Source organism: Sciurus carolinensis, chromosome 1 (genome assembly GCF_902686445.1).
Source record: "Sciurus carolinensis chromosome 1, mSciCar1.2, whole genome shotgun sequence".
Lineage (NCBI taxonomy): Eukaryota > Metazoa > Chordata > Mammalia > Rodentia > Sciuridae > Sciurus > Sciurus carolinensis.
The window spans coordinates 200,624,857-200,762,445 of record NC_062213.1 but is presented as its reverse complement, the minus strand read 5'-3'; the positions used below and the strand labels follow the sequence as shown (position 1 = coordinate 200,762,445).

Here is a 137,589-nt window from a genome sequence, read left to right as displayed (position 1 = left end):
GACATTCTAGATCATTTTGGCCAGCCTCCTCCAAAGGACTGGAGAGGAAATAGATTCACAGATCAGCTTTGTGGGCTCATCAGTCGCAACTGCTGGGCTCGGCCTTTGCAGCACAGAGGCAGCCACAGATGTCCCATAATGAATGAGTGTGACGGTGTTTTATTTAGGGACACTGAAATTCGACTTCCATGTAATCTTATGTTCTTTTTTATGCCCCCATTATTAGAAAACAGAAAATCATTTTTTTTTTTTCACTCCTAAGTGGTACAAAACCAGTGAGAAGAGTTGGACCAGGGACCGTAGTTTGCAGAACCACGGATCAGATGGACGGAAAGGACACACTTTCTAATTAATTTATTCATTTGCAGCATTGGGGATGGAAACCGGGGCTCGCTCATGCTAGGCAAGCTCTCTACCACTGAGGGCACCCCTGCCCCCATTTTTAAGGCTTCCATGTCTCTGCCCTGCCCCTGGTGGTGCGGGGACCTGTCTGGTGGCCTGCGCTGTCCCTTGTGCCTGGTGTTCAGGGCACTTGATGGCAGTTGTCAAGTTCTAGGCCTTTGTCTTGTGAGGGTGAAAGCGCAGGGTGGGAGCTCCCACTTGGTTGGACTTTTGAGGCAGCGGGTCATGTCCCAGGGCTGGTTGACCTCTCTGTGGCCCCTCAGCTGGTACATTGTAAGGACAAATCATGGTTGTGAATGTGGGCAGCTGCTGGGTGGCTCCAGGACCAGCCTGGCTGACCCTGGGTCCTCTCTTCCCCACAGAGACCTGTGCCGGCAGGACCGTGCCTGCACCTACTACTTCAGTGTGGACGCAGACGTGGCCTTGACGGAGCCCGACAGCTTGAGGCTGCTGATCGAGCAGAACAAGTGAGGCTGGGGTTGGCACCCTGGCCGTGCCCTGGACCACACTCAGGAGAAGCCCGGGCAGGGTGGAAGCCCCATGGCTTTCCTCTGGGCCTTGCCTGTGACCTGGGCTGTGGGACCCCGGCCTGGCAACTCTATGGGCTGGTAGAGAATGGCTGTCCTGTGGCGGGGAGGGACCCGATGAGCCAAATGACCTTCCAGGCAGAGCCCCCGCCCCATTAGGTACCCCGTGAGCAGGTGGCCCCCTCCCCATCTCTGTCTGGTCTGCCCCCTCTACCACTGAGGTGCCTGTTTCCTCAGGAACGTCATTGCCCCTCTCATGACCCGCCATGGGAGGCTGTGGTCCAACTTCTGGGGGGCACTGAGTGCAGACGGCTACTACGCCCGCTCTGAGGACTACGTGGACATCGTGCAGGGGCGACGTGTGTGAGTGCCCCTTCCTCCCTCCACCTCCTGGGCTTGCAGGACCTCCCTTCCTGGCATTCCTGTCCTGGTTGCCTCAAATTTCTGTTGACCCTCAAGCAAGGAAAACTGCAGCCAGACACAGAGAAGGACTTCCTGGCAATTGTTCTGGGCCCATGTGCCATAGTACGATGCCCTCCCACCTGTGACTTCCCTTTCCTCCCGGCCCCAGCCCCAGCGCCTAGCCTGTGACCCCTTCCACCAGCCTGTGACGCCCTCTGTCCTCCCGTCTCCCTCAGCGGTGTCTGGAATGTGCCCTACATCTCCAACATCTACCTGATCAAGGGCAGCGCCCTGCGGGCTGAGCTCCAGCACACGGACCTGTTCCACCACAGCAAGCTGGACCCAGACATGGCCTTCTGCGCCAACATCCGGCAGCAGGTCTGTGAGGCTGGGCGGCCACAGGGGTCTGTGGACAGGGAGAGCTGGCCTCCAGCTCTGACCTGCTCCGTGGGCTCCCTTGCACTGTAGGATGGGAAGTACCTGAGAGTCCAGCAGGGTCCCTCAGAGGCCACCGGGGCCTGGTGTAGGTGCATGGGGCACTGGACCTGAGGGTGGTCCTTAAGGGTCTGCAGAGACCATTTTGGTGAACTCAGTTTTCACACTGTTTATGTTATTTATATTTTTGACGAAGGCTAAAGGAAACTTAACTTTCTGCCTAAATGTAGTCCAGGTAAGGTGTGCAGGAGATCCCACACTTGGTTTCTGCTTCCCAGCCCCCCCTCCATATTTCTTTGTGATTTTTCTGGGGAGATGATGGAGATGGACCCAGGTCTCATGCATGTTAGGCCAATACTCTACCAGGAGCTACATTCCCAGCCCCTGTGATTTTTTGGTTTTTCTCCTGATTACTGGTGTTTGAACCCAGTGGCACTTTACCACTGAACTATATCTCCAGTCTTATTTATCTATCTGTCATCTATCTTTTTATTTTTGGATACTGGGGTTTGAACGCAGGGGCATTCAACCACTGAGCCACATCCCCAGCCCTATTTTTATATTTTATTTAAAGCCAGGGTCTCACTGATTTGCTTCGTGCCTCACTGTTGCTGAGACTGGTTTTGAACTCTCGATCCTCCTGTCTCAGCCTCTGGAGCCACGGGGATCACAGGTGTGCGCCACCACGCCAGGCCTCTTCAGTCCTTCAAAAAAACTATTATTTTATATTTTGAAACAAGGTCTTGCTCAGTTGCTGAGTGTCTCCCTGAATTGTTTAGACTGACCTCGAACTTGGATCCTCCTGCCTCAGCCCCCCTGAGGTGCTGGGGTTACAGTGTGGCCACCACACCTGGCTCACTGACTTTTGTTTGTTGGTTGGTTTAATAGGACAATACGGGGAGGTTTTCTCCTGTGAGCAAAAGTTTAGGATCAGAACACAGTGCTTGGTAGAGCGCTGGCCTCACATGCATGAAGGCCTGGGTCCCAGTGCCAAAATAAAAGAACATAGTCCTTTTCTTTTACGTTCCTGCTTTCATCCCGTTTCGTCCCACAGGAGGCCCTCCTTGATTGCCCCCGATGGCGGGCCTGGGCCAGGTGCTGGGGACCGGGGGGCAACCTGCACTTACCATGCCTAGTCGTGTGACCTGGCATCTGGTGGCATGCAGGGGAAGGGGTGGGCCAGGGCATCTCCAATCAGGCCTGCTGTCCCCAGGAGGTGTTCATGTTCCTGACCAACCGACACACCTTCGGCCACCTGCTTTCCCTGGACAGCTACCAGACCGCCCACCTCCACAATGACCTCTGGGAGGTGTTCAGCAACCCTGAGGTGAGTCCTGGACTGGGTGGCAGGGCTGGGAACAGAAGGGACTCCCATGACCCTGTGGCCTGTAGGCTACCTGCCTCCCGCTGCCCTGGGGGCTAGTAAGGGCAGGATCCGGGTAGGGAGGGCCCCTCAGAGACGGCACCATCTAGTGGAGGAGGGACCAGGCTTCAGAGGCCTGTGTTTGAGGCCCAGATTTGTCACGTGTGACTTGGTTGAGCCTCTCATCTCTTGGGGCCTCGATCGGGTTGGCTTGTCTTAGCTGTAGAGTGGGTATGCTGTCTCAGCCTGTCTTGCCCCCGAGGGGGTCATAATGATCCAAGCAGACAGCTGTGACAATCTTCCTACATGTTGGGAGCTTGTAGCTGACACAGGCATTTTGCACATACGTACATACGTAGACGGACACGTACATACATGCACGAACACCGTCTCCTGTGGGCACACGTGGGCAGCGCATGCACACGCCCAGCGGGCACAGGCCACCTGCCCTGAGCGTGCACGTACCCACTCACCTATGGAGGAGCCTGTGGGAAGCGCCCTTCGTGGAGCATCCTGTGGACTGAGCCCCCGGGCTCCGTCCAGACCCGAGTACCCAGCGTGTTTCCCACCCTGCAGGACTGGAAGGAGAAGTACATCCACGAGAACTACACCAAGGCCCTGGCAGGGAAGCTGGTGGAGACGGTGAGCTGCCAGAGTCACAACCCCGGCCTGCTGCTGGCAAGAGGAATGGGTGGGGGGATGGCCCCCTCTGCTGGCATTTCCGGGTGATCCTGCGGGGGCCTCAGGGCCCTTAGGCCTCTTCCCTGGCTGAGGCATGAAGAGGGAAGCATCTCTGAATGGGGTCTCTGCTGTGGCCCCTGTGCTGGGAGTGAGGAGTGGCTGCATCTGTCCTTTCTTCCCTGTCCCCTCCCCCAGGGCCCTCGGCCTCCGCTCCCTGGGTGTGGACATGCCTTTTGTGATGCTAGGGCTGGTCACTCTGCTGGGCAGGCCCATCGCTGAGCTCTGCTTCCGCCTTTCTGTGCAGTGTCGAGAGCTGCTGCTCCTCAGGGTCACTCAGGGGTCCCAGAGGACTCTCGGTGTAGTGGACACGGAGCTCACTAGGGCCCTGCAGCAGGCTCTGCATCACAGGGGAGAGGCAGGGGTAGCCCTGTGGACCCCTGAGACCGGGTCCTTGCTCTCCCCAGCCCTGCCCCGATGTCTACTGGTTCCCCATCTTCACTGAGGCAGCCTGTGACGAGCTGGTGGAGGAGATGGAGCACTTTGGCCAGTGGTCGATGGGCGATAACAAGGTAGGGCTCCAGACGTCTGGGCCGGCCTGCAGGGAGCGCCCCTCCACCTGCACTGCTTTCTGGGCTCTTCTCTTGGCTAGATAGCCAGCGACTCTGGAATCTTCACATGGGGGTGCTGGCTGGGGTGCCTGCAAGGCAGTTGGAAATAAAGGGATTGGGAGACTGGAGGTGGAGGGTTGGTCCCCAAGCAGCTACTACCGCTGTGTGACTTTGAGCTGCCTTAACTGTACGTTGCTAGGTTTTTAGTTCCTGGCTTACTGTTAGAATGGCTTGGCTTTCTGCCCGACTTGTGCATGGCAGAGGGAAGGAATGGGCAGTGAAGGCATCAGATGTGGTGATCAGGGCCAGGTTCATCAGACATCTGCAGGTGGCCAGGTGGACACCAGAAGCTAGGTTCTCTAAAGCAGGAATCCCATGAAGCACTGCTTTTAAAGACAAAACGGGCCCTGAGCCAGTGTGCCTCAAAGGTTGGACTACCTTTGACCCAGCAGCTGGACTGTCCCATGGTTCTGGTTACCTGCCTCATCCATGTGCTTTGGTGACTGGGCAGGTCTCTGGGAACTCCAGCTCAAGCATTCTGGGGTTCCTTGTGCTCCAGTGACAGAGCCAGTCCTTGGACCCAGTGCCTGAGCTAACTAGCCCATGGAGCTAGTTTTCTATGCTGTGTGACTAATGACCATAAGCTTAGTGACTTTAAAAAGCACCCATTTATTAACTCCTGATTTCTGTGGGCCAGGGATCTGGCTTAGCTGGGTCCTCAGCTCAGAGTCTTTCAAAGCTGCACTTGAGGGTCAGAGGGGGTTGGTGTCTCTTCTGAGGCTCAGGGTCCTATTCAAGTCCACGTGGTTGTTGGCAGGTTCATGTCCCTGCAACTGGAAGACATAAGGCATCTGGCTTTTTTGAGACCAGTGGGAGACACAGTCTCTCTCCAAGACCCTCCCTATAGGGTCTGGTCCACCCAGACTCCCTTTTGATTTATCCCAAGTCAACTGATTTGGGGCCTTAATTACATCAGCAAACCCCTCCATTTTTGCCACATAATGTAATGAAGCTCCATCCTGTGCTCAGGCCAGGGGGAAGGGATCAGCGTCTACATGCTAGGGCATGGGGCGTCTGGGGGACCGTCTTAGAATTCTGTTGGCCACAATCTCCTGGGTCACTTTCAGGATAACCGCATCCAGGGCGGCTATGAAAATGTGCCAACCATCGACATCCACATGAACCAGATCAACTTTGAGCGGGAGTGGCACAAGTTCCTGGTGGAGTATATCGCCCCCATGACGGAAAAGCTCTACCCCGGCTACTACACCAGGGTGAGCCCCCAAATGCAGCCAAACACAGGCCGGGTGGAGTGCCTGGGAGGGGCGGGGCCAGATGGGGTGGGTGGGGTGTCTGGGCGGGGCCAGACATAGGCGGGGTAGAGTGTCTGGGAGGGGCGGGGCCAGATGGGGTGGGTGGGGTGTCTGCGTGGGGCCAGACATGGGCGGGGTAGAGTGCCTGGGAGGGGCGGGGCCAGACAGGGGCGGGGTGAAGCCAGATGAGGACAGGGTGGAATGTCTGGGAGGGGTGGAGCCAGATGGGTTGGAGTACCTGGGAGGGGTGGGGCCACATGGGGTGGGTAGGGTTTCTGGGCGGGGCCAGACATGGGTGGGGTAGAGGCCTGGGAGGGGCGGGGCCAGACAGGGGAGGGGTGAGGCCAGATAGGGGAAGGTTGGAGTACCTGGGAGGGGTGGGGCCAGATGGGGTGGGTGGGGTGTCTGGGCGGGGCCAGACATGGGCAAGTGGAATGCCTGGGAAGGGCGGGACCCCAGGACAAGTTGGGGAGAAGGCAGCCCCAGCTACCTGAAGAGGCTTGGGTGTTTGGTCATCTGAAGGAGTGGGGTCTCCCCACCACAGGGATGTGGGGGTGGAGCCTCAGAAGGCGACCAGGTCCCAGGAGGACAGTGCGCTCGCCTCAGACCCTACCCCTTTGGAATTCTTCCTCTGTCCTTGAACTCTGGCTCCTACACCAGCCCACCGCCAAAGCCCCCAACCAACCCGCCAGACTGGCCTGCTGGTGCGCCCACTTCCCCAGGTTTCTCTCTAGCGCCAGCACTCCTGTCTGTTCACCGCATCTCTGGCTCTCTCTCTGTCACTCACTCAGTTGCTTCCTCCTCCCTGAAAAGCCTCGTGAGGATCAGGTTCATTCCTGTCCCTTCCCTCCTTTTTCCTTCTTGTTTTCCTTTCCTCCCCCCACCTTGCTCCCTCCCTCTTTCCCTATGTTTTTCCTGAGGCTCTTTGTGCCAGGTGCTTCCAGGCACAGGAGGATGTGGCTTTGGGCCGACATTCCAGCAGATGGGTGGGGCCCTGCTGTGTACCCATGTCCTCCGGCCCTTGGTGGCTTCTCTTGACTGACACCTGCTCTCTTGTCCCTCTGCTCTGGCACAGGCCCAGTTCGACCTGGCTTTTGTCGTCCGCTACAAGCCGGATGAGCAGCCCTCGCTGATGCCACACCATGACGCCTCCACCTTCACCGTCAACATTGCCCTGAACCGGGTGGGGGAGGACTACGAGGTGAGCAGGGCCAGGCCAGAGGCAGGGAGAGGGCTGGCTGGTGAGCCGCAAGCAGGGTGACCCCTGTCAAAGAGCCAGAGGGAAGCAGTGCCTGGAAGAGGTGGGTTGGAGGCACAATTTGGCAGGAGGGAGGAGACTTTAGAGGTGACAGCCTGAACGCCAGGAGGCCTGGCGCTAGACTGCTCTGTTCCTGCCCCGTCAGCTCTGTGGTGTTGGGCTCGTTTCTTGGCCTCTCTGTTTCCTCGTGTCTGAGTGTGGTCCCATGATAAGCACTCAAGGAAGGGCCTCACCAATGATAGGGGCCCGGGTTCTGCCGTGGAAGGAAGAGGGCTGCCTCAGGAGCGGGGGGATGGCGTCAGTCGAGGTGTGGGGTGCAGGAAGAGCTGGGGCAGGTGGGGGGCGACCTCTGCATGTGGTCAGTTAGGGAGCTGGCCAGCCGCACCTCCGTTCTCTCCTTAAGCTACTGTTTTTGAGGGCTTCGTTTTTGGGGGGTATTTTTGGCCCAGGGGTGGGCAGTATAAAAACAGTTTGAATTTTTTGAGACCTTAAACTATACTAGGCATTCCCTAAGCTGGGGGTTCTCGGCCAGGAGCAGTTTGTGCCCCCCAGGAGCCGTTGGCAGTGCCTGGAGACTTTTTGGGTAGTCACAACTGCCAGGGTGCTCCAGCATTCACTGGGTAGAGGCCAGGGGTGCCCAGGACAGCCCCGGACGAGTTGGAAACTCGGTCCTGGGCTCTTCTCCTGCCACATCATTTACTTCTCGCAAGCCATGGCAGCCTCATTCCTGCTTTAGAGGGGACTCTGAGGTTCCCATTAATTAAAGTTCGTAAAGGGGGGAGGTGACATTTGCGGCCTGACTCTGAGGCCAAAGCCCGCAATCTCCTAGTCTGAGCCCTGTGCCTTCCCTAGGCAGCTAGTGTCTGTCACTCCACAGGGCACCCCAGGCTGGCTGTGCTGAGGGCCACTGAGCTGTGGCGGACAGACAAGAGAAGGGATGGGGTAGCGGGGCGGGGAGGGGGCCCAGCTTCTGTCCCCGGTACTGACGCTTCTCTCTCCCAGGGAGGGGGCTGTCGCTTCCTGCGCTACAACTGCTCCATCCGAGCCCCAAGGAAGGGCTGGACCCTCATGCACCCCGGGCGGCTCACGCACTACCACGAGGGGCTCCCCACCACGAAGGGCACCCGCTACATCGCCGTCTCCTTCGTGGATCCCTAGCCGGCCAAACCTGGCGCTCTCAGAGGATCCTCTGCTGACAACCACTCCCCAGCAGCCCCTGGGGCCTCGGGTCCTGGAACCTGCTTCAGCCTCCAGGCTCTTGACTTCCTCTTGCTCCTGGAACTGCTGGTCACCAGTCCGAGAGATCAAGAGATCTTGACGGCAAGCCAGAGACAAAGCAGCCCTTGGGGCGGGGCTTTCTGTGGCGCTACAGTCCCAGCCCCGGGAGACACTGATCACTTTCCTGTTTTGTGACTCATCCTCCCAGAAAAACCCAGCCCCTCGTCCTCCAGTTCTTCCACAGGGCAGGACTTGAGCAGAACAGGGCCACCCGTGCTGCTCACAGACTCCGACCGGCCGGAGAAGACGCACCCCAGGGCTCCTCAGGTGGAGCTGCTGCTTCACGGGTTCTACTGAAAGCTTTGGGGTGACCCAGAGACCGGAACAGATGCAGGCTTCTCCCTTCAGCCTGGGACCTGGGAAACCCCTTCCTCCTGGCTCCTGTCTTGAGAGCCAAGCTTTGTCCCCTGGAGAGAGCAACTCAGAAAATCTCTCAGGGAACAGAAGAGACATCTGTGCCACAGCCGGATCCTCTACTTGACCTTGCTCGGGGGAGGGAAGGGATGTGTCCACACTGCACTGGGCCCCCGTGTCCCACTGCCTCTGGAGAGAGGGACCATCAGAAACAGGACAGTTCTATTAAACGGTTGTTCAGACCGCTGGATGGGAGGCCCTTGGTGTGGGCGAGTGTGCAGGTGTTGAGGGGAGCCAGGGGTGGGGTTCGAAGCCCTGGTTCATTCCCAAACCCGGGGCCCCGTGACTTCCTTGGCATTTATAAACTCCAGGATCCCTTTTCGGTGAGCCGGGCGCTGGCTCTCTGGGGCCCCTTCTTCATCTGTCAGGACCTGCGTCAGATGTCACCTTCTCTCTGGAACCTCTGCTGACTACCCTTCCTACAAGCGTGAACTCGGGAGAAGCGGAGATCTGGTGCCCCACCCGGGCATCTTCTGATTATACTTGAGGGAACACATGAGCGCCAGGAGCTGCATCTGTTCACGCCTTGCTGTGGCTGGGTGTCAGGTGCTCAGCACGCAGCCTGCTGGGGTAGGGGCTGTTTCCTCTTTGTAGATGGGGAAACTGACTCAGAGAAGCCAGGTAATTGGCCCAAGGTCACACAGTAAGTCAGTGGTAGGGACAGGGAGGGATTTCAATTATTTTGCCAGTTGAAACACTTGTCCCCAAGGTACTGGTGGGCAACAGGGGCAGAAAGAACCAAATACAGTTTGGTAATAAATGTCACAGTGGCTCTGAGAATAAATGGGGCAGGAGCCAGAGAGACCAGTCAGCTAGTATACCCCAATGCTCTCAACTAAGGGTCATTTTGCCTCGTAGGGGACATCTGGCCAAGGCCAAAGCCTTTTCTGGTTGTCACAGTTGCAGAGGGGGTGTCTCTGGCATCTAGCAGATAGAGCCTAGGGTGCTTCTAAGCATTCTACAGGCACAGGGCAGCCCCAACACCACCACCAAAAACACAGACTCATCCATCCCAAAATGTCACTATCAGGAGGCTGAGGAAACCCAATGGCTCTTAGACTGGACCTTAAACAGGGAGCAGGGCTCTATCAGACAGAGACCCTCACAGCCTGGAGAATGCAGGTTGGTTGGTGGGCAGGTCAGATTACAAAGGCCTGTTCCCCAGGTGTCTTTGTCTGTTTTCTGTTATTATAACAGGATACCAGAGATTAGGTGATTATAAAGAATAGAGGTTTCATGAGCTCACATTTCAGGAATCTGGGAAGCCTAAGATCATGGCACCTGCATGTGGTGAGGCCCTTCTTGTGGCATCATAACCCAGTTGGGGAGGTCATCATAGGGTGAAGGCCAGGAACTGTAGGCCACTAATGCCATCATAGCGGCCCACCCTTATGACTTCACTTACTCCTGATTATCAAGGGCCCCACCTCCAAATACCATTAACATGACTTTCAGGATTAAGTTTGCAACCCATGAACATTTGGGGGCACATTCAAACCAAAGCACCAGGCTATGGAGAGTTTGGGCTTTACCTGGGAGGCAGCTGGAGTCATTTGAGGGTTGTGTGTATGCCTTTTAACAATTTTTAAGTTTTTTTAGTTTTTAAAATTGGTACATGATAAATCCAAACAGCATAATTTTGGGGGAAGGGGGTACTGAGAATTGAATCTAGGGGCACTCTACCACCAAAGTATATCCTCAGCCCTTTTGTTTTTATTTATTTATTTTTTGAGACATGGTCTTGTTAATTTGCTGAGGCTACCCGGAACTTGTGATCCTCCTGCCTCAGCCTCCCGAGTTGCTGGGATTACAGGTGTGCATGACCATTCCTGGCTCCTTTTTTATTTATTGAGACACGGTCTCAGTTGCTGAGGCTAGCCTGGAATTTGGAATTCTGGAATTAAGGTGTGTGCCACCACACCTGCCAAGGAGCACCAATCTTATTCTCTCCCACCCCAGCCCCCTGTGCATACACAATTGTGTGTGTGTGTATTAAGGTTGGGTTTTTTGTTTGTTTGTTTTTGTTTTTCGTGGTGCTGGGGATTGAACCCAGGGCCTTGTGCTTACGAGGCGGGCACTTCACCAACTGAGCTATCTCTCCAGTCCCAAGGTTGGGATTTTTGTTTGTTCATTTGTTTGTTTTTTTTGGGGGGGGGTGCCAGCAATTAAAGCCATGGCCTTGCACACATTAGCTACATGCTCTGCCATGAACTAGATCCTCAGACCAGGGTTCGTTTGGAACCAGGGATTGAACCCAGGGACGCTTAACCACTGAACCACATCCCCAGTCCTTTTTATTTTTATTTAGAGACAGGGCTTCGCTCGGTTGCTGAGGCTGGCTTTGAACTCACGATCTTCCTGCCTCATTCTCCCAAGCTGCTGAGATTACAGGTGTGTGCCATGGCACCTGGCCAGGGTTGATTTTAACTATAATTTTACCTTTTTCTGATTATAAATACAATTCTTGTCCATTCTAAAAACATCAGCCAGAATAGAAGGGGAATAGAAGGGAAGGCAGGAGAGCGGGGCCTTCTGCCGCGTGCACCAGCTGCCCCGCATGCTTCCCGGTGACACCGTCAGCGGCACTAGGGCCTTGTCAGAGCTCCAGAGTTCGGGGTTGTTTCAGAGAACCCCCAGGGGCTGAGCAGAGTGGACTCAGAGGTTCCTGCCGCTGTCCAGAAAGAGACTAGGGTCTGGGCCAACACTTGCAGAGAGGTTTAGAGAAAAGGAGGAAATGACAGGAGAGATCCTCAGGCCTCCACCTGACTTGGACAAAATTCTGCCAAAGGGAGAGGAAATAGAGGTTCCTGTCCTTCAAGAATCCCTCAGGGAGGCCAGAGGCCATGCAGGAGGAAACAGTGACGGAGGAAGCAGCTGGTAATGGAGGATCCTCCCAAGCCATATCCAAGAGGGAGATCTGGCCACACCCCAAGTCGGGGCTGGGTGTGGCCCCACAGAGTCAGAGCACCAGGCAAGAGGCTGCCTCCAGGGCAGTGAGGGGCGGCCAGCTTCCTCTGATCCACCTCCCAGGAGGCTGACTAGCAGGTTAGTCACCAGAGCACTGATTTACCTCTTGAGGCTATTTGTGAAGCGATTGTACCCTGGCTAGGGCACTGGGGTTTAGCAGAAATACAAGGGGGGCCCCAAAGGGAAGACACTCATCTAATTCTAAATTTTCTAGTAGCCACACTTTAACTTTTTTTTTTTTTTTTTTTTTTTCAGTATTGGAGATCAAACCCAGGGCTTTGCACATACTAGACAAACACTCTACCACTTAGGTACATCCCCAGCCTTTCTAGAAGTCATATATATATATATATATTTTTTTTTTTCTACTGGGGATTGAACCCAGGGCCACTCAACAACTGGGCCACATCCCCAGCCCTTTATATATTTTATTTAGAAACGGAGTCTAGTTAGGTTGCTTAGGGCCTTACTAAGTTGCTGAGGCTGCCTCCGAACTCGTGATCCTCCTGCCTCAGCTTCCTGAGCCCCTGGGATTACAGGTGTGCACCAGGCCGCCACATATTATTTTGCCATGCTAGGGACAGAACCCAGGGCCTCACACTTGTTAAGCAAGTGGTCTGCCACTGTGCCCCACCCTGAACTCCTAGCCACGTTTTTTTTGGTAGTCATAGATGGACAGCATGCCTTTATTGTATTTGTTTATCTATATGTGGTGTTAAGGATCAAACCCAGTGCCTAACGTGCTAGACAAGCACTCTGCCACTGAGCTACAGCCCCAGTCCCTATTTTTCTTCTCTTTTCCTTTTTTGTACTAGGGATTGAACCCAGGGTTACATTCTGTTCTTTTTTTTTTTTTTTTAGTTTGAGACAGGGTCTCACTAAGTTGAGGTTCTTGCCAGATTACTGAAGCTGGCCTTTAACATATATGGTCCTTCTGTCTCAGACTCCTGAGTTGCTGGGATTATAGGTGTGCCCCACTAAACTCAGTCCTAGCCCCATTTTTAACAGTAAAAGAAACAGGTGCATTTAACCCAATTTACACAAAATATCATTTCTACATGTCATCATCAGTACAAAAATATCGAGATAATTTACATTCTTTTTCATACTGTCTCTTGGAGGCACGTCTCATTTTTCACCTGCTGCATTCCAGGTGTTCAATCGCCACGGTGTCTGGGGTTGATATTACATAACCTAGGCTTGGAGCCCCACTGCTGAGGCTGTTTCCTGCTGTATCCTAGTGCCTGGCACACAATGAGGGGCCCAGTGACTGACATTGAGCTTGGGTAATCACCCTCTGAGGCTCCTGGGTCTGTCGTGAGGATTAAATAAAAGGATGCCTTCTGGGTATTCAGTTCGGTGATTGGCACTCACTCAGTTCCAGTCTGGTTCGTCGATGTTGCTGTTCTGACTTCCCCAAAGGCAACTGAAGGGCGGCAGGCCCCAGTGTGCGTCTGTCTCCCTGGATGAGTCACTTCACCCTAACGGACTGCTCCTCTGGAGGGCCCTTCTGTAGAATTACAAAATGCAAGTCAGATTTCCAGAGCTGGCAGAAGCCTTGGGGTCAGGCTCTGGGGCAAAGAACGAAAGAGCGGGAACATCTAATCCGCGCCCTTGTTGTTTTGGCTCTTGACAGCTCGAGGCCCCGCCCCACCACGCCCCTCCCTCCCGGTCCTGGTAGAGGCCCAGCGGAACTACAACTCCCGTGATGCCTCGGGAGTCCCGCGGCTGTGCGTCATCGGCCGGGGACTCCAGGGCGGTGGAACAGCGCGCCGAGACGCCTCTCGACGCGCAGAGCTGTGGGTCCCCTGAGCCATAAAGAGTAGTACGACCCAGCTGGAGGAGCTCGGACTCCACCGGTTCATCCAGGCCGAGCGGCAAGCCCGCGGCGGCTGGTGACGCGCGCATCCCCCTCCGCCTCTCCCCGGGTGGCGCTTGCTGGTGACGTCGTGGGTGTGATGGCCGCCGCGAGGCCGGGAAGGTGAAGGTGAGAGGGCGAGCGCGCCGGGGTGGTGGGACCCGCCGGCCCCGGCCCGGAGAGTCCAGAGCACCCCGGCCTGGGTCGGCGGGACGCTGGGGCCCCCCGGGGTCAGGATCCGGCCAGAGGGCGTCCCCACGCTGAGGCCTTGCCGCCGGCGCTCCACGGCCCTGCGAGGAGCCGGTGGGGCGCAGGACCCGGGGCTGGGGCGTGCGGTCCCCTGGCGCTCCCGTCGCCCCACCTTCCCAGGCCCTGGCCGCACGCCACCCCGTCCTTTCCCGTTTTCATCTGGTCCTCTTTTGCTCAGCGCCTGAGAGATGCCCCGGTTCAGTGCCGGGGCAGCCCGTCCTGCCCTCCCCCACTGGGTCGCTTTTTGAGCTTCCCACGGCCGCCTCGCACAGCAGCCGGGACCCACTGACCCGCAATCAGTTCCTCTTCTCTTCCGCACCACCCTGCCCCGCGTCTCTAGTTGGCAGTTTGTCCTCAAGCCCAGTCTTTCCCTGGTTCTGCTCCCTCCCCTCCCCCCTCTGGAGGTGCCTTACCGGACCCCGCAGGGGACCTCCCTGGTGCACGAGGTTGAACACATGTTTGTGCACACTAGGGTTGGCCCTACACCCGTGTTGTGTTTTCCCCGGGCCATTAGCTCATGTGACAGCCCAACTCCTCATACCTCAACGAGTAAGCTGCCCTCAGTGATGAGTTTGTTTGGCTTTAAAACCTGATTAGGCATGCTTTGCACACCAGTTGTTTTCTTTTTTCTTTTCTTTATTTTTTTTTCTCACCTGTTGACATCTACCTTTTCCTTTCCAATAAGTCGGGACAGGTGGAGTCAACACAATCAATAGCCAACCTCGACTTGAGACAGCACAGAGGAGAACCCAAATTCTTTTCGTTTTTTTGACTCCAGCCATGTCCATGATGCCCACCCTGTGAAAGTCTCTTACCATCCAAAAAGTAAGTGGTGCCTGTGACTTCTGGTGCCCTGGATCTGGGTTGAGTAGAAAGGGGGCATGCTGTGCCAGCCCTGGCCCTCCAGTGGCAAGTTTCTTGGATGGGATCCTGTTTGTGTAGATCTGGTACTTTCCAACCTGTATTGAACAAAAAATATTGTATCTCCTTTTTACTTCATGGAGGATTTCACTAGTTGCTGAGAGGGCCTGTTTAAAGGTTGACAGTTCAGAAAGTAGCTGGGATCTCCTGGGCTCCCTGAAGGATAGTCTCTCTCCCTTGTTGGTTCTTCTCTACTGTGCTGACTCTTCTCCTCCTGATCTCTGCCCAGCAGAGGTTGGCTCCTTATCACAGCTCTTCTAAGAGTCTGCTCTGCCCCCTTTACCCTGTATACTCTTTTGTTTCAATTTCTCAGCTTCTCCTCTGTTCCAGTTGTGCCAGCAGACGATCCGTGGATCCATTTTATTTTCCCTGCTAGGAGTTGCTGTACATAAAACTGGGTAAGGAGGTGGTGTGGATTCAGGGACTGTGCTTGGGATCCAAACACACCTTGCCATGAATTTTGCTACTGCCTCGCTTATACCCCAAACACCTAATACTCCTCAACTAATAGCCTAGGTAGAGCAAAGCTTCTGATTACCTTGAAATGCTAATAGCAGTTCCCATTCAGAATTTGGTTTGTTTCCAGTCTTAGGTTAATATCTCTTGTTCCCCTGGCACTTTTCTGGGGTGGAATTGGACTACCAGGATAAATCAACCTTTCCCTAAAGGGTGATCCTCAGAATTTTGAAGGCTGTTAGCACAGAAGAGTTTCTTTATCGCAAAAATTTGTGCAGTGTTGACCAAATATACTTAAATTGCTTTCAAACTAGCCTTCCTTCCCACGGTCTTTACTGTGTTCGTGTTTGCCAGTGGAGAGGGGCGGTGGCGAATGGTGTTTTACAAATCGATTCTAGCATGGCATCTGTTTACATGGAGCATTGGATACAACTAGAGTTCTGTGGGTAGTACCTTGGGAAACACTGCTGTAAGCTGTCTGAAACATAATCTCAAGATCACTTTGAAACTGTCACAAAAACTTGGAGTGTGTAACTGACACTGGAATCAAACTCTCTGGCTCAGCTTAGGGATAGGTCCCATATGCCTGCAGCGAGCCCTGTGGTGGAGTAAGGACTATCAGGACTTTCCAGAGGAGGAACCGGAACCCAGCTGCTATCACTGCTCTGGGAGGATAGAGAGCCAGCACACAAAGTCCTGAGGCAGTGGGGTCTCTGTCTTGGCTTTTGTGCCTGTAGTTTGCAACTTTGGTCCTCTTGTGTATATATGTATGTCTAGCTTGCTTTTTGGAAGGATTAAATTTCAGAATCTGAAAGCCTTGTTCAACTATATTGACTCATGGAACTCCAAAGAGTTAGCTAAAAACTGCTTTTGTAGGAAAAAAGTGGATTGGTATATCCAGGAATGGCAGGTTTAAGGTGATATCCCCCAGGGGTGTTCACTTACTCACCCTTTATCTGGAAGTGGTGCAGGAGAAAGGTAGAAGTGGAAAGAGGTCACTGCTCTGTGAAAGACTGGCTCTCTAGAAGCTCTGGGCCTAGCTAGGGACACAGGGTGTGATTAAAAAGCAAAAGTCAGGTAAGGGTGTGCGTTCTCTGTGGAGGCGGTAAGACTTGAGTTGGGGCTAGTAGGACATAAGAGTATGCTGCATGGGTGAAAAAAGAGGATTCCAAACAGAAAACAGGACTAAGTGCAGAATCTGGGCTTGGGAATTAGGAGGGCTTGAGAAACGAGATGGCTTGGAGGAGTGGCAGGTTTCAGGAGGGTTTGGGGCATGCTGCTGCAGGTGAGTGAGGGCCGCCTCTAGGCCAGCTGAACTCCAGCAGACCTTTAACCTTGAACCACTAAGCTTTGACTCCTGTGCGTTCCCTTGAATCTTGCACTTACTGAGCACTAATGCTTTTGGTTTCATAGCCTCTGGGCTTGCAGACCATGACCAGGACTTAAAAGCACCTGCTTCTAAAAGCCCAGCTGTGATCAGGGAACTGACTTCCTGCAAGCCAGTCACTTCTGAGGCTGGTGGAGCTGACCTCCCCCAGCTGACTGTTTGATTGATATCTGTGGTGGTGGTGGTGGTGGGGTGGAGGGTTGTCTTCCCTGATGGCTGGGTGTTCGTGAGGAGAGCCTTGTATCTTGCTGGTAGAGTTTATTATTATTTTTGCTTTAAACCAAAGTGAGTCCCTTTGAGCTCTCTCATTGTGTGCTACCACGAGCTCACATCACTGTCCTTCGTCTTCTTAGGGTTGATGTGGTTGGTGTCTTGTATACATGACGAATCCAGGGTTGTGGACTGGGGTTGTTGCTCAGTGGTTGAGCACATGCCTAGTGTGTGAGGCACTGGGTTCAATCCTCAGCACCACATTAAATAAATAAGTAAATGAGTAAATAAATAAATAAAGGTATTGTGTCCATCTACAACTTTAAAAAAAATACTTAAAAACAAAATCCAAGATGAAATAAATTGCTTTTATGGCCCAGAGAGGGTACCAACAAGATTTGCATCCAACTGTTACCTGATTTCAGAGTCTATCACCTGCATCCCTACATCATGCCCTGTCCCAGACCCTGTTCTCTTTTCTCCCTGGCTGGCTTTGCTCCCCTTTGCCTCCCCACACCCCCTGATTTCAGTATACTCTCCTTTTCCGTTTGAAGGACCTGGAAAGTCACTTTGTTTCCTGTTCCCTTTCTCACGGCTCCACTGTCTTTCTTAATAAAGAAAAAACCAGGCCAGGTGCAGAGGCACATGCTTGTGATCCCAGCAGCTCGGGAGACTGAAGCAGGAGGATCACAAGTTCAAAGCCGGCCTCAGCATCTTAGCGAGGCCCTGTCTCAAAATAAAACATAAAAAGGACTGGGAATGTGGCTCAGTGGTTGAACACCTCTGGGTCAATCCCTTCCAAAAAAAGGAAGAAGAAAACTGTTGTACCATGGCGCCATGGAGGAGAAAGCGGGAAACGGTGGCCGGGTAACTTCCTTCCCCTTCCTCCTAAAGAATCTGTGACACTGCACAGGAATCATAGATTTGAGCAACACATGTGGGTTCCTGTCTTCCTGTTGTCTCTGTGTCTTGCCTACCTTTGGAATGGTTAGTTCTTTTTTGGGAGTGGGGGATACTAGGAGTTTAACTGAGCCACATCCCCAGTCCTTTTATTTTTTATTTTGAGACAGAGTCTCACTAAGTTGCCTAGGGCCTCACTGAGTTGCTGCGGCTAGCCTTGAACTTGCAATCCTGTTTCAGCTTCCAAAGCTGCTAGAATTACAGACTGGAATGGTCAGTTCTTCAGAGCCAGTTTTGGCATGCATCTTTGGGTGCTTTTTCTGGATGTTCCTTCTGCTGCTCTGCACCTGGTTCGGCACCCTTTGGCACTACTTGGAAATTTCTTGTGTGTGCCACCACTGAGCAGCTTTCTCATTTCCCAGCTAGAAACTCAAGTCCGGCTGGGCTGCCGTGAGGGAGGCCGGGAAGGGAGTGCTGGTGCCAGGCACACTGCCTCTCGTCCCTCTGACCCCAGGGGGCGGGCTCTGCTGGGGAAGTGCCTCTGTCTGTGTGAGGACCCTCAGACTGGCAGGCTGCACTTTGGGGGGCAGGGTTCCCAGCCATACGTGGGAGCTACCTTCTCTGAGATCTGCCTCTTGACCTTAGCTCAAGACCTCTAGGTCTTCGGGGTCAAGTCTCATAGCCCCTAATATGTCATTGCTGTGTAGGGAGAAAAAGCATCTACGAAGATGCATGTGACTGAGTGAGAGCAAAAACAGGCTGGTACCTCCCCAGCTGTGCTTGTCACAGAAGGGTCGTTCTGTGTTTTCTTCTTTAGTTTCCAAATGTTCTACAGACATCTTTTACACTAAAGGAGACCAACAGATGTTTTTTAAAATAAGTTTTAGAAGTAGGTCTCTCTTACTTTAGGATCACTCTTTCTTCTTTCCATCCCTCCAGCAAACACAAATCCGGTTAGGGATTAGGGCCATTGGGCTCCCGGACAGCAGAGTGGCGGAGGGTGGGGGTGGGGGGGTTGGGGAGTGGATGTCACTGACCTTGAGCACCACTTTGCTGTCACCTTTTCTTAGGCGTTCAGTGGATAGGAGATCAGTCAAATTTGTGGACTTGGGGGAGGGCTTCTGTGTATTGCTCGGGTCCGTCCCATCGCTCTCTGAGCTGCTTGTCCGCGGCTCAGCAGGCCAGGAATTGCCAGTGGTGGGCTGGACTCAGAACCATGGCTCCAGATGTCTGAGTGCCCGTGTAGCAGGACAGAGACTGGCCTGTGTCATGAGAGCTCCTTTCCTACTCTCCACGTGCTGCTTCTCGTCTTGCTGTCTCTTGAGCACATGCTGGTTGCCCCGTATTCTTGGCGAAACTCAGAAGTGGTCCTGGCTCTCCTCTCACCCCATGCCATGCCCACAGCAGAACGTCCCAGTGGCTGTTCTGGGCTCACCCACATTGTCCTGTCTTGCAGCGCAATGTCCCTGCTTTTCTCTCGATGCAACTCCATCGTGACAGTCAAGAAGGATAAGAGACATATGGCTGAGGTGAATGCGTCCCCACTCAAGCACTTTGTCACTGCCAAGAAGAAGATCAATGGCATCTTTGAGCAGCTCGGGGCCTACATCCAGGAGAGCGCCACCTTCCTTGAAGGTAATACATACGGTCACCTGCTCATCAGGCTCCCTTTGGTCCATTGAGTCTTAGAAGGATTTGGGAGTGGGGAGGTGCAGTCCTGCTTTTGAGGAGTTCACGCCCGGGAAGGTCTCACACACAGCCATGCTGTACTCTTGGAATCCTGGGGAACTGGGCTCCAGGAAGACATGGGAACTGTCATGTAAGAATTGGTTTAAGAATTCTGCATGTTTTGTTTCATTTACCTTCTCTAAAATGCAGGTCAGCTGAGGGTTGAGAGTTGTCCCATACCTTGGGAGTGACTGAGCCGGCTTGTGTCCAGATCGTGTGTTCTGCCTGGCCAGTTCTGGCTGCTGTAATGCCAAGCACTGCTGGGTGTGGTTATCCCAGACAGTGTGCACTCTCATATTTTTAGTCTGGTGACAGGACTATGGATAGGGAGCTCCTATTACCTGTGCCTTTTCTACTAGTTACTAATTTGAGCCCTGCCTCTAGGTCCTGCTCTGTGAGCAGAGAAGGCGTGGTTCCTGGAGCCCCATTCGGTCTGACGCCAGCTCTGGCCACTAGCATTTCAGGCTCCGTCTCTAGAAGGGCACCAGGGTCGCAGGTCCAGGGATGGTCTGAAAACCTAGTAGCTGAGTCTCAGCTGCCCTTGGCTTCCTCATTTGAGAATGACAAACTCAGGTGAGACCGGGCACTTTCAGAAACCAAGGAGTCTGTGGAGATCCACGGGGCTCAACCCAGGCTCAGGCCGGCCACCTCCTCTCCAGCCTGCCTTCAGCCAGGTCATGTGGCTTCTCGTCATCTTACATGCCAAGCTGCCATGTGAGGCTCCCACTAGAAAAAGGGACTGTGTCCAGTTCCATTAGCTTGTCTGTGCCCTGTCCTTTGAGATTGATGCAAAGAATGTGTTCCCTAAATATTTGATGAATTAAAAACTTTAGGTATAGAGGGGGTTTTTTTGAACCTGAGGATTGAATCCAGGGGCGCTTAACCGCTGAGGCTGGCTTTGAACTTTTGATCCTCCTGCCTCAGCCTCCATAGTCCCTGGGCTCATAGGTATGCGCCACTGCGCCTGGCTTAAAGGTGTATGGTTCGAGGGTGAAATGACTCCGGCTCACCGCCTTTTCCTTAGCAGCAGTTCTGGTGTGCCTGGCCCTGCGCCAAGCATGGGCATGCGGAGGTAGGGCTGTCGAAGCTGCTGCCCTTCCAGAGCCCAGACTGACCTCTGTGAGGCCCCGAGTCACTCACTCAGTCCATTCTGGGGCACACATGTGCTTCAGGGAGCTGTTGATGTGATGAGCACTTCGATTTTCCTTTTTGTGACACTAGGCTATTGGTCGCACGGAAGGGAAGGAGCTGGAGCTATCGGGTCAGCTTGCTCCAGCAGTTGGGGGAGGGGCGGGGGGGACAAAAGGGCGTTAGCAAGAGCTCGTGCCTACTGGCTGTTGCTCTTCAGCGCAGCCACGTGCTCGACAACCGACTTCTTCCGAGGGGCACTGTGAAGGCCGTCCTTATGTGTCCATCTGAGGGAAGAATCTTGATGGGTCTGGGCTGGTGGTCACTGGTGAATGGGGTGGGGCTTGTTGACTTGGTCACTTCCTTTCATGGCACTAGTTGCAGTGCAAACTCACTGCATCCTCTGACATGCCACTTGTCATGCTGTGGATGCTTTGAGAGGGGTCGGGAGCCTGTCAGTGTGGTGGTGTGTGGGAGTGTGCTAAGGGGCCAAACGCCATCTCCTCTCCAGCCGTCTGAGGTGCCTCCCTCATGCACGTGCTGGATAGGACAGGGCAGAGGCTTGCTCAGTTGTTGCCTTCTGGGATAATCTGCTAGCCACGTGCCTGCCAAGGGTGCTGGGAGAAGCAGTCCAGCGATCCGGATACCCCTGGCTCAGCCAGCATGTGCGTAGCTGCTGGGCACAGTCGGATAGGTCAGCCTTCCTGGTAGACGAGCAGACAGGTGAGCCAGCCAGCTGCACTGCAGAGAGGTTGGTGTGAAGGGGAGAGAAGCCAGGGTGCTGCGGGTGCAGACGGGGCCCACTCAGGCTGGAGAGTGTGCCCAGGTAAGCTTTGCAGGGGCTGTGCCCTTTAAGCTGCACCCGAGGCCCAGCGGGAACAAGCCAGGATGCCCCAAGGCATCCGCTCGTCAGAGTGCAGAAGGGGTTTTGGGCTGTGCCAGCAAAGCCCAGAGGGGTGAGGAGGCTGGTGTTTGGGGAGATGGCGAGGTGGGGTGAGAGGCAGGAGGGTGGCAAGAGACCAGGCTGGGGAGGCCAGCAGGACCCTCAGGAGGGACCTTGTGTAGTGACACAGAGTGGTGAAGAGCTCAGACACCAGGGCCAGGTTCAAATGCCCACTCTGCATGTAAGGAAGGAGGATCGAATGAGGCCACGTTTGTCCAGTGCCTGAAACAGTGCCTGGCGCAAGGGAAGAAATTTGGGAGCCAAGGAGCAGCTGGCGCTCACGTGCTCACGGGCGCCCTCTCGGCTTCACGGTTTAATCTACTTGTCTTCACAGTAGTCCGCCGAAGCAGGATCTGCTGTTACCTCCATTTTACTGTGAAGATGTGGAGACCCAGGAAGTCTCATTTGCCTGGGGCCACAGAGCTAGAAAGCAGGGGGGACTGGCACGGGAACTGGGGCAGCCTTGCTCCTGTCTGTGTTCAGCTGCCACCCCCAGAGCCACAGTAGGGTGCCATGGAGGCAGACTCCGTCCAGGTCCTGGCGAGCACAGCTGCTCTCTGGCCTGTCCAGCCTATGGTCACGGAGCTCCTCTAACCATTGGTGACCCATTCTCATCCTGCTCCAGACACCTACAGGAACGCAGAGCTGGACCCGGTTACAACAGAAGAGCAGGTTCTGGACGTCAAAGGCTATCTATCCAAAGTGAGGGGCATCAGTGAGGTGCTGGCCCGGCGGCACATGAAAGTGGCTTTTTTTGGCAGGTGAGTCTTGGGAGCCTTCACAGCTTCCTGGATGGGAAGAGGCGGTGAGAGGGAGGGAGGGAGGGCGGGAGGATGGCCCTCTGAGCAATCTCACAGCCAGAGTGCGCAGAGGCAGGGAGCGGAGGGCAGGCCTGGGTTCCTTACCCTCTCTCTCTCTTTTCCCCCAATATTGGGGATGGAACCCAGGCCTCATACATGCTAGGTGAGCCCTCTGTCACTGGGCCACATTCCTAGCCCTCTACACTCTTCTTATTTTTATTTATTTATTTTTGGTACAGGGGCACTTAACCACTAAGCCACATCCCCGGCTCTTTTTATATTTTATTTAGAGACAGGGCATTGCTAAGTTGCTGAGGCTGGCTTTGAACTCACGATCCTCCTACCTCAGCCTCCCGAGCTGCTGAGAATAAGTGTGTGCCACCATACCTGACTGTATTTTTTGTTTTGAGACAGAGTCTTGCTGAATTGCTGAGGCTAACCTTGAACTTGTGATCCTCTTGCTTCAGCCTCCTGAGTTGCTGGGATCATAGGCGTGTGCTACTAAACCCAGCTCTCCTTATTTTTATTTGTAAAATATATATAACATAAAATGCAGCTTTTTGTGCGGGGCAGCTGTGTTCTTCATGTTCTGGAGAAGCTCTATTCTGTTTTCCATAGTGCCTGTGCCTTGGCACGTTTCTGTCAGCAGGCAGAGCACAGGACTCAGTTTCTCTAACGCTTGCCAACAGCCCCCGCCCACAGAGGTGTTCTACCACTGAGTTACATCATAGACTCTATTAAGTTTTTATTTGGAGACATGATTTCACTAAGTTGCTCAGATTGGCCTTGAACCTTGTGCTCCTCCTACCTCAGCCTCTAAAGTAGCTGGAATGAGCGTGCACTCACGTACACACAAACCCTTCTACCTTACCCTGCCCGCCCAACTATTTTCTGATTTCCGATTACTGTGTGTGAAGACTAACCCGTGGTGGGTTTTGCTTTGTTTGAGGTGGGGCTCGCTGTGTTGTTCAGGGTAGTCTTGAACTCCTGGGCTCTAGCCATCCTCCTGCCTCAGGCTGGGACTGCAGGCATACCATTATGCTCGCGTCCCATTGTGGGTCTGGCTGGGGATTGAACCCAGGGCCTCGTCATGCTGGGCAAGCACTCCTCCCAGCCCCTTCTCGTCACACCCTCCGTCGTGGGTGTGACTTGCATTTCTCTGGTGAGGGGCAGTTTGAGCATCTTCATGTGCTTACTGGCCATTTGTGTATTTTGTTTGGAGAAATTCTATTCCAGTTCTTAGCCTTTTTGTTGCTGTTGAGCTTTGAAGAAAACTCTGTTGATAAAATATTTCCTCCCATCCGTGGCTTAGCCTTCACTGTTGATTGTATGCTTTGATGCACAGAAGCTTTTTATTTCAATGTAGTCTGATTTGTCTGTTTATATATTTATCTGTACTTTTGATGTTATAGCCTAACAATAATTGCCAAATTCAGTGTCATGAAGCTTTTCTCCTTCTAAAGTTTTATTTTTAGCCTTGTTACTACACTGTGAGGTCTAGTAGACACTTTAAAAAACAAAGTCCAGCACAGTGGAAAGCTCCCTAGGCAGACTGGATGCCGGGCACATGAGGTAGCTGAGGTCATAGGACCCCCGCTCCCTGGCCTGTCAGTTCTCCCTCCCCTGGAAGGAGTGGCCCGCCCCTTGCCAGTAGCGGTGCCTGTCTTGGTGCCTGTCTCGCTGCATGCAGGAAGGCGCATGTGGCTCGGGAGGGGGGTTGTGGCTGGGAAGCCTCTGCTGCGAACAAGTGAGAAAAGAGCAGCCACGCAGGCCTGCGAGGAAAACGAGTGTGCGGGGGCAAGGGGGGTCTTGGCTGAGCTCATTTAGACCAAGGAGGACGAAGGAGGACGCTTCTGGGGCAGAGGCCGTGGTATCAGCTGGCGGCTCCATCAGGACTGCTGAGCTGCCTCCTGAGAGCAGCTGGATTATTATCCAAGGGGCAGGTTTGCTCGCCAGGTGGCGGCACATTGCAGAAGCCCCTTGCACATCTGAAGTGATGAACCGGGGGACATGTCACAGGCTCTGGCCAAGGGGCCCCTGCCCATTTTAGCAAACACTGGGTGTGCCTCTCTGCCTCTCTTGGCACTGTCTGGGCACTGGGGGCATTGCAGAGAACATGTCTTCAGACCTCCAGCCCAGCGACTGCGTGTGAAAGGCAAACCTGTGGCTTCTCTTGACTTCATCTACAACCTTCATTTCCTCCTAGGACGAGTAATGGGAAGAGCACCGTGATCAACGCCATGCTCTGGGACAAAGTTCTGCCCTCTGGGATTGGTCATACCACTAACTGCTTCCTGAGGGTGGAGGGCACAGATGGCCACGAGGCCTTCCTGCTCACGGAGGGCTCAGAGGAGAAGAGGAGTGTCAAGGTGGGTGCTGGTGGCTTTCAGCTGGGGCGTGCCGTTGAGGCAAGGCTGGCTCAACTAGCCCGTCCATGTGCCAGGCTGACCCCACCTCCCAGCAGAGAGCCGTGCCTCCCTGTGGTGAAGATGAAAAGCCCTGTTTCCTACGAGCTCTTCTGAGCACAGGGAGCATGCATTCGGGAGGGCGGGAAGGTGGAGAGAGAGCGCCAAGCAGCAGCCGCTTTGCGTGCCTGGCCCTCGCTAGGGCTAGGCCTCTGCACTGGGAAGGAGGGGAGTCGGGCCGCTCCTCCCTGGGGCGCTCCAGGGCGTGCTTCCTGCATGGCTCTGGGATTCCCACACCAACTCGGGGTTGTCATGCTTTGATTTTTCTGAGCGGCAGCTGCATTCTAGCTTGGGGCCAGGCGCCCGCTGTGATTCATAAAGAATTAATCTGCACGGCGTATTCAGCTAGGCTGACATCCAGGAAAGAGGCTAGAGAGAGAGAAAGAAGCAATTCTTATTGACAGCTCCCAGCTCTCAACTTTGTATGTGAAATGAAAGAAAAGGAGCAGCCAGCTGGGCAGCCATCCCAAGCTGCTGTGCCATGCTCGCCGGCACAGGTCGGGCTGGGTGGCCTGATCTTTCACTCCTCTTCCACCATCAGACTGTGAACCAGCTGGCCCACGCCCTCCATCAGGACGAGCAGCTGCATGCTGGCAGCCTGGTGAGTGTGATGTGGCCCAACTCCAAGTGCCCACTTCTGAAGGACGACCTCGTGCTCATGGACAGGTAAGTGAAAGGAGCCTGGAGGCATCTGCTTTCCATTTTTGGATGATCCAGGCCCAAATCCCCAGCAGTCTTTGCTCTGCCCAAGCACTGCTGCCTTACAGGTGGCTCAGCCAGTCCTCCTGCCTCTGGCTTTCCTCCAGAGTTGGACTCTCAGTACCCATTGGTATTGGCATCCTGAAGATGTCCCCGGTGGGCTGTTCAGCAGATGGGTGGCATGCTCAGAAGTGGGGAAAGCCCTCAGTCCAGCCCAGGGCTGGGGTGTATGGTGTGGGAGGGCGTGCGTGGCAGAGTCGGGGTGCTTCATTCCTCGAAGCTTTTGCCCCTGCTGTAAACAGGTTCCAAAACTCTACCAGGAAATAGTGTCGCTGCATTTACCTGGGAGATATAAAACTTCACTTTAATTATACATCCCAAGTAAAATCATAAGTCATTACATTTTTATAAGTGTGATAGATGCATGTGCTAAAAAAACCTGTCCAGGCACTCTGGAAGGACCTGAGGTGGGAAGTAAACATCTCCCAGGAAGGGCCAGGCCTGCTTCCTTCCCTCTGTGGCGGCTTTCTCCTCCCTGGAGGCTGCCTTCCAGTCCCAGGTCTGTTCACAGCAGGAAGACCAGGGCCTGTGCTCTGTGGCTGACCATGTTGGTTTACTCCGTCTCCTTTAGCCCTGGGATTGACGTCACCACAGAGCTGGACAGCTGGATTGACAAATTTTGCCTGGATGCTGATGTATTTGTGTTGGTGGCCAACTCAGAGTCCACCCTGATGCAGACGGTAACCCAGTCTTGTCTGGGCAGGTGGCCGGTAGGGTCTTGGCTTGGCCCTGCTTCTCGCCCTGAGTCTTACCCCTTTGTCTAGGAGAAGCAGTTCTTCCACAAAGTGAGCGAGCGTCTCTCCCGCCCCAACATCTTCATCCTGAATAACCGCTGGGATGCCTCTGCCTCGGAGCCCGAGTACATGGAGGAGGTTGGTGCCTCTTGGCTGCTCAGGGAGTGGCACCCTGCAGAGCTCTGTGTACCTGGGCCGCCTGGTGCACCAGATATAATGGCTTCCCCAAATTAATTCATCCCCAAAGATTGCCCAGGTGTTCCCTGTGGTGTCTTTTTTTTGGGTACTGGGGCTTGAACCCAGGGCTCTTAACCACTGAACCACATCCCCAGCCCTTTTTTGCATTTTATTTAGAGACAGGGTCTCACTGAGTTGCTTAGGGCCTTGCTAAGTTGCTGAGGCTGGCTTTGAAACCACAATCCTCCTGCCTCAGCCTCCTAAACTGCTGGGATTGCAGGTGTACATCACCGCACCCGGCTCCTGTGGTGTCTTCCGATGGTGCTGACAGCTCCCTTTCCCTCTCCCGTTCACTTTCCTGGTTCCCCTTAGTGAGTGCCTTTCCCCCAGTTCCAAAGAGTATCCCCACATTCGTGCATCCTCCGGGCCATTTTGCTCATTTTGGCTCATAAGCAAAGCAAAACAGTAAATGTAGAACAGGCTCATCCTTAAGAAGACATCCAGAAGAGAAGCTTTAAAAAAGGAAAGAATAATGGGTTCTTACAACTACAACTCTGTGCATGTGAAATGAGAGAAGAAAGGACAATAGGTTGGTGTTATCGGATTTACTTTATTGACCCTGCAGTCAGCAGGTGGGTGTCCAAATTTTGGCTGATGCGGGGCAGTGTGACTTTGACTTGGTCAAATTCCTTAACCCTCTGGTAAGCCAACCTCCACCTGTGGGATGGGTGTAGTCAGCACCAAGAGGATGATACCTGTTCAAAGTGCCTGGTGCGTGTCTACGAGAGGCCGTACTTTGCATGCTGGGGATGGAACCCAGAGCCCTGTACTTGCTCGGCAAGTGCTCTACCCCTGAGCCACGTCCCCAGCCTTGCTTTTGAAGTTCTATCACTAGAGCCCTCAGACAGCAGAGCTGGAAGGGCTCTTCCGGTGGTGCCCACCCATGGTGTAAATGAGGCCCTAGGAAGACAGCTTGTCAGATATAGGCCCAGGTTTGGTTTTCTTGACCCCTGCATTCCCCTCTTCTGGGGCACCAAAGTGTGACTCTAGATAAGTGTGACCCTAGATAAGTCTGACAAGGGGCGGTTTGGGGCCTAAGCATTTTGCTTGTATACTTGAAGTGTCCATGTTGGGCCGTACCCCTAGATACTCCCACCATGATGCTGGTTCTGGGAAGCGTGGTGGCGGGTGACTTCACTCTGTGTGCATTTGTACCTTTTGAGTGTTGAATCAAAACATATTACCCTTTAAAAAAACAAAAGACAGTGGGGGCTGTGGGTGCCATCAGGAGGGTCTCACCTGCAGTCACCGTGGTCACATGCACCTCTGCTTGGGGTCCAGGTGCGGCGGCAGCACATGGAGCGCTGCACTAGCTTCCTGGTGGACGAGCTGGGCGTGGTGGATCGAGCCCAGGCCGGGGACCGCATCTTCTTTGTGTCTGCCAAGGAGGTGCTCAACGCCAGGATCCAGAAAGCCCAGGGCATGCCAGAAGGAGGTAAGGGCAGGAGCACGGGCCTGCTCCCTGAGGGGCGAGGTGTCGGATCTCTCGTAGCTCGGTCTGCGGCAGTCACTCTGGGGTCAGGATGGTGAACAGAGCCTGTGGGAGAGGACCTGCTGTCCAGCCAGTGCCCCCACCCAGGCGCGTGGCGCTGGGTGTGGTTCCCGGGCTTCCCCATTCTCTGCAGTCAAGCCGGTTCCTCAGTAACGCAGCGCGATTCTCCTAGGGGGCGCTCTTGCAGAAGGCTTTCAAGTGCGGATGTTTGAGTTTCAGAATTTTGAGAGGAGATTTGAGGTGAGTCCTCTGATCCTGGTCTCTGCTGATTCTCCCGCGCTCTCACGGTGTCTCCCTGGCGCTGTGGCCCAGGCGGCCCCCGCCTCCCTCAAGGCTCTGTCTGTCCCAGGAGTGCATCTCCCAGTCTGCAGTGAAGACCAAATTTGAGCAGCACACAGTCCGGGCCAAGCAGATTGCGGAGGCAGTTCGCTTCATCATGGACTCTCTGCACATCGCGGCTCAGGAGCAGCGGTGAGAGCCCCGAGCTGGCAGGGAGCGGGGGGTGCTGAGGAATGCGGGGTTGCACTCGGCCCTGGTGGCAGGCTGGTCTGGGTTCCCACCAGACCCCTTTGAGCCTGGCGAGGAGGGCCTCTGAGTGCCCAGTGGCCTCTCCTGGCCTGTGCAGAGCTGTCCCCTGTGGTCGAGGCCTCGGCTGGTGTCCCGACTGGTACTGTTGCCGTTCTCAGTACCTGAACAAAAATGTTTTTTTGTACCTGGGATTGAACCCACGCGTGCTTAACCACCGAGCCACACCCCTAGCCCTTTTTGTTTTTTATTTTGAGTCAGGGTCTCAGTAGGTTGTGTATAGCCTTGCTAAATTGCACCTGGCCTGAATCCATTTTTGTTATTATTATTATTTTTTTTTTTTGCAGTGCTGGGGATCAAACCCAGGGCCTTGCGTTTACAAGGCAAGCACTCTACCGACTGAGCTATCTCCCCAGCCCCTGAATCCATTTTTGAAAAACTTTTCTGTGTCTCAATTTTCTCAAAAAAACAAAAGTACAGAGAATAATATGAAAACACTTTACTTTTGCCACAGAGTTAACATTGTTTGCTTTGCATTAAGTTAAAATAAAACAGAAAAAGGTGTCACGTACGTACCCTCTGACTCTGACCTTTGCACTCCTCAGAGGCACCCCAGTTAGGAACGTGTATGGTCCCACCACCTGTTTAGAAGCTGCTTTTCAGCTTGGCATGGTGGCTCAGCCTACAGGCCAACAGCTCAGGCAACCAAGGCAGGAGGTCCAGGCCAGCCTCAGGACTCAGCCTGGGGCGTGGCTCTGTGGTGGAGGCCCTGTGCATTTGCCGCACGCAGCTCCTTGCACTAGGCCTTGCTTCCCTGCGTCCTTGCTGGTCCCGTGGGAGTTCTGGATCCTGGGTGCCATGGACGTCCGTGTGGATGCACCCCGTTCCTGGGCTGAGTTCAGGCTCTGCTCTCCTCCTGTTGCAGACCCCACCGCCAGGCTGCGTGCTGGTGCACCTGCTCGCACTTCCCTAAGCCTTTCTAGGACTGATTCCTAGAGACACTGCTGCTCTGCCTTAGGGAGAGTGCACTTTCACTTTTGCTCAGCTTGGCTCCAAAGCAACGCATCCCCCTCGTGTCCCCCAGTGTCTCCCAGCACTGCCTGTGGCGACTCCCAGTTCCGCAGCTCCGGCCGCAGCTCCAAACCTGGCCACTCTCCCCAGGCATCTGGTGGCCTGCAGTACCTCTTTTTAATTTCATTTCCCTGATGATTAGTGAGGCCCGCACTCTTTCCCACACTAATTGGCAGCACCGTTTCCAGAACCCCTTTAGTCCTGCCCCTCTCTGTTGCCACTCTTCTAACAATGCAAGACCAGGGAGCACGCGGCTGGCTCCTCCTGCTGGGAAGGAAGCTCCTACCTCTGTGTGTGTGTGAGGCTGGCCTGGGTGGGGTGGCAGTGGTCCACGCTGCCTCCCAGGCGCCCTCACTCCTGCCTGGGTGGCACCGCGGCCTTCTGACTGGTGCTCTGCTCACAGCGTTTACTGCCTGGAAATGCGCGAGGAGCGACAAGACCGGCTGAGGTTCATTGACAAGCAGCTGGAGCTCTTGGCCCAGGACTATAAACTTCGCATCAAGCAGATTACCGAGGAGGTTGAAAGGCAGGTGAGACGCGAGGAGGACCTACTCAGGGGAGATTTGGAGAGCGGAGTCCAGGGTGCTGGACAATGGACAAGTCATCAGTTTTCATCTGGTCATCCTGGGAGCGTCTCAGCTTTCCAGGAGGAAGCTAAGGGTATGGAGCCTCTCTGGGGTTCCATTGTCTACTCTGTGACCCCTCTGGGCCTCTCCCATGCCTGGGGGCATTTGGTCCATTTCTCAGATCATAGAGGAGCTGACAGGCTACTGGTGGTGAGACTCGGGCAGAGGGTCCCTCGTTGCTCCTTGGGGCTTAGCAGCGAGCTTCCTCTGCTGTAGGTGTCGACTGCTATGGCCGAGGAGATCCGGCGCCTCTCTGTGCTGGTGGACGAGTACCAGATGGATTTCCACCCGTCTCCAGTGGTCCTCAAGGTCTACAAGAATGTGAGTCACGCAGCAGCAGTGCTGCGCCGGGCCCCCCTTGCTGCTTTACGGCTGAGGGGTGATTGCCATGCAGACGGCAGTTCGGCTCCGCCGGTCTGCAGCAGAGGTGGAAGGAAGCCAGGGTCTCGAGAGCTAGGCTGCCTCCTCTTCCTTGGTCTCCTGATGAGCCTGGGATGACGGGCCCCGGGGGTCTCTGTTCTCTGGGGACGCGTCTTCCCTTAACCCCATCTCTGGTTGCAGGAGCTGCATCGCCACATAGAGGAGGGGCTGGGCCGCAACATGTCCGACCGCTGCTCCACGGCCATCACTAGCGCCCTGCAGGCCATGCAGCAGGACATGATAGGTTAGTGCCGCAGAGGAGCTGGCCCTGGGGTCCTTGGGCTCCCAGAGGTCAGATTCAGAGACCAGCATAGAGGAATAATGACCTTCCCTTCCTGTCTCCTTGGATGACGGTTCCACTTGGTATCTTCAGATTCTTGGTGGGCACTGTGAATTCATTCTGTACCCAGACTGGGGAGCTGCCCTGAGTTGCCATATGGGACCATCATAGGCAAAAATTTGGCCCCTCCTGTGATCCACACGAGGCACGAATGTCGCAGGTTTGGCGCCTCCAGCCACACAAGCGTTGAGATGGCCCGTTTGTCACCGTGAGGCATTCCCACAGGCTGACTCATCCTGGGTGTGGACGAGTCCTGGGCAGGACTGCTGAGCAGCCTTAACTGGTGTGGCCGTGGTCCCTGGGGCAGGGCACTGGGTGGCACAGTCCGAGCCGATGTGCTTTCTCCCACTCGTCCCTGACAGATGGCTTGAAGCCCCTCCTCCCTGTGTCTGTGCGGAGTCAGATGGACATGCTGGTCCCTCGCCAGTGCTTCTCCCTCAGCTACGACTTGAACTGCGACAAGCTGTGCGCTGACTTCCAGGAGGACATCGAGTTCCATTTTTCTCTCGGATGGACCATGCTGGTGAATAGGTTCCTGGGCCCCAAGAACAGCCGTCGGGCCCTGATGGGCTACAATGACCAGGCAAGCAAAGTTCCGTACCCAGCTGGCATGGAGATTTGCTGGCCCCTGCCACCGGACCCACGTACCACTCTGTAACTTGGGTCCCCAGGCTGACAGCTATGGCAGTGTGTGTCACCACTTGGGAAACCACAGTCAACACTGTTGCCACAGACTGACCCGGCCTTGTTCTGATTTCAAATGCTAAGATGATTTTTAAAAAGTTCACATTAAAACAAGTATGTAACTGTTCAGCGGAGGTGACTTTCACATACTCATCTGCAGCACCCTTGTAAAATGGAGATTTTAAAGCCATCCCTTTGCTTTGCAAACTGCTGCCGGGGGCCAGCATGCCTCCTGCTCACGTCCTGGGCCTCCCGGCGCTGGCCTTTGCAGGGCCACGAGGAAGCATGAATCCTCTTCTGCCAGGTGCAGCGCTCATTTCCCTTCTTTTTGCCTCTTGGAAATTGCAGAACTTCTCTGTGTCCCTGTCCCAGCTCCTCTAGCCTTGAGGGTCACTGAGGGCTTCTTGAATGCGAGACTTGTCACATTCTCCTCAGCCTTCGTCGTCTCTTTCCTCAGGTGCAGCGTCCAGTCCCTCTGACACCTGCCAACCCCAGCATGCCCCCCCTGCCACAGGGCTCGCTCACCCAGGAGGAACTCATGGTCTCCATGGTCACGGGCCTGGCCTCACTGACGTCCAGGACCTCCATGGGCATTCTCGTGGTTGGAGGAGTGGTCAGTGACAAGTCCTGCTCAGGACGGGACGGGATGGGGGGCCTGAGGGCGGGGCCCGAGGGGTTGGTGCTGGAGGTGGCCGCTACACTGGTCCCCACTTGGGAGTGAGCTGAGTGCTTTCTGTGGGAGCTGTGTGGCCTGAGCCCTTTCACATCAGGGTTATTGACCTACCTAGGCCTCACCCAGTAATAGGATGTTAGATAGCAGCATTCCCACCTCCCGGGTGAGGAACGTCTGCAGAGGCTTAAGACACAGCTGGGATTTGAACCGTGTCCCATCTGACTACAAGGCCATGTTCTTCCCTGTGCAAGGCCTGGATCCCACAGTGGGTAGGGAGTGACTGAGGCATTGAAAACCTGGGTTCTAGAGAAGTGGGCTTGAAAAGAAGAGTTCCTCGTTTATAGGTGGGAAGCTTGGAAGGGCTTCAGTGGAAAGAGACCACGCTGGGCCTGGAACCCTGCTCTCTCCACCTCCTGGTTTTATGGCTCCTGCTTTTCCACTCCAAAGTAACAGGCCTGCCTCCTGAGCCCTGGGGGCTTCTCCATGTCCTGAATGAAGACACACTGTTGCTGCAATCATTTACTCCTGAGGTTTTTTTGAGGTGTGGCAGGTCCTCTCTCTCCTGGACATTCGACAGTGGTGGCAGAGGGTGCCTGTCATGAACACTGCCAGAAACTGCTTTCCAGCATGTAGGACAGGCGGGACAGAGCAAAGTCCTACCCTGGGACTGAAGGGGGCAGGTGCTCTGGTTCCTTTCTCAGACGGTGATGTGGGTAGCGGGAGAGTCATGAGCCGAGAAGTTGACACCCAATAGTTGTGTATCCCTTCTGCAGCATCTTGTTCACCCAGAAAACCTGCTAAGTGGTCACAGCCACAGGCCTCTTGTGAAGGAGGAAACTGGTGTAAAGGAACTGGCTTGGGTTCGCGCAGCTGGGACAGTGGGCTGCAGGAGGCTCAATGTCCAGCTGAGCCCCGGGCTCCTTGGCTATAGCCTCACTGCCTTCAGCCAAGCCATTGCTCATCAGACCCAAGGAAGCCATCTGCTGAGGGTGCTGTGGACAGTGTCATCACCGTCAGATGTTAAGTGAGATGTTAAGAACACATCAAGCTAGGGTGCAGCAGCTCCAGAGGCTGAGGGAGGAGGATCACAAGTTCAAAGCCAGCCTCAGCAATTTAGCAAGATCCTAAAGCAACTCAGTGAGACCCTCTCTCTAAATAAAATACTAAAAAGGGCTGAGGATGTGGCTCAGTGGTTAAGCGCCCCTGGGTTCAATCCCTGGTACCAAAAAAAAAAAAAAAAAAAAAGATCCACCTGCCTGTACCTGGCCTCTGGTCCCACCCGTGTGAGTCTTGTCACATGGCCCTCACTGTTTCCCTCCCAACTGGAGAGAGTCCCTGCCCTCTTAGCCTCAGTGGGGTCAAAGGAGCCATGGAAAGGGGGCTTCCTAGTGGGGACACAAAGGGTCTCTGACTAGGGTTCTTGGAGCAGTCCTGGGAGTCCAAGTCCAAGAGGACAGGGCTGGGGTGAAGGGCTCTGCCCTGGGTGACCCTGTGCCCCTGCAGGTGTGGAAGGCGGTGGGCTGGAGGCTGATCGCCCTCTCCTTCGGGCTGTACGGCCTCCTCTACGTCTACGAGCGCCTGACGTGGACCACCAAGGCCAAGGAGCGTGCCTTCAAGCGCCAGTTTGTCGAGTACGCCAGTGAGAAGCTGCAGCTCATCATCAGCTACACAGGTTCCAACTGTAGCCACCAAGTCCAGCAGTAAGCGGACCCACTGGCCCTGGGGACGGTCCCTCTGGGAGATCAACCCAGTCTCCCTCCCATTGGGTTTAGTGTCGTAGACCCTGGCCTTCCGCCACGCACTGCCAGCTCCAAGGCTGGGTGGGGATAGGGCTTTTGGACATAGGCCTCTGTTCCCCGTGGGAGGAAGAACCTGGGAGAGGAAGAGTTTTCCAAGGTTGTCCTGAGGGGGCAGCTGGCTGTAGTTTTGAGCACCTAGATGGCAGCCTGCTCTTGGTGGCACCTGGGGTGGTACCTGCTGGGGCAGACGCTTTGCCAATCATTTTGCACCTAACTTTTTGTTTACTTCTCTTATCTTCGAGGTCGATAAAATTATTGGCATCTCTTTTTTCAAATCAGGAAGCACTTAGGAATGGTCCCTCATTCCCTGCCACTTGGCCAATGAGCAGCAGAGCCAGGCTCCGAGTCCTGGCGCTCTTGCCCATGCCGTGGCATGCTGCTCTTTGCTGCTGCTTCTCACAGCACGGCGATGCCAGGCGGGTTGGTGCTAGGGTTAGTCACAGTTTCAGCAGAGGGTAGGAGGCCCAGCAGCCACCCACTTGGGGTCCTGCCCCAACAGCTGTGTGCCCAGTGATCTGACCTTTCTCCCTCAGGGAACTGTCTGGGACCTTTGCTCATTTGTGCCAGCAAGTGGATATCACCCGGGAGAACCTGGAGCAGGAAATCGCTGCCATGAACAAGAAAATCGAGGTTCTCGACTCACTTCAGAGCAAAGCAAAATTGCTGAGGTGAGGTGGACCCTGGGGCGCAGCTGAGCATAGGTGCTGGGGCGGGATACAGACTTCACAGGGCTCAGATGTCTGCCAGGCACTGCGGGGTGCTAGACTCAAGTGTCACTGCCCTCGAGGCACCGAGTCTGGTGGGGCATGGTGACCTCCCAGGAAGGGAGCTGGGGGCAGCCATGCGATCGCAGCCCTCACACTTGCAGCTGGTGCTCCATGCGGCCTCTACTGTCCCTGCGAGCACATGTTGGTAGCTCCATTTTCTAAGCAGGAAACTGCCTGTAGAGGTTAGTCCTTGTCTGGGATCCCACAGGAAATGGTCAGCTGAGGCAGAGCCCAGGCGAGGGTGGTGGTGGCCACCTCCATGCTGGGTGCTGAGTCTCCTTGCACATGCTAGATCTGCTACCCACGTGTGGTCAAGTCAGGAAGCGGGCATGGTACTACGTTCGCCCACAGGGGCAGGATTGGAGCCAGATCTCCAGGGGCTCCACTGAAAGCAGAGCTTCTGTTAGCAGCTTTCTGGAAAGAGCATCCTCAGAGGAACCAGGGGTCCAGGCTCCGGCCCCGCACTCAGTCCCTTCCCTGTGCTCCTTGCTTTCATCTGTGGGTGGGAGCACAAGGTCGTGGCAGCCACAGCTGCGCAGCCTGCGCAGCCCACGATAACATCAGCACACGGGGACCCTGTACTTCCTGCCCCCACCCTTGACGGCAGAGGCCTGCAGGGTGGCAGGGCCAAAGGGGAGGTGCTCAGGGTTTCAGCTCCGGCCCCCTCACCGATGGCGGACTTTCCCTTGCTGCGCAGACGTGCGCCTGCCCATCCACCACTGCAGGACGTCGGCTCCTGGGGGCAGAGGTGGGGGTGGTCTGCTGCTCTTCAGCCAGGGTCAGGGTTGAGCCTGCAGGGGGCCGTGGAGAGCACCCCACCCCTCGCTTGTCAGCTGCTGACTTCCGCAGCTCAGGGACTCACCCTGGGCCTGGCACAGTGAACGCAGGGCCTGAGAGGCAGGGAAGCCTGACTTGGCGCCATTGCCGGGTGGCCTGGCAAGTGGTTTTCCCTCTCTGGGCCTCCTGTCCTCATCTGTCAAATGGGGCTCATAGGGCTACTGGAGGATCAAGCGAGGGTGCCTGTCACTCGTTAGTGCACACAACCAGTGTCACTGTTACCTGCCCACGGCTGTCACTGCTACAAGGGAACTGTGTCTTTGCAGGAATAAAGCGGGCTGGTTGGACAGCGAACTCAACATGTTCACGCACCAGTACCTGCAGCCCAGCAGATAGTGGGCGGCTGGAGCAGGGCCCTCGTGGGGAAGGTGCTCTCACCACCCTCGGCACCCGGCGGTCCCCAGGCACGTCGGCTCCGGTCCCTGGCCACCTGAGAGAATGAAAGTGTCCACTGTCTCGTACCGTTTTGAGCCCTTCAGCACTAGTTATGTCCCCTCCCTGACCTGCCGTCGCAGGAAGGTCCCCTGGCTCCTAACCCTACCGGAGATTTCAGTGACGACCAGACCACATGGTAGGGAGTCACGCGGGCCTTCGCTGCTTCATCAGGTTCACTCGATGAAATCATTGCTTGATGAGGTCTCGGATGTCAGTCCTGCAGAATGACTGAAGCCTTCAGGGGTATCAGGCAAACACCCCACCTTCCTCCAGCACACGCACCCTGCCCTCCTCGCACCATCGCGTACCTGCAAAGAGGCCGCATTGGGAGTGGCCGGGTTTCCTTCCCAGAAGCATTGGAAATGCTCTGGGAGGGCCAGGTGTCCCAGAAGGACTTGGGGCTTGTGTCACCTGGTCATTCAGCTTCCGTGCTCCACCTGCTTGCAGAACCTTTCAGATGTGTGGTGGTGGCCGGGCTTGGCAGCCTTGGGACAGTGCTGCAGAGCCAGTGGGGGAGTGGGAGGAGCTGAAGAGAGGGTGTGTGGAGGGGTCTGAAGCTGGAGATGCTGACAGAGCAGGCGGCCGTCACCGTGGGGAGGAGGGCTTGCCTCGCCTCTTGCCATGGTGTTCCTTGCTCTGGTTTTGGTCCTTGGCCTGCACAGTTTTATTTATTACTGGTGGGAGCTGGTTTGGTCAGGTGGTTAAAGGAAGATGGGAAGTGGGGCCTTGGTGGCAACTGAGAAGAAAAGGCCCTGCGCGGAGGCTGGGGAATGTAGTTGGTGCGGAACAGGGGCCTCCCTTGACTTTGCTCTGAGAGGCTTCTGAGCCTGAGAGTCCCACCCCACTAGCTTGGTTGCATCCCCGCCTTGCCCCAAGCCACCCTCTGGCCGTTTTTTCTGTGCCTGCAACTCTGCAATTGACCACAAGACGGCGTGGGAGACCCAGCACCCGTCCTCCACTCTCCCGACCCCTGGAGCTTCCCTGACACACTGGCCTCACACTTTGAGAAGTGTTTCCTGCTCTTGAGTTTGGGGATTATTACTGGTCAGAGTGGGGAAGGTTCCTGTCACCAAGGTGTTAATGCAAGAGCAGGTCAGAGAGCACCCCAAACAAACCAGCAAGGGCGAAGCCCAGGGCAGGGGCTCCGCAAGGGAAGCCTTGTCCTGCTGGTCCATCCAGCCATTGCCCATCTGGAGAAAGGAGCTGGTGGGTGACCACACTGGTGACATCCTCTCCATGTGCTTGCTTGTCCTTCAGTCCCTTGGTCACTTTGAGGGACAAAATGAACTCAGGCCAATGTCAGCAGCAGGGACAGCGTTCTGAGTGTTTTGCCAGACCTGGACCCACAGGGTCAGGGAGGGAGTCAGGAAGAATCAGTGTCACACAAGCCCAATGAATTTTGTGTTCTTTTTTGAAGGAAAAAAAACTTAGAAAAAACTTTTTTTCAGTGTAGCCCCTGGGGGATAAATGAAATTTTGAGCCTATACAAAAAGTAAAATCAACTTCACACCACCGAGGGGGTCGTTTCTGAAGGAAGTGTGGCAGATGCACTTTAACTCAATGCTGCTAACTTGTTCTGCTCTGTGTTCCTTTGTTGGAGCGCAAGGTGAGCCCAACACAGCGGTTCTCTGATGTATTTAAGGTGATGTATTTGCCTGAATCACTCCTGTATCATTGCTGATAATATTGGAAACTAAAATAAAACCCAGCTGGAAGCCTGCATGAGTCCTCTGCCTGGAGCTGGCTGTGCTGGAGTCCTGGTACTGCAGCGTCTCTGAAGCAACCTTGGTTTCGGGGGAGTTCCGTGCACTCTTGGAAGGCAGCCGGTGTGCTCAGAGAGCAAGTGGCGAAACTGGCCTCTACGGGCCAGGAAGTCTAGAATGATTTCTTCACAGATTTCTCTATAACTCCAAACCATTTTTCATTTAAAAAGTAGATGACTCAGATTGGCCCACCGTACTTTGACTTCTGAGAATTTGGGTATGGCCTTTCCTTCCTCCCTGGGCCCTCAGGAGTGGATGAGGGTGTGACTGGTGGGCTTCCCTGCCCCCCCATGCATTCCTTGACTCAAATGCCGCTTCTCCCAGGCCACGAACTTGGGGTATCATCCTTGAGTTCACCCTCACACGTGCTGTATCTAATCTGTCTGTAGATCTGTGGAGGCCCTGACCTTCCCCACCTGCCTCCGCCTTTAGTGACTCCCACAGGGCAACCCCAGAGTGACTTGTATCTAGAGCTCAGCTCCTGCTTTCTGCTCAAAACACTGCTGTGGCTTCTGGTTCCACCCGGGGTCAAGGCCCATGTCCCTGCAGTGGCCAGTGACCCTCCAGACCTGTCCTCCACATGCTTGCCCCTCTGTGTTGGCCACACGTTGTCCTTGCCATGGCGAAGCATATTCCCTTCAGAAGGCCTCTGCCCTTGTCCTTCCTGATATGGCCCCAGCTGGACCCACCCCTCCACCTCCCAGTCTGCCACACCGTCCCAGGGTGAGGTCGACCCAGATGTCCCATGGCAGATCTGCCCTGTCTCCCCCCCCCCCCCCCCCCCCCCCCCGTGCTCCAGGTGCTTCAGCCTGCACATCACAGTTGTCACCTAGCAGGAAGTAGCATTTGCCTTATTGTCCCTGCCTCCAGAACACACCCGCAAAGAGCTGAGATTTGGTCTGGTTCGCTTATTGATATCTACCAAGCATAGGCATGTGCCTGGCGCAGACCTGAGCTCCAGAGAACAGCTGAGTGATCCTGGCTCGGTGCACGTTTATCATCCCTCTGGCTGGGGGGTGGGGGGTGACGCACAAATGCTCCTGGAAACCTGCGGGACTCCCCGTGTACCGTGAAAGCAAAAACGACCTCAACGGGGACAGACCACAGATGGGTCAGCAATGCCTCTTATTAAGCACAGAATCAAGCAGGGGCACATCTTTGGGGGGTGGGTGGTGGCAGGCCACCATGAGGGTCTGGCTTGTATAGGGCCATAGCAGAGCCAGGAGGAGTTACTTTTGGCGGGCTCACTGGGGGTGGGGCAGGTGAGGGAGTTCCTGGGGCCGGTCGATTAGGATTCAGTCAGGTGGGGTTGGTGTTGTGTTCCCCTGCCTGCCTTCCCTCTGGCTGAGCCCTGGGCTTCTAAATGACAACAGCTCCAATTTATCACAAAGGTCTCCCTGCACACAGGGAGGGAGATGGGTGAGGGAACAGCTGCAGACGGGAAATGCTTATTCTCCATGTCCTTCATATTCCTTATTTAGCACACTCAGCTCCGTTGTGATCAGGCTTGGAGCAGTGAGGACCGGCTTAAATCCCAGCATCCGGGGGCAGGGGGTGCAGAGAGGGGATGAGGGAGCCTGCATTTGAGCTAAATTTTCCCAAAGCTCAGGGGTTTTCAAACTTACTTTTTACTCTGACCCACGATTGTAAATATATCATGATCCAGTATTTACACATGCATAGGTGAAAGGAAATATTTGGAATTAATCATCATCCTTGTCCTGCAATACAAGACTAGTTTCTGTCATTAGCAGGATGCTATTTCCAACGCAATTGCTCTCAGCTACTCCTGGATGCCGGTCAGTTTGGAACAGGCTGTTCTGGTTGGGGTGTAACTCAGTAGTAGAGTGCTTGTCTAGCATACGTGAGGTCATAGGTTTGATCCCCAGTACCACAAGATAGATAGATGACAGATAGATGATAGATAGATAGATAGATAGATAAAGGCTGTTCTCATGGAAGGATTGCAAATTGAAGACCAGCCTCAGTGACTTAGCAAGACCCTGTCTCAAAATAAAAAAACAAAGTCTGGGGATGTAGTTCAGTAGCTCAGTGATAGAGTGACCTTAGGTTCAATCCTCAGTACAAAAAAAAAAAAGTTTTCTGCTCCTCGTTGGGTCATGTAAACATCAGATATTCCCAGTCAAGGTCGGACTCATTCCTGTGTTTTCTCAGGCTACCTCATCTGTACATTAGAAGTTCTGGGGAATCGAGAGGCTGGGAATTTTAGTCTCCAGGTGACAGCATCCCCATTTAATCACATGTACTATGTGACCAGGAATATAGGACTCTGTTCCAAGTGCTGAGGCCCCTCTAGGGCATGGCTTCCTGTCTATGGTGAGTTGGACTCAGATAAGAAGAGCCAGCTCCTACTGAGAGCTTAGCATGTGTCTGCAGCTTACCTTCCCCCACACACACTATTGGGGTTTGGGGGACAGACCAGTTGCAGCAAGCAGCACTTAAGAGGATAACCTCAAACTATTTTACGCAGGCAGGCCCAGAGCACAAATTCTAAATTCTGAGCCCTGATCCACAGTTTCTCACATTTATAGGTTATTTGGTGTCATTTTAGACTTGTTCTATTATTGGTTTTTTTTTTTTTGTCTTTTAAAAAATTTCCTGCCAGGAGCAGTGTCGCACGCCTGTAAACCCAGTGGCTCGGGAGACTGAGGCAGGAGGATCACGAGTTCAAAGGCAGCCTCACCAATTTAGTGAGGCCCTAAGCAACTCGGTGAGACCCTGTCTCAATTAAAAAAAAAAAAAAAAAATTATTAAAGGACTGGGGATGTGCTCAGTGGGTAAATGCCCCTGAGTTCAATCCCGGTACCAAGAAAAAAAAAAAAATCCTATCTATGTGACTGAAGGCCTGTGCACATCTCTAACATAAAGCATGCTGACAGAAACAGGTAAGAAACAGCTCTTTTCACAGCATCTGTTAAAGCTCCAACCTTGCCAGCCTTGCCAAGGGGGTGTTCACATTTCACAAGGGAGTAGGTAGACTCCTAGAGACAGTCACTCACAATCCAGAAGGTAGGGACCCAGGGTTAATCAGGTTTCCTGAAGAAAGGCGACAGAAGGGAGAACTCACCTTTTCCCCAGGTGCTGGTTTCTCACCACACGCTTTTAGAATTTCATATTACAAGCAGGTTTGGTTTTTGCCATCACGCCATCAAAGCCAATGCTCTCCCTTCCCGTACAAATGAGGAGGTTTGTGAGTTTGGCAGAATGAGCGCCTACTGTGTCCTCGGCCACTGGAGCCATGGACAGTGAGGAATGAGGTTGCGTATCTGGGCAGGGCCTTCCCACAGAGGAACTGAGCAGGCGGAGACCAGAGGCGGGAGCCTGGGCCCAGTGAGGCAGGAGAGGAGTTGGAGACAAAGCACAGAAGGGAGCTGGGCAGGTTTGGGTCTTGGATTTCTTCTGAATGAGGCATTTGCTGCCAGAGTGTTGGAGCTGAGTGTTGTGAGCCCACTTAGGGATTTTTGTTTTGTTTTGCTTGTGGAACTGGGGTTCAAACCCAGGGCCTTGAGCCTGTTTGGCAAGCGCTGTACCACTGAGCTACACCCCCTTTTGTTTTTGAAACAAGGTCTTGCCAAGTTGCTGAGGCTGGCCTGGAACTTGCGATCCTCCTGAATTGCTGAGATTACAGGCATGCGCCACGGCACCCAGCTCTAACTCACATCTTGGTGGAGTCCTGGACTGCTGGGTAGAGATGGACAGCAGAGAGGACAGATGCAGGCAGCCAGCCTGGAAGGGCGAGATGGTGCCCTGGACCAGGGCAATTGTGATGGAGGTGGAAGAGAGGGGGTTCCAGATACCTTTTGAGACACTTCTTGATGGTTATTGGGATTCACAACGAAGCTGCTGTTGAAACAGACTCCCTCTAAAATTAAGGGCAACTTCCTAATAACTTATTTCCTGCAGGATATAAAACAAAGCCCTTTTGAGCAGGTTTGGTGGCATGCGCCTGTAATCCCGATTCAAGAACAGCCTCAGCAATTTAGCCAGGCCCTAAGCAACTTAGAGAGACCCTGTCTCAAAATAAAAAATGAAAAGGGCTAGTGATGTGGCTCAGTAGTTAAGCACCCGTGGATTCAATCCCCAATACCAAATCAATCAATCAGAGCCCCTTTTGAAATTAGAGCTCCAAATTGTTTTAACTTCAGAACTTCCTCAGTGTGAGAATAAAACCTTCTTCCTTCTGAGGACAGAGCCATAGGAAGCTGAGATCCAAAGGTTCCCTAGCTAACTAAATCTGCCTATGGATATTTCCTGTCTTGTGCCACGGGTCTCATCTGTAAAAGCTTTCCTACCCCTGAGAACCCTGAAGATGGAGAGAGGAGAAAAGTTCTCTATCTTCCACAAAGTTCGCTTTGAATAAACTTCCCTGCCAACCTGCCTCTTAAATTTTTCAGGGAATGACATAGTGGAAAAGCCCTTCTCTCCGGCAGTACTATGAACATTCCTATGCGAGACTTTGTATAGACAATCTTTTCCCCTTGGAAAAATGCCTGGGAGTAGAATGATGGCATCATAGAGTGGGTCTGTCTTAACTTTTAAAACAAAAAAGAACAGTGCCAGGCAGGTGGCTCATGCCTGAAATCCTAACGACTTGGAAGGTTGAGGCAGGAGGATTGCAAGTTAAAGGCCAGCCTCAGCAACTTAGTGAGATGCTGTCTCAAATAAGAAATAAAAAAGGATGTAGCTCAGTGGTAAAGAAACTCTGGGTTCAATCTCTAGTAACAAAACTAACAAAACAAAAACAAAACCCCAGCTTTATTGAGGTATAATTTGCATACCATATAAATTGTTAAGTGTACAGCTCCACCATTTTAATAAGTAGACAAAAGTTGTGCAGCTGTTGCTACAATCCAATTTTAAAACCTGCCTGTCATCCCTGAAATATCATTTATGCCCTTCTGCATAATGATGGTAACTTCCCGTTCCCATCCTGGACCCTGTGAACCGCCATCTCTCTGTGTATAGACTTGCTTTTCAGGACATTTCCAACGATGGAGATCATAAAGCACCTGGGTTTTGGTGTCTGGCTTTCTTTCTTTTCTTTTCTTTTTCTTTTTTTTTTTTTTTGGCACCATGGTTTGAACTCAGGGGTACTTGAACACCAAGTCACATCTCCAGTCCTTTTTATTTGGAGACAGTGTCTTGCTAAATTGATTAGGGCCTCACTAAGTTGTCCAGGCTGGCCTTGAGCTTATGATCTTCCTGCCTCAGCTACCCAAGTTGCTGGGATTACAAGTGTGTGCCAACGTGCCTGGTTTAAATGGTGTTTTAAAAAATCAACTTCTAATGGTTTGTTTACAATATACAAAATGCAGTTTATTTCTGTATATTGATCTTGTATCTTGCAACCTTCTAAAACTAATTAACAAATCCAGTGACATTTTTGTAGATCCTCTGGGATTTTCAATTATATTGTATGTGGATAAAAATAGTTTTCTTTCCAATCTAGGTGCCTTTTTCTTTTTTCTTTTTGTCCTGGAGTTTGAGCCTAGGAGCGCTTTACCATTGAGATACATCCCCAGTCCTTTTAATTTTTTTCAGACTGGGTCTCTCTAAGTTGCTTGGGGCCTTGCTAAATTGCTGAGGCTAGCCTTGAACTTGCAATCCTCCTGCCTAGATGTCTATTCTTTTCTTTTTCTTTCCTTATTGCACTGGCTAAGATCGTAGTATAATGTTGAAGTGCTGAGAGCAGACATCTGATCTTGAGAAAGCACCCAATCTTTTTTTATAAAGTATGCTGTTAACTAGGTGTTTCATAGATACCTTTTATGAGAAAGTTCCCTTCCATTTCTAATTGGTTGGAAGTTTTCTAAAAAATCAGAAATGGGGGTTGGGAGTATAGCTTAGTGGGAGACTTGTTTGCTTGCTTAGTATGTGAATGTCTTGATTTCTTGATCTCAGCACTGCAAAATTTTGAAAGCTCAGAAGTGAATGTTGGATTTGGTCAATACTAAAATATGTCTAGGTAAAAGATTGTGGCACCTCCTATTTCTAACTAAGAAAAAGGAACAATGCTGAGTGGGTGTTTTTGTTTGTTTTTGTTTTGCTTTTTTCTGCATCTATTGAGATGGTTTTCCTACACCCTCGCTCCCCGCGGTTAATATGGTGAATTATATTGATTTAAACATGTTCAGGCAAGTCACTTCATCTCAGTCTCAAGAGGCTTTTTTTTTTTTTTTTTTGGAAAACGGGAAAATACCTCCATGCATATTTAAGGTATATAGAAAAGACGGGCCCAAACACCTGGCACACAGTAGGTGCTCAACATAAGTTTACTTACACAAATTATATAAATTTACCTTACACCGGATTCTAGGTGTCTATGTTCTTATTTTACCCACTACCTCCTTCCCCTCCTAATTCCTTCCTGCCTCCCTTCTAGTATAGTGCCTGCAGGCACAAAGTAGGCTCCCGTGAGTGAAAATACGTAAGAAAGAACGGTTGCCCGCGGCCACCTGACCCGCCCCGCCCATCTCGCTGTAGCCGCACACTGCGGCCTTGCGGAGCTTCAGAGGCTCAAACTTCTAGGCTCCGCCGATGGGGCGTAACCCGGTCTCACGCTGACCAATCAGAGCCCGTTCCCTGGGGCTCCGCCTTATTCCTAAAGTTGACCTCGGGGGCCCGGCCTCAGAAGTTGACCAATCGGTTGTGAGTCCCTATTAGCTCCGCCCCTAAATTGAAACTGCCGCTTTGGGACGCGAAGTAAACGCTCGCGAGCATTTCGGCCCCGCCCCGCCTCTGGCCAATCAGGACGACCGGCGGAGGCCCCGCCCCCTCCGGGGACGCGCAGAGCGAGACCTGGCGGAACTCGCGAGCTGTGGGTCTGGGTCTTCTGGACGGTGAGTGCGGCGGAGGAAGACGGGGTTGGGCGGAGGGTGCCCGAGGATGCCGCGCGTGCGCCCGCCGCGCGTGCGCCCGCGCAGTGGACCAGGGGCCCGCGATGGAAGAGGACGGGGCTCACTCCGGTTCCTGGGGGTCCCGCGTGGGCGTCTCCCGCTCTGCCACTGACGCTTTGCTGTCCCCGTGTCAGATTTGAACGTCGCCTTCCGGTCTCACCTGCGCCGCTGCGGGAGGAGGGCAGCGCTGGCTGTGCCCTTCAACCCGGTGCGAAAACAGGCCCTCGCACTGCAGGCCCAGCGTCGCTGGCCAGGTAAAGGCGGGGCCCGAGTTTGAGAGAAGTGGGAAACAGGCAGCCTGCAGAAATCCCTGATAGGCAAGTGTGTCCCTGAGCCGCGGACACTGGGGTTGCGGGCCGAGGGCCTGAGCAGGAGGTGGTTTCTCAGGCCGCTACCCGCACTGCCAGGGAAGGGCTTTCTTGACCAAGGCCTGGATCCCGATTCGGTTGCAGTCCTGGATTTGCCCCTTACTAGCTGTGTGAGTTAAGGCATGTCGCTAAAACTCTGAACTTTGGTTTTCTTTATTTGTCAAAAAAAAGGGAATGGGTTGTGGGTGTAGCTTAGTGGCAGAGCACATGCTTAGCATGCTCCAGGCCCTGGGTTCAATACCGAACACACATACCAAAACAGTGAAAGAAAGAAAGAAAAGATGGAGGGGAGATGGGAGGCAGGAAAGAAAAAAGTGTCTTTTCAGAAGCTTGATTTTTTTGTTGGATTCACAAGTTATAAAGCTTTACATTTGCAGACTTGACATTAGTTACTTTCTGCAGATTAAACTAGTCTAATTTCTTAGTCAGGGCTATTCAAGGGGAATTCGTCTCCTTTAGCCTTGTTTAGTCCTGATAACAACCTAGTAAGGTAGATGCCATTACCATGTTTGACCGATGAGAAAAGAAGACCCAGGTTAACTGACTTGCCTGAGGCTGCCTAGTTCAAGAGAATCCCAGTGGTGTTTGAATCCAGGCTTCTGGCACCAAGGCACTTTCCTCAGCCCTGTGACATGCTGTCTTGACTTCAGGTGGAAGAAAGGACCTCTTGTGACCCTGACACTCTGGGGTGCTGGAGGATACATCCAGAATGATGGAGACTGAGGACCTCCTGCAGCTTCGGCTGCTCAGCCTGAAGCTCCTGAGGCAGCTACAGGTTGGGCAATATGCCGTCGAGCGTTCAGTGGCCAAGGCAGCCTCAGAGGTGGGTACCTTCCTCAGGATCTCCCAGGGGACAAGGAAGGGGCTGCCTCACCCTCAGGATAGTACCCAGGCCTCCAGTGTCTTTTTGTTCAATGCAAAGCTGAGGGAGGCCTTGGGAGGTAAGGTACTGGGCTTGTGTGACCTGGATGAACTTTTCCAGTCAGGCCGGAACTCCAGAGGCAGCTACGACCCAGAGATGCCATTGTCCCCCAAAACTTCCTCAATCTCTTCGCAAGCTTCCGGCTCACAGGACAGACACCACATGTGGGACCCACTGGAGGCCCGTGGAGATGACCCCTGTGATGTGACCTGGCTTGACAGGGTCAGGTCAAGGGTGGTGTCTCAACCACCTATCAAGTGCCAACACCTGGAGCCCTTGGGCCAACCCAGGTCCCACTCAGCACCCTCACTGACCTCCATAGACTCTAAGAAGCCAGCACCTTCAGCAGGGCTACATGATCCAGCCCCAAGATCCATCCCGGCTGAAAGCAAGCAGTCCAAGGTAACATGAGAGCTGGGCACTGCCAATGAGACTTCCTTGAGCCTCGGTTTCTCTATCTGACAAATGCGCTATGGGCAATATCCTTCAGCAGAAGGCTTCCAGAAGGTACCTCGAGTTGTACCTGTGCTGCCCAAGTGCTTGCTAGTGTTTCACACAGCACTTTAGGAAGAATATGATAAGCCCCGTTATATAGATGGGGAGACTGAGGCTCGGAGCCCAGACGTCTTCAGAGGCACGCATAAAGTGGGGCCAAACTTATCTTCAGGCTCTTGAGCTCTCCCCTGAGCCCCAGGGCCCAAGCAGGGTGAAGTCAAGACACATCCCCTGTCTTCCCCCATGGTGGGGCCTCTTTGGGCTAGGCCCACCAGGCTAACCCTTGCCCCCGTGGCCTCCCTCCTCAGTCCAGAGTGACCTTCTGCCAGGAGCCTGCCATATCTGAGAGCAACTGGCGCCTCTGGCCATACCTGGGCTATGACTGGATTGTAGGTAAGACCTGCCCCGTGCACGCACCTTGCCCAGGAGCGGGCAGTGGGGTCCTGGCTTGTCTGTTCTTGGCCTCTGCACAGAGGTGGTGCACCTGCTGAGTGAACAGAGCCAGAGCTGCTTGTTTTTGAGCATGTACTGCATGCCGGGCCCCTGCACAGCTCGGCCTAGACCTTTGTTTCAGCCCCAGTCCTCCCCCGGCCTTTTCTGCCTCATTGTTGAATGTTAGAGTACATGTGACATCTAAGTGTGCAGTTCAGCGGCATCGAGGACGCCGACATTGCTGCGCCTCCTTTACCACCATCCGTGCCCAGAACTTTTTCATCTTGTAAACTGAAACCCTCTGCCCAGGGGCACTGGCTCCCCCTCCCACCCTCACCCCGGCCCCTGGCAACCGCCTTCTCTTTCTGTCTCTGAATTCCACCACTGCAGAGGTGGGCTCATGCAGCACTCTGTGTCACCGCATCGTTGTCCCCCACATTACTGTGTCTTCACGAGGAGTCTCTGCATCCTATTTTCGTTTTTTAAACCCTAAGTGGCCAAGGCCAGCCTCACTCCTCCCGCCTCAGCCTCCCAAGTCCTCTGTCTGCCTGTCTCCATCACTTTTTCTCACACTGAGCTTTACCTCCTGACGTTCCACCAACACTCCCTCCTTCTGTCCTCCCTGAAACTCTTTCTCCTTGACTCTGGCCATACACCCCCATCCCACCCCACCCCTGTCTTCCTGGCTGCTCCTTCCCAGCCTTCTCTGCTGGGTCCTCTTACCTGTTCCAGTCTCCAAACGCCAGCATCTGAGGGCTCCTTCTGACTCCGTCCTCTGTCTTCCTTCCTCCTCTATGATCCCACCTCTTCCCAGCACCATGTTTTTTTTCTTGTTTCTCTTTTTTGGGTAGCCGGGATGGAACCTCGGAACACTGAGCCACCTCCCCAGCCTTATTTTGTATTATATTTAGAGACGGGGTCTCACTAAGTTGCTTAGTGCCTTGCTTTGTGCTGAGGCTGGCTCTGAACTCGCAATCCTCCTGCCTCAGCCTCCCGAGCCGCTGGGATGACAGGCGTGCGCCACCGTGCCTGGCAGTGCTGTGCCTTTTAATGTTCCCCCTGCTCACTTATCTTCATCTCTAGCCCATATGTGTCCTCTGAATCCCAGACTTGTACACTGGGCTGTCTTATCTCCATTGCTGTGCTGCGTGTTTTCTGTTGCTGTGACAATACTGGGTATGCTATGATTGGGTACTTTGAAATACTTTAATATAAAGTACTTAGCTGGGCATGGTGGTGCATGCCTGTAATCCTAGCAGCTTGGAAGGCTGAGGCAGGAGGATCACAGGTTCGAAGCCAGCCTCAGCAACTTAGTGAGGCTGTAAGCAAACTAGTGAGATCCTGACTTAAAATAAAAAATAAAGAAGGGCTAGGGATGTGGCTCAGTGGTTAAGAGCCCTGGGTCAATCCCTGGTACCAATAATAATAATAATAAGGTACTTTGTGGTAAGATTTTTAATTAGCTCACGGTTCTGGAGGCTCACGAGCATGACTCCCACAGCTGGTGGCCTGGAGTGGGCCTCGGCTGCATCCCAGCCTGGCAGACCGCATCGTGGTGGGCACAGGCAGGAGGGCCAGAGAGGAAGCAAGAGGAAACGAGGGGCCAGCCGTGCTCTTCTAACAGCTTGCTGTCCCGGGAACTCACCAGGGTCCTGTGGGAAACACATCAGTCCCCTCCGAGGGCAGAACTCCCCGTGGCTGCCACACTAGCCCCACCTCAGCTCTGCCACACTGGGCACCGGCCTTCCAGCACGTGCGCCTTTAGGGACACGCAAATCAAATCCAAACCACAGCAACTAAGTGGCTCCTGTTACCTCACATCTGAATTCGGGGTCCCGATTCCTCCCTGCCTGCTCTCCTGAGCCTGCTCTGTCTCCGTCGATGGCAGCTTCAGGTCCCCAGGTCAGGCCACAGCTTCGCGGTTCGCCGTGTTGCTCTCCAGCTCAGGAGCACATTCTCCCGTGCTTCCTGCGACGCCGGAGCCTCCCACCCGGCGCCCTGGCCTCCTCTCCCCTTGTAGACGTGTCCTTCCTTGTCAGACCCCCTGTGTCTTCCTGACCCCTCCAACCTCCCCCGCGCTCCCTCTCAGCCCCTCGTGCCCTGGCCGCCCCTCAGGAGCCTCTGCACCTGTTTGTCTGCCTCCGTGCCTTCCTCGACCTCCCTGTCTGCGTCCTCTCGTCCCCGAGGCCTCCCTGGCACTGCTGCCTTGCCATGCCTGGCGGCCTGACCCCACTCGCTTGCTTCCTGGCAGGTGCCACCATTCAGTTGCCTCACCGATTTCTTTGGTGACTAGTTTGTGGTGGGCCTCCGAGGGCAGGGCTTTGTCTGCGTCCTGCGCTTTCCGCAGCTCAGAGCTGTGTCTGGCCCGGGGCGAGGGCACCATGCTGCAGGTAGACAGAGCGGAGGCAGAACAGCGCCACAGTGGGTGACTTCCGTCTGTGTGGGGCGCAGCGGGGAAGGCGGTGGTAGGTGCCAGGGCTGCTGCCTAAGCCTCAGCCAGTGGCGGCCCAGCAGCTCCTGGTGCTCTGCCCACTCCAGAGTCTCTGGACAGCAGCTCCCCCGTCACCAGCAAGCCCGAGGCCTTCTTCTCCAGGCTGCGGCAGTTCCGGGAGACCAACAGGGAGGAGTGCGTTCACAGCGCCCCCGAGTGAGCAGGGACGGGTGAGGGCGGCGGGCCGGCTGGGGACTGCGCTGGGCGGCTGCTCACCCCTCACCCTCACAGACCCCAGTTCCCAGGCCTGTGTGACAGCGGCGATGAGGAGGCGGACCACGAATGTGAGTGCCCTGGCCTGGCCCTGGGCCGCCCTGCTGGGGTGTGGGCCAGGCGTGCCCCACGTGACACCCTCCCACAGCCTCGGGCTCCGGGGAGGACGCCCCCACACCCTGCAGTCATGGGCGCCAGGCGGGAGAGGGAGCAGGCTGGGGGAGAGGTCCAGAACTTGCTTTCCAGAGGGTTGGCGGGCCAGTGGTCGGGGGCGTCGGGGCCCCCGGCATCTACAGTCCCTGGCTCACGGAGGCCGCGGCTTCTCCCGGCCTCGCAGGTGTGTACTGTTACCGGGTCAACCGGCGCCTGTTTCTGGTGCCCTTGGATCCTGGCGTCCCCTGCCGCCTGTGCGGGACACCACGGGACCAGCGGGGCCCTGACACCCTGGCGGAGCCCACTCAGGTCAGGTGAGTGGCCGTTGCACTTGGAGCCCCAGGGTCAGCTGCCAGGGTCAGAGCCTGACCTCTGCTGGTCTGAGGGGAGGAGGAGGGGCCGCGGCCCTGCTGCAGCCAGGCCCCACCGCACCTCCACACAGGGTGAGCCTCCCGCTGTCCATCCTGGACCCCCCACACCAGTACCCAGTCCACCGGCGGAAGAGCTTCGATGCTTCGGACACACTCGCTCTGCCCCGGGTGAGCCGCCGGGGCTGCTGGGAGCGTGGGGCCACGTGGACCTAGGCCTGAGCAGGGCCGGCGTGAGGGCGCACCGAGGCCTGGGGGCGAGGGCGTCTTCGTCGCCGTGCTCAGTGCCGGGGAGGAGGGTGCCCGTCACCCCCGGCCTCCAGGAGGGCTGTCTGCCTGTGCCCCACACCCCGTGAATGGACCCGTTCCTGGGCTCTCGAGTGCCCTGTGCGTGGTGTGGCCCTCCACCTGCGGGGGCCGAGGCAGTGGAAGAGCTGGGTGTGAGCCTGGATCTTGGGCTTCCAGAGCGCTTCCTCAGCCTGCCCTTTCCTGTTTCCAGCCAGGACGGGCGTCCCGGGCACCCCCAGTACAGAGGGGCAGCGGGCATGGGGGAGGGGTGGGGGGCAGCAGGCATGGGGAGAGGGGTGGGGTGGGAGCCAGTTGACGTCTGCAGCGGGGGTGAGGGGACCACCCTCTGGTGTTGGGGTGAGGGGAGTAGTTGGGGTGTGTGAAGCCGTACATGCTGGGGAGTTGGGTGCTGGGGGTCGGGTGCCGGGGGCTCGGGTGCTGGGGGTTGGGTGCTGGGGGCTCGGGTGCTGGGTGCTCAGGGCAGAGCTCGGATGAGATGCCCTCTGCCCTCCCCACCTCGGCCCTCGGGGTCCTGATGGCTAAATCTGCAGGGATGGGAAAGGGGTGTCCCAGGGTCTTCAGTGGGTGAGACACCCGTGCCTGCCTGTGGGGGCCGTGACTGCTGGAGGCTGTTCCACCTGACGGGACCCCAGGCTGGGCTCTTTTAACCCCTTGCTGTCCACAGCACTGTCTGCTGGGCTGGGACATCCTTCCTCCAAAGTCCGAGAAGAGTACAGCTCCCAAGAGCCTTGACCTATGGTCCTCAGTCACCGAGACCCGGCAGCAGGAGCCGCCAGCATCCAGCTCTTCCCGCCTGGTATGGTCCAGGTTGTGGCCGGGCCTGGAGTGTCCTGGGAGGGACAGATGCCTTGGACCAGGCCGGGCCTGGGGCAGGGTTGGGGAGTGCCCGGGCCTGTCCCCCAGGCCTGACAGGGTAATTCTCTGACTCCACCACTCCTCATCGCCTGCCCCACTTTACCCAGACAGGTGACCCTGCCCTTTAAGATGCAGGAGGGCCTGAGGCTGGTCGTGGGGTTGACCTGCCCCCCAGGTTGCCCCCTGACACTTTCCTGTTCACCCTCCAGGCCTTGCCAGTGCGGGTCCCACCCCCTACTCCTGTCTGGTTAGAACCCCAGGTCACCTGGCCCCGTGCCCTGCGGCAGAAGCCCTGAGGACTGGCTGCCTAGAGGAGGAGGGTGCTCACCGCCAGCACCTCTGGCCTCACCCGGCAGGTGGTGCCCAGGAGACAGAAGGCCTGCCAGGTCGGCTTCAGCAGCTCAGGCCACGCTGCTAGGTTGGGCAGCTGGTGGGCCCAGGCCTGTTTCCTTCTTGGAGTCCAGAGGGGAGGGGATTCTCTCCAAGCTTGCAAATAAAGCTTAGTGCTCGCTGCAGCTCTGAACCACACGTGTGCCATCTGTCCTGATGCCCAAGGTTCTCCACTGACCACCTGGGCAGAGCGCACCCATCACTGTGAGTGTGACTCTGCAACTGCCCACCAGACAGGGTGGGGGTCAAGGTCAGTGTTAAAAAACCGCCTGTGCAAGGACCTCAGTGGAGGCTGGGTGTGTTGGGTGAGTGGTCCCTGAAACCAGTCTCCGTCTAAACAGGGTCCCTTGGGCCCTTTTCCAGGTGGCTCCCACATGCTCATTCTAACCCAGTCCTGGAAGGTGTTGGTGGTCCAGAGCCCTTGCAGGGACAGGTGGAGAAACTGGGGGTAGGCAAAGAATCCAGATGTGCCCACCATGTTTAAAAAAGCAGCACCCTACCAGGCACAGTGACACAGACCTGTAAGCCCAATGACTCAGGAGGCCAAGGCAGGAGGATCACGAGTTCAAGGCCAGCCTCGGCAACTTAGCGAGACTCTGGGCTAGGGATGCAGCTCAGTGGTAGCTCATCCTTAGGTCCACCCCAGTACTGGGGGTGGGGTGGGGAGCGCCCATTCTTTTTCCCATCTTGTATATATTAAGTTGAACAATATGAAATTCCTGATAGAAATGGGTCACCAAAGGCTGGTGAAGACACGCTCTTACTCCAGGCTCCTCAGCTCAGGGTGGCACTGGGCTGTGCCATCCTGTGCTCCTGCTTGTGGAGCTGTGAAAACCCTTTTCCCATTTTTCCCCTTGGTTTACAGCCAAGTATTAGAGTAAGCCAGGCTGTGCTGCCCTAGCAAGTCAATGTCCCACGTCTGAGTGGCTCAGGAGAGATGAGGTCTGCCCTCGCAGTCTTGCTCTGGGCCTGTCCAGCCTGGGTCACACGGGGCTCAGGCCAGCAGAGACTGCCACGGGGCACATCACCAGTAGCTTCAGCCCAGTGGAGACGGGTCTTTTTACTTGTGGTTCATTGGCTAGAGGCAGTCATGGGTCCTGCCTGACAGCAGGTATCAGGACAGTGAGGCAGTTCTGGGACATTCCTGCAGTACTGTCCTTACCTGAGCTCTTAAGTGACATGATGGTTTTGTTTTGTTTTGGATTTTCCTTCAGTCCAACCCCAGGCCTCCATCCCCAGCCTCTTCCTCTCTGAGTGACGTGGCTGTGCCGCATTTTGCTTCACCTGTTGATGGAGGCGTGGGTTGCTTCCATCCTGTGGCTGTAACGAATCGTGCTGCTGGGGACGTGGGTGTGCAGAGGTGTCCTGGGGACCCTGCTTACCGTTCTTTGGGTCTATACGCAGAAGTGGAATTGCCGGGTCACAGGCTCACTATTTATTATTTTTGAAGGGACACTGAATGCTTCTGCTTGCCCGCCAGCTGTGCACAGGCGCACAGTTTCTCTGTCCTTGCCACCACCTGCTCTCTGCTTTCTGATGGCGTCCTCGTGGGTGCGAAGCAGGTTCACTGTGATTTTGACTTGCGTTTCCCAGCGATAAGTGATGCTGGGCATTTTTACATGTGCTCATTTGACCAGTTGTATATCTTTGGAGAAATATCTATTCAAGTCCTTTGTCCATTTTTAAGTTGAGTTTGTGTTTTCGGTGTTCCACGTGTAATTAAGTCAAAGAACTTGTGCCATGTATGGAAACCCAACCACTCCAGAGGCTGAGGAAGGAGGATCCAAGTTCAAGGCCAACCTGGGCAACGTAGAGAGACCCAGTCTCAAAATTTAAAAAGTAAAGTGTGAATATAGCTACATCCCCAACGCTTTACCCCTTTTTAAAAAATTTTTATTTTAAGACTGGATCTCATTAAGTTGCTGAGGTTGGCCTTGAATTTGCAATCCTCTTATCTCAGCCTCCCAAGTCACTACTATTCACAGCTGGGGAGTTGGAAATTCTCTGGCCAAAGGGAGAAATGGGTCTAGAAGTCTTTCTGTTTAGAAGTCTTTCTGTCAAAAATCTCAAAATGTACAAAGCCTCTGAGATCAGGTTACTGGTTCGGCTGTGAATCACAGAGACTCCAAATGGCAGCAGCCACAGCCAGGCAGGGTTTCTTTCCATGAAAGTCTGGGCTGGAGTGTTTCAGTGGATCCATTTAATCATCAGGCAAGTGGTTTTTGTGGAAAAGCAATTATTTTGAAAATTTAGAAGGCTCCCAGCCCACTCACTTCCAGTCAGCTCCAGGGGCAAGAAACCTGGGGCCCCAGACAGTTACCTTGTCGCCAACAGAAGGCAGCGTGTCCACCTCTGACACCATCGACTGAAGCCTGCGGATTCCAGTCTGTGTACTGACCTCAGTGCTCTGCTTATCCCAGGCCTTCAAGGTCACCTCACCTAATGGTGGCCTTTTGGGGGCCCTCTGAAGCAATGGGCTGGGGTGGGAGACAAGAGCCTTGACGTGGCCGTGGCTGTAACCCAGTCTGTGTTGCTGTTCTGCTGGGAGCTCCTGGGGAGGCTCTGGAGAAGGCCCTGAGCCCCACTTGCATCTGGTTCAACTCTCCGCCCCCAAAACCAGAGGTTTTGTTTGTTTGTTTGGTACTGGAGATTGAACCCGGGGGCACGCTCCCACTGCTACTACATCCTCGGCCCTTGTGTTAATTTTTTAACCTCACTGAGTTGCTGAGGTTGGTCTCAAACTTGCGGTCCTCCTGCCTCAGCCTCCCTAGTTGCTGGAATTACAGGCATGCACCACTGCATCTGGATCCAGTCACTTCTTAGGAATGCTTTGGTTGAGGGCACAGAATTCTTCAAGCCTAAGGGGTTCCCAGAATGAAGGTCACAGGCAGAGAGGCCCCTCAACAGAGCCTTGTGCCTTCCAACTGCCCCGACACTCTATTCTGCCTTGGTGACTATCCCCTGCTGCCCTCCCACGTGCTTGCAAGTCCTGTCTAACTCCCTTCCTGTAGCTCGGGGATAACCAGGACACTCTGCCCTCCCTTTGTCTCCATCCACATCAGCAGGGTCTCTCCTTCCGAGAGGCCTCCCTGGCTTCCGCAGCCCTCAGACTCACACCAGGGACCTCCTTCACTCTTGGGGCCCTTTGAGAGCAGTAGGTGGCAGAGCACTTGGCATCTCTCTCCCCTGAGATCTGAGACTCCATAGGAGCAGGGCCGCCATCTTTGTTCTTCTTGGAAACGTTTTCATTTCCTGCTTCTCGAGGGGTGGCCAGAGTGTTTCAGGATCCGGCCTTTTCCTGGCCTCCTCTCATGGACCTCCATGGTGACTGGCAGGGGCCTTCCTTTCTCTGGACACGAGCAGCATGGGGAGCCTTACTGTACTTCCCCCTGTTCTTTTTTGTTGTTTGTCCCCTCTTGTCCCTGTAAGTGTAATGGGGTGTGGGAGGGGTTAGTTTTAGGGTTAGAGTGAGGGTTAGGGAGGGGGCAAGAATGGAGGAAAGAAGGACTGTATAGAGGGAAAAGAGGGGTGGGCGGGGTGGGGGGAAGGGAAAAAATAACAATGAATCAACCAACGTTGCCCTATGTAAATTTATGATTACACAAATGGTACGCCTTTACGCCACGTACGGAGAAACAACATGTATCCCATTTGTTCACAATAAAAATAAATTAAAAAAAAAAAAGAGCCCTTTTCCTTCTTCCATCACTGACGCCTGGCACTAGCCACTTAGAAACAAGAACAAAGACTCAGGTCCTGCATTGCGTGGACCACAGGGTGACACATGGACCTGCTGGGCAGGGGAGGCCCGGCTCAGCCTCTCCCACCCTGGCCACGCTGGAGACAGTCAGTGTGTGAAAGGCGGAGGCGTTGGTGACGCGTGGATGCAGCGCGTGCTGCAGAGCGCGTGGTCCTGGCTCGGTGACACCTCTGCCTCTCCCGCTCATTCACTCGTTCATCCCTTTACCACCTACGTGTTGGGCACCGTGCCCGACTCGGCAGGCGGGCCACACCAGCATGGACGGCAGCCTGCCGGGCCGGGAGCTCCGGTGCCAGGGGATGAGACAGACCAAAACGACCCAGGAAAGGGAAACTGAGGCAGATGGTGGCGGCGCCACTTCCCGGTCCCCGTCCTGCCCCTCCCACGCCCTTCCCAGGTGAGGCTCTTCTGCGTTCCTCTCCCCCCCACTGTCTCCCTCCCTGGCGCAGGGGACCAAGTCCACATCCCGGCTGTGCCCGCTGGGCCAGCGGGCACCCACCGCTGAACCTCGCCTCAGCCGACTTCGTCTCCCCGGCCTCAGGCCCTTTTGTCGCCCTCCTGCCTCTGCCCAAAGCTTTCCAGACCCCCAAACCCCTACTCAGGCCTGGGCTTCCCTGTCCGCTCCCCAGAGGCCTGCCCTGACCCCCAGTCTGCAGCCCCTTCTGCTCTGCTCACTCTGAGGTCCCTGAGGGCGGGGACCAAGCCTGTGGCCTCTCAGCGTCATGCCAGGGCCAAGTCCAGAACCGCATCTGGCATTTGGTTGACGTTCAGTAGTGGACGCGGCGGCCTGGGGCGCGCCCTCCAGCTTGGCTGCGCAGGCCGTCGGGGTCACGGCTGACGGGCACCGACCTCGCTGCCCTGCCCAGGACCAGGAGACAGCATAGGGTCGCACAGGCCAGCCTGAGCGAAGACCCAAGTTCACGTTCAAAGTGCCGTCTCCCCCGCAGGCCAGCGGCTTTCGCACCGCCCACACGGCTGCGCGCTGCAAGGCGCGCCATCCTAAGCCGGGACCTCGTGTTGGTGTGAGCGTGTGGAGGGTGCCATCGGCTCTCCCCACTCCGCCTGTCCTGGGCCGGCGTCACCGGAGCAGAGGGACACCCTGAACTCACTCCCGTCCACGCCGTCCCGGGAAGGCGAGGGCTAGGAGACCGACAGGGCAGCGATCAGCCTGTAGCCTTGCTCCTGGCTCGGCCGGGCTGAGCAGGAGGCTGTGGTGACCGGGCCTTCCCCTCGGCCATCACCTGAGGCTGGGGGTGGACACTGAGGTGTGCAGGGAGCCACGAGGGGAAGCCCAGGTGGCGTGTGAGGTGGCGTGTGAGGTTGGGTCCTCAGTGACGGTGTCTGCTGAGGGCCTGGGTGGACTGGGGACAGCCCTCGGCCGCGGCCCCCAGCGAGCCTCTGACCACAGGTGTTCTGAGGCCTGCTCCCTGCGGCTGAGGACGCAGGCTTTTCCTCCTAAGTCCAAACCCCCACAGCCTGAGGCTCAACGGAAACCGCTCTGCCTCCCGGACCCCACTGCTAGGACCCCACTGCCCCAGGCCAAGAGGCCAGTGTTGGCCTGCCAGGACGGGGTCCCCGGAGGCTCAGCTCGTGGGGCAGGAGTGAGGGAGACTTTGAGAATCTCCATGGCCTAGATGTGGCGTGCATGTGAGGCAGAGACCCCCAGCCTCGGAGACCTGGCTGTCGCTCCTTCCCATTTCCAACAAATTCTGACCAACTCCTGGCCACGGCTGCCTCCACCCCTCCTGGGGAAGCCCCTGTCTGAGAGGAAGGCTCGCGGTGCCAGTGCCCGCTGTGTGGGGCAGAGCTCTGGCCTGTGGGCCAACACCCGCGCCCGCCCTTGGGCAAGTCAGGGGCCTCTCTGAGCATGGTTTCCTCCTCTGTAGAGTGGGGTTGTCACACCACCTCAGGCCACCTGACGGGTGTAGGTAAAGTGCCTAGCGCAGTGTCTGGCACGTGGTACGTGCCTAATAAATGTGAGGTATTATTTGAAACAGGGCCCATGCACATGTTGTAAGAGGGGGTGTCCTGTTTTGGGGGCGGTCCACCCTGCCTGGACTGGCACACAGTAAGGACTGAGGGGAGGGGAAGATCCAGGTCACATCTCCATTAAACAACCAAGAGAGGGCTGTGCCCCAGAGTCTGTGGGGGAGCTGGCTCCCATGGGACTGTGTGCCAGGGAGGGCTGGCCAGGGGCGGGGTGGGCAGGGGGTGAGGTCTGGGGACCACTCAGGTCCTTTCCGGAATCCTTGTTTGGAAACTCTTGGGACAGAGGACAGGCATGAGGCATAGTGTAGAACAGCAGGATGTGGGGACAAGCCCTCTCCTCCAGGGCAGGACCTGCCCCCATCTGGCCGTGGGTACACTCCATCCCCTCTGGGCTGATACTTGACCCTGAGATCTTGTGGTTTTTTGTTTTTTGGGGGCACCAGGGATTGAACACAGGGACACTCAACCACTGAGCCACATCCCCAGCCCTGTTTTGTGTTTTACTTAGAGACGAGGTCTCACTGAGTTGCTTAGCACCACCCTTTTGCTGAGGCTGGCTTTGAACTCAGAATCCTCCTGTCTCAGCCTCCTGAGCTGCTGGGGTCACAGGCCTGCGCCACGGCACCTGGTTGGGATCTTGGTTTTCGTTTTCTTTTTGCACTGGGGTTGGATCCAGGGGTTCTCTCCACTTCGCTGCACCCCCAGCGAAGTTCATTTTATTTTGAAACAGGGCTTCACTAAGTTGCCCAGGCTGGCCTGGAACTTACCCTCCTCCTGCCTCAGGCTCCTGGGTACCCCTGGGGTCTTTTGGCCGGATGACAATGGAGATGAGCGGAGCCAGGCTGGGGACATGCAGGCCAGGTGAGGTGGTTCCTCAGGGTGGGATGAGACTGTGGGGGGCGCGCTCAGCTCAGGCTCAGCTCAAGACTTTCCGGGTGCTGAGGAGTCACTACAGCAGTGGGAGAGCGCTCAGGGCACCCTGGCCTTGTGTACAGAGCTGGCCCCGGTTGAGGGCGGCACTCACAAGCTCCGGGGGCTGCCAATGGGATGAGAGCCGAGGCCCCAGGGCACTTGCCCTGCGTCCTGTGGTGATCCCCATCTCAGGCCTCGCTGCTCACCTTGCCATGCCTCCCGACCAGCTGGGTGGGCTCAAGGGCCTCCTGGTCCTGCTGGGTGGGCCTCCTGAAGGGCCCAGCTCTCAGGGCTCCATGCCCCCGGCTGTGAAGAGGGCTCAGTGGTGGCCCCACCATGAGTCCACCAGGAAACTCCGAATGTGATCTCATTTGGAATAAGGATCTTGCAGGTGCCGTTGAGGTGGACATGGAGGAAGAGGCCGTCCTGTGTTAGGGAGGCCCCAAGTCCAACAGTGGTGTCTTCCTAGGACCCAGAAAAGGAGCAGGCTCACAGACACCTGGGAAGGCATGTGCGTGATACCGCCATTTACCGGTGACAAGTTCTACTCCTTCTAATGTTGAAGTTTGAACACTAGAGAAGCAGCCAAGGCAAGCATATTAAGCAGGTTTTATTTAAAGGTAATAATACAGACTTCTCCCGGCAGGAAGAAGGGGGCCATGGCTGATGTTCTAAAGTCCCAAGAAGTGAGCGCACCCTCCATCTTTTATAGGTTGAGGTCTCTTTTGTCCTCCAGTTCTCTTCCTCTTATCTCTCCTTCCTGCCTACATGACTAGACCTGGTTTTGCTTTAAGTGAGAAGCCATGGGCAGGGGGAGGGCCAGGGTGATTCAGGCAGGTAAGGGCCCAGGGGGCATTAATTAGCAGCTCCATGCTTGCACTCCTTGATAAAGGCAGGTAAATTTGGTAATCAATGGGCTCCGGAGATCCTTGACATTCCATTCTCCCAGGGGCAGTCTCCAACTTCCAGAGGCAGATGGCTTCATGGCTTCATTTCCTCTAATTGACCCAATTTCCTATTTCTACACTAACTACCTGTCCTTAATTCTGGCTTCATGCGGAGGCAGCAGGACTGGCACCCTTACCTGCCCAGCTCCCCAGGAGCCAGAAGCACCTGAGCCTGGGGCTGATCCTTGACCTTGGACTCCTGGCACCCAAAGCTGCTAGCGGATGAGATTCAGCCGCTGTAGGCACCATGTCTGTGGGCGGCAGCTGCTGATGGCCGCGCACCCCGCGTGCAGCCTGCACGGGTGATGGCTGTCCAGCCCCCGCTCAGACCCTAGTCGGCTTCTCAGCGGCCCGTGGCCAATGGCTGTGAGCAGGCAGAACCTCGGGGCAGGGCCGGGCCGAGCCCTGCTGGCCTCACACGGGGCCTCCCGACCCACGCCGGAGTGCGGCTGAGTTCGGGATGCAGCGTGGCCGGTGTCCTTGAAGAAAGGGGGCCTGCAGTGGACCTGCACTGCGCAGAGGGACACCCGGGGAGGACAGGGGATGCGGCCACCAGGAAGTCACGCACAGACCCTCAGAGGAAACAGTGGTGCTGCTGGTTACCGGCGAGGGGCTCTGCTTCCTCGGGTGTTGGCGTATGACACCTGAGAAGCAGGCCGAGGAAAGCACGTTAGGCAGGTTGACTTAAAGGTAAAGGGAGGGAGGAGGGGCCATGGCGAATGTTCTAGAGTCCTCACAAGTGAGCGCACCCTGGGCTGAAGCCAGAATTGGGGACAGGCAGTTAGTGTAGAAATAGGGGATCATCAGGTCAAATCGAGGAAATGGAGGCCATGAAAACCATCTGCCTCTGGATGTTGGAGACTGCCCCTGGGAGAATGGAATGTCAAGGATCTCCGGAGCCCATTGATAACCAAATTAACCTGTGCTTGTCAGGGACTCCAGGCAGGGAGCTGCTAACGAATGCCCCCTGGACCCTTGCCTGGCTGAAGCTCTCTGGCCCTCCCCCTGCCCATCCCTTCTCACTTTTTACATCTCACCTGCAAAACCAGGCCTCGTCAGGCAGGCAGGAAGGAGAGATAAGGGGGGAGAGAACTGGAGGACAAAAGAGACTTTAACCTATAAAAGATGGAGGGTGCGCTCACTTCTTGGGACTTTAGAACATCAGCCATGGCCCCCTTCTCCCTCCGGGGAGAAGTCTGTATTATTACCTTTAAATAAAACCTGCTTAATCTGCTTGCCTTGGCTGCTTCTCTAGTGCTCAGACTTCAACATTAGAGGGAGCAGGAGTCCTCACCAGTCAACGGCGGTTATCAGGGTCTCCTTTGCTCTTTTCTCTGCCCCGTATCTCTCCTTCCTGCTGAGGTGACTAGGCCTAGCAGTTGCCAGTGCCACAGCAAAAAAGGTGAGCAGCAGACGCAGGGGGAGGGCCAGCCAGAGGCTGCAGCCTTTGGGAGGGGCTGCATTCCCAGGGCGCTGCTTCTTGAGCCCCAGTCCTCATGATACCGCTGTTTACAGGTGACGAGTTCTGCTCCTTCTAATGTTGAAGATTGAACACTAGAGAAACAGCAAGCATTTTAAGCAGGTTTTATTTAAAGGTAATAATAAAGACTTCTCCCGGCAGGAAGAAGGGGGCCATGGCTGATGTTCTAAAGTCCCAAGAAGTGAGCGCACCCTCCATCTTTTATAGGTTAAAGTCTTTTTTGTTCTCCAATTTTCTCCCCCCTTATCTCTCTCTCTTTCCTGCTACGTGACTACGTGGTTTTGCATTAAGTGAGAAGCCATGGGCAGGGGGAGGGCCAAGGTGATTCAGGCAGGCAAGGGCCCAGGGGGCATTAATTAGCAGCTCCTTGCTTGCAGTCCTTGATAAAGGCAGGTAAATTTGGTAATCAATGGGCTCTGGATCTCCTTGACATTCCATTCTTCCAGGGGCAGTCTCCAACCTCCAGAGGCAGATGGCTTCATGGCTTCATTTCCTCGATTTGACTCGATTTCCTATTTCTACACTAACTGCCTGTCCTTAATTCTGGCTTCACTCACAGTGTGACCGTGGGCCTCCGCACCCTCTGAACGCAGCTCTGAGGCTTGTTCTTAACGGACCTGTCTTCCTCTTCCTCTGCTCCCTCTCCTGCTCCTAACTTGGGGTGGGGACTAAGAGGACCCGAGTTTTCCGCCAGGCCAGCGGATCCAGGAAGTGAGAGTCTCCCAAATTAGCAAGTGAACATAAACGCGCCCGCGGGCCCTCAGGGCGGCTGGGACACCCTGGCAGGCACACCAGGGAATGTGGTCCCTCCTGGTGGCAGAATCACAGCCTCTGGGACAGGAGACCCCTGTGTTTGTCCTTTGCTAGCAAAGCAATAAAACTTCTTTTTCCTTTTTCTCAAAACCGTGTCTTCGTTATTGAATTGGCATTGGGGACCTTTAGGTTACAAAAACTACCCTACGAGTAAGAGTATTATCGCCATTTTATAGATGGGGAGATGGAAGCAGGAGGTTAGGTGATTGGCTTACGGCCACACAGCCAGCAAATGACCACGCTGGAATTTGGCCTCAGACTACCTCGAACTCCAGAGTCCGTACCTCTAAGCTATGCCCAGGGCCAGCCAGTGGCATCTTCCCTGGTATTTCTTTCCTCCCGGGCTGGCTTGGGGGTGGGCTCTGGCCTTCCTTGGGGGCAGTGCCAAGCCGGGCTTGGAGTGAGGGAGACCCCGTCTGGACCTTGCCCCGCAGGCCACTGGCAGGGACACAGGTCCTGAGCCCTCTCACGGGCGCGTGCACATGCGCGCGCACACACACACACACACACACACACACGTGCTGCCTGCGGGGCTTTGCTGTCACTGTGGCCCCAGCACTTAGTCACCGACACCCTTGGCCGCCTTCCTTTCACAGAAGCTGCTGGCCTCTCAGCTGCGGCCTTCTCTCTCAGTTTCTCTCAGTTTCTCTCAGTCTCACTTTTCGTTCTGACTGCGAAGGACTTTTTTCTCTTGATCTCTCTTATGGTTTCCACAGTGCTGGTGGCGCTGGCTCAAACCCCAAGCCTCCCAGGCTGCCACCTGCCCTGGGAGGCCGGGAGAGGCCCAGGACTTCCCTGCTCACGTCCGGCCCCCTCAGGGAGGAAGGAGGCTTGCAGATGAGGAGTGAGGTCACGGGGAGGGGCGGGGACCGGGGAGGGACGGGGACCGTGTGTCATGCAACCCTCAGCTCTGGGGAGCAATTCTGACGCAGGAGCTGGGAGCCCCTGCAGGTGCGTGGGGTCGCCAGCTGATCAGAGAGCTTCCTGAGCTGGGCACCCCAGATGTGTCACCCTCCCTGCTGGCGGGTTTGGGGGTCTCCCAGCTGACTTTACACCTGCTTCCTGAAGCTGCCGCCTGGGTCCTCCGGTCTGAGCTCGGCCTCTGGCAGCGAGATTCACTGAGGTGCTGGGCGGCCTGGTGTGGAGAAGAGGGTGGCTCGGCCCTGCAGGATCAGTTAGTTCCAGAAAGCCTGGGCTGGAGCAGCGCCCCCTACCCACAGGACACCTTCCAGACCCAGGCCCATGACTTCTTCCTCACCGGGTTATCGGGGTGGGGAATGGGCCCCGGGAACCCTGCTGTTCACGAAGTAGCTGGAAATCGGCGTTCCTCTCTCTTGTTGCGTGCCAGGCTCTCCCATTGACATACACTCACTCCCAGCTGCTTTTTTCTGATGCGACTTTGGACAAGCCACCTCTCAACTCATTTTCTTATTTACAAAATGGCTTGGAGCAGGGCCGGCGAGAGCCGTAACATACTCACAGATTTCTTTTAAAATAAATTCAAGTGTGAAAGAAGATGGCTTTTATAATGTCCACCTCACGGGATATGTGGGATAAGAGTGAGCTCATGTGGAAAGGTCTGTTAGAGGCTGACAGTGTCCCCCAAACTTGTACGTTGGCGCCCTAATCCCAGTGAGACTGTATTTAGAGAGAGGGCCTTGGAAAAGGTAACAGGTGGAAAGAAGTCCTGAGGGTGGGCCCTCATCCAATAGGACTGGTGTCCTTCCAAGAGGAGAGCATGCCAACAAGGCCATGTGCAGACAGATAAGAAGGTGGCTGTCCCCAAACTAGAGAGGTCTCAGGAGAAACCACACCTTGCCCACGCCTTGATCTTGGACTTCCAGTCTCCAGAGTGGTCTTTTGTCACACAGCACTAACCAGCTGACACAAGGCTATGATAGTTTGAATTTCCCTTTTCTTGAGACCTCTGGTCTCAGATTTCAGAGTTTTTCAGATTTTGGAATATTTGCATATACATACTGAGACATCTTGGGAATGAGACTCAAACTGAAGTCCCAAATTCATGTATGTTTCATCTATACCTTATACACACAGCTTGAAGGAAATCTATATGTATTTTTAGTGTGCCTATTTTGTGACTGCAACCTGTCACTGGATGTTAAGTGTGGGATTCTCCACTTGTGGCATTAACTGGACACTGGAAAAGTTCTAGATTTTGGAGGATTTGGGATTTCGAATTTTCAGATTAGGGCCTGGCAGAGTGGAACACACCTGCAATCCCAGATACTCAGGAGGCTGAAGCAGGAAGATCGCAAGTTCAAGACCAGTCTGGATAACTTAGCCAGATCCTGCCTGGAAACAAAAAGTAAAACGTGCCAGGGATATAGTTCAGGGGTAGAGTCGCATCCCCGGGTTCAATCCCCAGCTCTGCCAAAAACCAAAAATTAAAAAAATAAAATAATTCAGATTAGGAATGCTCGACCTGTATTGCAATGGCCACATGTGCATAGTCGAATCGTAGCTGCTCAATAAATGGCAGTCAGAATTATCGTTAGCCCAGCAACTAGCTTTAAAAACTAGAGACAGTCTCTCCCCCTGGGTCAGGGAACAGACGTATGTAGCTCTTAGCACAGAAAGGTCTCTTCTCTGTCAGGGGATGGTTGCTCCAAGGAAGTAAAGAAAATGTTTTATCAGGGCAAAGATTGAATAGATTTGCCAGAAGTTCCCTGTGAGATTGTGGGGTCTCCTGAGCTGCAGGCTCCACACCATCCTACAGGCTCCCAGCGCCCGATGACCAGCGTAACGCAGAGCTCAGGCTGCCCACAGCGCTGCAGACAGTGAATGTTTAGATGGGCTGGGGCAGGGCTCCCTGGCAACGGAGTCTGTGGAAGCCAAGCTCACCGCTTGAGCATCCTGCTACCATCACCATCGTCATCTCAGGATATCACTGATTCAGCAAATATTTATGGCGCCAAGCCAGGAAAATAAAGCACTGAAGAAATTAGGCAAATTCCCTGCCTCACGGAGGAGCCGTTTCTGGCAGGAGGTCCTGAAACTGCAGGAACCCTGTGAGCCAGAGGCAAGTTCAATGCGATTCCACACTCCAGCATCCGTGACCCAGGACACCGGCGGTCCTGCGGGACAACAGCTGCCTCCTCCGTGCTTCTGCCTGGACCCTGACTTTGTGGCCGCATGTTCGGGATAGATCCTGTCTTTGTAGTGGTAGGGCAGCGGGCGCTGGAGGCTTCCCATGGGCCCCTTTCATCTGCCCAGAACCCTCTGAAGTGGGTACCCTTGTCATCCGCATTTGACGGCTCAGGAAACCGAGCCCCAGCAGGCTTGCTCCAAGTCCCTCAGCTGTGGCTGTGGCAGAGGCGTGATTGGAGCCCCTTCAGTCTGCCTTTTTCGATGCCTTCTTGGAAAAACAACCCCTGAAGACCTCTAATTACATTTCAGTAGTGCAAGCTTTTTTTTTTTTTTTTTTTGAAGCGTTATTTTATATATATATTTAGTTGTTGATGAACCTTTATTGTACGTGGTGCTGAGAATCGAACCCAATGCCTCACACATGCTAGACAAGTGCTCCACCACCGAGCCACAACCCCAGCCCTTGAAGCATTATTAATCATTATTAATCACATGAAAAAGATTTTCAGTGTGCTGCTTACTTAATCTGAGCCCTGGGGCAGGCACCCGGCTGCTGCTGCAGGGAAGAGCTCCTGCCTGGGCTTTGCAGCCTGAGCTGGGCTCACGCCCGGTGAGGGGCCCTGGGGGCTGACCTGGTCATTCTGAGATCGGGGCCCCTCCTGGGAAAGCGCAGGCTGGGCAGGCTGCAGGCAGAGTCAGAGTCAGGGCGTGAGATGACTCATCTACCGCTACTGCTTACCCATCTCCTTTTCTCGGTCTGATTGGGCTGCTCGAAGGCCAAGCCTCCTTCCTCCTCGGTGCTGAGTAAGCAGCCTGGTCCGGTCCTGCCCACCGCTGTCCCCTCTGGAGCTTCTCTCCCCTTGCTTTCTGCACGCTAGGGGCCCCTGGGGCTGCTGGAAGTCCCCCCAGCTGCCCTCAACGAGGTCTTCCCAGCAGCCCGCTCTTGTCCTTTCTCCCCAGGGCGCTCCCTGCTTGGGGTCTTGGTTTGGATGCCTCCTCCTTAGAGAAGCCCTCCCTGACCACCCGGCCCGCCACGTTGGCAGGCTGCCTTCTCTCACGCGGCACCTTAGGCAGGGCAACGCTCTCCCCCGGCTCCCAGGCCCACGCTCACGGCCTGCTTCTCTCCATCTAGTCCCCCGACCACGCCCAGCGTCTGCCCTCCTGGCCTCTCCACCGCTCCCCGAGTCCAGCTCCCTCCTCTCTGACCTGGATGCAGCACCAGCCGCCCAGCTGCTGTCCCTGCTGCCATCCTGCCCCTCTTCCCTGGGCCACCTAGTCTAATGCAGTGGCCAGCGGATCCCTGGAAACCCCGCAGCGGGCCAGTTGCTCTCCATTCAGTCCGCGGGGCCTGCATCTTCTCCCTCCCTCTCTCAGCCCCGCCGGTGCTCCGGCCCTCTCTGGGGCTGTCACGCTGGCTGTGCCCTTGGTCTCCACGTTCTGTCTGCCTGGCTCTTGTGCCTCCCCGAGAAAGTGACGAGAACGTCCCTGACCCTTTGATGGAGTACTTGGTCCTTTTTATGCTGGGGGTGGATCCCAGGACCTGGCACATGCTCAGCAGAAGATCCGCAGCAGCAAAGAAGCCCACGACAGCTGTGGTGGCCCAGGGCTGTGGCAGTCCCTGCACTAACCGGCTGCTGGATGGGGGTCAGAACCCCCACCCCCACCCCAGCTCCCACATTCCAGGCCACATTCTGGTGCAAACTAGAAACTGCTAAGTGATAAGGAGTCCATGGGTCATTGATGACAACTTTTGTGTTTCCTCAGCCCAGACTGGGGTCCCAGTGGCCAGCAGCACCCCAGGCGTCTCGGATCTGGCCGAGGCCTGAAGGGGGGCCATGCCTGTTTCCTGGGATTTCATACTCGGGAGCCTCAGGCCAGACCAGGCCTTGTGGCCTTGGGCCTCCCATTCAGAGGGACTGGGACCTGGGGGTGGGGCTGACCCTCACCCAGCAGCTCAGAGGGACTGACCAGGGAAATCCCAGAGGGATTTTCTGAATGAACCCCACACACAGATGGGCAGGGTCCTTCCTGGCCGGGAGTGTGGCCCACCTCTGGCCGGTGGCGATAGCACGGATATGGCACCCACCGGAGGGCCTTGGGGCTTGGTTCCGGGTTTCGTTTTCGGAAAGGGCCTGGGCTCAGCACCCTGGAGGGGGCCCAAGCAGCCAGACCTCCCTCAGGCCCGCCAGGGCCCCGTCCTGGGTGGATCGGTCTCCCACAAAACGCCCTTTGAACAAAGTCCTGATGTGTCAGTGGACGAGACGGGTGCAAACCCGGTCCCCAGGAGCCCCTGTCCTAGTGGGCAGAGTTGGGTTACAGGCAAATCATTTCAGACGGTGGTGGGTCCCTTGAAGTCGGAGTGGTGATCAGGAAGGCTCTCTGGGGACGAGAGGAGGCGGCATTTGTACAATCCTTTTTTTCAGCTCCTTTGGCTTAGAACTGGTCTACAGTGCCCTTGACCTTTTTAGCGTATACGCTTTTACGATTTTTGTCATATGTCCATATCCATCACCACAACGAAGATAATGGTCTTTCCATCACTGGGAGAGGGTTCTTGGAGGACTTCTGAAGAGCTAAGGGTACAAGGTTTCAGGGAGAGGGATCAGCAAGGGCAAAGTTCCTGTGACAGGGAAGAGATTGGTGTCCCAGGGACAGAGAGGGACCAAGGTCAGGGGCCCCTCCTGGAGGCCTTCTTGGCGGGCATGGCAAGCTCAGGTCTGAATCAGCACTTTGTTGACAGCCGTGGACGGGCGAGTGAGCAGCCACCGCACCTGACCATCCAGTCTTCTGGCCTGTTCACCACCAAAGCTCTTCTGAGGAATCAGCCCTGTGGGCGGTGAAGCCCCCACTGCCTTAGTAAGCGGTTCCCCTGAAGTGATTCATATTTAACTGAGCCCTTCAGCTCCTTGGCCCCAAGAAGCCAGCAATGGTGGCACTTCAAGGCTGAGCGTCTGGCAGAGGACAGATCAATCCATCCTCCCTCAGGCTTCTATGTTTCGACCTCCTTGAAAACCTGATTTCTGAGTTGTAGGTCATGATTTGAGGGCAGGGGTGCCTTTGGTTTTTTTGGGGGGGTTTTTTTGGGGTGCTGGGGATTGAACCCAGGGCCTTGTGCTTACAAGGCAAGCACTCTACCGACTGAGCTGTCTCCCCAGCCCCTAGGGGTGCCTTTGGTTCTCTCAAATCCTCCAGGGCTGGTCCTTGGAGGCCCCTCTGTGGATTGTCAGAGACGTGGCCCTCCTGGGGAGGGAGGGTGGATAACAGCAAACACAGGCCAATCCCTTTACAGCAAATTCCTTTATATCAGAGGGCTCTGGAGAGCAGAGCGCAGCTTCCATGGCTACCCAGGAGCAGGGGCCACCCCTCAACCTACATAAGAACAGCATCTGCGGGTCCAAAGTTGCAGCAAGGGCAGCCCCCATCCTACAGATGGCTGGGCAGCCAGGGACCTGGGTTTGAATTGTGGCTCTAGAACTTACTAACTGGGTGTTGGGTAAGTTGCATGTCTGAGCACCCATCTCCCCATGGAGTGTTAAAAAGCAATCTCTCTGCAGGCTGTTGTTCCGGGCGCCTTGCAAAAGCACCTCTGATTCATTCATTCTGCACTTGTGTGTGTGGTGTGGGGATTGAACGCAGGGTCTCGTGCATGTGAAGCACCTGCTCTGTCGCTGAGCTACATGCACTGCCCCATCCGGGGACACAGGATATACCCCTGGGAATCCTCTCCTCTCTTGTACCTCCAACCAAGCTCCGCTAAAGTCAGTTGGTTCTGTTTCCTTCTTGCACTTGGTGCCTGAGTCCGTGACTAATACCGGACCAAGCTTGGTTTCCTGAGTATAAATAACTCACGTCCATTCACAACGGCCTGCCGAGCAGGGAGGTCTGGGGGAACCGGGATTCCTTGATGCAGTCTCAGCTTAAGGGGTCATGGCGGCCATGCTATGGGCGTTGGTCAAGTCTCTTTCCCTCTCTGGTCTCAGCTTCCTCCTCTATCCTTCTTGGAGGTGGAAGAAATATTGGAAATTACAAAGCCCAGTACTGGCCTCAGGAGCTCATACGGGTTCACAGTGCTGAAGCTTAGAATTAGGGAATAGGTGCCTGAGCCCCAAGGCTGGCTGTCCTGGGGAAAGGGCTTGGGGGATGACGCCCCTTGGGGTTCAGACGGAAAGTCTCTCCGCCCCCAGCCATCATGCCATACGAATTAAACTCTTTCATCCTCAGAACGACCCTGGCAGTAGATAGCAGTGTTCTCATATTAGGAATGAAGACACTGAGGCTCAGAGGGTGAGCCTCACACAGCTAATAAATGGTAGAGTTGGAATTTGACCAGGACTGTTTGGGTCAAACAGAGCTGAAAGTGCCCTGCGGAAGCCCCCAGGCCCAGACAGGGACCCAGGCCTATGTCCCTCACTCTCCCAGGGTCTCAGGATAAAGGGACCTTGATTTCATTGATTCCTAGCCTGAGTCTTACTGATGAGGGTACAGAGGCCCAGAAGGGGGAAGTCATGGGGCTAGATGCTGACCTGGGTTCCGCTCTGGACTCCTGACTCCTCCTCTGGTCTTCCCACATTTGGAGTCGCCACCTGTCAAGCTGGAGCTGAGGTGAAACCCAACCCTGGCTGCAGTATCCGCACTGCCACCATGTACAGCAGGCTGGCTCGAGCTGAGGGGTAGCACGTGGCCACTCACTTGACATCCCCAAGGGGATGGGAAGGAAGGCCCTGGCCTCTATGATGCCCTCCTATGGGCCTGCCCCAGTGCCCGACGCCCTGCAGGAGTCACCCCTTGCCTGGAAGAGGGGAGGCCATGCTAGAGAGGCAAGGGGAATCCCAGGCCATGAGCGTTTCAGCTGTGGTCCAGAAGCCTGAGGTCTGGGGCCATCGCCGGGGCCTGGGGGCCTGGGGAGTGGGGCGAAGGGAAGCAGGGCCTTCATACTTCTTCACTTGCATTTCAGAAAGCTCACCACGTCCGCCATTTTGCTGAGAGCCCTTGGCAAGGGTCGGAGGGCTGCCTGGGAGTTCCGCCACTTCTGGAGAGGAGGGAACAGGCTCCAGGGGTCCCCGTCTCCTGGCATTCAGGAGGGTGTGTCGCCCCCTCGTCACTGGGCACAGCCGGCTTGTGTGACCACATTTGTGACCAAGCCAGGTCCTAACAGACACTGCGGCTTCTGTCTTGCGCACTTGGGTCGCTTGCTCTGGGGGAGCCGGCTGCTCCAGCGGGCAGGAAGACTCAGCCCTGGGGCGGCTCCTCTGGACGCACGTCCTCCAGCCCCATGAGGCTTCAGATGACCACAGTCCACCAACCTCCCTGACCCGAGCCAGAACCTCCTGGAAGTCCTGATCGCTGGCTGGCAGAAAGGTGCCACGGAAGGCTGACCCTGGTGCGTTCCTTTGTTGGAACTGGGACCTGGACTCCGGGACGCCCTCTCCGAGGCGCCCTCGCCCTTTTCATTTTTCATTTTGAGACAGGGTCTCCCTACGCCGCCCAGGGTGGCTCCAACTTTCGAGCCTCCTTGCCTCAGCCTCCTCTGTTGCTGGGATTACAGAAGTGCCCCATCACGCCTGTATTATCCTTGTTTTAAGCCACTAAATTTTGAGGAACGTGGCAGTGGATAAATAATGCACTCAGAGAGCAGAAATGACTTGCCTGCTGTCACATGGCCACACCAGGACTCCTAGACCAGGGCTTTTTCCTGGAAAGCAAGAGCCTGAGGGCCCAAGAGAGAAGCAGAGGAAGCCAAGGCTTCTACAAGGTGGGAACCAAGTCCTGACTCTGCCGCTCTCAAGCTGTGTAACCTCAGACAAGTTACTCAATGACTCTGAGCCTCAGTTTGTTCAAGCACTACTGACTTGAAAACTTAGTACCAGGACTAAATTTGACCAAGGGCCCAATACTCAGCACGTGCTCAATGAATAACAGTGTTACTGTGGAGAGCAGTCAAGTTCAGGTCCAAGGGCCTGGAGTCTGCCCTCCTCCCAGTTCTGGAAGGCTGTGCCCCATGCTTAGTTTCCAACCAGGCTCAGCACGGTTTGCCTGCTTCTTGGTCCCTGGGAGTCCTGCTGCTGGGTGTATGTGGCTGGGGACTCCGCTCATCAACGCATTGTGGCGCATTGACCACCCACATCAATGCGATGTACATTGGTGGGCAGCTGGGAACCCTGAATGTTGGCCCCCAACTTCAAGGGGTGACTGCTGACAGCTTGTCCCTGGCCTTCAGCAGGTGCTTCTCACCACCAGCCTCTGAGGGGCCAGGGCTGAGTCACTAGGATCCAGGTAACATTCTGGGCCTTGAGTGAGCAGGAGCTCTGGGGACAGCCTAGTTTGCTGTTTGGTCCTATAATGAAATATCCGAGGCAGGCCAAGTTTACAAAGAAAAGAGATTTATTTAGCTTGTAGCTTTGGGGACTGAAAACCCAAACAGAACAGTGCAGGGTCTGGTGGGGGCTCTAGCCTGGACTGTGTCACTTCATTGGCAGATGACAATGGTGAGACATCACATCTGGGAACAGGAAGCCAGAGGGAGACTGGGGTCCCAGGATCCCTCTGAGGCACGCCCCCAATAGCTTAAGGATCTCCCAGGAGGCCCTGCCTCCAAAAGGGTTGGTTAGCGTTCACACTGCCACACTGAGCGTCCAACACAGGGACCTTCAGGAGACACCTAAACCATAGCTGAACCAAAGTTCAGGGATCCAGTCGAAGGCGGGCCGTGTGTAGTAGATAGTCCTGTCACCTGGGACCCAGCGGTGGCCAAGGGTGACCGGAAAAGCCCCCTAAGGGACAGCCCTATTTCATCAAGGCTCAGGAAAGGTACTCAGAAAAGTACCTGGGCTCCTCAGAGAAGAAAGGTCCAGGTACCCCGCAGGTTCAGAAACCTTCCACCTGGCGCTCTTGCCTGCGGCAGAAAGAATCCCTTTATCTGTTGAGGGTAGTTTGGGACCATTTGGGGCTGGGGTTCCCAGCTGTTGGGGAAGTCCCTGAATTTCCTGAACAAAGCTGGGACCTGTGTCTTGCTCAGCAGCCCTCGGTGACACATCCCTGGTTCCCTCAGGCGGGCTTCCTACTCTCACCTTCCTCTCCCTTGCTGGGAGAAGTTGGCTGAGAGGAGGCTGTGCAGGCAGAACCCGGCCTCCGGCCAGCCTGGCAGCTCGGCCTCTGCAGTCAGCATGCCCTTGGTCCCTGCAACACCACACAGGGTCCTGCTCAACCTGGGGACTTCCCCTCCCGCTCTTTAAAGCACTTTCACACCTGGTAGGGGGTCCACCCCCACCCGGGGAGCCTGCCTGTTCCCTGGCTGCAGGAGCGCCTTCTCTGCAGCAGCCTAGGACTTGCTCATGTGCCAGGTCCTGTCAGGGTGCTCCGGGGCCATCCTGATTCTCCAAGAGCCCAGTTTCCTGGGGCAGATAGATACACAAGCCAGTCATTACAGTTATGACACCATGAGATCAGTTCTAGAATTGAGATACAAAAAAACTGACAGAAACCGTCGTTTGACTGGGAAGATGACTAGGGGGAGGGGACGGTGCCAGGAAAGCCACAAAGAGGAGTCAGAGTTGGAACCCGTTCTAAAGATAAGCAGGAGACCGCGGAGTCCGCTGGGAGTGGAGGGTCCTGGAGGGCAGAGACAGGAGGTGAGGCCCATCTAGAGGAGCCTAGAAGCAGGCAGGAGCCAGAAGGTACTCGGGAGAAGGTGGTCCCAGCCAGGCCCTGAGTGGCCCTGAACACGGACAGATTTAGGGCGTCAGTTCCTCCCCTGCCAAAGGGGCCCAAAGCAGGACCTTCTGCGGAGGTTTCTGTGAGGATTCACAGAGCCAAATGCCTGAAAGCATTTAGCATAAAGCAAGCGTGCAAACCAGCCATTATCTTTACTGTCATGAAGAACACAGTTCTCCAGGTGGTGGGGACTGTACCTCTCTCTGCAAGGTTTCTGGGCAGGGGTGGCTGGGGGCAATGTGGCTTGGAAGGTGCCTTTGGAGGCCCTTTGGAGGAGGAAAAGGAGAGGGAGAGACAGATTTTCACATCTCCAGAACTGATTTTTAATGGATGTGCAATATTCCATTAAAGGGATGGACCTTGATTTCCTTAATTACTTCCCCTGACTCAGGGGATTTCTAAAATTCCCAAGTGACATTACTTAGGAATGTTACTATGTTTATATATTATTTTTCCAGTAGGACTATTTCTTTGGTTTTTCTTCAGTGGTGAAATTATTGAGCCACAAGTTATAAACATTTTTTTGGGGGGGGGTTGGCTATTGCTAAGAATTTCTGTACCATTTTCTGAAAAGAGTTGTAACATTTACCAGCAGCATATGAATGAGTATTCTTGTTTCACCACAACCTTGGGGTTACATTTTTTCCAAAATTGTTTTTATAAATCATTAAAAAACCCACTGATGAGTTAATAGATCTAAAAGAATATCCAAGATTGCCTTAATGTGCAAGTCTTTGATTACTAGGAAGGTTGAACTTTTACGACTTATAATCCATTTTTTATTTGTATTTCTCCTCGTGTGAGCTGTTTTAAGGCTGCTGTTTGGTTCTCTGTGTTGAACAAGCTTTATTTACTCAGAACACCAGCTCTTCCACAGGGGAAGCCGTAGAGGGGAAGAAGCATCCTGGGTTCCTCCTGCCCACGCCTGCAGTGTGAATATCACGGGCAGGTCACTTCCATGACCACCTACTCAAAGGGAGTGTCCACAATGAATCTTGCGAATGGGCACACTGGGAACAGTTTTTCCAAGTGGTATCAGGAGTTCTAGGGGGACGGGGTGGGGTGGTCAGTTGTGGTCACCTCGCTAGGAAGTGCTGGTGGGAGATGACTGTTCCCACCCTTTGGGACCCTCCCCATGGGGCCTGTCACTTTGCAGGGCAGACTGAGGTGCGGGAGCCTGAGGGTCCTCAAGCTACTCTGGGCTCAGGGAGAACAGCACACAGGCTGCTTGCTTGTTTCTGAGCCTTGTGTCCATGTCTGAAAACACACAGACAGACACATACACACACAGGCACACACAGATACAGTCACACAGACACACACACAGACACACACATATGCACACAGACACACACACACAGTCACACAGACACACACATATACACACAGACACACACACACAGACACACACACAGACACAGTCACACAGACACACACATATACACACAGACACACACACACACATAAACACACAGACACACACATATGCACACAGACACACACACACAGACAGTCACACAGACACACACATATGCACACAGACACACACACACACAGACAGTCACACAGACACACACATATACACACACACACACACACAGACACACACACACAGACACAGTCACACAGACATACACATATACACACAGACACAGTCACACAGACACACACATATACACACAGACACACACACACATAAACACACAGACACACACATATACACACAGACACACACACACAGACACACACACAGACACAGTCACACAGACACACACATATACACACAGACACACACACACAGAGATACACATATACACACAGACACACACAGAGACACAGTCACACAGACACACAGACACACACACATACACACACACACATATACACACAGACACACACAGAGACACAGTCACACAGACACACACATATACACACAGACACACACACATACACACACACATATACACACAGACACACACAGAGACACAGTCACACAGACACACATACACACAGACACACACACAGACACACACATACACACAGACACACACATATACACACAGACACACACACAGACACACACATATACACACAGACACACACACATATACACACATATACACACAGACACACACATATACACACACATATACACACACAGACACACACATATACACACAGACACACACACAGACACACAAACACAGTCACACAGACACACATATACACACAGACACACACACACAGACACACACACAGTCACACAGTCACACACATATACACACACACAGACACACACATACACACACAGACACACAGTCACACAGACACACACATATACACTCACACACAGACACAGTCACACAGACACACACACACACAGGTGCACATGCACACAGGCAAAAGCACCAGGGACCTGCGGCCCTCGTCCTATCTACTGAGTGGACCAACACGTGAGCTGTAGAAGGGATGCAGGGAGGAGAGGACCCAGGGCAGGAGCGGGAAGGGGTCGGGAGCTCCAGGCCCATGAGCCTCTGGGGTGAACGGGCATTGCTTCTGTCCTTCAGCGAGGGTGCCAGCCATCCCTCCAGCAGGCAAGGACTGCAGGGGCAGGGGAGGCCTGTGGTGGATGACCTCTTGCTCTGTTCCTCAGGCCCTGCAGTTGTGGGTCCGCCCACCCACTCTCCAGCCTCTCCACCACCTGTCCACCCACCCGCCCACCCAGAGGCTACTTCATTTCTCAGCAAGCATCTCTGACTTGGAAGGGAGGGTGGCGGCTGCTTTCTCTGCAGTGTTCTGACCCCAACTGCCCCTTCTGAAAGCTCCGAGGAGCCGGGCAGGCGACTGGGGTGACCGGTCATGGGGCTGGGGCCCCTGTGCGTCTCCCACCTCCAGCCAGCGACCTTCCCCACCCTGAAGCCCCACTGGGACCAGCCCAGGCTCCTCAGAGCCACCTCCTCAAATCCGGGGCGGGCCATTTGAACGGCGAGGGAGTGCCTCCCGGTGTGGCCGGGTGGCACGTGTCCCCCTTCCTCGCTGCTAGAGGCTGCGTTCCTGGAAGCGCTTCTGGGCCGGGGGAGGGAAGAACCCAGGCTCAGCCCTCGGAGAAGGGGCGTCACTTTTGAAGTGACTTCACCGCGTGCGGTCGGGTGCCGCGAGGTGGCCCGGCACGCCTGAGCTCCAGGCGGGACCGCACGTGGGCGCCGCGCTTCCCAGGTGGGCGCGTGGCAGCCCCGCCTGCGCCCGCACCGATGCTCGCCCTCCGCGCGGCGCTGGGACTCTTGCTCGTGGGGGTGCTCCGAGCCTTCCCACAGGTAAGGCGGTGACAGGAACCCGGGGAGGCCCGGCCGCCCGTGTGGCGCGGGGGCGAGTGGAGGGCAGGGACGTCCTCACTGCCTCCCCGCCGCGGGGTGAGGGACGGGTGTCGCGTGTCCCCAGGTGGGAGACTGGCTGGAAGGCCCGTGGGGGCCCCTGCCTGCCGATCCTGGAATCCATTGGTGCATTCACCTTAACTGGACTGCCAGCGCAGAACTGTGGGGGTCCTGGGCAGACCAGGTGTGGCCTCCCTTGGCTGGAAGAGGTCGGTGGGCCCTGCCCCGCTGTGTGTGCTCCCTGCCCACTCTGGTCTAGGCTGGCCACTGGCTGCAGGTCTAGCGAGAGAGGAGGGAGAGGGTGAGGCCAGCCCAGCTTCCCTGTGGGGCCCACGGCTGCGTGGATTGAGTACCCTGGAGCACAGGGTGGACATTGTCCCTGGAGAAGGGTCAGTGGCGGGGTTGACTTCTGTTGTGGGAAACCCCAGAAGAGTTTGGGAAGGGCAGGGGCACCCGTGATCCCGGAGCCCCAGGAGGATTCCAGTTGAGGCAGGAGGACCCAGATTGCCTGGCCAGCCCGGGCAACAGCGGGACCCTGGGGCGTAGCTCAGTGGTGCAGCGCCCTGGGTTTCCATCCGCAGTCAAGATAACACAAAGACAGCGTGTCCCACTCCCCAGTCGCCAACCCTAGACTACCGGGGTCGGGGGAGGACCCGCGGGGTTTGCCAGGATGGAGAGCCGGCGGCTGAGTACAGGCGCGGAGGGAGGGAGGGAGGCGCCAGCCGCGGCTGCTGGTGGGCCCGCCTCTGGGCCTGAGGGAAAGCAGGTCCACGCTGGGAAGTTCGGTCCTCTCCCCCTGAGCCGCAGGCAGGGTGGGCTCCAGGCAGGAGGGAGAGGACAGCTGGGTGGGGGCTTCCCTCTCGAGCGGGGCAGGGCCCTGGCTGGAGAGCCCCACCCCAGCTCCCCAAGCCCCATCGGGAAGGGAAGAGTGTGGGGTGCCGGCAGATCAAGGGAAGGAAGGAAGGAGGGGCTGGACAGGAGCTGGGGGAGACTCTGCTGGTGTTTGGTGGCTGAATCTTGTGTGCTCCAGAGTGAAATCCCTTTTTAAATAAAAACAAAACAAAACCAAAAAACCAAAAACCCAAAAACTAGGGGCTGGGGCTGGGGCTCAGTGGAAGAGCCAGCGCTTGCTTAGCATGTGTGAGGCCCTGGGTTCCATCCCCAGCACTGCAAATGAATGAATGAATGAATGAACAAGATAAAGGTGCAAAAATACAATTACATTGTAAAAACTATGTCTTTATAGTCACATGGGATGTGTGACTATATCCTAAAAGCAAAAACTGTAAATGCTCCAGATAAAGCTGGATTTTTAGGTATGTAGGGTTTTTTTATTTGCTTGTTTGTTTGTTTTTTGTTTTTGTTTTTTGGCACTGGGGATTGAACCCAGGGACACTTAACCACTGAACCACATCTCCAGCCCTTTTTAAATGATTTTATTTAGAGACAGTGTTTCCCTGAGTTGCTTAGGGCCTCGATCAATTGCTGAGGCTGGATTTGAACTTATGATCCTCCCTACCTCAGCCTCCACGCCTCTGGGATTACAGGTGTGGGCCACCACACCCAGCTGAACCCCAGTTCTTACACATGCTAGGCAAGTGGTCTACCACTGGGCTACACTATATTCCCAGCCCTTTTTTAAAAAATTTATTTTGAAATAGAACCTTACTAGATTGCACAGGCTGACTTTGAACGTGTGAGCCTCCTGTCTCAGCCTCCTGAGTAGCTGGGGTTACAGGTGTGCACCCCGACCTGGCTTCTTTACAGACCTTTGTAAACGCATGGCCGAATTTATATTGTTTTTGAAGAAATACATAGGGCTTTCCATACACCATAACCTCTGGTGCATATGATTCTTCATTTGGCTTTCATAATGCCTACCATGTCTCGGAGAGCTTTCCATATTGATATTTTAGGATCCACTTATCTTAAAATGCTGCAGAGTATTTTACCAAATGGGAAATTTCTTATTTATGTCCGTGAAGAAAGAGTGACAAGTCTCCCTCTACTGTTTGAGTGGTTGGCTGTCACCATGGATCACCTATATGGATGCTTTGGGGAAATGGGAATTCTTTCCTGGAGATGAGGCTGAGGGGTGAATATGCATTCAAATTAGAAAGGAGACGCCAGATTGCCTTCCAGGGGGTCTGTGAAAGGTGCCCTCCAACACCCAGCGAGTGGGAGCCGGGCCAACTTCCCCAACGCTAATCAACACTCATCTTCTGAGTTTTGCTTTTGTGACTGGCTGGCAAGAGGGGCCATACCCTATTGACATAATTTGCATTTCCCGCTTGCTAGGGAGGCTGAGCACCCCTCAAGGGCTCAGATACTGGGTCCTTCCTGGCAGGAATCAGGGTGTCTGTGAGTGGGCAGCTGCCTGTCCAGCCCAGTACCCCTGCTGGCCCCTCTAATTTTCCCAGTAAAGGAATAGGCAGCCCTTTGGTGGTGGTGGTGGTGGGGGGTGGAATCCCAAATCAGGGTTTGCACTTCCCTGAATTTTAAATCCTCCTTTCATCTCCATCTGATCTTTTGAGACTGTCCTTTTGCTGCTGGTCCCTAAGGTGAGAATGCCTTCTACAAAAAAGATGTAGCCTGTGACACCCACCGGGCTCTTCCCAGGAGTGGCTTTGGTGTGAGGACTGCAGAGTCCGAAGCTCCATCCTTGCCCCCTCGCCCCTGGGTGGGTGGGAGCAGAGGCTGTCTGTGAGCTCCTTTGACCTAGAGTTCCCCAGCATCATCTTCCAGAAGCCTCCCTCCCACGTCCCCCATCCCAGCTCCCGGTGCCTCCGCCCATGTGGATGGAGGGCATTCTTCTGAGTGAACCTGCTGAGGTGATGGCCAGACCCTGTGTGTCTCACCTCCTCCAGGAGCTCCCACTTTCAAGGCTTAGCTAGTCTTCTAGAAGAGGCCAAGGTGGAAATTCCAGGTACTGGTGAGAGGGTGGGAGAACCTCTCTGCTTTGGCTTGGTTTTGGTTTGGTTTTTGCAGTCCTGGGGATTGAGCCCAGAGGCACCCTGCACTGAGCTGCACCCAGCCCTTCATCTGTTATTTTGAGACGGGTCTGGGGGTCTCGCTGGCCATGCTCCTGCCTCTGCCTCCCCCTCCCCCTCCCCAGCAGCGGGAGTGGGGGAGGGGTACAGGCAGCTGGTCCAGCAGGCTTCCTGGTTTGATGTGACTTTTCCAGGGCTGCTCAAATCCAGAATTCCTTCCGATGCACCAGGAAGGGACCAGCAGGGGCTGGGGAGGCACCTCACTCAGCTTGAGAGCAGCCAGTGCTGGGAGGAGGGCAGCCCTTACTGGAAGCTTCTGCTGCTCCTACTCACATCTGCCCCAGACGGGCTTCTCAGTAGATGTGATTCATCCTTAGGTCGCACACGCCCCTCACCCCTCACCTCGGGACAGCCCAGGAGGAAACCGCCCAGGAGGAAACCGGGGGAGTCTGCATGGATGGCCAGCTTGACCCAACCTGGGTCAGATGGCTGGGGTGGCCCATCTGGGATCCTGGTCCCCATTTTCAAAAGTCGTCCCAAGCCCCAGGCCAGACACGCAGAGTCAAACAAGAGGCCAAGCCAGGCCGCCAGGTCCCCAGCCTCCCTCTTCTTCCCTGGAAGGGACCTTGTCCCAGAACCTGCAGTAGAAACCCACCTGCCTCGCTAGCGGGGAGGGGCTTTTAACCCACCACTCAGCCCCTGTGACGGTCCCCCAATCGTTTGCTCATTCAGCAATTCCTTTTATTACTTATTAGGACTCATGCATTTTTATTAGTTCTTTTTGGTTATGCATATCTTGACATAATAATCAAAGTGTGAAGAATAAGTGGCTTTAATTCAGTCCCCAGTACTTCCCCTTCCCCTCCCCTCCTCCTCCTCGGTCCCTCCCCTCTCCTCTACTGATTTGTCTGCTATTTACAAGGGTTTCTTTTTTTTTTTTTTTTTTTAATTGGTGTCTTGTGGATATCCATGATGGTGGGAGTCACTGAGGTATTTTCAGGTATGTACGTAGGAAGGTGAGGTCAGATTTGTTCCACTCTTCTTCCAGATCCTGTCCCTCCTCCCTCCCCTCAATCCCCTTCCTTTGCTCCACCAATCTTTCATTTTGGTGGATTTCTCTGCTTTTATTTTTTCCTCTTATTTTGTACTAACGTCCACATATCAGAAAAAAACTTCTATCTTTTTGACTTTCTGGGTCTGGCTTATTTCACTCAGCTTGACAGTCTCCAGTTCCATTCATTTACTGGCAAATGCCATAATTCCATTCTTCTTCATGGCTGAGTACTACTCCATTGTGTTTATATACCACATTTTAAAAAAATCGATTCATCTGTTGACAGGCAGATTCAGCAGATCTTAAAATGAGCAGCTGCCCTGTGGCTGGCACAAAAAGCTGCAAGGGCTTTTGCTTCAGGCTATCACTCTCTGCTCATGTACCTCCAGTGACTGGGTGGTCACTCCTTCCAGAGGCCGCTCAGGTCATTGGGGTAGCTGTGACTGAAACCTACCTACTGGTTCTGGAAGCGAGTTATCTCCCTCCTCCTCAGAAATACCCCTCAGTGACGAGAAGCCTGTGATGGGACCCCCTGCTGCCTCACACCATCTTCCAGAGTGTCTTCTTCGAGGGGCTTGGGCTGGAAGTCCCTCCCCAGCTCTTACCAGTGCACTCATTCAGCAAAGGTCTAAGTACACCCGCCACAGGGCCGCGGTCAGCACCATCAAACTCGCAGTCTGGCGAGGGGCAAAGGGAGATTGGAAAATAAAGACTCAATACAGATGGCGAAGAGGAAGCTGGGATGAGGTGGAGCCTGCTCTCTGATGGAGAAGCAGATCTAAAGAGTTACGCCAGCAGTCTTGATTTATATAGGTTTCATTATCAGGTTAAAGACCATGCAAGCTTTATTCTTTGTATTCAGGAAAGTTACAGAAACTAGACATCTATGTAGCTTTTCCGCAGTTGCAATCCACAGTTGCCAAGTGCAGTGTTAGGAGCTTTGTGTGGCTCTCAAGAAGGTCCGATGTTTATAGTTACTGTAAAGAGGGCAGGAACCGGAGAAGCCAGAGAAGCCAGAGAAGCGGAGCTGGTGAAACATTGTGGTGTCCAGCATGAGAATTCCTTCCCTCCCGGGAGCTGCGTGCCTGAGCTCAGGGTCAGCGCTGACTGGACTCTTGCACAGAGCCTGCTCAAGCAGGGCGTTGCCACAGCAGCTGAGCATCCTGTGCCCATGCACAGGAACAGCCCCAGGCACTGGGCATGCCACAGCCATGAGGTCATCAGAGACCCCATCTCAGTCACCTCCCTCCCATCCTCTGTCACCGCTCTCCACAGCACAGCACAGCAGGTCTCTGCCCACGGACCTGACACCCTGCCAGAGGTGATGGACAGTCCAGAGACTGTGCTGACTGCAACCAGGGAGGACCACCTGCCAGCGCCAGAGACGGGCAGCTACCTGGGTGGGTCCAGGCCAGCCTCTGGGAGGTGGTGACATACACACCAGAGGAAGGGAGTAGGCCAGTCGGGCAGAGACCAGGGGAGAGGAATCAGGGATCCTGTCCACACTGTGGACTCAGCCACTGGTCAGATGGTGGGGACAGCCTGCCAAGGGACACGACAGTAACTCGGGGGAGAGCACACATTCTGTGTTGCCCAAGTCCAAGTGCCAAGTGGGGGCTGGTTACGGAAGCGTGAACCCCATCACTGCTACCAGAGTTTGGACCCCAGATGTGGATCTCGGTGCCACAGTCCAGCGCAGAATTCCTGGTGCCATCTGGACCAGCGCTGATGAACATCAGCCTCCCCTATTGGAGTTGCCCTACTTCTGTTAATTTCACCCAAGACCCCATATTTGTTCTGGCTACCACCTCATCCTGTTGGTTTATTCCAACCCAAGGGTAGGATCTGTCATTCATCCTGGTGACATCTGAGGTTAGTTTTCTTTTGATGCTGTTAAACGTGTCACAGAATGGGTGACTAAGAACAAAATACCTTATAGCTCTGCAGGTAAAATCCAAAATGACCCGCAGGACCCTGTTCCTTTGGGGGCCCTGGGGCAGAACGTTTCCCTGCCTCTTCCAGAGGTTGCCTGCTGCCCTTGGCCCATGGCTGCACTCCCCTGTCCCTCTGCTGCCCTTCTCACATTACCTCACTGACTGTGACTGGGACCCTCCTGCCCGCCTCCTGTGCAGCCCACGGGATGACCCGGCATGATCGCCTCCTCTCAGGAGCCTAACCCTGATCACACCAGCAAGGTCCCTTTCTCCCGGGAAGGTCACTTGTCACAGGTTCTGGGAATTAGGACGAGGACATCTTCCAGTGGCTCTTATTCTACCACCACGGTCATCTCACCGCTCTGGGCCTGCCTGTGGCCGCCTTGGGTCTCCCTGGGGACTGCGAGCCCCTGGCCAGGGGGTGGGCCTTCTCATCAGCCCGCCCACTCCACACGGGGCCCACACTCTTGGCTGTGGAGACCTAGCAGGTGGTCAGCTCTGGGTCCTCGGCTTCCCCATCCATACGATGGGGTAGTAGCGGTGGTTCTGGCTTAGCCAACGTGTGGGAGTAACAAATGCCGCGGGGCGCAGCGATCTGTAGGGAATAATGTACGTCTCACGGTTCTGGAGGCCCCGCGTCCAAGATCAAGGCAGGGGCACCTGGCCTGGCCGGGACCGTGCTGCACCATCCCTGGCGGAAGGGCAGAGACGGGGTGGGAGGGGATCTCTCGCCGCCCTTTGCACCAACCCATCGGGCAGGGCGGAGCCGGCTGCGACCCAGGCCTTGCGATGCTGGGCGGATCCTCTTCCACTGAGCTGCACCTGAGCCCGGGACTTGCTTCTGAAGCTCCACCCAGCAGGTTCCACTGGGGCCTCTGGGTTTTCTGGGCTGAGAGCTCCCGGAGGCTTCCTCCGCAGCTTCAGGAGATTGGCCGCCTCTTGGCTGCCGCAACGCTAGGCCTGTTCGCGGGCGCCGGCGGTGCCTGGTTCGAGCGGCCCCCGCAGCCTCCGCAGCCTGCTGATGGTTCCAAGCCTCCAAGACCACGGATTTAGACTCCACCTTCCTGCCCAGGACACGTGCAGGCTGAGAACGACCAAGGCGCCTCCAAGAGGGTCACAGCCACAATACCACCAGGAGGCCCTCCCACCACGCGGTCCCTTAAGTCACAGTCATCCCGCGGTGGCTGCTGTGGTGGGGGATGTTCCTCCAGGGCTGGGGCGCTTTTGACCGCCTTGAGGTATGGTTGAGTGTGTGGCCCAGACTCTTGCTGTGGTCCAGACTCTTGTGGTAGCTTGAAAAATGTGGTCACAGAAACCAGCATGGAATTTCTCCAGGGCAGGAGGACTGTCCCTGGGGAGGGAAGGCTAAGCAGTTGCTGAATTTGGACTCAAGCCCAGACCTTGGTGGCACTTACTCACTTACCTCCATCCCCAGCCTATTTGTAGCTCTAGAACTTTCCCTATTGTCAAAAGTCCTTTCCCAAAGTCACTCTGGGGGAACAGCAGTTCTATGAGAACAGGGTTCTGTAGTCAACTAAGTTTGAGGAACCATCATATCTATCTACTCCGCACCCCTGCAGGACATGCAATTTAAAATCAAAACCCCTTCAGTGGAATTTAGTGATTTTTTAATTAATTAATTATTATTTTTTTTTTTTTTTTTTTTTTTTTTTTGTGATGCTGGGGATGGAACCCAGGGCCTCGTGCTTGCAAGGCCTTGTGCTTGCAACTGAGCCATCTCCCCAGCCCTCGTGATTCTTTTGGTTACATTTGTTTTCTGTTTTACCCATTGTCTCTGGACCATGCAGTCCCAGGATTTGATGAAGATGTACTTGGGAAGCTGCAGTTAAGTGCGACATGTCCCTAGGGTCAAGGGCCCTGAGTCCGGCTCTCTCCTCCAGCTCCCGTGTCTGACTCATCTGCCCACCCGGCACCTACTGCCCAATTCTCCGGCTTTTGCTGTGCCTTTGGCCTGATGCCCTCTCAGGTCCCCTGTCACAGTCTTCCTCGTCCTCCAACAATAAGTGGAAATGCTCTTCCTGCAAGAACCTGTCATGAATCCCCCAAATTAGCTCTTTTTCTCTGCTTATCTCCTGATGCCTAGGATATTTTGTTTTACATTAGTGATTCAAGAAGTTTTCTGTTCCCATCTATGGGTTTCTCCTTCCTTCCTTCATTCATTCACTCCCCAGATTTTTATTTGATATTTCCTCTGGGCCTGTTCTAGAAACTGTCCTCATGAAACTTAACCATCTAGAACTGACCTCTGTACTGCCCCAAGGCCGAGCCCAGTGCCTGGTTCACGTTGGGCATGCTGGAAGGGGACTGTATCTGTTTGTTTGGTGTTGCTGTAACAAAATACCTAAGGTAAGTAACTTTATAAAGAAAAGAAGGTTATGTAGCTCACAGTTTTGGAGGCTGAAAGTTTAAGATAGGGTGAGCCTCTGGTGAGGTCTCTGGTTGCATCACAACATGGCTGATGACATCATGGCAGGGGTGCTTGGGAGAGGGAGAGATCACATGGTGAAGCAGGGTGCCAGAGAGACTCAGGGACCAGACTTTCTCTTTTTTTATAACAACTTGCTGTCTCAGGAACTAACCAGAATCCCTTGAGGATGACATTAATCCCTTCCAATGACCTAACCTTCTCCCACTCAGCTTTTGAAGGCTCTGCCACCTCCAAACCCCTCCACACCAGGGACCAAATTCCCAGCATATGGGCTGTTGGGGGGACAAACCACATCCAGCCCATGGCAGGGACTCAGGTTTCTGTCCTCTTCTCAGGTGTCAGTCTCCACAGACAGTGGTTTAAAACACCACAGGTTGTCTTCTTAGAGGGCAGTAGTTCCCAGGTCCAAAACGGTGGCCGTGGGCCTCAGTCAGTCATGGTAGGGTCTCCTTCCTGTCCCGAGGCCCTGGGGGGCTCCACGCCCTCGTCTTTTCCAGCTTTTGGAGCCGCCTGAATTCCGAGGCTCAGGGCCCTTCCTCCTTCTTCCTGGCCGGCGGCGTGGCTTCTCTGATCCTGTTTCTTTTGCCCTCACATCTTCCGAGTCTCTGAGTCTCTCCCATCTCCCTGTGGTGGTGTCTGGCCTCCCGGAGAAACCAGGATCATCCCTCGTCCCAAGGTCAGCTGGTCAGCAGTCTTAGTTCCAACTGCCACCTTTGTCCCCTTTGCCACCTCAGGTAACTTGTCCGCCAAGTCCAGGGTCCAGGGTGTGGAAACCTCTGGGGATGCTCTTCTGCTGACCACAGACCCCCAGGTCTCCTACTTCCATCTTACGTGGGACTTGCATCTCACAGACGTCCCCTCAAACAGGGTGTCCACCTGCTCCTGAGGTCCCTTGCAGCCAGGGCCAGGATCCATCCTCATGGCTGTTTCTGTGCCCGCTGTCTGGATTCATCTGCTGATTGGGGCTGGGAAGCACAGAGGCCTGGACAATGTCCTTCAGCACTGGCTGAGGTCCCAGGTCCTCAATATGGGGGGAGCTCAATATGGCTCCTGCTTATAGGTGTGAGACCGGGAGGGCTGCCACCAGGAGCAGACCTCAGTGCCTGAGGTGCGTTCCGGGTGGGGCAGGATGACTGTGGTTTCAGGGGTCCCCCGGTCAGGTGCTCTAGTAAGTGCTAGGGTTGGAGAGGGGTTCAGAGCCCCCTAGGGTTAGATGACCAAGCCCAGCATGTTGTGGGTTGGGTATTCTGGTGGTTACTTCTCAGTTAGGGGGTGGTTGGCAGAATAAGAGTCCTCTAAGCGTCCACACGCCAGTCCCTGGAGCCTGAGGGACTGGCAAAAAGGACTTCGTGGAGGGAATGAAGGGTAACCACCTGAGATGGAGAGACTGTCATGGATTATCAGGGTGACCTTGATCCAGCTGCACTGAGTCTCAGAAGCAGAGAGTCCTTCCTGGCTGTGTTAGAGAGAGATGATGTGGAAGAAGAGGAGGGAGCCGGGAGGAGGCAGCCCGCCAATGTTGGCTTTGCAGATGGCCCAAGGGGGCTGTATGGGATGCTTTGTGTTGCTGTAACAAAATAGCCCAGTCAAGAGATTTATTTGGCTTATGATTTTGGTGACTGGAAAATCCAAGCAGCACGGGCCAGAGCCCTGGGGAGGGCCCCCCTGGCTGTGTTGCAACATGGCAGAGAGGTAGAAAGGGAGACGGCTACCTGCAGAAGGCCAGCAGGGAAACCAGGGACCTCACAATCCGCTTGCCCTGTCCCAAACCATCTGTGGTGGGGCTGCCAGAATGTGCTCCCACAAGGAAGGCCTCGACACCCTGATCGCCTTCCCCTCCGCCTCACCCTCAAAGCTCCCCCACATCCCACTGCCACCATGCTGGGGCCAAGGTGACAACATGTGAACCCTTTGGGGAATGAACTCAAACCACACCCAAACCACAGCTGGGCCCCTGACAGGCAGCAGCCTCCAGAAACTGGCAGCCACCTTCAGCAGGCAGCCGGCAAGGAAGCTGGACCCCAGGCCTAGAGCCTGGCACCGAGCTCTGTCCACAGCCCGGGGGGGCGAGGAAGGACGCCTTGACTTTAGCCTGCTGAGACCTAGTCTGGACAGGGTGACAGGGAGGGCTCTTCCGAGGAGATGGCACACAGGAGCGAGGGCCCAGGGGTGAACTGCGGTGCCCCAGGTGAGGGGCAAGGGACGGGCAGGGGAACGGGGTGCGCTGGACCCTGGAGGGAGCAGGTGGGGTGCCAGTGGGGAGTGGGAAGAGGGACAGGGTGTCAGCAGGCAGGAGGGCAGGCGGCTAGGGCAGGGCCTTGGACACGGTCAGGTTTTCAGACTTTATTTGCAGATGGGTTGGAAACAGTCTGTGTGTCTTCCAAGAGCAGAGGAATCATCAGATCTGATCTGCGTCTTCAAAAGACGCCTCTGGCATCTTCTCTGTGAGTGGGATGTGGGGACAGGGTGACAGGAAGAGACCCTCAGATGGCCATGTCAAGTCTAGAGGGCAGGGAACCGAGGACGAGCTGGTGGACTTGGTAAAACTGCTGGTGAGGCAGATACGGCCAGTGACCAATGCGGGGCGGGGAGGAGGCCTTTCCGAGGTCCCAGTGGGGAACTGGGATGGGGCTCGGCGCTCGGCAGAGCCTGGTGGGTAAGGTGTGTGTAAGATCAGATTCGAATCCTGGCTGAAGCACGTGGGTGACTTAAATCAAGTTTCTTAACCTTCCTGTGTTTCCAGCTATAAAATGGGCTGGCTCTTAGAATTACTTTCCCTGGCTGGGCGCAGTGGCGCACGCCTGTAATCCCAGCAGTTTGGGAGGCTGAGGCAGGAGGATGGCGAGTTCAAAACCAACCTCAGCAACTTAGCGAGGCCCTGTCTCAAAATAAAAAGTAAAAAGGGCTGGGATGTGACTCAGTGGCTAAGTGCCCTGGTTCAGTCCCCAACTCGTCCTGCCAGAAGCGATCAATGCAGTGTTCCTTCTTACTTTCCAGCACTTCTCAAACTTTAAAGTGCATTTGACACCCGTGGGCTTTTGTGATAAAGCAGGCCCCCATTCAGCTGGCTAGCTCTGGCTTGCGGTTTGGAATTCAGCTTTGGGAGCAGGTTCCCAGGTGCTGCGTGTTGGTTGCTGCTGGTCCCAGCTCCTCACCTTGAGTGAGCAGGTGTGGGGACACCGAGGGGAGGTTCCCCAAGTGGGGGAGGGCTCCCCACTCCCCTCTGGCCCATCGGGGATTTTGCATTTGACTCCAGTCCTAGACTCTGGGCTCCCACAGGTGTGGCCCTGCTTCTCTTCCCCTTTTGGCTGGGACCAGGTGGGGTTTTTTGAAAGTGAAATTTAAGAGGTCCGAAAGGGAAAACCAAACCAACCTGAAAATAGGCCTGGGGTGGGTGAGGGCTCAGGCCGCCCTCCCAGTGCTGCTTGGGTTGGACCCTGGGCCTCTCCTTGCACAGCTCAGCACCCTGTGGACACCTTGCTTGGCCTCCGACCTGCCGGGGAACCCCACCTAAAAGCCCCCCGCCAGTCCTCGGTCTTCCCCCTCCCACTCTTCCTGACCCCCCCCTCTTCCCTCCCAAGCAGAAGCCAGAGCAAAGTCCCAGCTGGTGTCCCTGTTCCCCAGGGGCAGAAGCAACTGCCGTGGGGAATGGTGGGTCCTCAAAATCTATGTTATTTTTTCTTTCTCTTGTTGTTATTCAGGTCCTCGACATGGAGAGGTTCAGATTTCCCCAGGTGCTGTAGAGGCCAAGGCTCTTGCTGCCTCTATGCTGGGATGGGGTGGGTGAGGAGGCACTTGTGCCTGGGCAGTGGGACAGTTGGGGAGGGCAGGGGAGGCCCAGGGTAGAAGCTGTCCATGCCTGACGTGCGACCGGGCCAGCTTTGGGACCCAGGCAGGCTGCCAGGGTGACGCTCAGGGCCCCTGTTGCCACCTCTAGTTTATGTGCTGAGGTACCCTGGGGAGGTGGGTTGTCCCTTCTGAGAGTGACAGGTCCCGGGGGCCGTTCTGGTTCCCACTCCCCCCCGGCACAGCATAGGGGCTGTTGCCCGTGGCCCTGGCCGGAAGTCAGTCGACCACGCTCATCCTGAGCCGGCGTGCAGGGGATCTTGGGCAGCCTCGGGAGTTGGTGTCCATGGTAACAGGCCTCATGAACTGCTGCGGGGTTCTGCAATGGCTCTTTGCCTCACTTCCAGACACCAAGTGTCCATTGGCTTGTCCCCATTTTCTGGGCTCTTGTAAATGACATCACAGGCTGAAAAAGTCCCCCAGTGTCTCTGCTGGAGAAGCTGGTCTCCGTGGCCTGGGGCATCTGGGGTGGGCACTAGCAGAGTTGGGCCCCCACCTGGGCCCCACCAATGTCTCTGGGAATGGCTGGGGGGCCTGAGCCAGCCCCTCCGTGGGGTTAGGGGCTGGTCCCTTCCTCCGTAACCCCACATGGAAAATGGGGCTCGGGTCCTCCACCCCCTCCTCCGTGAGGCTCCGTCCTGGCCAAGGTGCCAGCCTCTGGAAGGCTGGAGGACAGCACCCCCTGTTGGTGAGCCACGGGGCAGACCGGTTGGAAAGGGCCACTCTCAGGCGCCGCTCTTTACACACGCGGGCTTGTACGCTGCTTTATTCATGTTCTCTCTCCACGTAGGCACTTGTCGCGGCCGCAGTTTATTTTGCAGGACTATTTGCAGATCAGTTGCTGACACTTCGACCCTTCTCGCCTCGGTATTCCCATGTTTCTTCTCCAGTGAGGACCCTCTTACCTAAAAAGCCACCTGGTGCAGCATTCAAGGTCCACACAGCATGAATTTGAATATGAAGTGACATTCGATCCAGGTGTAGGGGCACACACCTGTAGCCCCAGCTACTCAGGAGGCTGAGGTGGGAAGATCACCTGAGCCCCCTCGTTGGAGGCCAGCCTGGACAGCAGTGAGGCCCTGTCTCCAAAAACAGTCCATATTCACAATATTGCCCGTTTGTGCGATCTCTTCCCTTGCCCTGATCCAGGGCCCAAGCATTGCATTGAGTTGCTATGTCTCTTTCATCTCTCTTATTCTGGAATATTCTTTGACTCCTCTTTATCTTTCATGCACTCATGTTTTAAAGAGTTCAGGCCAAACCCTCACTTTGGGTTTGTCTGACTTTTCTTTCCTTTTCTTTTTTTCTTTTTTATTGGTGCTGGGGATTGAACCCAGGGCCTTGTGCATGTAAGACAGGCACTCTACCAACTGAGCTCTCTCCCCAGCCCTTGTCTGACTTTTCTTCATAATTTGGTTCAGATTTTGGACTTTGGATAGGAGGTCCTCAGGGATGACACTGAGTTCTTATCACTACTGCTTTTTTTTTTTTTTTTTTTTTTTTTTGGTTATTGTTATTTTTAAATTTTAAAGATGGTCAGCCTGTGGCCCAAAGAGAGAAGATAATTGGAGACATGGCAAGGCTTAAATCTCCTCTCTGCTCTTCGTCGCTGTGTCACCCTGGGCACATGGTTGTACCTCTCTGGGCTGCAGTTTCCTCATCTGCAACATGGTGGCAGGTGATCAGCCTCACAGGACTGAGGGATGGTGTGCAGCAGGTATTGCATGACAGCAGGTACCCAAGGCCAGTCTTAGGGGAGTGATACACAAGGCCCTGCATTTCCCATTCTCTGTCCCCACCCCTCAATTGACCTGGGGTGTGGGGCCAGATTCCCCGCAGCAGGGCCCTGCCCCTCAGCTGTCCCAGGGCCCAGCAGAGGGGGCAGGGCCTGGGGCTACAGTCCCCTTAGACTCTGTAGCTGTCAGTGAGATGGGAGGGAAGGCCAGGGCAAGGACCCAGGATGTCCCCCTGCTCCTTAGGCCTAGCAGGGCTGAGCCCTTAACCCCCAGCCAGCCCCACCCACAGGCTTCTGAGCTCACTAAGGGACATGCTGCAGGTCCGGGAGCATTGCAGCTTGTCCTGGAAGCTCCCTGCTCCTGGGGAGGGATGTGGGTGACTTGAGAGGAGTGAAAGTGCCGGAGGGAGGAGGCTGTCCTCTAGGCTGTGCTCTGGGAAGGAGATACAGGGCTGTGGCGCCCCGCCCTGCAAATGTTAGGTTATTGCATGGTGGGGGGGGGACGGACCGGGGATTGAACCCAGGGGCACATGACCATTGAGCCACGTCCCCAGCCCTATTTTGTATTTATTTAGAGACAGGGTCTCACTGAGTTGCTTAGTGCCTTGCTGTTGCTGAGGCTGGCTTTGAACTTGCAATCCTCCTACCTCAGCCTCCCGAGTCACTGGAATTACAGGCGTGCGCCACCACACCTGGCTAGGTCATTGTATTTTATTTTGCTTTTCTTGCAGTGCTGGGGATCAAACCCAGGGCCTCACACATGCAAGGCAGGCTCTGCCACTGAGCTAGAGCCCAGCCCAGGATGCTATATGCTTCAGATGTGCAAAAAAAAAAAAAAAAAAAAAAAAGATGTGAGGGACACCCACGTGCAAACTTTCAGCCACACTGACCTCCATCCTGCTCTCTGAACAACCAGAAGTATTTATCTCTTCATCTCCACTGTTCCCTTGAGTGGAGAGCAGAGCCAGGCAACCCCTTAGGGGAAATGATTCTAATTTCTTCCCCAGACCAAGGAAGCCCACAGCCCACCAGTGGCCGCCTTGGATGCTGAAGACACGGCGGTGGATCGTGGAGTTCAACTCCTCCCTATCCCCACAGAGTTCCCTGTCCTGGGTCTCCCAGGACCCAGCTTGGGTACTTGTCTATTATTCCTCCAGGAAGGACCAAATTCCTGCCTTGGGTTTCAACAGAGAACTCCATTTTTGAACCCCTTCTAACAATGGGGCTTAACATTCACAGAGCTCTAGAAACACGTAGGACATTTGTTCCTGAGAAAAAGGACTCCGGCTTCGGCTACTCCCCATGCATGAGATTGAAGCCCGGGTAGAAAGGTTAAAGCATGTATCCTAGAAGGTTGCGTAGCAGACACACAAGTGACATCAAACAGGCAAATATTTTTCAGGACGAGCAATAAAGAGCATTAACCATAAAATAAGATTGTCAAATTATACTTCATTAAAACTATCTGTTCATCAAAAGACTCCAGGAGCTGGGTGCAGCGGTGCACGCCTGGAATCCCAGAAGCTCAAAGGGCTGAAGCAGGAGGATTGCAAGTTCGAGGCCAGCCTCAACAACTTAGTGAGCGCCTATCTCAAAATCAAAATGAAATGGGCTGGAGATAGATCTTAGCAGTAGAGTGCCCTGGGTTCCACCCCTAGCAACAGAAAGAGAAAAACAAACATAGTATCTGAGGTGGTTTGGTTACTGGAAACTCAGGCCTTGTACCTGAGCCCCACTCAGAAGCCTAACCAGCAGGGCTGAACACCCCTGGGTTCAATCCCAAGTGTCAAAAAAATTTTAAAAAAGTCCGTGAAGAAATGGGAAGGCAAGGTAGAGAGTGAAAGAACTTCCAATGGGTGTATTCAACAAAGGGCTTGTACCTAGAATACATAAAGAGCTCCCAGCTTCAATAAGAAAGACTGGCAAATTGCTTTTTGAAAATAACTAGCATACCAAAAAAAGGGTCTCAAGAAAGAGTATTTAAATGGTTAACACGGTTGTGGGTGGAGCTCATGGGTAGAGTTTGCCCAGCATGTGCAAAGCTTTGGGTTCTATCCCCAACCCTGAAAAAAAAAAAAAAAAAAAAAGGCTAATAAACATAGGAAAAGATGTTCAATGATGTTACTTGTCAGAGAAATGCAAATTAAAAACACAACGAGATGGCTGCACATTAACCAAACTGAGTAAAGTTTTAAAAACCAACACCACCAAGCCCTCCAAGGGTTGTAGAAGTTAAGTGCCTGCGGTTCCAGTACTTTAGAAAAGTGAATGGAAACTGTCAGAGCTGAGCACACACAGCCGGATGCGGTGGCGCGTGCCCATAATCCAGGCAACTCAGGAGGCTGAGGCAGGAGGATCACACGTTTGAGGCCATCCTGGGCAACTTAGCAAGATTCTGTCTCAAAATGAAAAAGATAAAGGGGTGGAGAGGTAGGTCAGTGGTAAAGTGGCCCTGGGTTCAGTCCCCAGTACCGTCAAACAGAACGAAACAAAAAATGTTGAATTAAAGAAGCCGAGTACAAGTTCAAAAGCAAGACAGAACTGAACGATCATGGGTATAGCGGTCAGGTTAGTGGGTTTCGGTCCAGAAGGGCACAAGGTGTGTGCGGGGCGGGGGGCACGGTCCTGCCTGCTCCTCTGGGTGCCCGCTGTGTTCGCCTGTCCGTGGGATCTGTGCCTTTCTCTGTGGCTGTGTTGACGTCAATCCATACTCTTTTGCTCTGGGGGTTGAACCCAGGACCTTGCACGGGCTAGGCAAGCGCTTTACCTCTGAACGACACCCTCAGCCCTTAATCGACAAGTTCACTAGAAATTTATACTGAGACCCGGTGTGAGGCAGCCCTGTTATTTCCAGGGAGGGAGTCATGGGGCTCTGGGTCCAAAGGGGCCAAGAGAATTTGCCGGAGGTTGTCTGTGAGTGTGGCGGGTGGGGAGAGCAGGAGACCCCCGGAGCCGGGCCTGGTCCAGAGTTGCCATCACCCCCAGAAGCAGCAGGTGGACCCCAGGCCTCCTGGGCCTGGAGGGAGCATGGACGCCTGGGACCTGCCTGGCCTCACCCGCTTCTCTAACCCTCTAGGATGGACACCTCCAGGCCTCCTGTGCCAGAGCCTCCAACCGCTACTACGACAAGGCTTCCAGAGCATGTTGCTACCGCTGCCCCCCAGGTGAGTGGCGGTGCTGGGGGGGACAGGGGCATCTGGGTCTTCAGGCTGAACCTCTGGGGGGAGATGGGCGCTGCCCATCCTGGCATTACTGCTCCAGTTTCTGAGGGCCGCACCTAGTGCCACAGAATCCGGCCTCTTCTGGAGGCTGGGCTGGTGGGATCAGACTGGATCTGTCGCTGTTGCAAGGAAACGGATCCCCCTGGGGCGTGCGGGGAGCTTTGTTGTTCGTTTAAGCTGCCCCCCTGCACGTCCCCACGGATACGCTACCTGAGACCCTGCGTGCTTTGCGCGGTCCCTTGTCAGTCCCTATTGCCCATGAGGCTCCTGGGGCACAGCAAGGTTCAGCAACTGCCCAGGGCAGGGGCAGGGTGGAGCCATCTGGGCTGGGCTGGACTCCTAAACCTAGAGTCTGGACTGTCACCATTCCCGTGACTGTGCCTCCTTTCTGGGGTCTGGAAGCCCCTGTGGTTCTGGTCTGCTCCCGCCCAGGGTGACCTGGACTACAACTTACTAGGGGCACACAGCTTGCTTGACCAGAGCTGGCTTTCTGGAATGCTCACCCAGGTCGGTGGTAGATGTTCAGGAAATCCTTCTGGAACGTTCTCCAAATGATACTCAGGCCTAGGAGGTGAGCAACTAGAACAGGGTCACCAGGCATTGGTCCCCTGTAGTTATTATCAAAAGTCCCGAGGCACAAGGGGTGGGCTCAAAGGGGTGGCGAAGTCGCAGTGTGGTCTCCGACCTCCGGGAACAGGAGGGGGAGGCCTTGGTCATGACCGAGGAGGGTGGGAGGAAGTCTCTGTTGTGACTCCTTCATCAGGAACCTGTGAGCAGGCAGGACCCTGGCAGTGGGCGAGTGTTGTCTGGAGGGCTTCCTGAGCCAGGAGGTGGGGCTCTGTGCCCACCCTTGACTGTCTCAGCCGTCTGCCTGGAGGGTGACCACAGGCTGTGACAGGCAGGTAGGTGGCAGAGGGGATGTGTCCAGAGCTGGGCGAGAACCCGGACCTGGGGCCTCTTAACGTTCCCCATGAGATCTGGACCCAGCATGCGCGTCGCCTCCAGACGGAGAAAAGTGTTTGGGGAGAGAACTCGAGACTCTCTGTCTCTAAAGACTCGAAGTCGTTACCACAGGTGGAAAGTGGGACTTTGTCGACCTTCCTTGCTGTATTTCATGGTTTCGTGCTGATTTTGGATGGTGTCAGTGGGCCTCCGTGCGGGGCAGAGCTGGGAGCTCAGTGCTGAGGGGGCCCCGCCTGCCGTCTGCCTGCCCACCTTACTGGTCTGCAGCTCGGGCTGCAGGCGGGAGGCGTGAACCAGGTGTTTTCCTCTGAGGGCTGGCGGGGCTGGATCAAGGCCTCAGCAGGACTTGGTTTCTGGTGAGGACCCTCTTCCTGCCTTGCGGTCAGCTGCCTGCTGGTACTGGGGAGGCCTCTCTCTGTCTCTTCTCCTCCCCCTCTTCCTATGAGGCCACCAGTCCTATGTGATCAGGGCTCTGCCCTTAACGACCTCATTTAACTCTGATTACGTCCTGAAATCTGTCTCCAAATACAGTTGCAGTGAAGGTTAGGGTTCAGTCCCTCCCATTATCCTCCCACTGCCCTCTGCCCACCTGGGCAGCCTGCAAGTGTCTTATAATGAGGCCACCACTCCCCTTCCCAGTCCTTACTCCAGGACCTGCCCAGGGCTGTTTCCAAGCCTCTGGGCCTTGGGACGTGCCGCCCTCTGCTGCAATCCCCGCGTCCTTCTCGCCAGCCCAGTGCTGGGGGGCCGGCTCCACACGCTTCCCCTCAGCCCCTCTTGTTGGTGTTTGCACCCTTGCCCTCCCTTAGGGTCGATGTGACCTTCCCGGGAACCCACCATCCCAGCCTCAGGAGAAGAGCTCCTTCCACCCTCCTGTGCCCTTGATCCCAGCCTTGACGGGGAGCATGGAGAGGGCTGACGTCCTTGTCCCAGGCTCCCTCCACTTGGAAGCTGTGACTTAGGAAGGGGTCTCCTCCTGCCGGGTCCCCTCTCCTAGGCCGGGTCCTGAGGGTGGCGCCCCACCCCCAGCCTAGGGTGGGCGGGGCATTTTGCTGGAGTTTTGTTGACCCCGCGCTTCTGGGCAAGTCACAGAGGAATGACAAAAGCCCCACAAAAACCCCTCCCTCCGTCTTCTGGGGAAATTTCTGACATTTGCTCTGCCCTCTGCAACCAGCCGTGCGGCTGTGCTCGTGGGCGGCCGGTGGAGGGAGGAGGGAGACCTGTGTGATGGCGGGCGAGTTGGCCTTCCCTCCCTGCGAGGCCTTCTCAGTCCTCAGACAGCACTCCCAGCCCTCTGCTCGCACACCCCTGTGCCAGGGAACTCACTCCCCTCACCCGGTGGGCGCGCAGTGCCGCCTTTCATGGGAGCTTGCACGCGGCCACGTCCTGCAACGCCCGAGCTCTTCCCCCGCTTCTGTGGCCCTGAGTTGCTGCTCTTGGGGGACTGAAGAGCCCTGGGGGCCTGTGCAGGCCCGTCGTGTTCCGCGCTGTGATACTGGACCCCCTCCCTGTTGCTCCAGGACCCTCTCCCTGCAGAAAGCCCTGCCTGGATTTTTCCAAACATTCTGCAGGCCGCACAACTTGGACCGGGCAGTATCCTCTCCCCTCCCAGGAGCTGCGTCTGTCCAGGGCCGGAGAGGAGGAGGAGGAGGCCTTACGGGGCCTCTCTGACTCCAGCTGCCCTTGGCGAAACCTGCCTGCCCCCCTGGCGTGACAACTACTGCCTGGCGGACCCCTCGGTACTCCCTGTCATCTCCCACTCCAGGTCCCTCCGAGGGGGCTGGGCTCCCTCTCGTCCTGGGCACTTTGGTCCAGCAGAGCGGCGACCGCCAGCCCCTCTGCCCATCCGTGCTTGGGCCGCTCCTCTTCACTGTGGCCCTGGCTCCAGACCAGCTCCAATGTTTGCTGTTGCTCTGGACTCTGCCGTTCACTTTCCACTCTCCTGACCCTCATACCTGTCAGGACTATTTGTCATTTGTCACCCTGCAGGGGTAGCACCTAGTAGTTACTCATGAAATTTTTGAATGCATGAAAGAAAGACTATGGCTGTGTCCCCGGCACGCTCTTCTGTGACAGCCCACCCAGGGTCCAAGCTTCCATTGTCCCCCAGCACCTTCTGCTGCCGAAGTCAGACCTGCCACTCTCTTCTGCTCATCCCCTGCACTGTTCCTTCCAGTCTTGTCTTTATTTCAGCCTGAAAAATCCTCCAGGGCTTTCTGTGTAGGAAGAGGTGTATATGGGTAGAGGAAGGAGGGGCGGGGTGGCCAGCGCAGCTGCAGGCAGGTAGACGAGGTGACGTATTCATGTGTATCTGGTAACGTCACAGGGAGGTGTGCTGGGCTGGAGCTCAGAGGAGAGGGGTTGGAATCCCAGAATCAGGAAAAGAACCTAGATGGCTAATCTGCAACCACCCACCCACCCGTGCATTCACCCAACCATCCATCTAGCATTCGCTCACTCATGGACCCACCTGTCCAGCCATCCGTCCATCTACCCAACCACCCAACCATACACCTATCAGTCCATCCCTTCACCCACTCATCTATCCAGCCACCTACCCGTCTATCCTTCCATTCACTCATCCATCTACCTATCTGCCCACCCGTTCATCCATCTACTTATCCATCTATCCATATGTTTTAGTCAACTTTTTCGTTGCTATGACTAAAAGGATCTGACCAGCACAATTGTAAAGGAGGAAAGGTTTCTTTGAGGGCTCATGGTTTCAGAGGTGTTAGTCCACAGAAGGCTGGCTCCATTCCTTAGGGTGAGGCAGAACATCATGGCGGAAGAGTGTGGCAGAGGGAAGCAGCTCATATCATCAGGAAGCAGAGAGAGAGAGAGAGACTCCACAGTCCAGATACAAAATATATACCCCAAAGCCATGCTCCCAATGGCCACCTCCTCCAGCCATACCCTACCACTTCAGTTACCACTCAGTTAATCCCTATCAGGGGATTAAATCACTGATTGGGTTAAGAGTTTTCCAACCCAATCATTTCTCCTCTGAACCTTCTTGCATTGTCTCACACATGAGCTTTTGGGGGACACCTCATATTCAAACCATAACACCATCCAGCCATCATCCATCCATCCATCCATCCATCCACCCACCCACCTATCCACCCACCCATCCATCCACTCGCAGTTCCATTCACTCATCCATCCACCCATCTACCCATCTACTCATGCATCCATCCATCTACCTCTCTACCCATGCATCCATCCATCTACTTATCCATCCATCCATCCACTTATCCATCTATATATCCATCTATCCATCTACTCACCAATCCATTTACCCATCCACCCACCCACCCACCTATTCGTCCATCCATCTATCCAGCCAGCCAGCCATGTGTTCTGAGCATTTGCTCTCTACCAGGTACCCCCATGTGGAGGCAGACCCTCACAGGCTCAATCTCAATAAGGCAGGTATTAGAGTAGGTGTGAATCTTTTTTTGTTTGTAAGAAAGGGGGGGGCCTCAAAGTTTGAGTTCTCCAGAAATGGGCTCTTATAGGCTGAATTGTGGCCCCCCAACAAATTCACATGTTGAAGCCCCAGTACCTCCAAGGTGACTATTTGGAGAGAGGATCTTTCAAGAGGTGATTAGAGCGAGATGAAGTCACTAGGGTGGCCCTAATCCAATATGCCTGTGTTCTTATAAGAAGAGGAGATGGACACACACACACAAGATCCCTTGAGGACACAGGGCGAAGACAGACGCTCATGAGCCAAAGACAGACACTTCCAAGGGAACCAGCCTGCCGAGCCTTGGTCCTGGGCTTCTGACCCCCAGAGCTGTGACAATCAATTTCTGTTGTTCCGTAAGAACCAAGTCTGTGGCGCTGTGCCTTAGTCCACTTTCAGTTGTGACGGCTGAATTCTACGCACTGGGTGGTCTGTGAATAGAGGTGCGTGGGCCGCGGTGCTGGAGGCGGGAAGTGCAGGTGGCGCCGCATCTGGGAACCGTCTGGTTGTGTGATCACATGGCGGAGGGCGTGGCGTGGCGAGAGGGCAAGCCTTCTGTCTCCAGCCTCTGCCTCTGCTGATAGAGCCACTAATGCCATCGTGGGCTCATGGCTTCATCTAACCTTAACCACAAGGGCCTCCTCCAAACGCTACTGGCCTATGAACTTGGGGATCAAGTTTCCAACACATAAACTTTGGACAGACACGGGGTTGGGGTAACCCTAGCAAGTTAACACAGACTGTGAGACAGCGACTCAGGACGAGTAGTTTTTGGGGGGCGTGACCCTTGGAAACGCCGACTGGGGAGCAGAGAGGTGACATGGGGAGAGAAGGCTGCCAATCTAGGTGTGTTATCAAGCCCCTTACTGGGACGAGCACCTGGGGCTCAGTCCCATGGGGGACTCTGGGGGCCGGTGTGGAAGCGTCTCAGTCGTCCCTCCTGAGGGCAGTGGAGCTGACCACCCATCACTGGGAGAGGGTTGCTCCTGGTGCTGGACCCCTGGCAGGTGCTGGCAGAGCAGACTAGGGTTGGAGAAGCCCTCTGCCACAGAGACCCCCATGTCCACCGTAGGGCTGAGCAGCAGAGGGTGGAGAGCCTAACGGGCAGCGGGGGCGGGGCAGCATCTGTGGCAGGGGGACTTGAAGGACACAGGGCTGAGTCGAAGAGCCCACGCTTGCCTCTGAGAGCTTGGAAGCAGGACCCTGAATGGGCAGTTCCTCGCTTCCTCTCCCGCCTGCCCCTCCCGCCCCCACCTCCTCCAACAGCCTGCCTTAGTCTGTTTTGCGTTGCCATGACAACGGACTCTCTCAGGTCCCGGAGGTTGGAAGGTCCAAGATCGAGGTGCCGGCAGTGGCAATGGCCTTCTGTGCTGTCCCATGGTGGAAGGCGAGAGGGTGACATTGATCCCCAACGGTGACATGGATCCAGTCTCAAGGGCAGAGCCCCATGGTCTGGTCACCTCCGACGTTCCCCCTCTTGACCTTTGTGCTGGGGACTGAGCTTCCAACACCAGCTCGAGCTTGGGGCCACATCCACGCCCAGCCCCACCGGGTCCCTTCTGTCTGTGACAGTGGCCTGCACAGTGGCCTGCCCTGCCCCCCTGCCCTCGGCCAAGCTGGCCTGGCCACAGCCCCTCCCCAGCCTGCGGGTCTCTTTCAGGCCCAAGTCCAAAGCACAAGAAGAAAGCACCCAGGGGCTCAGATGAACCCCAGCAGCCGCCTGTGCTCTGGTTACTCAAGGCCCTGGACCACTTTTGGGGTGGGAGGGGGACAGGGAGTCATTGTCCCTGAAGGGCAGCCTGTGGGCTGGGAAGAACTTCCAAACAAGTCCACTGGGGCAGCTGGCAGATCCCGGGCAAGGCTACTAGGAGCCTGGGAACAGCCCCGGGGGACCTGCCCTGTCTGGAGCAATCAGCGAGGCTTGCGGCTGGCAGCTGAGTGTCCTGAGATGAGCAGGAGCTGCCCAGGGCGGGGAGCCCGTGCTCGGGTGGGAGGGCACGGACATGCCAAGGCCTGGGGTGAGCAAGGCTGGGCTCCCCCAGCCGGGCTGGGGGTGGGGCGGGTCATTTGACCAAAGCACCAGCGATGAGGGAGCTGGAAGGCGGGGGCTGGCGCCCGACCCGGCAGGAGCAGCTGTCTGTGTGGGAGTTCTGGGGCCCAGGCCGACGGGGCTGGGTGGCTGAGGGCCCGGATGCTGAGCCAGAGATGAGAGACCATGACCGGAATGCCGGGGAGCTTCAGGAACACCTGGGAAGGCGGGAAAGCACTGATCAGACATTAGCTGATGGGGGCCGAGGCAGACCAGGGCTGGGACACTAGGGGACTGACTCTAAGGATACCTCAACTCTTGAGCCTTTCCTGTGTTGCTGCTGCTGACGAGTGACGCTCAGTCAGAAAGATCTATCCAGAAAACGAGAAAAGAATAGAAAGGAACTGCTCCCTCTGCTACAGCCCCAGGACACGACTGTTCTCTGCCCAGTCTGGCTTGGTCTGCCTCAGGGCCTTTGCATGACCAGTTCCCTCTGCCGGGAACACCCTGCCCCCAGCACTCTGCATGGCTGCCATCTTCCATCCTTCCGGTCTCTTGAGGTCTCTGCCCACACTCTCTGGAGCGCTTACTCCATCCCCTGCCTGTCTCGCTTGTCTTCAGTTTGCTCACTTCTTTCATTACTGCTTTGTCTCTCTCCCCCACTCCTGCGTGTCAGACTCAGGGAGTGGGCATTTCCTCTTCTTTGACTCCTAAGTTGGGACCTGGGATGTAGGTGGCGGTCAGTAAATGTGAGCTGAGTGAAAAAAAAATTATCCCTCTGCCAAATTTGCTACTCTGAACCCTCGAGTGTGTGTCCTGCAGCAGATGATTCCTGGCACTCACCTCAGGACAGCCTCTGGTGCTGTAGGGCGATTTTAAAGGGACCCAGAGAGGGCGTCTGGGTGGGGTCAGATGATCAGCAAAGTTCCTGAGGACACCACATTTCAGCCTGAGCTTCCTGGTGGATGGTGATGGCCACGGAGACAGAGGCTGCACAGGAAGCATGTGTGTTCGTTGGCTGGGGCTGTGGGAACAAAGTGTCACCCACGAGTGGCTTGAGCAACAGCCGCTTATTGCCTCAGAGTCCTGGAGGCTCGAAGTCCTGGAGCAAGGTACTTACTGGCAGGACCGTGCTGCCCCTGAAGGCCCCAGGCTCTGGCTCCTCCCTCGCGCCTGGTTAGTGTCTTGGCTTGTGACAGGCTCACTCCATCTTCTCACGGTCTTCTGCCTGTGCACATGTTTGTCTGTCTCTGTGTCCAAATTCCTCCTGCTCATGAGGACATCTGCCCACACTAGTGACCTCATTTTAACTTGAAAAACTCCGTTAAGGCCTTTTCTCCAAATACGGTCACATGCTGAGGCTCTGGGGCTTGGGTGTCCAGCCTGTCTTTTAGGAGGACACAGTTGTGCCCAGGGCAACATTCAGGACCTGAGGGTGCAAAGGAGAGGGTGCGAGGGATGAGCAGCGCACCCTGGTGCTGGACTAGGAGTTTGGTATCGTAGAACGAGGCCCAGGAATGCCAGGCCAGGAGTCTACCAATGAGGTTGGCAGAACTTGTGTTAACCAGGGTGACGTGCCAGGCTCTGTGATGGGAACTCGTGGGCGAGTGGAAACGGGGAGACCCCCCTGGAGAAGCTGACAGGCTTGCTGGGAATTTAGAATTAGTTCACAAGCCAGGTGCGGCGGCACATGCCTGCAGTCCCAATGTCTTGGGAGGCTGAGGCAGGAGGATCACAAGTTCAAGGGCAGCCTCGGCAACTTTGTCAGACCCTGAGCAACTCGATGAACCCTGTCTCTAAAAAAAATAGCAAAAGGGCTGGGGATGTGGCTCAGTGGTTCAGCAACCCTGGGTGCAATCCCTGGTATCAAAACAAACAAACAAAAACAAAAACAAGGATTAGTTCATAAATAAATGTGAGTTGGCAACCTCGTAAGGTGTAGGAGGGCGAGGCTGGTGGGTCTTTGATGGTTCTATCAGGGGGTCTCCAAGGCAGCGATGCTTCAGTGAGAACGAGAAGGCTGGGCAGGAATTACCAGGGGAGCAGAGCCAGGCCTGACTGGCTCCAAGGCCCAGGGGCAGGAGGGAGCATGTCCTCCCTGGGCGACAGGGAGATGCAGCTGTGGCTGAAGATGAGCGAGGAGGGGACGTGGGGCAGGACCTCGGGAGCCCTGGCTGGGGCCTGAGCATCTATACTGGGATCCACGAAAGCCTGAGAAAGCTTCATGCAGGGAGTGACTAGGTCAGACTTACATCTCAGAAACTACTGGGCCTCTACTGAGGTGCTCTGAGCTGGACAGTGACAGCCACCAGGCCACTGGTTTTGACAGAGGTTCTTGTGTGCTATTCCAGAGCAGGGGCTCTTACTCTGGGATGGACTTCCAAGGATCGATTTTAGGGGGCAGGGCACCTGAATGGGCTCACTTCTTTTAATTAGCCTCTAAAGTTCCCTTCTGAATTCCTTCTGTTAGGAAATTAGGCAGTAGATCCCAGTGGTGATGGTAGCTTTTTGGCCAAAATCACAGATATTCTCATTTTACAGTTGCTGCTGATATAAAGTATGGATCAGGCTCAACACCACCTTGAACTCTGGTAGTTATTATACCTTGTTCAATGAGTTTAGGAGAACCACGGATGTCCCTCCACCTTGTTGAGTGAAATGCTTTGAGAATCTTGTCAACACAGCCGGTTCCTTTGGAATGCTGCTGTTAGTTTATGCCTTGATGATTCTGTGCCGTGTCTGCAGAATTCTCCAGAATGGCTAGATCACAAGAAATGCAGAGAGCTCCTGGTCCAGATTATTTTTGTTATTGTAACTAAGAAGCCCAATTCTACTTAGACCCGAAGAAGATATGAGATAGAATGGGCCCAATAACAGAGAAGTCACAGGAGGCCCTAAAGTCAGGGGTTTGAATGATGCTTCCAGGAGTTCCCATCTCCCCAGCTCCAGCATCTGCCGTGCCCTGAGTTGCCACAGGCAGGTCCTGCCCACATTCGTGCCTGGGCTGCAGGGGCCGTGACCTGGCATCTCTGGGCTTCAATGGTCCCTTCAGACAAGAATCCAGTAGGGCAGGGAGGGTCTCTTTCCTGTGGGCTGGTCTGGGTCATGTGCTCAGGCTGAACCAATCACAGCGGTGAGGAGGAAGGAGTACTCTGATTGGCCTATTTGTGTCATGTGCCTTCCTGAACCAATGATATTGGCGGGAAGGATGATGGGACCCCATTGGTTGCCCATCCCAGAAGCAGCCATTGGAGGCAGGCGGATGGGGGTGGGGCAGGTCGGCAGGTACCTCTGTAGTCATCCAGGGCCACCGCACTCAGGGTCAGCTCGTGCAGAGTGCGAGGCAGGGGTTGCTGGGTGGTTCTCGTGCCTCTGGTCACCTGGTTAGGACCCTCGTGCTCTGCACCCGCCATGGCTGCTCCAGTCCCTGCAGAGAAACAGACCGCCTCTGAGGATGGAGACGGCCAGTGCACAGACAGTGCTGCCCGGGTGCCAGGGAGCCGCCACCCCGTGCACATTTGTCTCCAGGGCCTCACGAGACACGGGCCCAGCTCTTCCCCTCGCCGCGTGACTTTTCCTGCCTGCCAGGGGACCTTATCTGTGGCACGAGTTGCACTGATGTGTTTGGGGGTGTAGGGGAGCTGGGTGGGCTCCAGGGACCAGAGGTTGGGCTGGTTAAAGCCTTCGCCAGGGCGGCCTGGCCTGGAACTTCTCTGCATCTTTCCCCAGGACAGTCCCCAGTGAAGACGCGGCCGTGCCCGCAGGGTCCTGCTGACTGCAGGAAGCGGTGTGACCACGACTACTACCTGAGTGCGTCTAACCGCTGCATGGCCTGTGTGAGCTGCTTGGGAGGTAAGGACCTGGCTCTCCCCGGGGGGTCCTCCCCGGGGCGGGAAGGACCTCAGAGGAGCATCTGGGAAGCGAAGAACCTGGGAGGTGGGAGCATCAGGATTGGTGTGTGGACTCTAATCGCCACCTTGCGCCTCAGTTTACCTCTTGGAGTCAGCAATGACCCTTTGCATGCGTACTTTGCAGAGAGACTGAGCATGTTCCCGGAAGGGGAGAGTCACATTCATAGAGTTTAATCTTCACAGCTGCCCTGGGGAGGGTCCTCTTCCTGTCCCTGCTTTGTGGTGAGGGATCTGAGGATTAGCGGGCGAAGGGCTTTTCAAAGCTGCAAAACTCCAGGAAGATGGGAAAACTGAGGTCTGAGCTGGTGGCCTGGCACCAGGAGCTGTGTCCTTTCTTTTCAATAAGCATTTTTATTAACTTCTTATTAAGGTTAGAAAATGTGGTCTGGTGTTCATTTTTTTCTTGTATCAGTTTCTCTGGAAGGCAGGATGGGGAATTTGTTGAGATCTTGTGACCTAATAGATAATCACATTTAAAAAAAAGTGTTCTGTGTGTGTGTGTGTTTAAATGTGTATCCTGTTTGTTAAATACAAAGTTCTCTAGCTATCTATTAGATCAAGCTTATTCATTGTTATTTAAATAATATGTATTCTTACTCTCTTTTCACCTTTGCGTGTTGATTTCTGAGACATGTTAAAATCTTAGCTTCCCGTATGCTCACACATCCGTCAGGTCTCCTGGTTTTGCTTCATATATGTCAAAGCTATGTTATTAGGCACATAAATGTTCATGAACATTGTTTTTCTGGTGAGTTGAATCTCTTGTCCACATAAAATATACCTCTTTGTTCCCTTAATCCCACTACTGTTTGGTATTAATATTGCTGTTCCTTCTTTCTTTATAGACATTAACATTTATCTTTACTTTTTTATTTTCCAGTGCTGGGGATTGAACCCAGGGGCACTTTACTGTTAACTTATATCCCCAGTCTTTTTTATTTATTTAAAAAAATTTTTGAGACTTGGTCTTGCTAAGTTGCTGAGGCTAGCCTCAAACTTGTGATCCTTCTGCCTCAGCCTCCTGAGTTCCTGGGTTTGCAGACATGTGCCACTGTACCTGACCACCTTTATATTTCTAAATGTAATGACTGCAGCATATGAAGTGAAAGTTATACACATTTGTTTTAAGACATTCATACACTGCAGAAGAGCATAAGGAAAAAACCAAGGCTGCCCTCCCCAGTCCTCCATCTGTGAGGACCTTGTGTTATCACTGGGTAACTGACCTGTCTCTGTACCCCTCCTAAGAGAGGAGGATGGGTAGCTAGTGGCCAGACAGACTGTAGACACAGAGAAAGAAGGCATTTTAAGAGAATGGCAGCATATTGTTCATGACATTAAAATTATTACATTTAATTTAACTGAATGCATCAGAGGAAGAGGAAACTAAAACGAAGCTAAGGAAGTGACAGATCTTAGATCTTAGATCTTTTCTATTAAAAGAGATAATATCACTTTAAAAAAATTCCTCTAAAATTAAGAAAAGAGGGCTGGGGTATGGGTCAGTGGTAAGAGTGCTTGCCCAGCGGGGGCAAGGCCCGAGGGCTGACCCCTAGCACCAGGAAAAAAAAAAGTTAAGAAAAGAGGTTACAATTCTTAATCAATGAAGGTCAAGTGCCTTTTAAGGAACCACTGCCTCTTGTGGTAAAGTCACAGTCCACTCACTTCAGTCCTTGGACAACATGGGACGGGTATGTGGCAGTGCCAGACTCCCTGTGGAGGGGGGTGGCCCTGTCCTCAGCTGCCAGGTGTTGCAGCTTGCAGGAGGAGCCTCAAGTGAGTCGCACAGTGACAAGTGCCAAGCAGGAGTTTACTAAGATGGAGAATCCAGACACTCAGGGCAGACTGAGCGGGTTGTCCAGGGCGGTCGCTCTGGGCCCTACAGGGTCGAGGTTTTTAAAGACTGAAATTGCCCAGGAGGCTCTGCTCCCTTTGACCTGATGAAGAGGCTCCTGGGACTGGAAGGGGTTAAAACCTGCGAAATTTCATCTCTGTCCTGACGCACCCCTTCGCCCCTTTAGACCTTTTCCAGAGCTTTGGAGATGGAACTTTCAAAACAATGAAGTTTTTTCCCATCTTCCCCCGAAGCTGGTTCCCTGCCAGTCTGGTCATCTGTGGAGCACAAAGCACGATGGCTTAGCTTCCTTCCTCCCGCCCCAGCAGGTATTAGGGCTGCCAGTGGGGACAGTTTCTTTTGTTTTTGCCTGTCCTGTCCAGTCCTGTGACCCATGGACTCTCTGAGCCATCCCTCGCTGTCCTTCCTGCCCACCTCTCTGTTCATGGCTGGCTCACCTACCTAACAACGAACTCCGCTGGGGATGAGCGATACTGTGGAAGTAGGAGCCGAGGACCCCGGACGGGAAGCGCGGTTCAGCCAGAGATGGGTCTCTTCCTTGTGGGGGACAGGGATCTGCTTTGCCTTCTGCCAGCGTCTCGGTCACAGCTCTGCTGCCCAGATGGGCACACCCCATTTCTGTGGCATCTGTCAATCCCAGAGCTTGGCACGCTTCAGGGAAGTGGGCAAATCAGGTGGCTTTCCTGCCCCTGGGCAGGCCGGTGCTACCTCGCAGCTGCTTCCTCGGGTGTCTCCTCGGGTTTTCCTGGGAGGATACTTGCTGCCCTCAGGCTTCCTCCTGGTTTCCCAGAATTCTCAGGGTTTTCTTCTCTCCTGTCACAGCGTCGAGGTGTAGGGAGCATTGGTGGCTGTGCAGGATCCCCCGAGCTGGTTTTGGGGACCCGGCCTGGAGGGCCTTTATCATTCCTGCCCACATCCTGTAGTCAGAATGTAGTCCCATGACCCCAGACCAGCCGCAAGGAAGGCTGGGAAAGGCCACCTTCTCCAGCCCGTGTGAAACGGGAATTGGCAAACACCCAGCGCTGTGTCCTTAAAGCTGCGCTTCATTTTTGCATCTCGGGATATTGATCAGGTTGCGTCCAGAAACTCGCTGTCTCCCCTTTTCTGCTTCCTCGAGTATCAGCTCTCTTGAGTTCAGGGCTCCTCTTCCTGGTGCTGGTTTCTGCTGATGTTGGTGACTTCTGGTCCTGTGCACACGTGTCAGATGCCGGAGGTCTGAAAATGGGGTTTCCGAGGCCCTCTGCCAGGGGCTGGAGTGTGACAGTGGGGCTCCCAGAGGCTCCTTGAGGGGCGAAGCTTGGCCTCTGGCCTTGCGGTGCCCAGAGCCTCTCCCGCTTGCCTGGTCCCACTCTCCTGCGTATTTGGCTGTGGCTTCTTCTACCCGATCCCATCTATTTCCGTATTTCAGGGTGGCCTCCTCCCTCTGCTCTACCAAGGCAGCCCTTGTGCTCCAGACATGTTAAGCGTTACTTAATTAATCTGGTCAGTGACATGTTTTTATTGAGACAAAATTTATATAACATAAAAATAATCTCACCATTTCATAGTATACAACTTGGTGGTTTTTAGAATATTCCTCATATGCAACCACCACCAACGTCTAATCCCAGATCATTTCCATCTCCTCCAAAACACACCCTCTCCTCTCAGCCCCCTGGAAGCCCCTAATCTGCTTTCCATCTCTATGGATTTGCCCATTCCGAACATTTCATATAAATGAAGTCTGCTGTCTGAGGCTTTAATGACTGGCTTCTTTCATTTAGCAGTGTTTTCAAAGTTTATCCACACTGAAGCAGGATCAGTACCTTGTTTCTTTTCATAGCTGAATATTGCTCTGTGTTTGGAGGGATTCAGCTTGACCTGACCTCGGCCATCTTGAATCGTAATACACAAGGGCCCCTGAGAGTTCCCAGCATGCTGTGGGTAAACAAAGCCATCGAGCAGTGTGTGGAACCTTGCAACAGGATCCTGCGGTCAGCTCCAGAAGAGTGCTGATGGTCTTGATGTTACCTTGAAATAAACCAGGGACCTTCTGGCACGGACAAAGACCACCCACTACATAAACCCCTCCCTTGACCCCAATCATGGCGATCCACCAGTCTGGCCGCCGCCCTTGACCACGCTTCTGTCAGCAGGTCCCAGATCAGTTAGTTCCCTCTGCAGTCCTGGACCTGCCTCTCCCCTCAGTCTCACAGCAACTTATAATTGTTTCTTTCACGCTGGGTTTTCTGAGAACAGTGTGGGCATACTACACTGTCTTCACCCATCATCAGTCAGCGGACACCGGGGGGGGGGGGGGGGGGGGGTTTGACACTTCCTGGCCATTGCCAATAGTGCTGCCGTGAACACTCATGCCCAGGTCTCTGTGGACGCAGGTTCTCAGTTCTCTTGGGCAACCACCTTGGAGTGGCACGTCCATGACTTGGTGACGGTGTGGCCACCTTTCTCAGGAATGGCTGGTGGACCACCTGCCTTCCCGCAAGCTCTAAGGACGGCAGTCTCCCTGCATTGCTGTCAGTTGTCTTTGCTGCACATGACGGAATACTGGAGACTGTCAACTTGAAAGGACAAAAGGCTTATCTTAGCCAGAATTCCAGTCCACGGTCACTAGGCTTGTTTTTATGGCCTGTGGCAGCTCAGTACATCATTGTGGCACAACCTGGCCACACATGAGGCCTGTTCACCTCATGGTGGCCTGGGAAGCAGAGAGGACGAGAGAGGAAGGAGTGGGGGTCCCTGTCTCCCCTTCAAGGGCACACCTCCACTGACCTCACTTCCGTCACTAGGTTCTACCTCCTACCAGTTCCACCACCTCCCATAGTGTCACTGGCTGGGAAACAAGCCTTCAGCTCACACACAGTCACACACAGAGCCAACTACAGCACCTGTCAACACTTGGTCTTGTCTTTTTTATTTTAGCCAGCCTCGTGGGTGTGCAGTGGTATCTCGCTCTGATTTTGATTTGCATTTCCCTTAGCGATTATGATGTGGAACATTTTTTTTTCATGCATTTATTGGTCACCAATGTGTCTTTGCAGAGATGTCGACTCGGATCCTTTGTCCATTAGAAAAACTGGCAGACTTTATTTTTAGAGCAGTTTGAGTTGATAGAGAAATCGAACAGGAAGCACAGGGTTCCCACGTACCCTCCCTCCACCGCCGATTTCCCCTGGGGCTAACGTTTTGTCTGTTGTGATCCACGAGCCCATGTTGATACTTTGTTATTAACGACAGGCCACACTTCCCATTAGGACTCACTCACAGTGGTGTGCGCTCTGTGGCTTTTGGCAAATGAATAATGACGTGTCCATGTCGCAGTGTCCTACAGACTAGTCTTGCTGCCCTAAAGCCCCGTGACCCACCCATCCATCCCTCCATCTCCCTAAGCGGTAGCGCTGATGGTTTTCCTGTCTCTAATCGGAGCCAGTTGTCTGGAACGCCCCCTGGTTGTGGCGTGGAGCCTTTGCCACTGGCTCTTTCGCCCAGCAATGTTTAGGTTGCCCCCATGTTGTTTATGCCCGTTTCTAAATTGGGCATTGATTGACCTGCACCCGGCCTTGGTGATGGCTGGGGACGTGGCCGGGAGGCAGAGGCTGCAGGGTCCCCGCTGGCCCTTTGTCCCCTGTCAGGAACTCTCTGGGGAGAAAGGAGGCCGTGGCAGCACCTCGCCTCGCGTCCCCGCCCTGTCCCCCTCCGTGACCCCGCTGTGTCCCTCAGCAGACCTCGTGGAGAAGGCGCCCTGCTCCCGGGACACCCCCCGCGTCTGCGAGTGCCGGCCCGGCATGTTCTGCGCCACGTCGGCCTCCAACTCCTGTGCCCGCTGCTCGCCACACTCCGTCTGCCCGGCGGGGCTGGTCGTCAAGTCTCCAGGTGAGTGTCCCACCCTCAGACTGAGGTCTGCACGGCTGCTTCCGCTGCTGCAGCCACCCAACCCCCAAGGCTTCTGACCCCTCACTTCCTCAAGCCTGGGGCCAGGTCGCTCTCCTTCCACAGTGTCATGGGGGGCGCCTGGCACCCAGGGCCGCCCCCAGGACTTGGGTCCAGGCTCAGAGGGACCCTGGTGGCTGAGGCACAGGCCTGGCTGGAGGAGGAAGCTCTTAAATCCCCCCACCCGAGAAGGAGAACTCAGGTCTCCGTCCTGGTACTTTCCTGGAAGATAGGACTGGTTTTCTCGCTTCAGAATTGGAGCATCGGGAGTTAGAGGTGCCGAGAGATCAGGTGCCAGGCTCATGGCTGAGAAACTTGGCTTTCTTTTTTTTTTTTTTTTTTTTTTTTTTTTTTTGCGGTACTGGGAATTGAACCCAGGGCCTTGTGCTTGCAAGGCAAGCACTCTACCAACTGAGCTATCTCCCCAGCCCTGGCTTTCTTTTTGAACTTGCTGTGTGACCTCAGGCCTGGTCCTTATCCTCTCTGTGCTTCTCTGAGAGTACAAAGGTGTGTCAGCCAGGGAAGGGACAAGAGCTCCAGATCCTGTCTGGGCGGCAGGAAGAATGCCTTTCAGAAGGGCGGCGTAGGGAGTGGGTGGCTTTGGACAGACGCTTACATACCCACTTGCCTAAACCGCACTCTTCAGTCACGCCCTCGGCGAGGACACCGTGCTCTGACCGCAGAGTGCAGGACCTTTTTATTGAAATCCATGCGCTGTTGGTGTTTCCGGGTTGCCATCCCTCAGCCGCAGGTCTTGTCACCCGGTGACGTTCCTGGGGCCCCGTGTGTGGCCCTTCTGCCTTCTTTTCCCACCTTTGGTCCCTTTGTGCCCGATTTGTCCACTGCGTCCAGGCTTTTAGCTCTTCCTGGCGGAAGAGTGAGGAGAGCGTGTCCACCCAGCTTCCTAGAGTCGCAGCCTCAGGACGCAACCCTCCAGCAGCCTGGGTAGCTGCCCTTGCTCTCGGGCTCCTCCTGGCTGCTCTTTCCAGGGTGTGCAGGCGTGGCTGTTCCCTCGATGGGGACCCTTCTGTCCCTTGGCTTAGCTAACCCTATCCAGCCTCCAGCTTCGCATCCAAACGTTCTTCCTCCGGGGGCCACCTGGACCTCTCCCAGGGCCAGGCCTCCGTGGCGACTGCTTGGAGTTCCGTGTCCATTTGTGAGGATGTACATTTGTCCCTGTCTGGGTTTGTTCAGTGCCTGACTCACTCCCTGACCCAGAAGCTTCAGGAAGGCAACGACCATGGCCACTCAGCTGCCCGCCATCTCCCCACTGCCGGATTGAGCACCAAAACGATCCAGGGATGGGGAGGTCAGACTGGTGCTGGTCAGAGTCTCCCAGGTCACAGAAGAGCCCCCTGAAATGGGACATGCAAAACCCTCCCCTTTGCAAGCTGGGGCGGGGTGGCTCAGTGGAAAGCACCCAGGCCTGGCCCACAGCCACCTGCAAAGCTTTGCTTGTGAGGCAGGTTCCCACCCCTCTCTGTGCCTCAGTCTCCCCATCTGCAAGACGAGGAGGTGTAACTTGAAGTCCATGGGGGCCTTAGAAATTCTGAAAAATAGCCTGGAGTTCTGCTGAACTCAGTTCAGGCGCCGGCCGGCCAGCCGTGGGAAGCGGGCTGTGTGGGCGGTGTTCCAGCAACTGCCTCACGGTGGCGCCAGAGACCTCTCTTTAAGGCCCTGGACCTAACTGTCCATTGTACCACTGGCACCAGGTGGCCCTGAGCCCTTAAAATGTGGCTGGTCCACAGTAGATGTACTGGGAGTCCTAATATGCACTGGTTTTCAAATACTCGGTACGAAAAGAAGAATATAAAACATCACGATTATTTTTACATTGCCCGCTGACATGTACTTTAGATATATTGGAATAAATAAATATATTAAAATCATAATTGGCATATGTGATTCACACCCTATTTCCGTTGGATGGCCTTGCTTCACAAGTGCCCCAGACCCTGATGAACTTCTGGAGTCCCCTGTGGGACTGCCCTGGGGGCAGCTCTGGGGACCACAGTTTTTCCAGCTGTTTCCAGTTCTGCTCCTAGCTCAAATACCTGCTAGGAGCTTCCATGGATTCTCTCTCCTGAAATGTCAACTGTCTATAAAGGCCCTGTTCCACAAATGAAGGAGTGAGGCCCAGAGAGGGTAGGCACGTGGCCCAAGAACACAGAGCAGGAAACATCCAACCAGGGTCTGAATGCCCAGCCGGGGTCTTGTCACTGCATCACACAGCCGTCAGCATTGCCCTCCTCCCCCCAGACCTTCAGAGCCACAGATGCAGGTCACCTTCTCAGTGAGGGGACAGGAATCCACATGGGGAGAAGGACATGCCATTTGCTGAGAATTTACAGTATGTCACGCTGAGTGGCAGGCACCTTATCCATACTCTTGTTTATCCAGACCCCAGCCACGTGAAGAGTGTGGCGTTCTATAATCATTTCACACGCCCAGTGCAGTGTGGGCATAGGAAAGGTGGGGGCCAACTTCGGGGCACTTGATGGGTTGTTTTCCCCTCCACGGCTTCTCCCCAGTGTCCCTCAGGACTCTTTCTTTGGGTTGCAAGTGACAACATCTCCAGATTTGGGGGCATGTGTCCCTGAAAGTTCTGGGAATGGCTCTGAGGAGCTTCAGGTATAGCTGGATCCAAGCGCTCTGTCTTTTCCCATCTCTTGTTCTGTCCCTTCCTGGGTTGCTTGGTCTGTGGGGCACTTACCAGCAACTCTGGGCTTGCTTCCTGCCCAACCCCGGTGGAAGGACAGCTGCTCCTTCCTGCATTTTCAATAACGAAACAGCCTTGAACCTGCCTGGGCGGGTGGCTTGGGTTTGAGCCTCCCTCAGCTGGTCCCTCTGGAAAGCCCCGGAGGATTAGTTCAGCCGGTCCTCTGGCTCCTCCTGGAGGGCGGTTCTCTCAGCCCCGCTGCCCACAAATGCTATGCTGGAATTGGGTGACGGAGACCCCCAGGGAGAACCTGGCTGCCCACCCAGGGGCAGTAGATGTGGGAAGGTGTTTTTCCAAGTGCCCCATCTGTGCACTGGGCTTGGCACGGTAACAGATCCGTTCCTAGAGACTTTGGGCTCCTCGGTACCAATTCTGAAGCCCTTGCTGTCCCCTCCTCAGGCACAGCAGAGAAGGACACCGTGTGTGGGCCGCCTTCCCCCGGGGCCGGCCCTGACTGCGCCAACCCAGAGGACTGCAAGACCCTCTCCAGGTGACTGCTGGCCTTCTCCCTTCCCCTCTGCCATGTGACCTTTAACTGGGGCACCGCAGGGTCCCCAGGGTAAGCGGGGATGGGGTGCAGGCGGGTTCAACTGCTGAGTCCACGGGTCAGGTCACGTGAGGCCCTGTGGTGTGTCCAGCCCTGCCCGGCCCACGCGGGGACCCAGAGAGCTGAGGTAGCACAGCTCTTGCTCCCGGGAGCTCTGGCAGGCCCGCTGGGGACGGAGCCAGGGTCTGGGGCCCCTTCGCTGTGGGCACCGTTACCCCTGAGCACAGGCCTCCCTGCCCCACGGGAGAGTCACCATACCCACCTGGGCTTCTTCCCCAGCGACACCACTCCCCAGGCCGAGCCCATCCTGATGTCCCCCACCGCCGAGGCCAGGACCACGCTTCAAAGAGGGGTCACCTCCCGCACCCTGGAAGATGCTTCTCCACTGACCAGGGCTCGCAGACCGCCCTCCTCTGCAGGCAAGCCCAGCCCAGATCCAGAGCCAGATCCGGGTACTTTCCCCAGGAAACCAGGAGCGGACTCCCAGGGCGGTGGCGTCAGGGCGGGCACCACCTGTGCGTGGCGGTCAGGGACTGAGCTGCGGCCTTTTCCCAGTGGGGACGGAGAGGATGTCGGGGCAGAGCTCCCTGGAAGGGCACGTGCAGCGTTTCCAAGCCTCCCGAGGGCCAGGCACGGGGCAGGTGCGGGGTCACTGTCCTGGCCTGTCAGGGTGCCCAGGATGGAGTGGGCAGCCCCTGCTGACCCCTGATGCCCTCGTGGCTCCTGTGGCGAAGGATCAGACCCTCCGTTCTCCTCTTCATTCCATAACAGCATGGATCTAGCCTTCTGGGGATGTTTGAGTTGAGCCCACTTGGGGGCCAGGATGGATGAGGAGAAAACAGATCCCTGTGTGAATTAATGTTCATATTTCTCTTGGATTTGTTTTTTTTTTTTTAATTGGGGGATTCTTATGACTCTGGACCTGAGCCCTTTGTCTCCTGCTTGTGCAAACACCCTCTCCCGCCCCCGGCTGCCTGCCTCCTCCTCTCTATGGGGCCTGTGGGTACAGGTGCTCTTATTTATTTATTTAGGTACTGGGGATTGAACCCAGAGGCACTTTACCACTGACTACATCTCCAATCCTTTTTATTTTTTATTTAGAGACAGAGTCTCACTAAGTTGCTTAGGGCTTTGCTAAGTTGCTGAGGCTGGCCTCGAACTTGCAATCCTCCCCCCTCAGCCTCCCAAGGTGCCGGGGTCACAGGTGTGCACTACTGTGCTTGAGAGAGGCCCTTATTTTGAAATCCAGATCCAGATCAGTCTTCCTTTATGACTGGCACTTTCTGTGCTCAGTTTTGGAAGTCTTTTTTTTTTTTTTTTTTTGTGGTGCTAGGGGATTGAACCCAGGACTTTGTGCTTGGGAGGAAATCTTTTTCTCCACCAGAGCCTCAACATGAACCTTCATTTATTTTCTAGGGTCACTAGTGCTTTTCTGTTCACATAGATCTGCTGTCCATGTTGAATTTTAGGCAGGGGTCATATTTCTTTCTTTCTTTTTTTAATTTTGTTTTAGTTGTAGGTGGACACAATACCTTTATTTCATTTTTACGTGGTGCTGAGGATGGAACCTAGGGCCTCATGTGTGCTAGGCGAGCGCTCACCACTGAGCCACAGCCCCACCCGCTGGGGTTCTGTTTCAAACGTGTCCATGTGGATAGCCCATTGAACACTGCACTGTTTTTTTGTGCCTTCTTTCTGTCAATGAAGGATGCACGTATTCATAGAGAAGATTCTGGATTCTGGAATTCTGGACTCTATTCTGTGTAAATACCATTGTGTCTTTCAGTGGGCGTGCTGGGGTCGAACCCGAGCCTCGTGCCTGCTCGGCAAGTGCTTTACCACTGAGCCCCAGCCCGGCTCACCACCTGGAGTTTTAAAATAAACCTTGATGGGCGGTCAGGCAACTCCTCTGCCTCTGTCCTTCAACAGTACATTGGATATTCCTGGACACTTGCATTTTCTATAAACTTTAGAATCAGCTTTTCAAATGCTGCCGGTGTCCCCCCGGGGACCCTGACCGGGATTGCACTCAGCCGTTAGCTCGTTCTGTAGAAACCCAGTTTTGACCGTGGAACCTCCAGCCCAGGTGCTGAGTTAGACCTGCGTTTCTTTAGATCCTCCTCTCTCCCTCCGAGAGGCGGGGCCGTGAACTCGTGGGGAGTTTTGTGGTTTTCTGCGTAGCGACACTTACATCTTTTTGTCAGGTTTCTAGGTATTTAATCTTTCTGACGACGACGTGGATGATATCTTTTTCGGCACCTCTGTTTCTGATTCTTTGTTGCTGGTCTTGTTTTGAGTCATGTGAAATTGCCCCTATCTGACCATCTTTGACCTACAAAACCATTGATTTCATAGGGTCCCAACCATCATGTGGGAAACTCAACTGATTTTTGATGTAGTGACTCTTGGCTTTCAGTCACTGTGATAAAACACGGGGACGGTCAGTTTAGTAAGGGAGAGGGCTTATTTTGGCCTGCCGTGTTGGTCCATGGCCTTTGGGTCTGTGGCGAGGCAGCCCACGATGGCCAGAGCACGTGGTGGAGGAAGCTGCCCACCTGGTGGAGTGAGAACAGGAAGAGGTGGCTGGGCCCCAACGTCCCCTTCGAGGGCACACATGTAGTGACCTGATTTCCTCCTACTAGGCCTCACCTCCTAAAGGTTCTGTCCCCTCCCAGTAAGGCCATGGCCTGGGACCAAGCCTTCAACTCGTGAGGCTTTGGGGACGTTAAGGGGTTGAAGCATGGCAGAGTGCACCAGGGACCTGGTTAACCCACTGACACCTGCCCCCAGAGCACCTGCAGTCCTCCCGACTGTTGGGCCGTGTCCTCCTCGGGCTGCTCGCACCCCCTGCCCTGGCCCTGGACGGACTGGAAGTTTTGACAGTGGGCATTGACCTGGCCGTGAGACTGGGGAGGGGCAGCAAGGTGGCCACAGTGGATCAGAGAAGAGGGACCCGAGGCAGGGGCCAGTTGGTGCTCTTCTCCTGTGTGGCCTCGGACCCATTCCGTCCCTCTCTGGGCCTCAGGCTCCCTCTGAGAAGTGGACCACCCCACTCAGAGGGAGTTTGGGAACTGACCGTGGCGGGGGCAGGTTTCACAGATGGGGAGGTGGGGCTTTGCCGAGGCAGCCTGGCCCCCAGCTTCTCTGCTTCTTTCCCCAGGACCGTCCCCGCCGTGGCCCTGTCCGCAGGGGTCTGCTGACTGCAGGAAGCAGTGTGATCCCGACTACTACCTGGACGGGACAGGCCGCTGCACGGCCTGTGTGAGCTGTGTGCGAGGTGAGGGTCTCGTGCTGCCTCGGGGCTCCTTCCAGGGCACACGGGTCTCGGGGAGGCTGCAGGTGGTGCGGGTGGCCTTTGGTGTGGCTGCTCAGCCCATGGGAGCCTGTTTCGCTGGCTGTGTTCTAAGCCATCAACTTCCGGTGACTCCCCTCGCAGTTTGTGACGATGGCGTTCCGAGGGCCTCCGCTCGCCCAGGCTTGCCTTCCCAGAAAGCATTTACAAGTGGCCTACGGTTCCAAACCTGCTCCAAACTTGTCTCATCGATCTTTTTTTTTCTTGGTACCAGGGATTGAACCCAGGGGTATTTAACCACTGAGCTACATCCCCAGCCCTTTTTTGCATTTTATTTAGAGACGGGGTCTAAGTTGGTTAGGACCTCACCTAAATTGCTGAGGCTGACTTTGAACTTGCGATCCTCCTGCCTCAGCCTCCTGAACTGCAGGGCTTGCTGGGATTGAGCCACCATGCCTGGGTGTCTCATCAGTTTTTTTGTAACTACCCTACAATGCAGAATTTGTGATTGTCCCCATTTTACACAAGAGGAAATGGGGGCTTCCAGAGGTCAGGGGACTTCCAAAAGCCACAGGCCAGGATTTGAACCTCGGGGAGTGTGTCCCTAGGTCCTGGGCTCATGTCCCTCTGCTGCATGGCTCTGATACAACAGGATGAGGTGTGTGTCTTTTCCTGTGGCAGCTCAGAGCAGCTGCCCTGTCCACAAGGTCACCAGGGCAGGAGAGGCTGCCCAGCTTCAGACTATAGGATGGTTAGTGGCCTCACCCATGGAGGCCACCAGGACTGATTGCATCTGTTTGTCTCCTTCATGCAACGCGGAGGACCAGAGCCAGGACGTCTGCTGTCCTAAGACAGTGCTAGGACTGTGAAGCAAACACACCGTGCGTTGTACTGCTGGCTCCTGTGGGTCAGAGTTCAGGCAGGGTACCATGGGGACTGCTGGTCTACTCCACGGTGTCTGGGGTCTCAGATGGAAACCTTGGAGGCTGGAGGCTGGACTCTTCTGGAGCCTTCTTCATTCTGAGGCTGTGGGTCCTTGTCAGCTGTTGGCTGGGGCCTTGGCCCTCTCATGTCAGCCTCTGCGTGACTTGCTCTGGGCTTCCTCATAGCCTGGTGGCTGGGTCCTAAAGGCAAACGTCCCAAGAGACACACAGACAGCAGGACAGAGTGCGTCACCTTTTGTGACCTAGCCTAAGAAGTCGCATGGTGTTATTTCTGCCACTTGCCGTCTGTTGAGCCAGTCACAGACCTTGTGGGAAACGAAGGCAGGAAAGCATCTCACTTCTTGCTGGGGTAAGCGCCAAGGCCCTGGAAGGGCAGACGGGTCCCGAAATATTGCTGCAGCCATTTTTGTAAAGAGAAAATCGCTGTAGCCACAGCTCAGGTGGAGAGAGCAGAGTCGGCTCCAAGCCTAGGATTCCTTCCACCCTCTGACGTACAGGCTGCAGGGCAGTGGAAGGGACAGCTGTAAACCCAGGAGTGGTTCCTTTTCTTTTCTCTCTCTCTCCTTTTTTTTTTTTTTTTTTTTCCTGTTTAGTACTAGGTAAGCACTGGACCACTAAGTTATACCCCCAGTGCTTAAGCAAGCTTTGTGTGTGTGTGTGTGTGTGTGTGTGTGTGTGTGTGTGTGGCACGCTGGGGACCCAGGGATTGAACCCAGGGCCTGTGCATGCTGGGCAAGTGCCGTACCACTAAGCTACATAGCTGCACCCCCAGTCCTTTGTTTTATTTTGAGACAGGATCTCACTGAGTCACCTAGGCTGGCTCCAACTTGCAATCCTCCTTCCTCAGCCTCCTGAGTCCCTGGGATTATGAGTGTGCACCACTGCTCTCCGCTCAAGCAAGTTTCTTAACCTCTCTCTGCCTCGGTTTTCTCCTCTGAAAAATGGGCATAATAATAGCCCTGATCTCAGAGTCCTTGAGAGGATTAAGCTGTTATTATTGGTAGTCTGGATCAAGCGCCAGGAACGCTGTTATAAACACTGTGAGTTGCTGTGGCTTGGGAGGTTGAGGCAGGAGGATCCCGAGTTCAAAGTCAGCTTCAGCAATGTAATGAGGCCCTCAGCAACTTAGAGGCTCTGTCTCTAAATAAAATATTAAAAAGGGATGTGGCTCAGTAGTTAAGCGTCCCTGGGTTTAAACCCTGGTAGCAAAAAAAAAAAAAAAAAAAATCCCAAACATAAATAAATGCATTATTTCACTTCTTTTACAAACCTCTAGTATTTTATTTTCTTTTGTTGTTTTCTTTTGGGGGGAAGAAAAAACTTTTTATCATTAAAAATATCAAACATAACTGGGCATGACGGTGTATACCTGTAATTCCAGTGGCTAGGGAGGCTGAGGCAGGAGGATCATGAGTTCAAGGCCAGCCTCGCAAAAGCGAGGTGCTAAGCAACTCAGTAAGACCCTGTTTCTACATAAAATGCAAAATAGGGCTGGGGATGTGTTTCAGTGTTCGAGTGCCCCTGAGTCCAATCCCTGGTACCAACCAAACTAACAAACAATATACATTCAAACACATTCTGAAGTAGAAAGACTCGGGAACAGCTATGTACTATGATCTAGTCTGAAAAAATTACCAGGTCAGAGCCCTGTTCCTTAAGACAACTCGCCTGTCCCCAGATTTTGGTCTTGACAGCTTTTTGGTGCTGTGGCTCATCTGCAATGAGTGACATATGGTTTGCTCACTGATGTCACGCAGAGGTTCACGCAGCCCGCACCCCCAAAGCTCCCACCTGCGCGGGCATCCCTGCCCCTCCATCCCAGCGGCCCGCTTGCCCGCGCCTGCAGTGGTTCGCCCTCGGCTACTCTGTGGTCAGCGCCCCTTCTCCATGCAGGAGGCTGCTCTGGAGCATGCTGGGCTCTTCCCCACACAACGGCCAGGACCCTGTTTTCTTCTGCACAAACTTTCCTTTCTCTGCCCTCCGGGAGGCTCCTGGACCCCCTGCCCTCGTCCTGTCCATCTCCAGGAGCCCGCTCTCTGTCCTCAGATGACCTCGTGGAGAAGGCGCCCTGCTCCCGGAACTCCCCCCGCGTCTGCGAGTGCCGGCCCGGCATGTTCTGCGCCACGTCAGCCACCAACTCCTGTGCCCGCTGCGTCGCCCGCCCGGCCTGCGCACCAGGGACGGTCGTCCAACCCCAGGGTGAGCATCCCCACTCCTAGCCAAGGGGTGGAGGGCCTGGCCTGCTGAGCCTCTCCCCGCCTCCAGTGGGACAGCTGACCTTCAACCCCCGCTGTCACTAGCTCAGGCTTGGGCTTCGCTTCCTCACAGAGTAGTTGGATCCAGTGAATAAAATAAAATCCAGCTCTGGCATTTTGGTAGGAGGTTCTGATGATTTTTTCCTAAAAATTCTTTTTCCTGAAATGCCTGGGCTGGTCCTTCCTTGATGTGTTTGCAAGGCTGTTTTATGACGTCAGGTAGAAGAACAAAGTTTCTGAGGAGGCTTCCATCTCAAGATGGCGAGCTTTGCAGGCTGCAGAGAAGAAAAGTCCCTACAGGTGGGCAGCTGAGCAATTTCAGCTAGTTTCTAGAAAGTTGGAGACGGATGGGAAGGTGGTGACAGAGGTCACTCAGTGGAGGACAGTTCACCAAGATCACCGGGTAAGGGATGCAGAAGTGAGGGTCCCCTGATGTAAGAGCTGCTTCACCTCCAGAGGGGCTCCAGGCTCAGGGACGAGGAGGGGTGGGAGGTGGGCCAGGGTACAGTGTGTGCTCAGTACATCCTGAAAGGAAAACATGGGTATCTGTCACAGCATGGGCGTCCGCCAGGCTGTAGGGAATGAGTATTTGTCCCTTTGCAAGACAGTCAGCTCTTTGATAAGGACACTGAGGGGAAGCTAGGGAACCAGCACAAAGCTGCCACTCTGCTCTTGTGAAGCCCTCTTGGTTTTGTGACCAGTCAAAAACAAAGTCTGCCAGTTCATATGTCCCACCCAAGGTCCAGGCACTCAGTCCCTACTCAGGGAAGAGTCCCGTCACGAAGAGGACATATAACACCACAGCAGAAGGAAATCCCCAACAACTGGATATTCAGCAGGGTCCTTTGTTAATAAATATGAATAAACAGCCGAGATCTTGAGACTTAGAAGGGAACCAGCACTGGGGAAGAGAATATCAGGATGAACAGGCAGAAAAACCTGCTGCAGAGGAAGCAGCAGGAAACCCAGGATTAGAAGAGAAGTTGACACTGAAACATCCACGGAAAAGCTCAAGACCTCGCTACATCTGTAAAGTGAGCATGGACGCTACGAGAAAGGAGCAGTGAGACTTCAGGGGACAGAAAATGACTTTTAGAACGTGCGGTTATTATGGACCTGTGCCTCTTGGCCACGGCCATGCTGGACAGGACTTGAAGCACTTCTGTGGGTGTGGTGCTCAGCATGGCCTGTAGAGGGGGCTGGAGGGCCACCGCAGCGGCCTTGTCTCCTCCTCTTCTGCGTCTCTTCCTCTTCTGCAGCCTGTCAACAGCGTGAGTGGGGACCTCCCGTGCATTCTGCCTTGGTGGTGTTCCCAGAGTGCCTTGGTGGTCTTGGGTGGGTGGCCGCCTGATGTGGCCCTCCCAGTACAAATACTGGCTGGCTCTAGATCCGTCAGCAGAGGTGTCCTGGTTCCTCTGCACCCCCTACCACTGTGGGGCTTCTGCCCCCTGTTTTTCCCGGCATGGTCACTGTGTGCCACAGTCTTCACACCCACAATGTCACCCCAACTTTTTCTGTGCACTTGACTTGACTAATAGAGATTTCAGATCAAAGGGCCAACCAAGAGCAGAGCAGGACAAGAGAAAATGTCCACACCAGGCGAGAAGACGTGCCCCCACTTGTCCTCCATGCCCCTCAGATGACACCGGGATTGTTTCCGGTTTAGGGCTATCACCAATGTGGCTGCGCATTTTCCTGGACAAGTCTTAGGCAAACAGACGTTTTCATTTCTCATGAGTAAATACCAGGCGGGAGGTGGGGGCTGGGTCACCGTGCTGGTCACACACTCAGAATGTCTTTGATGGGCAGGTCAAAGCTGGGCACCTCCGATCTGACTCAGTCACCTTGCTTTATGGAGGGAGCAAAGCACAGGGTAAAGCTGGAGTGCAGGGACCCCGGGTCGGCCCTCAGCACTGTCCACAGGACCACACCCCCTTCGTCTTAGTTCAGAACCTGTGATGTACCCCGCTAAATTACAATTGAATTTCAAGGCAGAATAAAGACGTTTTCAGGTGTAAAATTTCTTGTCAAGAAAGAAATTTTCTTGACATATCATCTCGTAGAAAGCTGTTTGAAGATCTAATGCAGCTAAATGAGGTGGCGAAAAGCAAAAAGAGGAATCCGTGGAACCTCAAACACAGTGACTCTGCCCCAGCAGAGCAAGAAGGAAAAGTCCCAGAATGACAGCCACTGCAGGACGGACGAGCCAGGTCAGAGCAGGGAGATGGAAGGTTCCAGGGAAGTGTCTCCAGGACCGAAAGGGACATTTGCTGTGCATTTCATGGTTACTAGAGTTGAAAAGCCTGAGGGTGTGGGGAAGGCACGTTATTCTTTTCTCAACAACAACAACCACCTAAAAGGAAAGAAAGGCAATCAAAAACTCCAGGGAAAACAAAAGCGGATGAGAAATTTACAATCCAATTACGAAGATGAAAATTTCACCATTTTAAGCAATGACTGGGTGTACAAAAAGAGAGTCTATTTCACCTTGAAGGTAAGACAATTTAAAAATGGCCCAGGAAGTGAGTTCAAAGAGAAGTATTTTAGTCTGGTAAACAATATCCTTTTTGTTTGTTTGGTTGGTTGGTTTTAATTAGAGCTTTATGTTTATACGTAGTAGTTGGGTTCATCCTGACAAACATAGATGCATGGAAATCAATTTCAGTTCATGATCCCCCCAGTGTATTTTTTTTTAAGTTCGTAAATGGAGCCTAAAAGTAGAAAGACCCTCCCTGCCTCTTCTAGTAGACCCTTACCAGAGGACACAGTCAGACTCCCTAGAGGTTAGACAGTGCCTCTTCCTTACCTCCCGATCCCAGGGAGGAGAAAAATGGGTAGGGCACTAACCCAGGGAGGAAGGAGGAAAGCTGCAGTCCCTCTGGAGAGGGAAGGAGAGGCACCTAAGGGGTGCTGGGCCCACCTCTGTGCTTAGAGGAGGGACAGCAGGTCTTTTGCTGGATTCCAGCAGATGTCTCAGCAGCAGCTCAGACCCTGGGCCTTCCTGGCCACACTCGGCTGCTGTGGGGAGAGGTGGGCCTCTGTCCTCAAGTCACCAACTGTGTGTAGATACCATCAGTGCGTTTGAGCCCCAGAGCTCCCCTGTCTTCTCAAAGTAGACCTCACTGAAGTCCAATGACATTTCAAATGCCAGTTCAAAAATCCTGACTTACTAATGTAGAAAAACTCTCCTCACAAATCACATCAACTTCCCATACCCTCAGGCCCCCAGACCTCAGCTAAGTCAGGTAATAGTAATCCAGGAAACAGATGGAAAGATACAGCATCTGTCTGGAGACCTCCCGAAAGAGGAGAGTTCCCGAGGACCCGAGCAACCCAAGGGGATTAATCCGGGTCTCACTGTTTCTTCTATGTGTTTCAGGAAAAATTCGAGAAGCATTGTGAGAACTTTCTGGAAAGGAGGAGTCTATGTTGGGGGGTTTCTTTGTACCACATCAAAGAAGAAGTGCAGCCACCAGGGCTGTGGGGTAGAGAGGTGTAGTAATTAGTCACGATCTGCTTCAAATGTGGGCCAAATTTTTTTGCTCCAAAAAAGCAGTTAATGGTAAGCTTATAGGAAGGTGCCCAGCCGCAGGCAGGAGGTGGTGTGGTCCAGTGGAGGTCCCCGGGCTGTCCCTCACCATCCTTGCATTCCGACTCTGTCTTTAGCTCTGTGCCTCTCTACGTCTGTACAGCGTGGTGACGATCAGTTCAGAGGCGACCAGCTTTGAACTGGCCCCCAAAGACATTTTGGCCAACACAACCCAGCCACCCCTGCTAGGTAGGAGAGAAGGGAAATGATGTGTTGCCTTATCTGTAGGAGCTTCAAACTAGAAACAAGCCCAGTGTCCATCAGTTCGTGAGCACATGACAGTGGTCCAGCTATGTGATAGCGTGCTGTCATCCATAAAAGCTCGGTGCCTGCAACCTGAGTGACTCTCAGAGACATTATTCCGTCTCAAAGAAGGCAGACACCCAAGAGCCCGTGCTGAGTGAGTCTGCGTCTGAGACGCTCTGGGACAGGTGACTCACCCGTGAGGACATAAAGCAGGTCATGGCTGGCTGTGCCTGCAGGTTGGGGAGGACTGACTGGGTGAGGAACTTTCTGGGGCTTTGGGGATCGTTTCTGTTTTGATTGGAGTTCCAATGACCTGCGTCAGAATTCACTAAACTGCTCACTGAGGGGACTTTTTCTGGTACGTGAATCACACCTGGTGCAACTCGGTGGTGGAGCACTTGTGTCGTGTGCACGAGGCCCTGGGCGTGATACCCAGCGTTTAAAAACAGAAAACATGCTGCAATAAAGTTGAGAAAAGAAAAAAATAGTCCTTTAAAAAATTAAGGCTACCTTTAAACATCGGGGATTTCAGGTTGTTACTGGACTCCCACGGTGACGGTCAGCCACCCGTTCCAACATGCCCAAGAGAGACCAGCGGTGGCGAAGGGCAGGAATGGAGCTTTAACCAGTGTGGCCACACCGGGAGAACAGACCTGGAGGCCCAGCGACCCTAGCCCTGTCCTAGAGGCTGACAGAAACGGAGGATTTATAGCAAAGGGGACAAAGGCGAGGCTGGGGCCTTTGCTAGCTGACAGAGAGTGATCCTGCTTCTTCACTTGAGGGTTCCCATTGTGCCCCGGAGGCAGACCTGGTGTTCCCTGCAGGAGCGAGTAGCTCAAGAGGCAGACGGAGTCGGAGAGGGACGAGTGGGCTGGGTGAGGCCGGCCACGGGCCCTCCTCAAGGTCTCCCCGGTGAAAACAGCCTCTCCAGTTTGATCTTTTGAAACACAAATCTGAAGGTCTTGGCCAATGGTCTCCGGAATGGCTGCCTCCTTGCGGGTCCCCAGTTCCCGTGAAGTCTTCCCTGGAGACCCCAGGCGCCATCTCAGCTCTGACTCCACGTTGCCTCCCACCCCACAGGTGTGGCTGAGGGGGAGCCCACCCATGAGCCGCCTCCCCCGGGGACCCACGCCAACTGCAGCACCCCAGGAAGCCGTGAGGCTCCTGCCAGGTGATTCTGTCCCCTCTTCTCCTCCGAGCTGGGGTTGCCCCCGCCTGCTGGGACGTGCCTGGGACAGCCGGGCTGGGGCGGGACAGGGGCCTGGACCCGGTCCTCCATGTCAAGCCCACAGCCACTCTGGGCCCTGTGCTGGCACCGTTGAAAAGCCAGAGGCCGGAAGCCTCGCCCTCTAAGTGCCTGGCACAGACGGGGCAGAGGTTCTGGGGAGCCAGGCTTTGTCGGCACCTCCTCCAGAGAAACACTCGCCTCTTCTAACTCCATCACCACCCCGCCTGACTCCCTGCAGCACGGCCGCCGCCCTGAGCCCCCTGGTGGACTCCCGCACCAGCAGGACGCTGCCCGCCTCCACCGTCTCTCTCCCCCCCACCGGAAAGCCCATCCTGGACCCAGGTGAGGAGGGGCGCAGGCCCGGGAGGAGCGTCCTTCTGTGGGAGTGGCCTGGGGCTGGGAATCAAGGCTTCTGGCTTCTTAAGGCCCGGCTCGGTTGCTTGCTGATGACTGTTCTTTTTTTCTTTTTCTTTTTTAAAAATATTTTTAGTTGCAGATGGACACAGTATACTTATTTTGTTTTCTGTGATGCTGGGGATTGAACCCAGTGCCTTGCATGTGCAGGCAAGTGCTCTACCACTGAGCCACAACCCAGCCCCTGACGGTGACGATGACTGTTCTTTGTATGTTTCTCTTCACTTTTTCTTCCTTTTCTTTCATTCTTTCTTCCTTCCTTCCTTTCTTTCTCTCTCTCTTTTCTTTTCTTTCTCCCTCTCTCTCCCTTCCTTCCTCCCTCCCTTCCTTCCTTCCTTTCTTCCTTCCTTCCTTCCTTCCTTCCTTCTTGGTACTGGGGATGGAATCCAGGGTGCTCCACCACAGAGTGACATCTTAGCCCTTTTTATTTTCTAATTTTGAGACAAGGTCTAGCTAAGTTGTGAGGCTGACCTCCAACTTACAATCCTCTTGCCTCAGCCTCCTGAGTCACTGGATTACAGGTCTGTACCACCGCTCCCAGCTCCTCTTCTTTAAGTATTGTGTATAGGGATTGTTTTCTCATGTCCCATCCCTATGGCTACAATGGCTACTCAGAAAATATTGTTGAGTGACTGCATGACCCTGACTAGTTGCGTAATTCCTTTGGGCCTCGGTTTTCTCAACTGTGAAACGGAAACCTCACAGGCGTGCAGGGTTGTAAGTGTGCAGCATGTGGTTAGCACACGTGAGGCACATGGGCCACGTCCCTACTGCCTGAGCTCCTATGAACTGTTAACCACCCCCATCCATTTTAGGACTGGCAATTCCAGCCACCAACACTAGGTGGCGGTAGTTCTCAAGTCAGTAGTTCTCAAAAGTCCATCATGACCCCGCAGCCTGGGCCCACCCGGGAACTTGTTAGAAAACCCCAGGGCGGCACCCCAGACCTATATCCAGATAGCAATTAAGAGCATGGGCTCCAGTCCGCCTGGTCTGGCCTGGGTGGTGACTCAGGGTGACTTGGGCTGGCCTCGGTTCCTGCCTTTGTTCAGTGGGGATAGTGATGGCGGCTGACCTGCCCAGCGTGCTCACGTGCAGGGCAGGCCCCTTGCTTCTCTGAGGAGTGGCTGAGAGACGTGTCTGATCCAACCTTCCACTCTGTCCTCCCAGTGACCGTACCCTGCCCTGGCTCTGGCACTGCACCCTCCTCCACAGTCCTAGACTTTGTTCCTTTGAACCTCAGTTTCTTCTTCAGGTTGCTTGACACCTCAGTTTCTCACCCTCTAAAATGGTGTGCTCTTCTGGCAACTACAAATCTCAGTCAGTTTCCTGGAGCCAGGTGGGGAGGGCAGGCAGGTAAGGGCTGGGTCAGATATAACTCTGGCTTGGGAGATCAGCTGCTGTTAGCCACCATGGGATCCATGTTCCAAGAGAAGGAGGAAGTAGTCTGCGGCTTGGGTTGTCCTGTGTGGTTGTAGTGAAGGCCTGCAGCTCAGAGCTGTGGGGCGCAGATCGAAGGCCACCTCTGTGTTTCAGGACCTGTGCTCTTCTGGATGATCATGGTACCCGTGCTGGTGGTGGGTTCCAGCTTCTTCCTCCTGTGTCACCAGAGGGCCTGCAGGAGACGGTTTCGGCAGAGTGAGTGGATGTGTGCTTGGGGGCCTGTGGAGGATGCCTGGCCGGGGTCCCTGCCCGCCCCGCGCTCTGTGACCTGTGCCAAGCCCCCTCCTGGTGTCATTGCAGAGCTTCAGCTGTGCTACCCAGCCCAGACCTTCGCACCCAAGCTGGAGCTCGTGGGTAAGTGTCCCGGCCCCAGGGGCCACTCTGGGCCCCTCCCGGCCCAGCCAGGCCCGTCTGTACGCCCCTCCTCTCTCCGCTCATCCTCAATGGGGACGTCCCCCAGGAGGAAGCTTGTGGTGGTTTGGGCTGGGGGCCACGCGCGATGTGTGGGGCGGTGGGCATGCAGGTCGCCAAGCTGCCTGGTCCCATCCTGGCCACCTGGACCAGGACACCTGGCTCCCTGCTCTCTCCCCCTCCTTCCTCTCCCCCTCCCTCCTCTCACTGGGCAGCACCTGGGTGGGCGCAGGGTGAAGAGGGCAGCCCGCAGGCCGGGTCCTTTCCACCGCTTAAGGCTCCGTGGCCTTGGACGAGTGGCTTGATGCCTGTGCCTCCGTTTCCTCGCCCGTGAAGTGGGCACAGCAGGACCCACGGGCAGCGGTTGACGGCAGCCGCTGTAGGCCCACAGGCGGCCTGTCTGGGGCCTCTTCCCCACCAGGAGTCCAGGCCTCCCGGTCCCTGGTGGCTCGAGCCCTCCCCGTCCCTGCTCTTGTCGCCGCCCACCCTCTAGGCCGACTCTTCCAGGCAGCAGTCCGGGCTCCTGACTCTCCCCACCCACCCAGCCCGGGCCGGGGGTCTCCAGCTTCCACTGGGACCTGGGTGCCCTGTGCCGGGGCCTGCCCTCCCCTGGAGGCAGGACAAGGCCTCCTCAGCGCCCCGCAGGCCTGGGCTGGCACTGAAGGACCAGGGAGCTGCCTGGCCTGCTGGCCTCTGAGGCAGCCTCCCAGGACCCGTGGGGTCCTTCCGCAGGGAGGAGCCGAGGCTCAGAGGGTGGAGGGCAGCTGACCGGAAGCAGCACAGCCAGCGGGGGCGCTGCTCCCTGGGATTCTGGTCCGGTTGCTGTAGGGGCCTCAGTCTGCACCCCTCCCCTTCCCCCAGCTCTGTCCACCACCCAGTGCCCACCCAAGTGCCCAGTGCCTGGAGACACGATCACTGCCCCCGTCCCCAGGGTCCCCAGTCCCCTCAGAGAGCCTGCAGTGGGCTGACTCTTGACCTGGCGTGTTCTGAGCTGGGCGGTTCCCGGGCCTGGCTCCCTCTCAGGCTTTGTTTTGATGGTTTCAAGTCTGTTTCCACGAGCCGTCGGCTCCGGGCTCACCGAAACCGCCCTTTGCTTTCTTGACATTTTTCTAGTATTCGACTTTCCGTTGATGTCAGTTTGTTTTTTTCTTTAAACCTTCAAATGAGCAGTTTTGTTACCAAAGGGGGTGGGAGGCCCCAGGCACCCTCTGTGAGAGGCAGACTGGGGACCTGAGCCCAGACTCGGTGCTGGACATTCTGCCTCGGGCCCTTTCTGGCCCCTGGGCTTCCGTGGCTCGCTGGGGTCTGGGTTTCCAGGCCTGAGAAGGGAGGGGACAGCAGGCAGGCAGGACGCGGGGTAGGCGCAGACGGCAGGGCGACGCTCCAGACCCTGGCTTGGAGCCTCCTGTTGGCTCACGGGCGCTGGGGGCACAGACCCGTGCTCGCCCTCCCGCCTTCCGACGGGCCCCTGCGGGAATGGGCTGAGGAGGAGCGGCTGGGAATGTACCTCCCGCCCAGCGCATCCGGGACTTCCGCAGGGGCGCTGTCCTGCCGGGGCAGGTGTGACCAGGGACTCGGCCGTCTCCCGGGTGGCCTTGACTTCACGGCACGTGTCCTGGTGACAGGCAGGTCTCCTTCGACGCCCGCAGCAGCCTGCGAGGCACCTACCGTCGACCCCATTTCGCAGACGAGCAGCCCGAGGCACAGGAAAGCGTGGTCACCTGCCGAGGGCCACGTGCCTGGCCAACCCTGGGCCGGGTTCTGCCGTCACCCTGGGTTTCTCACCCTCGGCGCCACAGAGCAGATGAGTCTCTGCTCTTTCCACCTCACAGGATGCCCAGCAGCGTGGGAGAGGACGGTCACGTGCCTGGGCTGTGACAGCTGAAAGGTCCAGACCTTGTCACTTGGCCCACGGGGGCAAAACCGCTCCTGGAGAACCACAGTCTAGACTCATCCTTCGCGCTAGGGAGCCTCCTCCCGCTGGGGCCACTGTCTCCCCGCTGCATGTTTGTGCCGGCCCGCGGAGGGTGCAGGGGGGCTTGGCAGGGCCCGGACTTGAGGTCGTCGGGGGTTTGCTGTGGCTCAGAAGAGCCGCTGGGCCCTCCAGGGCCCGGCTGGCCTCCCACCCGTCCCTGCCTGGTGCTGGTGCCTCGGCACGCCTGGGAGCTGAGGTCGGCCCCAGGACTGTGCGGTCCTCTCTCCTGGGGCAATGGCCATCTCTTCGGACTCGGTCTTTTTTTTTTTTTTGAAATGCTGGGATGGAACCCAGGGCCTCACACACGCCAGGCAAGCGCTCTGCCACTGGGCCCCAGCCCCAGCGACATGTCAGCAACCAGTTCTTACCAGGTTTCGTTTTCTTCATTTGCACATTTATAGCCGTGTGGATGCGTGGGTTCCTGTTTCGTTCAATGCGTTGTGTCCTGCCATGATCTGTTACCACCGTTGAAACAGACTATGAGGTCATTGACCCGGATTGGTCAGCAGGGGTCCCCTCAAACTGGCTCCTGAGCCCTTGTGTGGCACGTCCCCATCTCTTTGTGCTTTGGACACCTCTTTTCTCTTTTTGGTACGGTGGATTAAATTCAGGGGTGCTCTACCACTGAGCTACATCCCTAAACCTTTTTATTTTTTCTTCCGAGGTAGTGTCTCACCAAGTTACTGAGGCTGGCCTCTAACTTGCAATCCTTCTCCCAGAGCCTCCTGAGATGCTCAGATGGCAGGCGTGTGTCCCTTCTTAATTCTAAGAAACTTCTGGCTTATCTTGTCCTCGGGTCCCTGAGCCCCTCCTGCATCGTCCCTCCAAGGTGTGAACCCAGGGATGCCTGGCACCAAAGCCTGGCTGAACCTCTACGCTGCACTCCTTCTCTGGGGTTGCCCTGCTTCCCACCAGAGGGGGGCGCTGCAGGAGGGTGGTGACGGGGATGGGGACACCTGCCTCAGGACTCAGGGACTCTTGGCACTCGGCTCACTGAGCGTGGCCTTCGGGGCAGCCCCGTTCTCGTCCCGGGGCCCCTGCTGCACAGTGTGCCCTGGACTTGGGTGCTGGGCTGATTTCTGGGAAGATCGTTGTTATTCCATAAGGCGAGGAACCCGTAAGTGAAGCAGACCGCAGCAGCTCGGTGAACTCTGACCTCTGCCTGTGGCCAGATTTGCTTTGGGTCTTTATCAGAGTGCTTGCTTGCCGGTGTCGCCTGCCAGTTTGCTTGTCCGCGAGGTCGAGCGCCTGCCAAGTTAACACCCAGGCTTTGTGGGACCAGCGAGTGCCAGCAGCATCCTGGCACCTTCCCTTGGTCATAATTAGATTGGAAAAAAAAAGCGACTCTAGATGCACTTCACTTTTTGGAAGAGTTTTAGATTTTTGGAACATTTGAGAAGGTAGCAGAGTCCCCCCGGCCCCTGCTGGAGTCCCTCCCACCAGTGTGGCCCGTTGGTCACAATAAACAACCCACGTGGACACACGTCCTAGCTGAAACCCAGACGTCGTCACGCTCACTTGCCTCCTAAGCTGCCACTGGCCCTCATCTGCAGTCCTCTCAGCCCCTTCAGCTCCTCTGGCCTGTGAGGCCCAGACTGTCCTTGACCCTGGTGGCCTGGATGGCTTGCAGGAGGGCTGGCCAGGTGTTTTGCCGATGCCCCCTCGCTGGGATTGGTCTAATATTTTTCCTGCGTGAGACCGGGGTTCTGGGTGCGGGGGTGGAAGACCACAGAGCACCGTTTCTCGTCACACCAAGGGTCCAGGTGCTGAGCTGACTCAGCACAGGGCACAGCCATCAGAGAGCCCCTCCCAACTTCCAGATGAGGAGACCGAGGCTCAGAGAAGTGAAGACAGAGTGCTGGTTTCCTGCAGGAGGCTCCATTGCTGGGCATCTGGCTGCTTTTCAAGTGCTTATTGGGAGGACTGCTGTGCACGCCTTGGGTTCTCCTTAGAACGCTTCCTGAGGGTGTGGCCCTGCCTTGGGTTCTCCTTAGAACGCTTCCTGAGGGTGTGCCCCCCCCCCCAAGGTCTCCTGAGCCAAAGGGAGCGCTGAGGTTCACAGCGGACGGATCTTAAAAAGATGGAACTCTCTGGGCATGGTGATGCTCACCTGTAATCCCAGGGGCTTGGGAGGCTGAGGCAGGAGGACCGTGAGTTCAAAGCCAGCCTCAGCAATTTAGTGAGGCCCTAAGCAACTCAGTGAGACTCTGTCTCTAAATGAAATACAAAATAGGGCGGGGGGTGTGGCCCAGTGATTAAACGCCCCTGGGTTCAACCCCCCAAGGCCCCCAAAGGCCATTGGCAACTCCGAGAACCCTTTGAACCCCTTCCTCCCTGAGGCCGAGATTGTCGATTGCCGCTTCTATTTATTTTGTCTTGTGACTTCGTCACACACTTCTTTCTCCTGGCTACCCGCAAAGACTTGGCAGCAAACGGCAGCTGGCTGTTTACAAAACTCCAGTTTACTCTCGCAGGAGAAAGACGGGCCTCCACTGACATCATTTTATGTGCCTGAGGCCAGAGTATCAGAGCAGTGGCTTGGCAGTGGATAGTGGTCACAAGCGGTGGCTTCCTAATGTGCCCACTCTGCTGGGAACAGCATTTACCAGGACACGTCGGGTGGCACGTGGTTAAACCGAGACTCAGCCACGCCACCTCACACAAGTGCTCCTGTGAGCCTCGTTGGCATGTCCCCTCAGACACTGCCCACTGCTGACGCGCCCACACCGGCTGCCCCAGGAGCGCTTCCCAAACCCACGCTGCAGCCCGGCTGGCATTTTATCTCGTTTGTTGATTGACCTTCACGAGTATGTCAACTGGGAATCAGGGCTGCTGAATCCAGGAAGCGTGTTCTAAAGGTGCCATAGCGGCAGGCTGAGCTCTTCCAAGCAGTTCGGGCTAGCACACCTGGTGGCACATTCTGGGTCTCTTGGGTGGTCTCTTGTGGGATCATCCAGGGCTGCATAGCCCCATAGGATGGTCCGTGCTGGGCCTGGGTTGGCCTGCTCTGGGGAGGACCCGATGGCTGGGTGCCACCCCTGCCTTTCTCAGCGGGCCATTAAGTGTCAGCTGTGACCCGGCCCCCGGTTCACATGGGAGAACACCAGGGTGGAGGTGGGGCCTTCGGACGAGGAGGTCAAGGTTGTGCCCCGAGACAGGTGCCGTGGGGCACGCCTGCAATCCTGGTGACTTGGGAGGCTGCCCCAGGAGGATCACAAGTTCAAAGCCAGCCTCAGCAACGTAGCGGGCCCTGTCTCAAAATAAAACCTGAAGAGCTGGGGCGTGGCTCCGTGGCAGAGCATGTGGGTTCAGCCCCGAATCCCCCCTCAGAGGAAAACAAAGTGAAGGTCGTGCCCAGGAACCTTCGTTTGGCACCTCTGGAGACCACAAAGGGTGGCTCGGGTGGAGGCGAGCCACTGTCGTCCTGCAGGCCTGAGCAGAGGACGCGGAGGGGAGAGTGGGACTCGGGAAGGCCCCAGGGTGAGCTCCCTCGGGCCGTCGTCCTCTCTGTCACCTGCCTTGAGGCCCCTCAGTGGGCTCAGCGTGGCACTCCTGGGGGTTCTGGGCTGTCCAGCCCCCAGAGGCTGCCAGGTGGTGGCAGCAGCCACAGGCCACCTTCCGGCCAGCAGAAGCCTCCCGGGCTCAGTTGGGGCGTGTGCCCCTCCAGCCATTGTGCCTGTGCCCGGCGGCGGGGGTAGGGGAGACGGGCGGGTTCAGTGTGCTGGGTGAGGGTGTATGGGAGCGAAGGGGCCCCCGGGCCCTCAGCTGCATCTGGAGTCTGCGCATTGGGAGGTGATGTGGCCCTGAACCCGCCACCATGCTGCAGACGGAGGGCCTGAGCCCTGGCCTGGAGCTCAGCACCACCTACCTTGCTGGGGAGCTGATCGCTGACCGGTGACCGGTGATTGAGGTGGCTGCTCTTTGCTTTTTGCAGATTCCAGACCCAGGAGGAACCTGACGGTAAGGACCGCCCCCTCCCCCACCCCAGGGCCTGGATCTGGCGCCTTTCTGTGGTTTTGAGGGCCGCTGGGCAGGGTCACTCCCTTCTCCCAAGTGCCCACAGATGGGAGCACAGAGCCTGGCAAGCTGGGCCAGGATGAGGAGCTGCAGCCTGGTCTCCTGGCTCGGCTGCAGGGGAATTCCAGCGGGGCCTGCAGAGGGACCGGTGGTCAGGAGGAGGCCGTGTGTCCCGTTCTCCTCCTCTGACTCCATCGGGAAGTCCTGAAAGCTGGATGTCAGACCAGCAGCACTTAAATCTCGCCACCTACTGCGTGCAGACTGCATGCTGGCCACCTGCTTCGTGCTTTCTAGAAGTTTCCTCAGGGCGCCCGTGCCACACGGGAGCTGCTGCTGTTGTCCTATTTGACCAAAGGGGACGAGGTAGCCTGGACAGGTTCAGGGGTGCTCGTCGGTGGCTCCATGGCCTGGAGCCTGGCTTTGGGTTCCCCTGAGCTGCCTCCTGGGGAGACCCCTTCCACCCCTCAGGACGTGCTGCGCTGGGCCAGGCTTCGTCCCCACTACAGCGATTCTTCCCGCCACCGTACAGGGGGCACCTGGGGCCTCATTACTCTTGCCCTGGTGCCTGTCCTGTGCCCAGCTTCCCAGGGCTGTGCGTGGCCATGAGGTGGGGCACTGATCTGGGAGCTGAAGGAGGGGTGCCGGGTGAAACGTGGATACAGGTATCGGCTCCTCGGTGGCTGGGTTTCCTCATCCGTTAAAGGGGCAGGTGCTGAAATCACGCACCCATAGGGTGGCTGGGAGGGTCAGCGTGCTAGTGCCTTAGAACAAGGCTGGGCACACAGTGGTAAAGACCATGTGAGTTGCTGACTGCCATCCTTATTTGGTACAAATTAGAAGCCACTGTGGTCCCTGGGAGTGCTACACCCCGGTGCCTCATGCTGTCAAGGCCAAGAAGCCGGGATTGCTTGTGGCAGCTTTTAGCAGAGGGGAGACTCCCTGGGGGCTATAGGGGTAAAGAAAAGAGGGTGTCACTGTTTGGGGACATGGGGATTTGGGGACACCTGTCTCAGCGCCTATTCCCTTCCCACCGCAGCCCCGGAGAAGCGAGCTGGTGACGGAGCCAGGCACAGAAGAGCGGAGCTTCGTGAGCCCCCCGGCCGTGGAGACCTGTGACAGTGTGGGGACAGCTTGTCCAAGCAGCCTGCCCCTGCTGGGCTCCAGCCCCGCTGGGGTCCCCTCGTCCCCCAGGGACGCTGAGCCCCCAGTGTCCACAGAGCACACCAATAACAAGATTGGTGAGTCGGCCAGTTTGGGGGTTCCTGGTTGTGGCCCAGGGGATGGGTGCTGGGCCCTGGAAACTGGAGGCCTGGGAGCTCGGGGTCCCCCAGAAAGCGGGGGACTCCCCCGTGCGCTTGCTCTGTGGCCACACGGGGTGAGTTTATGCCAAGGCAGAATGGCCGTGGCTTCGGCCTCTTGGAACCACCGAGAACTTCAGCAGAGGTTGCTGAGCAGCCCCCAGCACAGGGACGAGAGGGGAGGTGTGGGTGACAGTGGGACCTGCCACTCGTGCGGCACATGTCTTGGCCTCTCACTGTCGTGACGCCTTCTGGGGCGGTGTCCTCCCATGTTTCAGTGGGGGACCCTGGTTTAGCCCCGTGAGGTCCTTTCGCCTGCTGCCCTTCAGCTTGGACAAACTTGCTGCTGTGGCTTCTCAATGGCCGGGTACAGCCGGGGTGCTCCCTGCAAAGTATGCCCTGCCCCGATCACACCCGCTCAAACCCTCCGCAGTCCCCGTCCCCGTCTGCATGAATCTGGGTTCTCAGCTGGCATTCAAGGCTGGTCACAAGCCAGCTCCTCCCCCCCTGACTCACCCACCTGACCCCGCTGGTCTGCCCTCCCACTTCATGCCAGTTTCCAGAACTTTCAGACCTCCGTCTCAGCTCTGAGCTTCTCTGCGGGCAACAGCCGACGCCCCTCCCTGAGTGCAGCCTGTTCCTGGTGCTCCTCCTCCAGGAAGCCCTCCCTGCCCTCTCTGCTCTCCTGTGTAGGCCAGGTGCCCTGGGCTGCCCCACCCGGGGGCCCCAGCATGTGACTGCCCACCTGGACCTGGCTGGGAGCTCCCTGGGGGTGGGCCTCGGCGGGCCCCCTCTCCTCCTTCTCGGGAAGGGTAGCTGCCCTCAGACAACAGCAGAGAGGCACCGGCAGCCCTGGCGGTGGGACCTCCTCAGGACGGTCTTTCCTCTTGAACAAACTTTCGCAATCGCAGCTTTCAGGAAGTCTTATTTGAAAAGAATGTGTTTGGGGAAATATTGCCAAAGGCTTCGCCTTCTTCAAACTTCTGGGGAAATCAGTCCTCGCTGATTCCACCCATGCCGAGCACCCTGGCTGGAGCCCGTGCAGGCGAGGGGGCCGGGCTGGCTCTCCCTGGGCTCCGGCAGGCTCTCGGCTGTGGGCGGCCTCCCTGGCATGCAGGGCGTGGGCCACACTGCCAAGGGAAAGCCTTGGAGGTTCTGGACGGCGGGGCACAGGTGACCCCTTGTCCTTTGGATGCCACCCCAGGGGAGCATCCTTGTTCAGCTTCCTGCAAGGACCAAACTCGGGCTGAGCTTCTTCTCTCCTCCTGGGCTCCAGACATAGGGAGCCCCCTCCTCTGACCAAGAGCTCTGGGTGGGGCAGGAAGATCCCCCACAGCTGGTGGTGAGCAGCACTGTGATGGGGCAGAGCCAGAGGGATCTGGCCCTGTGACATTTGGGGGTGACAGCTTGGCCCCAGCTTTGGCTTCTTCTGTCCAAACAAACCCCCTTCCCCCGGGTCCTGTCCCCTGCCTCTCGTCCCTCCTGTTATCTGCCCCCTGCTCTCCCTGACCTCCAGCCCCTGTGGTCAGGGTTCCCCAGGCCAGGGGTGCACGGGCCTTGGGGAAGGCGAGGGCTGGGGCGCGAGGCCTGCCCCCTGCTCTGGGGCCTGGGGGTGCCCCGTGTGTCCGTCCCCTCTCCTGCCCTCGGTTCTTGCTGTTATTTCTCACACTTCTCTCTCTCCTGGGTGTGTGAAAAACCAAAATAGAATAGCTGGTGTTATGCAATGGGCCGAGGATGCCAGTCCTTGAGAACCTTTTCGGGGTTCCTGAATCTGAGGGGTGTGACTGGGTCACCGGAGTGGCAGGGGTCCCTGAGCCCCTGTGCTGCCCCACCCCTGTAGCTCAAGTTCCCCCTTGAGTTTCCTCATTCAGCCTCCAGAGTCCAGGGCAGGGCAGCTGGTAGGTAGCTGGACCCCGGCCTGATCCCGAGGCCATCGCCCTGGCCTCCCGGCCTCCCAGCCTCCCGGGGAGCTCACCTCCCCCGAGCCTCCTTGTCTCTCTCCTCGGGGAGGCTGCCCTGGAAGCCCACACCAGCCAGTGGTGAGATCCGCAGGGCCTGTGCCGGGTCATCGTCCAAGTGACCGTTACCCAGCATGCACTCCGCCTGCAGGCCACCGGGCCCTGGAGGCCGGGTCCCCAGCAAGACACTCCAGAGACCCCCCGGCGAGGCTGTCCGGGTCGCTGGCTGCTGCTGCTTACTAGCAGGGCCGAGGAGTTGTTGATTCCACCCGCTGGCTCGGTCTGCCTGGCCCGAGGAGGCCCCTGAGATGCAGGACTCAGTCCAGGCAGAGTGGGACAAGTTGGTCACCCCAGGTGTCCGCTTCAGGCAGAAAGGGCAGCCAGGCAGGGTGGGAGTTTCCTCTGGGTTTTTGCCTGGTGACCAGGGGAGGTCGTCTGAACTTGCCAGGCTGCAAGTTCTCATCTGTAAAATGGGGACAATAATGGGCTCACTCCTTGCCAGAGTGGGGGCCCCAGAGCTGACGTGTGGGAAGCACCCAGCAGTGCTCGGTGCTGTCCCGATCACCAGGGCTGCTTCATCCCTGTGGCTGCTGGCCTTCCTCCACGGCTTCCTTTCTTCCCAGTCACGTTCTCTTCTTCCCCTCCCCATCCACGTAGAGGGTCTATAAAATCACAAACATCCCCATTAAGTACCAGGTGGGCCAGTACTGTGCATCAGAAAGGGTGTGTCATCTGCCTGAAGTCACACAGCAGAGTGGTGGAGTAGGGACTCGGCCCCTCTTCTGCCTCCCAGCTCCCGTACTGGGCTCTGGCCTCCCCTCCTCACCCATCCTTTTGCCTTGCAGAGAAAATCTACATCATGAAGGCCGACACAGTGATCGTGGGGACCGTGAGGACGGAAGCGTCTGAGGGCCGGGGCCCGGTGGGGCCTGTGGGGCCTGAGGAGGCAGAGCTGGAGGTGGACCATGTCCCCCACTACCCAGAGCAGGAGACGGAACCGCCTCTGGGCAGCTGTGGGGACGTCATGTTCTCTGTAGAGGAGGAAGGGAAGGAGGACTTCGGGCCCACGGTGGCCTCGGGGAAGTGAGGCCCAAACTGGGCTGGGGCAGGGGGGCAGCTAGCTGCCCCTTGGAGGCCAGGGGACAGAAGACCAGGTGGCTTGAACTGAGATCCCAGCGTCTGGTAGTGGCAGGGGTGGGGCACCCTGCCTTTCCGCTGCTGCCGAGAGCACTGGTCTCCACCATGGCATTGGACACACCATCAGGGCCAGCCCATCGAGGCAGCCGGCCCGAGGCTGGTTCCAGGCCCCGTCCACCACCCTGTGCCCTCTCTACTCTCCCGGGGCCCTGCTGGCGTGCTGCCGGTCGTTACTGTAAACGTGGCTCCCGTGGGGCACGGAGCCAGCGCCTGTGGTTTTTTCTCCTGAGTCAGAAGGGAAGTCGAGGGGCGGGTGTTGTCCCATCTGGGCTGCAGTCGCACTGCTCTCGGCTCCGAGGAGAGGGTGCAGCTGGCCCCAGCCCTCCACGGGCTGAGCGGGACCTTCCTTGTGCTGCCCCCTGTCCCGGCTCCGCAGCCCCGATCAATCCATTCCTCTTAGACTGTCCCCACCTGTCCCCGAAACAGGGGGCCTTTTAGGGCAGACCCTCAGCACTGCGGCACCCCCACCCTGAGTGCAGACCCTGCGCCCAGTGCTGCTGGAGAAGGGCCTCTCAGCTTTGCCCAGGGACTTCCTCCCCGTGTGGAGGTGGGGAGCTGCAGCCCCGCCAGGGCCTCGGCTGCTCTTCGGCACCTCCCATTCTGTCCTGGGAATGTCTAGGCACCTCCTAGATTGGCCACGCTGGAGATGCCACCAGCAAGGTCCTGCGGCTGGCTCCCGCCGCTCCGCACCTAGCAGGGCGCGAATGCTGGAAAGCTGGTTCCGCCTTATTCTGCACCATAGGAAGAATGTTTGGCGGTTGACCTGGATTTCAGAAGCTCTGTGTTTCACACCGGGGACAGAAACTGCCCTG

General features: G+C 55.4%; 4 protein-coding genes across 11 annotated transcripts in view; all 4 read left to right on the top strand.

Moving 5' to 3' along the window:
• Plod1 (procollagen-lysine,2-oxoglutarate 5-dioxygenase 1) overlaps positions 1-10,352 on the top strand; it is a 25,391-nt gene extending 15,039 nt beyond the window's left edge. Inside the window, exons 11-19 of the mRNA XM_047542298.1 lie at positions 765-869; positions 1,167-1,292; positions 1,568-1,709; positions 2,980-3,093; positions 3,706-3,771; positions 4,275-4,379; positions 5,546-5,692; positions 6,807-6,932; positions 7,992-10,352. Coding sequence (XP_047398254.1) covers positions 765-869; positions 1,167-1,292; positions 1,568-1,709; positions 2,980-3,093; positions 3,706-3,771; positions 4,275-4,379; positions 5,546-5,692; positions 6,807-6,932; positions 7,992-8,147 — 1,087 coding nt within the window. The 3' untranslated portion in view covers positions 8,148-10,352. The remainder of the gene's footprint in view (positions 1-764; positions 870-1,166; positions 1,293-1,567; positions 1,710-2,979; positions 3,094-3,705; positions 3,772-4,274; positions 4,380-5,545; positions 5,693-6,806; positions 6,933-7,991) is intronic.
• Positions 10,353-13,455: 3,103 nt separating this feature from the next.
• Positions 13,456-37,812, top strand: Mfn2 (mitofusin 2). Of its 4 annotated transcripts, none has more exons than XM_047542289.1 (20): positions 13,456-13,635; positions 14,441-14,580; positions 15,007-15,074; positions 19,086-19,264; positions 22,054-22,189; positions 24,435-24,597; positions 25,235-25,359; positions 26,024-26,132; positions 26,217-26,324; positions 27,705-27,858; positions 28,088-28,155; positions 28,265-28,386; positions 29,915-30,041; positions 30,354-30,458; positions 30,699-30,801; positions 31,260-31,480; positions 32,039-32,194; positions 33,758-33,954; positions 34,587-34,721; positions 35,924-37,812. In XM_047542289.1, the coding sequence occupies exons 4-20, from the start codon at positions 19,090-19,092 to the stop codon at positions 35,991-35,993; spliced, it is 2,274 nt and encodes a 757-aa protein (XP_047398245.1). In that variant the 5' UTR covers positions 13,456-13,635; positions 14,441-14,580; positions 15,007-15,074; positions 19,086-19,089; the 3' UTR covers positions 35,994-37,812. The 4 variants fall into 4 exon arrangements, with proteins under 4 accessions (XP_047398245.1, XP_047398239.1, XP_047398222.1 ...); XM_047542266.1 differs by having other exon boundaries at positions 13,457-13,635; positions 14,990-15,074; XM_047542275.1 differs by lacking the exon at positions 13,456-13,635 and adding an exon at positions 14,284-14,304 and having other exon boundaries at positions 14,990-15,074.
• Positions 37,813-44,632: 6,820 nt separating this feature from the next.
• Positions 44,633-55,188, top strand: Miip (migration and invasion inhibitory protein). Of its 4 annotated transcripts, XM_047528268.1 has the most exons (11): positions 44,633-44,715; positions 44,907-45,026; positions 45,791-45,963; positions 46,123-46,464; positions 46,866-46,950; positions 49,528-49,636; positions 49,712-49,764; positions 50,031-50,160; positions 50,289-50,385; positions 51,188-51,319; positions 51,588-55,188. In XM_047528268.1, exons 3-11 carry the CDS (start codon positions 45,850-45,852, stop codon positions 51,672-51,674), a joined length of 1,149 nt encoding a protein of 382 aa, XP_047384224.1. In that variant the 5' UTR covers positions 44,633-44,715; positions 44,907-45,026; positions 45,791-45,849; the 3' UTR covers positions 51,675-55,188. The 4 variants fall into 4 exon arrangements, with proteins under 4 accessions (XP_047384224.1, XP_047384214.1, XP_047384234.1 ...); XM_047528258.1 differs by lacking the exon at positions 44,633-44,715 and having other exon boundaries at positions 44,722-45,026; XM_047528278.1 differs by lacking the exons at positions 44,633-44,715; positions 50,289-50,385 and having other exon boundaries at positions 44,722-45,026.
• Positions 55,189-75,583: 20,395 nt separating this feature from the next.
• Tnfrsf8 (TNF receptor superfamily member 8) lies at positions 75,584-137,385 on the top strand. Of its 2 annotated transcripts, none has more exons than XM_047564017.1 (15): positions 75,584-75,801; positions 92,943-93,030; positions 103,281-103,403; positions 109,038-109,187; positions 112,363-112,453; positions 112,790-112,929; positions 115,671-115,787; positions 118,793-118,945; positions 123,917-124,007; positions 124,303-124,406; positions 126,015-126,116; positions 126,222-126,275; positions 132,242-132,267; positions 133,361-133,562; positions 136,426-137,385. In XM_047564017.1, the coding sequence occupies exons 1-15, from the start codon at positions 75,739-75,741 to the stop codon at positions 136,665-136,667; spliced, it is 1,746 nt and encodes a 581-aa protein (XP_047419973.1). In that variant the 5' UTR covers positions 75,584-75,738; the 3' UTR covers positions 136,668-137,385. The 2 variants fall into 2 exon arrangements, with proteins under 2 accessions (XP_047419973.1, XP_047419971.1); XM_047564015.1 differs by having other exon boundaries at positions 109,035-109,187.
• Positions 137,386-137,589: the final 204 nt, after the last annotated feature.

Coding starts and splice junctions, on each gene's coding strand:
- Mfn2 (XM_047542283.1), top strand. CDS start 19,090: ATGTCCCTGCTTTTCTCTCGATGCAACTCCATCGTGACAGTCAAGAAG. Junction 26,133..26,216: donor AGTCCACCCTGATGCAGACG/GTAACCCAGTCT, acceptor CCCTTTGTCTAG/GAGAAGCAGTTCTTCCACAA. Junction 28,156..28,264: donor ATTTTGAGAGGAGATTTGAG/GTGAGTCCTCTG, acceptor TGTCTGTCCCAG/GAGTGCATCTCCCAGTCTGC.
- Miip (XM_047528268.1), top strand. CDS start 45,850: ATGATGGAGACTGAGGACCTCCTGCAGCTTCGGCTGCTCAGCCTGAAG. Junction 45,964..46,122: donor TGGCCAAGGCAGCCTCAGAG/GTGGGTACCTTC, acceptor GAACTTTTCCAG/TCAGGCCGGAACTCCAGAGG. Junction 51,320..51,587: donor CATCCAGCTCTTCCCGCCTG/GTATGGTCCAGG, acceptor TTCACCCTCCAG/GCCTTGCCAGTGCGGGTCCC.
- Tnfrsf8 (XM_047564015.1), top strand. CDS start 75,739: ATGCTCGCCCTCCGCGCGGCGCTGGGACTCTTGCTCGTGGGGGTGCTC. Junction 103,404..109,034: donor CTGTGTGAGCTGCTTGGGAG/GTAAGGACCTGG, acceptor TGTGTCCCTCAG/CAGACCTCGTGGAGAAGGCG. Junction 118,946..123,916: donor GACGGTCGTCCAACCCCAGG/GTGAGCATCCCC, acceptor CCCACCCCACAG/GTGTGGCTGAGGGGGAGCCC.